Source organism: Chiloscyllium punctatum, chromosome 11 (genome assembly GCF_047496795.1).
Source record: "Chiloscyllium punctatum isolate Juve2018m chromosome 11, sChiPun1.3, whole genome shotgun sequence".
Classification (NCBI taxonomy): Eukaryota; Metazoa; Chordata; class Chondrichthyes; order Orectolobiformes; family Hemiscylliidae; genus Chiloscyllium; species Chiloscyllium punctatum.
In genome coordinates this window covers 53479232-53623410 of record NC_092749.1, presented here as the reverse complement: position 1 = coordinate 53623410, position 144179 = coordinate 53479232, and the positions used below count along the sequence as shown (strand labels likewise).

Below are 144179 nucleotides of genomic sequence, written 5' to 3'. Positions count from 1 at the left end.
GGGAGGAGATGAAGGTGATAGGTCAAGGAGGAGAGGGTGGAGTGGATAGGTGGAAAAGAAGATAGGCAGGTCGGACAAGTCTGGACAAGTCAAGGAGACAGTTACTGAGCTGGAAGTTTGAAACTAGGATGAGGTGGGGGAAGGGGAAATGAGGAAGCTGTTGAAGTCCACATTGATGCCCTGGGGTTGAAGTGTTCCGAGGCGGAAGATGAGGCGTTCTTCCTCCAGGCGTCTGGTGGTGAGGGAGCAGTGGTGAAGGAGGCCCAGGACCTCCATGTCCTTGGCAGAGTGGGAGGGGGAGTTGAAATGTTGGGCCACGGGGCGGTTTGGTTGATTGGTGCGGGTGTCTCGGAGATGTTCCCTAAAGCGCTCTGCTAGGAGGCGCCCAGTCTCCCCAATCTAGTGGAGACCACATCGGGAGCAACGGATACAATAAATGATATTGGTGGATGTGCAGGTGAAACTTTGATGGATGGGTGGATCCATCAAAGTTTCACCTGCACATCCACCAATATCATTTATTGTATCCATTTGTTCATGGATATGGACAACACTGGCTAAGCCAGTATTTATTGCCCACTCCTAATTGCCCAGCGGTCAGTTACAAATCAACTCCATTTCTGTTGATCTGGAGTCACATGGAAACCAGACGAGGTCAGGATGGCAGATTTCTTTCCCTAAAGGTCATTAGTGAACCAGATGGGTTTTTATAACAATCAATAGTAATCACATGGTTATAATTAGACTAGCTTTTTATTCCAGATTTTTCTTGGGTCCAGATAATACTACCCTGCATGATTCCTGTACAATGCCAATCAGCTTCCCTTCTGAGAAGCTATAAAAGTCGGACTCCTGCAGTGCTGGACCCAATGCCTTCATATTGAAGTGTTCAAAATGCAAATTCACACTTCCTCCACCTCCAACAATGGCAGTAGTGTGTACTATCTCACACATAAGCTGCAGCAAGTAATCAAGGCCACCTCAACAATATTGTTTTTTATTCACCCATGTTGTGGCCATCACTGGCTGGGCCAATGTTTATTGCCTGTCACTAGTGCCCCTTGAGAATGTGGTGGTGAGCTGCCTTCTTAATCTTCTGCAAGCCACCTGCTCCCACCTTAGGGGGAGAAATCCAGGATTTTGATCCAGCAACAGTGAAGGAACAGTGATATATTTCCAAGTCAGGATGGTGAGTGGCTTGGAGGGGAACTTGCAGGTGGAGGTGTTCTCATGTGTCTGCTGCCCTTGTTCTAAATGGTTGTGATCATGGATTTGGAAGGTTCTATCTAAAGATCTTTGGTGAATTTCTGCAAAAATTGTTGAGGACGCCTGGATTACTTGCTGCAGCTTATCTTTGAGATGGCACCCTCTTTTGCCACTGTTGGAGGTGGAGGAAGTGTGAATTTGCATTTTGAACACTTCAATATGGAGGTGCTAAGTCCTACTCTTACTGCTTTTCAGCAGGGAAGCTGACTGGCATTGTACAGAAACCACATTAGGCAGTATTACCTGAACTCAAGAAAAATTTGAAATAGAAACTTCAGTATCTGCGGATGGTATTAAACATTGTGCAATCATCAATGAACATCCCCACTTCTGACTTTATGATGGAGGGAAGGCCATTGATGAAGCAGCTGAAGATAATTGTGCTCAGGACACTACTCTGAAGAACGTTTGCAAAGATATCCAGGAGCTGAGATGACTGACCTCCAACAACTGCAGCCATCTTCCTATGAGCCAGGTATGACTTCAAGCAGCAGATAGTTTTCCTTGATTTCCATTGATTCAGGTTTGCTTGGGCTTCATGATGCCACCCTCAGTCAAATCTGGCTTGGAGGTCAAGGGCAGTGCTTCTCACTCCTTACCTTAGAAATTCAGCTCTTTTATAAACATATAACTTTGAGAACAGAGTCGGAGAACCACCACCTGCTGCCCTCTTTCCAATGTGCACCTCACTCTGACTTAAAAATATAACACTTCCTTCATTTTTGCTGGAGCTTACAATCAAATGGCAGTAGGATTGATTACCTTCACCACACAGACTGCAGAAGTTCCAGCTCCACCACATCCCTGAATGAAGAAATTAACGTCTAGAGAATACTGGACTTTAATCAGGCACCTAGCTCTTGATGGTCTGTTGGGAGATATTCTTTTCCCATTTCCTCCCCTGTACTTAGTTCTTAAATGAATCACAACAGCGGATTTGTACTCTTCATTTTCCAGTTGCACACGTACCTGATCCTCTTTCTCACTAGTTACTAAATACACTACAACTAAACGTTTACTGCTGTGTCTGTCCCACTCATCATCCTGCTCCTTTTTGATGGCTTGATTAAATCCTGGGCCATCCACCCCAGAGCCGTCTTCTTCTCTCTGCTAGATAGAAATGATCCCAGTGAATGTTCCTCCTAGGATTCCAGTGGTTTTGCTGCATTCTGCAGAATATCAGTCACACATTCCTCTTCCTCTCAATGTATTTCCCTATAATGTACTGTACTAAACTGTACTGCTTTTCCTGCCCCTCCCATAAATGACGATGTGTCTAACTTACGTTGCAGCTGAACTGTGATTCAATGAGAACTGTATCACTGGGTGGAGTTTTCTTTTTGAGACAAAGTGTGAAGTCAGACAAAAAGAAGAGGTATTTCCACTCAGGCCATACAGCCATAAGACATAGGAGCTGAACTTAATTTTGTTTAGACAATTCAATGCTAATAGATACAACATAATTGTCTGACTATAAAACCATATGACACAGAAGCAGAACTATGCCATTCAGCCCCCCAAGTCTGCTCTGCCATTCAATGAGACCATGGTAGCTCTGACATTCCCTGAACTTCACGTTCCTGCCTTTTCCCATAACCCCTGGCCCCCTTAGTGATTAAAAATATGTTTACCTCAGCTTTGAATATACCTTATGATCCAGCCTCGACAGCCATCTGTGGTAAAGAATTCCACAGATTGACTACCCTCTAAGAGAAAAAAACTCCTTCTCATCTGAAAGTGTTCAATTTCTGAGAGACAGGATTTATGATTACTTGGAAAACCATAGTTTGATTAGAGATAGTCAGCATGGCTTTGTGAGAGGCAGGTCATGCCTCATAAAGCTTATTGAATTCTTTGAAGATGTGACAAAATACGTTGATGAAGGTATAATAGTGGATGCTGTGTACATGGATTTGAGCAAGGCATTCGATAAGGTTCCCCATAGTCTGCTCACTCAGAAAGTAAGGAGGCATGGGATACAGGGAAATCTGGCCATCTTGATATAAAATTGGCTGGCCCATAGAAGACAGAGGGTAGTGGTAGATGAAGCCTTGGAGCTCGGTGACCGGTGGTGTTCCACTGGTATCAATTGTGGGACATCCGCATTTTGTGATTTTTATAAATGACTTGGATGAGGAAGTGGAAGGGTGGGTTAGTAAGTTTGCTGACAACGGGAAGGTTGGTGGAGTGATAGATAGTGTGGAGGGCTGTTGTAGGTTGCAACAGGACATTGACAGGATGCAGAGCTGGGTTGTTAAATGGCAGATGGAATTCAACCTAGAAAAGTGTGAAGTCATTCACTTTGGAAGGTTGAATTTGAATGCCGAATACAGGGTTAAAGGCAGGATTCTTGGCAGTGTGGAGGAACAGGGGGATCTTGGGGTCCATGTCCATAGATTCCTTAAAGTTTCCACCTAAGTTGATCGGGTTGTTAATAAGGTTTATGGTGTGTTAGCTTTCATTAGCAGGGGGAATTGAATTTAAGAACCACGAGGTCATGCTGCAGCTCTATAGAGCCCTGATTAGACCGCACTTGGAATATTCTGTTCATTTCTGGTTGCCTCATTATGGGAAGGATGTGGAAGCTTGCTGGAAGGTGCAGAGGAGATTTACCAGGTTGCTGCCTGGACTGGAGGGCAGGTCTTATGAAGAAAGTTTGACGGAGCAAGGGCTTTTCTCATTGGAGTGAAGAAGGATGAGACGTGACTTGATAGAGGTGGACAAGGTGTTGAGAGGCATGGACAGAGTGAATAGCCAGAGACTTTTTCCCATGGCAAAAATGGCTATTATGAGGGGTATAATTTTAAGATAATTGGAAGAAGTTTTAAGGGAGATGTCAGAGGTAGGTTCTTTACTCAGAGAGTGATGATTGGGTGGAATGCACTTGGTTAGGGACAAAGAAACTGCAGATGCTGGAATCCAAAGTAGACAGGCAGGAGGCTGGATGAACACAGCAAGCCAGGCAGCATCAAGAGGTGGAGAAGTTGACGTTTCAAGTGTAACCCTTCTTCCTGCCGGTAGTTGTAGTAGATTCAGATACATTAGGGACATTTAAGCAACTCTTGGATAGACACAAGGAAGATAGTGCAACTAAGGATATATAAGTTAATCTGCTCTTCGAATAGGATAAAAAGTCGGCACAACATCGAGGGCTGAAGGGCCCGTACTGTGCTGTACTTTCTATGTTCATCTCTATCTTAAACGGATAACTCCTTATTCTGAAATTAAGCCTCTGAAATTAAAACTCTCCCACTCCGTGTCAAGTTTTTCAATGCAATTATATTCTTCTCAGCTCATTATGTATTCTTGCAATGATAAAATGCTAAGTATTTTGAGCATGTGAGCAAGACATTCTACCCTCCACTGGGACATTCTGGGCTCTAATATCTGAAGTTTAAAATGCACCCAGACAGTGTTTCTCTGTCATAGAAATTGTTGGAGAAACTGGCTGCATCTGTGGAGAAAGAAGTAGAATTAATGAAAGCTTGGGTAAAAATGGTGAGTCACAACACTAACAATTTTTTATATTTTTCTCTGCAGCTTCAAGATGCCACTTTTAAAGCAGGACCAAGAGAAGAAGAATACCCTGAGGTCCTAGGTCCATGCCCTGCCTAACACATCTCTGAGGACCAACAGTTGAGATTTTCAGAGGAAGCACTGTCAAGGTTTCTGTCCTCACCCTTCACCAGCACAGAGCTATTTACCTCAGTGGTTATCTGTCTAGAATAGACTTAGGGTCATGTTCTGGTGATCACAACACTGCCATAGACCCATTGCTGCAGAAGAAAGAACTAGCTGAGATTTCTGACAATGGGAGGACTGCTGAAGAACAGGCTCCTGCTGACCCTATTGTCCTAGCCATTACTGAGCTGACAGAGATGCAGAGGCAAACAGGGGAACTTCTGGCAGAGGCACCACAAATCACGTACAGGTGGCATTTCCTGCTGAGATCTGTTGGATATATGCTTGGACCTTCATTCCATCACTTTGGCTACAAATGTTTGCATCATTGGTTCAGTGAGAAGGAGGTGATGTACTTTGCCTTCTGTCCAAATGCCCTATCCTCTCATGGAATGAAAGAGGAAGAAATACCAAGATTGGGAATAATGATTGGAAAAAGACCCTCTGGTCCAACTCATCCGCGCTGACCAGATATCCCAATCTGGCAAAAGTGAGGACTGCAAATGCTGGAGATCAGAGTCAAGATTAGAGCTGACCTAGTCCCATTTTCCAGCATTTGGCCCACATACTATTCATGTACCCATCCAGATGCCTTTTAAATATTATAATTGTACCAGCCTCCACCACTTCCTCTGGCAGCTCATTCCGCATTGGCCCTGATATGTCTGCTCATTTGTTAGGCGAAACCATGCCCTACTGCTGCCTCTACAAGATGAGGTGCATCCTTCATGACCCTAATGCTTCCAAGTGAAAGATATTTGTGTCCTTCATATTTATGATACTTGCCATGTCTGTGGTGATTAGCAGTGTAACTGTCATCCTGCATTATCCCCAGTCATGCAGCCCTACAGTCTGCATAACCGCTTTATCTTCATATCCTTAAACTTTAGGTGCATAGGTCTATGAATGATCCTGCACAGTTGAATGTACAATAATGCTGTAGCACCATCAACACGGTTGGCATTTCTTAGGTTGCCAAGAGTTAATAATGAGACATGACTGGGAGGTGACTGTTTGTAGCTTTAAGAAATTAGTTGCCTTTATACTGAAGGGAATTCTCTTCACCTTTGGTCAAAATCATGATGTTTGTCAACAGTAACAAATTCCACTCATTCAATGCAGGGGCCGATTTGTAACTGGTAGCACTGTATTATGTAACTGAATATGTCTCTTGACAGATGGCTTTAATTTGCTATCCTTTATTACTATAGCTGACACACCTACATTTTCTCAGACCATGAATTGAGTAATGGTAATCATAAGCTCCATTTATGTGCAAAACTAATAATTAAGTTCACCAAAGCTAGTTCGTTTGGATTGCCTGGATGATTGCAACTCCTGCAACACGCATAAGGCTTGACACCAGCCAGGACAAAGCAGCCTGCTTGCTTGACACCCCAACTTTCATCATTCAGTTCCTCCAACACCAATGTACAGTGCTAGCCTTATGTACTGTCTACAAGAGCGGTGAGAACGAGGATCGGGGGCTGCTGGGAAGGTAAATTAATCCTTTGAAAACTTAGCTCGTGGGATCAGCAGCCTTCATTATTGCAGCAGCAGTGGGAACAGTGAGAGTGAGGATCAGGGGGCTGCTGGGAAGGTAAATTAATCCTTTAATAACTTACCTCATGAATAGGTGGAGCACACACTGAGCAGGAGCAGACTCAAGACTGTTGAGTAAGTGAGGTAATATATTTGGGCAGTTGCTTTGCCTGAAACACTACTTAGGTACTGAATCCCACCCATCCTCCTCCTCTAACCAAAACAAAAGGTTTTGTGTGCCAATTCAGTAAGGTTACTCATTTTTTTTCTTCTCAATAGTCTCCTTGGGAATTCAGAACAGTGGGAATTGGTGTTAGGGAAGTTGACTGCTTCTTCTATAGAATGTGGGAGGTAAGGGTGACCACTAGTGTCCCCACTGACTTCATCTGCAGGAAGTTCACCCAATACCAGTTCCTTGGAAACCACATTAGGGAATTGGAACTGAAGCTGGATGAACTTTGGATCATTTGGGAGGCTGAGGGGATACTAGAAGTTACAGGAAGGTAGTCTCACCTCAGTACAGGAAAAAAGTAAATTGAAGGGCTTTTGCCCGAAACGTCGATTTCGAAGCTACTTGGATGCTGCCTGAACTGCTGTGCTCTTCCAGCACCACTAATCCAGAAACAGGAAAAAAGTAGATGGGTTACAGTCAGGGGACAGAAAGGGAATATGCAGACAGTGCAGGGATCCCCTGTGGCCGTTCCCTCAATAATAAGTGTACAGTTTTGGATACTATTGGGGGTGTGGGGTGTGAATTACTAGGGAAAAGCCATAGTGGCCAGGTTTCTGGCACTGAGCCTGGCTCTGTGACTCAGAAGGAAAGGAGGGAAGGGGGGAGAATAGAAAAGCACTAGTGGTAGGAGACTCAATATTTAGTGGAATGGACAGGAGATTCTGTGGTTGTGAACAGGCCTCCTCAAAGGTATTTTGCTTCCCAGGTGCCAGGGTCCAGGATATCTCTGATCACGCCTACAAGATTCTGGAGGGGGAGGGTGAGCAGCCAGAAGCCGTGGTGTACATTGGCACCAATGACATAGCCAGGAAAAGGGATGTGGATCTAAAAAGTGATTTCAGGTAGTTAGGGTGCAAGCTAAAAAGCAGGATGAGCAGAGTAGTAATCTCAGGATTACTACCAGTGCCCATGCTAGGGAGGTGAGGAACAGGGAGGGACTACAGCTAAACACGTGGTTACAGGACTGGTGCAGGAGGGAGGGCTTCAGATACGTAGATCACTGGGGTGCCTTCTGGGGAAGGTGGGACCTGTACATGAAGGATGGGTTGCACTTAAACTGGAGGGGCACCAATGTCCTAGGCGGGAGATTTGCTAGAGCACTTTGGGAGGGTTTGAACTAGTTTGGCAGGGGGATGGAACCAGAGATACAAATCAGAGGAGAGGGTAGTTGCTGAATGGGCAGAAATAGAATGCAAAGAGTCTGTCAGGAAGGACAAAGGGATGGGTTAAAGTGTGTCTGTTTCAATGCAAGGTGTGTTAGAAATAAGAGTGATGAACTTAGATCATGGATCAGTACTTGGAACTATGATGTTGTGGCCATAACGCTGACATGATTTTCACAGAGGCAGGAATGATTGCTAAATGTTCCAGGGTTTAGATCTTTTAAAAAGAACAGGATGAGGGCTAAAAGAGGTTGGGGAGTAGCATCGTTACTTAGACAGTGCATCACAGCTGCAGAAAAGAAGGTTGTTGAGGAGGATTTGTCTACTGAATCAGTATGGGTGGATGTCAGTAACAGGAAAGGAGCAGTCACTTTATTGAAGGTTTTCTATAGACACCCCACCCCCCACCCCAGTAACAGCAGAGAGATGGAAGAACAGATTGGACAGCAGATCTTGGAAAGGTGCAGATGTAACAGTTGTTGTTATGGGTGATTTTACGGGGAAATGCACAACAGAAATGTGGAGGCTGTTTAAGGAGCACTTGCTGTAAGTGTTGATAACTTTGTCCCACTGAGACAGGCAAGGAATGGTAAGGTGAAGGAGCCTTGGATGACAAGAGCAGAGTAGTTTCTCCTCAAGAGGAAGAAGGAAGATTACTTAAGGTTGAGGAAGCAAGGATCTGGCACAACTTTAAAGGATTACAGGGTAGCTAGGTAAGAACTCAAAAAAGGAGAGCTCAGAAGGGGCACAATAAAGCCTTGGCGGAAGGATTAGGGAAAACCCAAAGGCGTTCTACATACACGTGAAGAATAAGAGAATGATCAAAGACAATGTAGGAGTGATCAGAGATAGTGGAGGGAATTTGTGCCTGGAGTCTGAAGAGGTAGGGTTGGTTGGTCCGGGTGTCCCAGAGGTGTTCTCTGAAACGTTCTGCAAGTAAGCGGCCTGTCTCCCCAATATAGAGGAGGCCACATCGGTGCAATGGATGCAGTAAATGATGTGTGTGGAGGTGCAGGTGAATTTGTGGCAGATATGAAAGGATCCCTTGGGGCCTTGGAGGGAAGTAAGGGGGGTGGTGTGGGTGCAGGTTTTGCATTTCTTGCGGTTGCAGGGGAAGGTGCCGGGAGTGGAGGTTGGGTTGGCGGGAGGTGTGGACCTGACGAGGGAGTCACGGAGGGAGTGGTCTTTTCGGAATGCTGATAGGGGAGGGGAGGGAAATATATCCCTGGTGGTGGGGTCAACACTTCAACTCCCCCTCCCACTCCACCAAGGACATGCACGTCCTTGGACTCCTCCATCGCCAGACCATAGCAACACGACGGCTGGAGAAAGAGTGCCTCATCTTCCGCCTAGGAACCCTCCAACCACAAGGGATGAACTCAGATTTCTCCAGTTTCCTCATTTCCCCTCCCCCCACCTTGTCTCAGTCCCAATCCTCGAACTCAGCATCACCTTCCTAACCTGCAATCTTCTTCCTGACCTCTCCGCCCTCACCCCCACTCCAGCCTATCACCCTCACCTTAACCTCCTTCCACCTATCGCATTTCCAACGCCCCTCCCCCGAGTCCCTCCTCCCTACCTTTTATCTTAGCCTGCTGGACACACTTTCCTCATTCCTGAAGAAGGGTTCATACCCGAAACGTCGATTCTCCTGCTCCTTGGATGCTGCCTGATCAGCTGCGCTTTTCCAGCAACACATTTTTAGCTCTGATCTCCAGCATCTGCAGTCCTCACTTTCTCCTTTGAATGCTGAATACAGGGTTAAAGACAGGATTCTTGGCAGTGTAGAGGAGCAGCAGGATCTTGGGCTCCATGTACACAGATCCCTCAAAATTGCCACCCAAATTAATAAGGTTGTTAAGAAGGCGTATGGTGTCTCGGCTTTCATTAGCTGGGGGATTGACTTTAAGAGTCACAAGGTTTTGCTTCAGCTATGTAAAACCCTAGTGAGACCACACTTGGAATATTGTGTCCAGTTCTGGTCACCTCATTATAGGAAGGATGTAGATGCTTTAGAAAGGGTACAGAGCAGGTTTACCAGGATGCTACCTGGATTGGAGAGCTTGTCTAATGAAGAATGGTTGAGTGAGCTAGGGCTTTTTACACTGGAGAGAAGAAAGAAGTGACTTGATAGAGGTGTACAAGGTAATGAGAGGCATAGATAGAGTAGGTAGCCAGAGGCTTTTCCCCAGGGCAGAAATGGCTGTCACAAGGGGTCATAATTTTAAGGTGATTGAAGGAAAATATAAGGGAGATATCAGAAATAAGTTCTTTACACAGAGAGTGGTGGGTGCATGGAATGCACTGCCTGGGGTGGTAGTAGAGGCAGAGACATTAGGGACATTTAAGTGACTGCTGGACAAGCACGTGAATGGCAGTGAATTGAGAGGTGAGTAGGTTAGGTTGGTTTTAGATGAAGATAAATGCTCAGCACAACATCTTGGGCCGAAGGGCCTGTACTGTGCTGTCCTGTTCTATGTCCTAAGATGCAGTACAGCAACTTTAGAAGACTGCTTAGGAAGCACCTTCCAAACCTCTCCCACATAGCTGTCAAGAGCTCCAAAGGAATTTAGCAAGAGGAACCCCAGAAACCTGAAAAGGGTACAAGGACATCTGTCATGCAGCTACAAGCGATAATCCCAACTCTCAAGGAGAAGACTTTATAAATACTGGTCAAGAGCAGTAAATACACGAGGACATGTAAGTTCCCCATCAAACTTGGCATCCTGTCATGGAACAGGATTGCCATTCTTTCACGGTTACTGGCTCAAATTCCTGAAGCTCCCTCCTTCCCTAGCAGCACTGTGGGTGTACCTAAACCACATGAACTGAAATAGGTCAAGAAGGCAACTCACCACTAACTTCTCGTGTGCAATTAGGAATGGATAATAAAGGCTGGCTTGGTCAGCGCTAAAATCCCATGAAAGAATGAAAAAAAACTTTTGGTGCCTCAAACAAGTTCCATGCAACCCTGTGTCATCATACAGTGAGATTTCAATAATTATGATTGTATGCTGCATAACCTTGCCTCAAAAAGAAGCTTTATTATGGACATTTCAGAAAAGGAAAATCCCCTCCAAAGGGATTTAGCAAGAGGAACCCCAGAAACCTGAAAAGGGTACAAGGACATCTGTCATGCAGCTACAAGCGATAATCCCAACTCTCAAGGAGAAGACTTTATAAATACTGGTCAATGCAACATACATGAATACATCCTTTCCCTTCTGTCATGAACATGCCATCAACAACACATCCTTCATCACTTTCCAAACACCGTGCCTGGCAGCTATGTTTTTTGGACCTTTGTCAATCATGGTGATACTGAGACAATGTTGGTAAAGGCTACAGAAGGTCCCCACTCTGAGTATGTCCTGTGCCCTTGTTATCCTCAGAGATTCTTTCAAGTCATGTCCAATGTGGGGGAGCTCTATTTCATCAGTTTACAATCAGCATGATGCCATGAGACCTCGTGGTGGTTCTAATCTTTTTATGGACTTCCAGAATATCTCCCTGCTGACTGAATACCACTGTGCTGCCACCTCTCCTGGGTCTGTCCTGCTAGTGGGACAATAAATCCCCAGGGATTTTGATGGTGGTGCCTGGAACATTGGCTGTAAGGAATTTAGTAATTATAACTATGTCAGATTGTTACTCAGTTGGTCTGTGGGACAACTGTGCCAAATTTGGCATAAGCCCCCAAGATGTTAGGAGGACTTTGCAAATCTCACTGGGCAGTGTGTACCATAGTCATTGTTGGTGTCTAAAGATCAAGGCTGCATAGTTTTCTTTTACTTTACTGTTACTGTTCCATACAACTGTATGGCTTGCCAGCCTATTTCAGAGGGCAGCTAGTGTTCACCAGATTGCTGTGGGTCTGAAGTCTCAAGCAGGCAAGACCAAGTTAGAGAGCAAGTTTCTGTCACTAAAGGTCACTATTAAACTGGATGAGTTTTTACAACAATCTGCTAGTTTGAAAGATAAGACTAGCCTCTAATGCCAGATTTATTAAATAATTAAATTTAAATTCCACCAGCTGGTGCAGTGGGGTTTGAACTAATGACCCCAAAGCATTAACCTGGGCTTCTGGATTATTAATTCAGCAACATTACAACCACGTCCCTGTCCTTGGAACATTTCCAGATGAAGATTGGAGATTTAACATGCATAATATCCCTTCATGGACATTAATTGTGAATAATTTGAATATTTTGACAATGCAGGGATGTTATTTTTATTGTCAGATTTGTCTAGGATGTTGAACTTTTGGATTGTAAGACTAACCCTTCTTGCCTAAGTTGATAAGACAATCATTTTTTATTATCAGAATAAGCATGGTTCACTCAGTGCCTTGACCAACTCCTTCCCTTATTGCTGCTCAGCTTTCTTTGAGGCCAATATAGTTTGGTGTTATGCAACACATTCCTTCTCATTTTGACTTCCAGTATAGAATTAACACAGTTGCATTAGAGTATCTGTTAGAATTCGTTGAGGAGGTAATGAGCAGGTTCGACAAAGGAGAGCCAGTGGACGTGACTTATTTGGATTTTCAAAAGGCCTTTGTCAAGGTGCCACACAGGAGGCTGCTAAATACGATAAGAGCTCATGGTGTTAGCGGTAAGGTACTGACATTGGCAGAAAACAAAAAAAAATTGGGATAAAGGGATTGTTTTCAGGATGGCAGCAAGTGACTAGTTGATTTCAACAGGGGTCCACATTGGGACCACAACTATAAGCATGATATATTAACAATCTGGAAGAGGAACTGAGGGCATTGTTGCTAGGTTTGCAGATGGCACAAAGATAAATGGAGAGGCAGGTAGTGTTGTGATTAGGCTTCAGAAGGACTTGGGATGGGCCAGGAGAGTGGGCAAAGAGGTGAAGGTGGAATACAATGCGGGCAAGCAGGAGGGTCTGCAGTTTGGTAAGAAGAATAGAGGCGCAGACTATTTTCTAAACAGGGAAAGAAATCAGAAGAACAAAGGGACTTTGGAGTCCTAGTTCAGGATTCTATTCAAGTTAACGTGTAGGTTCAGTTGGCAGTTAGGAAGGCAAATGCAATGTCAGCATTCAGGGTGAAGGCTAGAATACAAGATCAGTGATGTACTGCTGAGGCTGTATAAGACTCTGATCAGACTGCATTTGGAATATTGTGAGCCATTTGGGGTCCCATATCAAAGGAAAGATGTGCTGGTCTTGGAGGGATCCAGGGGGTTTACAAGAATAATCCTAGGATGAAGGGCTTGTCATATAAGGTTTGATTGAGAACCCAGGATCTGTGCTTGACAAGACCTTAGAAGGATGAAGGGTGATCTGATTGAAACTTATAGAATACTGAGAGGCCTGGATAAACTGGACATGGAGAAGGTGTTTCCAGGAGTAGGAGAGACTAGAATCTAAAGCAGAGCCTCAAAGTGAAGGGACTGACTGTTTAGATCTGAGATGAGGAGGAATTTCTTCAGCAAGAGGGTGGTTAATCTGTGGAACTCATTGCCCCAGAAGGTTGTAAAGGTCAAATCATTGAGTGTCTTTAAGACAGAGTTAGGTTCTTGATTAGTAAGGGGATCAAAGGTTATCGGGATAAGGCAGTAGAATGGGCTTGGGAAACATATCAGCAATGATCAAATGGTAGAGCAGAATCCAAAGACGGAATGCCCTAATTCTCGTCCTATGTTTTATGGGTCTTTGGGAGCATGTAAAACCCTTCCATCCTCATGCTGATCAGACAAGCAATTCTAAAAATATTTTATGTAATTGTTCATGGGGTGAGTTCCTTGCTGGGTAGACCCAACATTTATTGCGCACCCCTAATTGCCCTTGAGACTCTGATGGTGAGTACTATTTTGCTAATTTTATTTTCATATACAGCAGTGACTTGTGGAACAGGACGTCAATGCTGCAAAAGGCATTTGCACACTGATCACTGTGTGTGTGTGTGTCCTCAGAGCAGCTGCATGACTGCATAGATTTTCTTTTGGCAAACACCCTGTCTGTGTTCAGTCTCTGAGGCATAAGAATTCTACATATTATAACAGGCTGATGTGACCTTTCAAAGAGAGATAAAATTCAGACCCGCCTGCTATTATGTTGATTCAGTTGGATTTTTAAGATCCCAAGGCATGACATCCACTACAAAGCAAAAGCTGTTACATTCAGAATAGTCTATTTTAAAAGTTGTTTTTACTCAATCTGTTGAGACATATAATGACACAGCTCCAGGGATGGTGGGACTTGAAACTGGACTTTCTGGACCAGCTGTAGAGACACTCCCTCTGCACTACAAAACTCCACAGTCTTTGTTATGTCAAAACAATACTGATTCTAATTCAAAATAATTCATCGTGTGAGATTATTTGAATATTTTGAAAACAATAATGCACAATTTAAGTATGAGTATTAATAATAAATAGCATAAAGTATCTAAAAGTATAATGTTAAGAGGTTGAGAGTTGATGCTTAGTGTTCTAACTCAGTCCCGTATCTAAGGAAGAATGTGTTGGCCTTGCAGGGGTGCAGAAAGGTTTATAAGAATTATCCCGGGCATGAAGGGCTTGTCACATAAGGAGTGTTTGAAGAATCTGGGTGTGTTCTTGATCGAGTTTAGAAGGATGAAGAGGGATCTGATTGAAACTTACAGAATATGGAGTGGCCTGGATAAAGTGGAGTTCCAAAATGATCAAATTTCATGAGCTATGCCAATTTACTGATAATTCCTCAACAAGATCTTGTATTTTTTACTCCTATTCTACTTTATTATCTTTATTGTTTCCAGATCCCTAGATGGGCTGGGGACTGCATACAGACTTCTACCAATTCCACTGTTTCTCTGCAAATCTTCAGGAGAACACAGGAAATGTGGTTTTAATATATCATTGTTGCAACACTAGTCATTCAATCCTGTACTCTGCCCCTTGCTATGGTCAGGAGAGCTTTCTGTCAACTTCACCAACAGCAAGATTCATATCTTCTGTAATGCCACTGTTTCTGCTGTAAAAACCACAGGGACAGCAACATAATTTTGCTTATGCTAAAGTATTACCATTACAGGCAACAGGACTTTAATGAAAAAGGATCATGATTTTTATATATAATCTTCTGTAATTTTGTCAGTGGCCATCTGTTAATTTTCACAGAATCAGATAATGGTTATAGTACAGAAGATTATGTGGTCTGTATTGGCTGTCTGGAAAAGCAACTCACCTTGTCCCACTCCCTTACCTTCTCCCTATAGCCTTGCAAATATTTTATCTTCAGATGTTATCCAATTATCTTTTTAAATCCTTGATAGAGTATTCATCCATCACACGCTCAGGCATTGTAATCTAGATCCTAATCATTCACTGCATTTTGAAAATATTCTTTCCTTGTGTCATCATTGCTTTTGTTTTGGCCAATCACCTTAAAATTGGACCTTTGGTTCTCAACCCATCCACCAAAAGGAGTAGCTTTCATCTGTGTCCTAGTTTAAAAGCTTGGGAGCCTGAGTGCTTTTTTAGTCTGCAAATTTTCCAATTTACCCATCTTCAAAGGTACATATAACCCTTTAGTTCTCTCTGGTCCAGAACTGTGCCTTTAGAATGTACATTTTAGTTTATATTGTGCCACTCCACATTCTTCCTATCAACTGAATCACTTCACAGTTCTCTGCATTAAATTTCAGCTCCCATTTATCCTGTCATTCCATTTGCATGTGTCCTCTTGAAGGCTATCCCTTGCAGTTCACAGAATTTCCAACTTTTAGCTGAATAGAACTCCCCTAATGCATTGACATCATTTGACAATTTAACTCCTTTTTCTCCTTTCTTCCGCCTCCATAAAGGCATGTCAAAATTACTTCTTCCATTATTAGTCTGCTTAGCATATTCTGGCTATCTCCATGATTTATACACGTCTATTTCACTTTATGGTCACTAATGGAGTTGGCAGTCATTCAGATCAGATACCTTGGAATACCTATAATTTCCTTTTAACAACTTAATCAGCTTTTCAAATTATTGCTTTATTACAGTTATGCAGTCATAAAGATTATCTCAAATCCCCTTCTGTATTGAGTTTAAAATGGAAACTCATCACAGTTTGAAATACTTTCTCATGCCCAGAATCATGTTCTGATGATACAAATGACCCAGTTTTAAAATCACAAAACATAATAATGCGGAGTTATTGTAACATTTGTATTTTAAAGGTTTTATTTTACTGGATAGAGTACATTGGAAGTCAGCATCATTATAATACATTATAGTAATAAAACTAACAGACTTTATTGCTGACAGTGGTTAGAACATTTACGTGCAAAGGATTTGAGTGGGTACAGGGAGGCAAATCCCCCTGTAGGTGACATCATATAAGTCTATAGACATTATCCCACTCTGTTCAGTTGTCACTTGGGCATGTTTGAAGGCAAGTGAAGTTGTAGGGTAAGGTATTTAAATATTTGAATTGACAATTAAGTTCTGTTTTACCCAAGAAATCTGAACAACAAGGAACAAACCTATTTCCTGATTTGTCTGGAACTCTTCAGATACATTGAGATAAGAGCACAATGGGAAGACTTCATCAGTGAAACTGACAGGCGGGGAAACCTTTGATCAGTGAAACTGAAGTGGTTCATGACTCCCTAGAGATGCTGAAGAGCTGCAAGACCACCAAGAGAGAGATTGCTGCTCAGTGAACAGATCCACGACAAAAACACAAAGTGCTGGAAACACTTAGCAGGTCTCACAATTAATGCTTTGAGTCCAATACTTTCTCATGCCCAGAATCATGTGCTGACCACACAGCTCACTTAATATTAAACTTCATACTTCATTTTCAATGAACTCTGAAAACCAAATATAATTTTGTCGGAAATCCTAGCAGTGACTTCTATAATCAGGCTACTGAAATATGCTACGTTTAGATGTCCAGACAATAAAGTCATCTGATTGTTCGGATAAACTTCACATTACTAAGAGCTTACTTGCTATTTAAAGTAAGTTTGTGAAATAACTACACAGAGGCTGGTATCTCGTCACCAAGTCCTCCTTTATTTACTTGCGCACTGTACATGGGCTGTGACCAACTAGCTCAAAGCCAGTCCCTGGACGGAGGAGATCTTCTGAATCTCCTGTTTACATCTGTCAGCCAGGGCTCCCTGATTGACCTGGGTTAACAACCCCAATCAAGGATCTCATAGTCAATGAGATCCACCTGGGCAAGGTTGTGCTTGAGCAGGTGACAGTGGCCTAACCACTGGAACCCAAATAATGAAGGTATTTCCACAGTACTCTTAAGTAGGAAGTTTCAGGATTTCGATTCAATTATGATGAAGGGTGATGTAAAACTTGGAGAGGAATTTGGAGGAGAAGATGTTCCTAAGCATGTTCTGCTTTTGATCAGCTCAGAGCTGAAAGTCACATGTTTGGGTAGTAAAGCCCTGGTCAGACTGCATACAGACTGCATGGCCTATTGATGGGTGGGGGAATGAATGATTAAGTCCATGATTAGTGTTTTATGCAGGATATTTTTGAGTATTGGTACAGGTGCTATAATCCAGACAATCATAGCGTATTCCATATATTTTCCAACTTCTCCTTTTTGGAGGCGTTGAATGTTTGAGAGTTATTCACCACAGAGTATCTAGCCTCTGAATTACTTTTGAAGTCTTGGCAGTTTTGTTTGAGCCTTGGTAAACTCTGTTATGGACTAGGCCAGACCTCTCAAAACATTCTAAAGCAGGAAGCCCAAATCATAACTTTGCAATTTGTTTCAATAAGTGTATAGTGAAAATTACCCAGAGTAAGTTAGCGAGGTTGACTACCAGGTTTTAAAAACAGACAAAAATGTATTCACAAAATTACACAATGAAACACAAAGGACAGAATAAAAAAACCCCTACAGAACTCAGTCTATCCAAATTAAACTTAATTATACTGTTCTGAATATACACAATAGTCCCAATAAGCAAACCCTCTTGAAACACAGTTAAAAAAATGGAACAGATGCTTACAGGATGAAGTTAGAAGGGCAGAGACAGAGAGAGAGAGAGAGAGACACTTTGTCTCCACACAGATCAGTGTTGAGCTCCCAACTAGTTCTGACTGAACTGCTCAGCTAGAGAGCTGGCCACTCCCCTTTCATTATACAGGTCACTTCTAAAACATGACCACTTTGGCCTGAAGTCTCATCTGTTTACATATAAACAAAAAGGCCTCTCAATACCCTTAAATCTCTGTACCAAACCAGACTAATTGGCACCGAGGGTGGTTTATTACCCCTCTGAAGAAAACCAAGGACATCGTATCTTTGAGAAAAGGAACAGCTTTTAGAAAAAAGAAACCAGCTTTGTGACAACTCCGATATGCCAATGGAAGATTTGACAATGGTAATGTTGTTGTTTGTCAAAGGAAAATTGTTACATTATTGCTGTTGATGTTAGAATCCTTGAATACTTACTGTGTGGAAAGAAATTATTTGGCCCATTGTGTCCACACTGACCCTCCGAACTGCATCCCACCCAGACCCAGCTCCCCATACCCATAACTCGGCATTTCCCATGGCTAATCCACCTAGCGTGCAAATCCCTGGACACTACAGGGTAATTTAACAAGGCCTAATGTGCACATCTTTGGACTGTGCAAGAAAACCGGTGCACCCAGATGACACCCATGCAGATATGGAGAGAATGTGCAAACTCCACACAATCACCCTAGGCTGGAATCAAGCCCACTGTAAGGCAGCAGTGCTAGCCACTGAGTCATCATGTTATTGTGGCCATTGATTGGCACTTGTGGAGTTAATGTTTTTTGTCACTATCAGCCCAAGCCTGGATATTGTCCAGCTCTTGCTGCATAGCCCCGGATTGCTTCAGTATCTGCGGAATGACAAATGGAACTGAATAATGCACAATCGTCAGTCAACAGAATGATTTCTAACCTTCTGATAGAAAGAAGGTCATTGATGAAGCAACTAAAGATAGTTGGTACTTAGCCAGGTTGCCTTTGTTCTACTTTTAGTGGAAAGGACGTAATTGGCAATGTACCACATTGTCTGATAGATGCTAGAAACATAGCTGTACTAGAGAAGCACAGAAGGTGATATGAGTTTTGAAGAATAGGTTCATAATACTACAGCCAGAATGTTGTCAGGACACGTGGCCTTTGCTGGGTTTACTGCATTCAACTGTTTCCTTATATCAGATGATACGTCAGTGAATCAGATTGGCATATATCATGGTAGTGAAACCAAGAGGAAAACAAGATGGATCAGCCACAAGGCAGCGCCAGTCTTTTCCTTCCACTATCATTAACTGGACATGGTCCAATTGCAGAGCCTTAATTTTATCCATTGATTAGTGGATTGTTATGATTTTTGTGTGCAGTTTCAGCTGGTTCATGTGCACGTGGATGTGTATTGTAGCTTCACCATATTGGCAACTCATTTTCAGGTACTACCTTGTAGCTTCTAGCATGTTTTTCTACACTATTTAACTAGTTTACTTAGCTGGATGGTGATGTAATAATGAGGAGATACCAGACTATAATGTTATAAATTGTGGTAGACTACAATTCTGCTGCTGCTTTTGGCCCACGGCATCTCATGGATGCCCAGTTTTGAGGCTCCTAAATTTCTTCTTTAATTATCCTACAAAATATGTTGGAGGGGACCTTTAGTGAGAAGGGAACTTGGATTCTAGAAGAAATGTGTGGTGGTCACTCCTACTAATACTATCATGGTTAGACACTTAAGTCATTGGTAGATTGGTGAGGATGAGGTTATTTCTTGCACCACATTCTGCAATCCTAGTCTGGTAGCTGTGTCCACCAGGCCCCTTCCAACTCAGTCAGGATGGCATTTCTGTATGTTGTGTGATATGCTGCTCAAAAGTGGTAATTAACTGAAAAACCCCTTTCCTGTGCTTTTTCTGAAACCATGAAACCCCCTGGGATTTGGGATCAATGTTAAGATGCCACTCCTATTTGAATGTATATCTCTATGTTTCCACTTCAGTAAGTCCAATGTGTGGTGAGGCAGGACATAACCAGGAAGGAGTTTGTGCTATTGACTATTACGGATGATTCTGTAAGTATAGTATGTCAAATGTTTTTGGACTCATCTGTGAGACAGCATTCCTAACCTACTCCCAGATGATAGTGAGAAACACTTTCCTGGTTGAGTGGTTCCAATATGTCTTTGTTAAATCTTAATTTGATGCCTATTTGCTTCTAAAGTGTCTCCTCTGAAGCAGATTCTTTAACTCTGATTTTAACGCTTTCCTATCTGCCAAGTATGGGTTGCTTGGAGGTTCAAATTGTGGCAGTGGCATTACCTCCACATTCATGCTGCACCTTCTTGCTGGCTACAATTTCTTTTACTCTTTGGTTTGGAAAGCTTACTTGGAGGCAGTAAAAACCTCAGGAATAATTAAAAGCTGGGGTCTAGAAATATTGTCAGACCTACTTGATTTTTTTTTCCAAACTCTGGCTGTGAGCAGTATGCAGTGCTGACCATATTAGGGATAGCTGCTGCCAATTGTATCCTGAGAAGGCACCCATGTAAGCAAGAGTCTATGAAGATTTTAGATTTCTCTAATGGGAGCAGGAATGTTCTTTGCACCATGATGATGCTTGTTATTACACGATTTCTCACTCCCACACACAGCATTTGGCCAAGGGTCTGATGTGGGAAATGAACATGAGGTCCAGGTATTAAAATGGCCTGTGCCTCTTGTTGATGAGCTCATCCGATCTTCCAGTTCACAAGAAGAGCCCTTGCAGTACTCGAACCTCGACTTGAAACTAGGTCTCTGCTTTCTATCTGCATTGTGCACTGGGACCATTAATTAGGGTGGCCACTAACAGGAGGACAAGGTTAGTGGACCATTGTAGGGGTCTTTGGGCACACAAATTTATCATGGTTTGAGATGGTAAAAGACAATGGAAGGCATAGTGAGGATGCTTAGGACTCGGCTGCTTCACTGGGGTAACTGTACAAGTACACAGAATACTGGACATAAAGCCATGCGCTACTAGACAATGGCCAGGTCAGCTACAAACCAAGCTCTCCAGTATAAAACTCTATGAAATGTCATCTTACTATCCAAAACCTTGTCTGTTGTCTGCAATAAGTTGCCATTCAGTTTTCTTCCTTGCGTGTTAGACCTTTATGCCCCTATTTTCTTGAAATATCGTATACACCTCAGTCAGAAACACTTCAGTTATCCTTCTACGTGCTCCAACTATGTGCCTGACAACTGCATGCATGCATGCTCCAACAAGCCTCACAAATAGTGCTGCTTGAAGATGTTTTGATTTTTGACTTTGAAAACTAGCAATATTTGACAACTCAGGAACCGCCCAAGCACACACGTAAATAGTTACAATGGCATGTGAATTAAGCTCTTGGCAATATTCCTCACCGTCCATTTGAGGAGGAAAAATAATTAAAGCCTGAAGGGAATATCCAGAGTTAAAGACAGAAAGTTGGGTGAGGGGTTGGGGGTCGTGTTCTTTAAAAGTCACTTCAGAAACAAAATGAGAATTTAATATTAAAACATACACATTTTAGTTAATTTTAAATACTTGTAAACTTCAAAGAAAAGTTGTTTTTAGACTTTCAACAGGTCATTGTCTACAGTTCACAAGATCATCAACTGACAGTCTCAGGTCATTTTGGCCATCTTTTCCCCGTAGCCCTCCCACCCTCTTTCCCAATTGGTACTCTCCTCTTCTATTTTGGTTAAATTAGTACTTATTTCAATTTCACATCGATACTCTTCTCTCAACTCCTGTATTTCCAACCACCCTCCAAACCCATAATACTGTTCTTCTCCATCTCAGTTGAAATTGCAACTTTCCATGCTACCATTTTCCCGTCTGTTTTCGGCAACCTGATCAAAAGGGCCTTTCAATTTCTTCTTTTTTCTCTACCTGGCCCATCATATTGAGTCATTTTCCCCTTCTACTTGTTGCCCATTCTTGGTGATTCAGTTCCACTATTCCTTTATTACCAAATGTTACATGTTGGATTTTTGATTCCTTCCCTTCATGAGATTGAGTTTTTTAAACGTATTTTTAGAATTAAATGAATTTCTACACTTGTTTGTAAAAAGCCTGTTTTATAAATGGAGGCGTTGAGGATTTGTATGAAAACCAAATGAGCTGGTTTCAGGAATGTCAGAGTTCGCAGTCTGCTTCCACCTAACAGCATAAGAATCTATCACCTCATGTCAGGCCCATCACTGAAGACAGCGTAAAAATGTTCCTACATTGTATCAGATACCCATTTGTACCCATTGCAGTGAGGCTGATTCTAATTAAGTGTTCTATGCTTCTCTTCATAGTATCATTACTCAGAAAAAGAAAGGAACACCTATTGGATAATCAGGTTCTAACAAGAAAGTTTAAGGCTTCAGTCCAGTGCCCAAAGCAGGAACAAAAATGCAGGAGGTCATTTTTAACAGTTGGAAAGCATCTAGACATGAAGGTGATGCCAAAAAAAACAAATGAGTCTGCTTTGAAAGGTTTACTAATCTTTATCTATTTTTCAAGGAAAGATGTGAGGTTATGTGAAATTTGCTTAGACTGTTGCTGTATACTATTGATGAAATAAAGCTGCTTAATGATTTGCATCTGGCCTCATCTCTGAAAGGGTTTCTCAGATTTCTTTGAAGAAGTGCTTGAGAGGGATACTTGAAATTGTCTGGAAGGCAGATTTGAGGGGGGAGGGTGGTGTGGTTCTCCTGATGTTTCATTATAACTGTGGTGAAAAAGCCACAGAAATGATTGTGTAGATGTCTGTTTCCCCTGGGTTTTTGTAGCTGGTTTTAACAACATTGCAGGGGAAAAGCCCCAATAAATTCATCCCCATGATGTCCCGTTAAGATAAAAGGGAGGTCCAAATGATACCTGTACTATTGATACTATCACTTAGTTAGACAATGAATAGTATGGACACGCTCTTGAATTCTCTATTAGGAATAATCTACTGAGTAGAGGAGAAAAGTGGAATGATTGGTCCTGGGAGTGAATACCATAACAACAAAGAAAATATTTCAAAACTATGTTTTCTCTATTTTCTCCAGTAATCTTTTCTATTTTTCCCTCTTATCTCTTTCCATTTGCCATATTTCACTGAAATCCATTCTCACCCTTTCACTACCATCTATTCTATTTTGCTGTGGTGTTCGAAAAGTGACAAAGAACTCAACACGCAAATTGCTTAAAAACACGATTAAAGGTAAAGTCACCACAGTCCTAGTGGTCCATAGGGCTGCTCTCTCATTAGAGAGAGAGAGAGAGAACCAGTGGTGATTTAACCTGAGGGTCATGCCTAAGGTGAAGGGAGAGGTTGAGAAGGTGAGACCTTCATGGTAACCTCAGCTGGTTTGGGAGTTGAACCCACGCTATTGGCATCACTCTGCGTCATAAACCTGCTGTCCAGCCAACTGAGCACTGTATACCAAAGCACTTGATGGTCAATTGACCATTTTATGATTGTAGTCCCTACACAAGATTGTGAATTAGCTTAATTGTCACATGTACTTAAATGAGTACAGTTTAAAGTTTATAAGTCACCACTTACAGTGCCATCTTAGATACAAAGATACATAGATACATTCTTCACTTACAGATAGTTAGAGTGTAACAATGTCACCAATATATGGCATCATCTTAGGTATGGAGTACCTAGATGCAATCCTTAGTTACTGAGTAGAGAACTGAAAGAAAAGTCACTTTACAGCTATAACAGTATAACCATAGGTCAGAAAAAAACAGGATGCAAAGTTAAAAAGACAAATATCTCAGTCTCTCCAAGGGCTCTCTGTATCGGACTAGCATTGGTAGCCTCCATGGCGTTTGATTGCTGGCTGCTGTCACGCTTCACATTTGGGCTGCTGGTCATTGGCATCCCCGCTGCGAGCCGCTGACCACTAACCTTGCTTTGGAGGCCAGGGCTGGGAGCCCAAGGCCACGAGAAGGAAGGAAAAGAGAGAGAGAAAAAAGAAAAAGATAAAAGAAACAGGTGGACCTGACGAGCTCTGGCTGGAGCATCCTACTCCATCACCATCTTACTGCAATCCAGTTGAAGTGAATTTCAATTTTCCAAATAATAATTTGCTTTATTATTTATATCTGCTGCAAATTGAAGAGTATGTTTGACAAACCAATCCTATTCGATCAGTAATGTTTTTACCATTAAGTAATTTGTACTGCTTCTACTGTTCATAATTTATTGACTGTGGACTATTTTGTAATTCACTGCAGGACTGCCTTAAAATGCTAGTCCATATCTTCACTATGATCCAGTATCCTGGCACAGAAAATGTAGAAAAATTGAAATGACCATTCATTGTTTCAAACAACCATGACTTCAAGGCTTAACATGATATCAGGTTCAGGAAATATTCCAAACTGTTAATGATAGGAGCTTTAGCGCTTAGTCCAGCCCATTAACCTGAATTCCATTCTGTCATTGTCTTGAAGTCTCACACAACAGACTGTTAGCTGAGATGGAAGCCCATGGAATTGAAAGTAAATTACTGACATGGATTAGAAATTAAGTTAAGTGGCAGGAAACATAGATATAGAATAATGGCTAAGTACTCAAACTGGCAGGATATGACTCATGGTGATACTCAGGGATTCGTTTTGAGGCATCAGTTATTCACAATATTCATTAATGACTTGGAGAATGGCGTAAAAAGTCAAATATCCAAATTTGCTGATGACACAAAATTGGGTAGCATTGTAGAGTGTTGATGACAGCATAAAATTACAACAGGATATTGATGGATTAGGTGAATGGGCAAAGCTGTGGCAGATGGATCTTAATATAAGTAAGTGTGAGGTTATCCATTTTGGACCAAAAAAGGATAGATCAGTGTATTTTTCAGAAGGCACAAAGTTAACGACAGTGGATGTCCAACAAGATTTGGGAGTTAAGCTGCATTTCTCTTTAAAATGGCATGAACAGGTTCAGAAAATAGTCAAAAAGGCTAATAGGATGCTGGCTTTCATATCTAAAGGGCTGGAATATAGCAATGCAGTGTTATGCTGCAGTTAGACAAAACCGTAGTCACACTTAGAGTACTGTGAGCAGATCTGGGCACCAATCTTCGGAAGGATGTCTTGGCTGCAGAAGGAGTTCAACGACGATTTGCATGTATAATGCTTTGACTTCGAAGCTTAAATTATGAGGAGAGATTATACAAATAAGGTCTTTATTCTCTAAAAGTTAGAAGGTTATGCCTAGTCAAGGTCTTCAGGATATTAGCAAGGAAAGAAGGTTGGATAAAGAAAAACTAAGATAAAGATAATCCAGGACTTATTTATAAAAAGAGACGGGAATAAGGGTGGTGAGTCCCAACCATAAATTTTCTTTCATTACAGTTTCAGATTACAGATGCATTTGGTTTATTATATGGGAATAGTGACTAAGATTTGATGAGGCTATTATAGATGTAAATGCTAACTATTATTACTTTAGGCTGAGAAAAGATTTGGGTATCTGGATAATGTGTCAGCATTTTCTGATAAGATTCAGCACAGAATTACTCACTTGCCTTGTAGAAAGTTCTTGTCCAAGGCTGTCTGTAATTACACTGGATAAGACTCCTTTCCCTCCTTCTCTCCCTCCCAGCAACTTCTGGGGAAGGTGAAGGTTTTATTTGGAGGCTAAGCTTTTTTTACATATTTGGTAGACTCATTTAGGATGTGATCCTTCACATAGGATGGAATCTTGTTGAGACAGTGGGGGTCTGATCCGTTGGTCAGAGAGCCAGCGGGAGACAGAATTGCCAATCCCAGAGAAGGCCCACCAAACCACATGTAATGAGGCAGTGGTGAGGCTAACCAGAGGCTGGCATTTTTTGCACTCAGCGGTGCCCTGGAGAAGACTATGCTGCCAAAGGTAAGACACCAGCCTCTCCTCTTCCCCAACTCCGTCGGTCCCCTTACTGTCAGGATCACACATAGGTTTAAGTTGAGACAGGAAAAGTTTAAAGTAGATTAGATTCCCTACAGTATGAGAACAGATCATTTGGCCCAACAAGTCCATACCGACGCTGTGAAGACCCATTCCCTTACCCTATATTTACCCTGACTAATGCACCTGACACTATGGGCAATTTAGCATGGCCAATTCACCTAACCTGCACATCTTTGGATTGTGGGAGGAAACCGGAATATCTGCAGGAAACCCATGCAGACATGGGGAGAATGTGCAAACTCCACACAGACAGCTACCTGAGCTGGGAATTGAACCCAGATCCCTGGCGCCATGAGGCACCACTGAGCTACCATGCTGTGCAAGGCAAGGTTTTTACATAGAGGGTGGTCGGTGCCTGGAACGCACTGCCAGGGGGAGGAGGTAAAAGCAGATAAAATAGTAACATTTAAGAGATATTTAGACAGAAACATAGACAGGAATAGAGGCATTAAAACAATATGCAGGGAGATGAGATTAGTTTAGAATGGCATTGTGATTGACACAGACATGGTAGACTGAAGGGCCTGATCCTGTGTTATACTGTCCTGTTTCTGTTTCACCCAGGAAAGAGGTCAGTGATGTAATAGGGATGGGTTTCTCACTTTGTGAGCAGGAAGAGGCAGAAGGGTTGTCAGGGCAAAGTCATGGCTCCCAGTACACAAATCCTTGTGTGATGTACAGATCCTTCAGGCACTGGTAATTTTGATTGGGGTTCCCGCCCAGTTCCTGCAGCTGAATTAATCCAAGTATCAGCAGACTGGAGCTTTCAATGGGGGTGCATTGTCTCAGCATTGTCTCAGCATGCTCCTGCCCCACCGAACTCATCTCTACCTCCCTCAACACTGTCCTATCCCCCCTAGTCCAGGAATTGGGAATACGGGATGGCATTTTCCTAGTCCAGGAACTCCCCACATATGTTCGAGACACTACCCATGCCCTCCACCTGCTCCAAGAATTCCATTTCCCCGGCCCCCAACGCTTCATCTTCACCATGGATATCCAATCCCTCTACACCTCCATCCGCCATGACCAGGGCCTCCAAGCATTCCATTTCTTCCTCTCCCAACGTCCCCAATAGTACCCTTCCACCAACACTCTCATTCGTTTTGCTGAACTGATCCTCACCCTTAACAATTTCTCCTTTGAATCCTCCCACTTCCTCCAGACCAAAGGGGCACCCATATGGGCCCCAGCTATGCCTGTCTCTTTGTTGGCTATGTAGAACAGTCCATCTTCCGTAATTACACCGGCACCACTCCCCAGCTCTTCCTCCACTACATTGATGACTGCATTGGCGCCACCTCATGCTCCCGTGAGGAGGTTGAGCAATTCATCAACTTCACCAACACATTCCACCCTGACCTTAAATTTACCTGGACCATCTCTGTCACCTCCCTCCCCTTCCTGAACCTCTCCATCTCCAATAATGATGACTGACTTGACACTGACATTTTTTACAAATCCACCAACTCCCAAAGCTACCTGGATTACACATCTTCCCACCCTACCTCTTGCAAAAGTGCCATCCCGTATTCCCAATTCCTTCGCCTCCACCGTATCTGCTCCAAGGAGGACCAGTTCCACCATAGAACACACCAGGTGGCCTCCTTCTTTAGTGACCGCAATTTCCCTTCCCACGTGGTTAAAGATGCCCTCCAACGCATCTCTTCCACATCCCGCCCCTCTGCCCTCAAACCCCACCCCTCCAACCATAACAAGGACAGAACCCCCTTGGTGCTCACCTTCCACCCTCCCAACTTTCGCATAAACCACATCATCTGACGATATTTCCGCCACCTCCAAACGAACCCCACCACCAGGGATATATTTCCCTCCCCACCCATTTCCGCTTTCCGCAAAGACCACTCCCTACATGACTACCTGGTCAGGTCCACGCCCCCCAATAACCCAATCTCCCTTTCTAGCACCTTCCCCTGCAACCGCAGGAATTGCAAAACCTGCGCCCACACTTCCTCCCTCACCTCCATCCAAGGCCCCAAAGGAGCCTTCCACATCAATCAAAGTTTTACCTGCACATCCACCAATATCATTTATTGTATCCGTTGCTCCTGATGCAGTCTCCTCTACATTGGGGAGACTGGACGCCTCCTAGCAGAGCGCTTTAGGGAACATCTCTAGGACACCTGCACCAATCAACCCCACCTCCCTGTGGCCCAACATTTCAACTCCCCCTCGCACTCTGCCGAGGACATGCAGGTCCTGGGCCTCCTCCAACACTGCTCCCTCACCATCCGACGCCTGGAGGAAGAACGCCTCATCTTCCACCTTGGAACACTTGAACTTCATGGCATCAATGTGGATTTCACCAGTTTCCTCATTTCCCCTTCCCCCACCTCACCCCAGTTCCAACCCTCCAGTTCAGCACCATCCCCATGACCTGTCCTATCTGCCCATCTTCCTTTCCACCTATCCACTCCACTCTCCTCTCTGACCTATCACCTCCATCCCCACCCCCATTCACCTATTGTACTCTATGCTACTTTCTCCCCACCCCCACCCCCCTCTCATATATCTCTGCAGGCACCCTGCCTCTATTCCTAATGAAGGGCTTTTGACCGAAATGTCGATTTTCTTGCTCCTCGGATGCTGCCTGACCTGCTGTGCTTTTCCAGCACCACTCTAATCTAGACCCTGGGCCTTTCCATGGTCCTGAATTGATCACTTAAGGTCTTCAATTGCCAGTGAAGAAGAGTCAAGCATGGGCCTTCCCCATTTAGATATTAGTGCTGGCAGAGGCAGGAATGCAACAGAATTGGGTACGCCACCACACTGTCCAATTAATTGTCCTTCCCACCTCCAAGTTTGATACCTCCATAAGCAGAACTTTTTGCCATTAGTCAATCTTAAGGGACTGTCACTTCCGCTGTTTCCATTTATCATGGAGATCTATTCAATCCATTTTAGCTCCTTGAAACTGTCAGTGCAACTTTGTTTAAACAAAGCAGACATGAAAATGGGTATCTTATTTAGTTTGATCCTGAATCACAAAGATAACACACTGCTCTTTGCTCTCCCCCCTAAAGGAAAAAAGATATTTGCACAAGTTCAAAGGTTTCTTTCAAATTTATGGTTTAATATTTTCCACAATAAATTCCACTTGTATGACAAATAGAATGCAGCTTAAAATGAAAGTATGAAATAAATTATCAGTAAAAATAGAAAGATTTCTCTGTAATCAAAAAACAACTACAAATATAGGCAGATGAAAATCACTTATTAAAAAATGAAATATCAGATGCTTAAAATTGGTTTAGTCAATTTTGGATATGGCCCCTTAAGAGGATTTAAAGATATAAATCCATACAAATATAGAGTGTTATTGTGGTGTATTGCAACAATGAGAATTAACATGTACATTTCACAATGTCTTAATAGTTGCCCTTCTGTAGTTTCAGTATGTGGATACAGTTGTTAATGTTCAATCAAATAAGTTTGTCTTCTGACAAGATTTGGAGCTTACTGTTTTCAAAAAGCTCAAATGAAATGGTAGGTATGGGTACAACACAATTACTTGGACTCAGTGAAGGGGTAATGATTAATACAGGATGTTGCCAGGAATGAAATATTTTAGCTACAAGGAAAGATTGGGTTGGAGTTTTTTTTTGAAGTAGAGGAAATCAAGAGGAGATCTCACTGTGATGTACAAAGTTTTGAAGAGTTGAGATAGTGTGAATAGGAAAGGACCCATTTCCTTTAGCAGGAATGTGAATAGCCAGGGAGCGGAGATAAAATGATTGGTAGGAGGATCAGAAGGGAATTGAGGGGAAATATGGCTGATGAGGATTTGGAATATGTGGCCTGAATAGATGGTAGAGAAACCCTTGCCACATTTTAAAAAATACTTAGGTATGTACCTTAAACCTAAAGGACATCAAAACATTGGCTGGAAAATTGAATTCATTTGGCCAGCTCTTTTTCAGCTGGCACAGACACTGTGGGACAAATGGGTTCTTTCTTTTCCACAAATGTATGTATAAATCTTTGTATTTGAGATGGATCTTATGGCACCTCCAGTATAATTGAAGGGTGGCCTGCTCACTGCCAATTTGACTCCCATATTATGGTGTGTAGAGCAAGGTGAATAGGAGACATCAGACAACCTGACCATCCTTGAGCCTATTGAGACACTTAAGTGGCTAATTAATTGCCTAATTCTGCCTCCACCAATTATATCATGCCACAGGGGAAAGGGAGGGCTTTCACTTAACAGGCTTTTGTCAGCCAAGAAGGCGTATAGTTGCCCGGGTGTCCTTGGAGAAGGAGCACGCGGGTGTCCACTGACACCCTGGAGTTGTGACTGGCCACTTGAGTGTTTCCTTCCCTTTTAAAAAGAAAAAAAAAAAAAAAAAAAAAGAAAAAAAAAAAAAAAAAAAAAAAAAGAAGGCGTATAGTCTTTCACTGTGTCTCACACCTGCACACACACAGGTGCTGGGGTAAAATAAGCACTACCGCAGTTAGGCGGTAGTGTGGGGGTTAAGTTTAAAAAAAATAAGCAGGGAAAAAAAAAGAAAAAAAAATTAACAGAGGAGTAAATAAATAGGAGATTCACACAATATTGCCCTTTAAAAAAAAAAGAAGGCGTATAGTTTCACACCTGCACACACACACCATGGGTGCTGGGGAAAAAATAAGCACTAAGAAAAAAAAAAGAAAGAAAAAAGAAGAAAAAGAAAAAAAAAAGAACAAAAAAGAAAAAAAAAGAAAAAAGGAAGGCGTATAGTGTGGCTGTGATGGCTGAGAGGTTAAGGTGTTGGATTTGAAGTCCAATGGTGTATCACTGTGCAGGTTTGATACCCGCTCACAGCGTGGAGTCATTTAAAAGTGGGCGGCACGGTGGCACAGTGGTTAGCACTGCTGCCTCACAGCGCCGGAGACCCGGGTTCAATTCCCGCCTCAGGCGACTGACTGTGTGGAGTTTGCACGTTCTCCCCGTGTCTGAGTGGATTTCCTCCGGGTGCTCCGGTTTCCTCCCACAGTCCAAAAATGTGCAGGTCAGGTGAATTGGCTATGCTAAATTGCCCGTAGTGTTAGGTAAGGGGTAGATGTAGGGGTATGGGTGGGTTACGCTTCGGCGGGGCGGTGTGGACTTGTTGGGCCGAAGGGCCTGTTTCCACACTGTAAGTAATCTAATCTAATCAAAAAGTTGGTAATTCCTTCCCTTCACTATTTTGATCACACAGCATTGCCCTTTGATGTGAAGGGCACTACTTGTCACTGGCCACTCGGATGTTTTCCTATCTTCCTGGTGGTGGAAATTGATTAAAGATTTGTGCACTTTGTGTCTCTCACTGTGTCTCACACCTGCACACACACACCAAGGGTGCTGGGGAAAAAAAATAATAAGCACTACCACAGTTAGGCGGTAGTGTGGGGGTAATTATAGAACAAAAAAAGAAAAAATAAATTAAAAAAAGGGAAAAAAAAGAAAAAAATAAACAGGAGTGTTGGAAGGTCTAAAAAAAAAGAAAAAAGGGGCATAGTTGGTGGCATGGTGGTACAGTGGTTAGCACTGCTGCCTCACAGTGCCAGAGACCTGGGTTCAATTCCTGCCTTGGGTAACTGTCTGTGTGGAGTTTGCACATTCTCCCCATGTCTGCGTGGGTTTCCTCCGGATTTCTCCCACAATCCAAAGATGTGTGGGTTAGATGAATTGGCCCTGGTAAATTGTCTGTAGTGTTAGATGAAGGGGTAAATGTAGGGGAATGAGTCTGGGTGGGTTGTTCTTTGGAGGGTCGGTGTGGACTTGTTGGGCCGAAGGGCCTGATTCCACACTGTAAGTAATCTAATCTAATGAACCAGGCTAAGTATTTGATTAAGTGATAGTTGAGCTCTTTGGCGACAATAGCCATAATTCGTTTATGTTTAGTTCAGCAATAGAAAAAATAAAGAAGGGGGATGGTACCTCTTGAGGCATATTGCCAGTTGGAGACACTCCCAAGATTGTACACCTGCCTTCAAGTCTACCCTCTGGCCTCCAGGCTAGGAAAGCTAGAAATTAAAAAGTTTATGTACAGTTCAGATTGAACACCACAACCATAGCAAACAGGAGCTATGAGAGAAGGTGACAGAAACTGAAGGAAAGGGCCATAAAATAATTTTTTCTTCCTTTTTTTGTTTTCTTCTTTTTTTTTGTCCAATACTCCTTTTTTTTACTTAGAGCCAGCTCTCAGAGTGAACAGGATGTCTGACATTCCTGTTTCTTTTTTCCTTAACCCACACTATCACCAAAAAGTGGGAGTGCTTAATTTTCCCCAGCACCAATATCGTGTTTGTGCAGGTGTTGGACACAGTGAAGAACAACAAGTGCATGAATCTTTATATATATTCCACCACCAGGAAGAAAGGAAACATTCAGTAGCCAGTGACAAAGGGCAATGCTGCGTGATCAAAAAAGTGAAGGGGAGGGCAGGGATTAAATCAAAATAGAGTTGGAAGGGGAAATAAAACACTCCACTCCCTGTGGTGCCCACCTCTCCCTGAACAGCTCAAGGGTGTTGGTGGACACTCCATGCTCCTTTTCCAGGGACACCCAGGCTTGAACATAACCAAGGTAGAAGGGCAGGCAATTGGCCCGAACAACCTCCTTCACGGCCCGCTGCCTGGACCACAGCACCACAGAACAAGCAGTTGGGCTGGGAGACTGTGAACCATCCCAGTCTGTGGTTGCAGGGGACTGATACGTGCAGCACCCTCTACCCCAGATCCCTGAGAGAAAGGGGGAGGACTGGCCAGTGGTAAATGGGCACATCACGGCATGTCCAGGCGGTGGGTGAGAGAGAAGGGGTGGACAGTGTACAGCAGCAGTCGGTAAAGGGCTTGTCATTTTACGTCCCTAAAGGGGGCAACACTAAAACTCAGGAGGCAGCTCAGGTTATGGAGCACAGGTTCCTGCGGGAAGTACGGGACCTTAGGAGCCAATGTGAAATTCAGTCCGGACAGGGGTATGCTTAGATGGGACTTCACTGCACAGCTGACCATCCTCCAACTGGTGTACGATGAGAATGAGGGCAGCAGATGATGAGATGCAATCAAATCAATTGTTGTGCCAGCAATGCAAAGTGCAGAACTTCGGATTCACTCACCTCCAGCACAGCTAAACAAAGGCGAATGCAATCAAGCAACGCTGTTTAAAATAAATATTTATTTGAGATCATAGTCCTGCGTATCACAAAGCCAATAATTAAGGTGATAACAACATGCTGATTAAGAGCCTGTACAGACATGGTCTAATATGGAAAGAAAGTTTGGGAGACTTTATTTAGGCTGTGGATAAGGTAGGATATCCTTCACAAGTATTGTAAAAATGGCAGGAATCTTTCAGTAAAACTGTGATTAAAACAGGCATAATTTACTAAAGCTGCAGCAGCAGCAGTATTCATACTGCAAGGCTATGAAAAAGGCAACAATCCTCCATTTTAATCGTGAAAAACATGGGATCGTCCATTTTAGGTTTAAAAAAAAGGAATCCTCCATATTAGCTACAAAATGGCAGCGAAATGTGGCAGACCTACTATTACTGTGAAATGAAAGTATCTTAAGCAAGCTGATTATCTAATCACATTAGGAGGGTATGATATCAGAAATAATATTGTTGGGAAGTCCAAATTGCAGAGACAGGCCAAGTAGAATCTAGAATTGGTCATCTTGAAGACGACAATTTCTGACATGCTGAATAGCTTCCAAATTATAAACTAAATCTGAAGCTGAACAATAAATACATCATCACCCACAATTGGAAATGCTGCTGATGACATTCTAGCTTGCCAAGGGATAAAAAGTGCAATTGATACATTTGATGCATTTCTGACAGTTTTTGACAATTATCTCAATATTAGAGGTAATAACATTTTGAAAGACCAAGATTTAATCAAAGAGTTCAACATCAAGGTGAATCTAAAGATGAATTTGCATCTGTGATGTCTCAAATCTTGTGGAGAACTGCAATAATTGCAACATTTCTTGAGGAAACAAGGTGAGAAACAACTTGCAGAGATGAGGACAGGGTCTATGATTTCCTGAGTCACAGAAAATGCAAGAAGTTGCTCCTCAGTTGCACTTTTCGTTAGACAGTGCTTTCAGCCTTTGACAGCTGGTTACCATTTCCTTGGAAGGCATTTAACCTGTACAGCATTTCATTCACTTCAGGTGATCTTTCCTGATACCAGCCTTCAACATCGGCTGGAGGCAGCTTATGCAGTTCCAACTTGCACATCTGACAAAAAAAAGAGGAGGAAAATAAATTGAACATCAGCGCCTTAGGAAGCTCAGGTCTTCATGGCATCATGTTGCTAACATCTGGAGCCTCCTTCGCAATGGGCCATTTGGGCATGATTGCCAATGACCATCAAGGTACCCGACACTGGAGAACTAAGGCCTCAATGTGACCTATTTCTCCATTCTTCTGTTATGAGACAACACAGTGATTAATGAATTTTAGCAATGACCTATGCGAATAAGGGGGAAGGACAGCAGATGTAGATGGATATTGAGAGTAATGGGTGCAAGGGGGCATGTGAATTTTGATTCTTTGGATGGTGATGTGAAGTGCCTGTAGAGTGAGAAATTAAAAAAGCTGTCCTGACACATGTTGTGCAATTGATTGCGAGGACATTCAGACCAGGGAGCTTGGCACCTGAAAATATATCTGCACTCACCTGTCAGCCCTCCCCTCATTGAGGTCCTGCATCCTCTTGGTGCACTGTCTTCAGGATGCACTTGCATTCCTCAGCCAAATCTATGCATGCTCACTTGGTTGGAGAAGGTGGTTTCTTTATCTTATTCTTGGGAACAATTACTTCACAGTAGTCTCTGAGATCTTACAGCTAAAATCTTCAGGCAAGAGTGAGACAGTTATGGAGCAGCACCTCCCCCCCCCCCCCACTCCCTCCCACCCCCACCGCTTCACCCCATGTCACCTCTCAATTTTTGCTGTTGTTGCAGCTCCAAATATCCACAGCAGTTCGATCCTTTTAGTCCCTGCTGCAGTCCCTTTAATTGTAATACCTTCTTTAGATATATCAGTCATGTGGACCCAGCCAGCCCAAGAATCTAGATGTTAACATTCTGCCTGAGTTAAAGGGCAATAGCAAAGCTCACATCTTCATTTAGATGCTAGACCCATTGCTGTTTCCACCATTCTGCTAGGCACTAATGTTGAAAATTCCACTCATACAAACAAGAGAAGTCCCCAGTTTAATCCCATACCTGTTTTGATTTGACTAAACTCATCTAGATTGCTAATATATACATTACAATAGAGAATCCATGGGCCAAGATTTGAGCAACCATGCAGGGATTTCTCTGTTGATTGCTACTTATTAACTGTCTTGCTGCCACGTATCGGTAGGATCCTTGCTGAAGACAGGAACAGGTTTGGCTTTCCTTCTCCTCCAATGGTTAAAGGGGCTAGAGAAGCACACTGACCTAAACATAAATGATAGCTCATTAGCTAAAGTATCAAGGGTTACCAGTTACTATGACATGATGGAGGGGATGCAAATCCAACTTCTCAATGTGCATGCTTGACACACACAACTTCACAAAAGATTAAATTTTACTTTTTATTTCATTTAGAAGATATAGTTGTCAGCAAAGCAATATACAGACAGAAATTGTGGTTGTAAATGATTATATTCCATAAATCATTAAAAGGAGAAAAAGGAAAATTTGCAGTTTTTGTAGACCTTTGAAATGTAATTAAGATTCATGATATGATCAAAGCAACGCTGCAATAGCATGGATCATGTAAATTCCATAACCCAGATGAACATTTTGACTATCCTAAAAATAAACATGACACTCTTGGCAGTCAGTGATAATTTTCTGCAAGCAGTAGACTTAATCTTTCTATTTTCATTAAAAATGAGAGGATTTAAAATTTAATTTCTAAATGTTTTAAGTTTTAAAACTACTGGGTATGGGAAGGCCTAAAGATGTGTCTCTGTCTTAAGAGTGTGGGAACAGGTATTCAAAACTTTAAACAAAACTGAGAATGCATTTTGCTAGCAGCTACAAAATAAAATTATTGATTTTATTTTAAACTGATTAGTTTTGACTTTTAGTGCCCATGACTTCAGAACTGTGAGAAGAGTAAAATGTTCTGCTTCAACAATCAAAATTGCAAAATAACTGGATGTATCTGTTTAAACAGCAAATCTAATGAAGATTATGGTAACTTTTTAAATGAATTACATTAAAGAACAAGAAAACGTTTGTTGTAGTTCCCATTTGAAATGAGCTTTCAAGGGATTAGTTGCCTGACTACAGATTATCTGACCTCATAACCCAACTAAGAACACATCATGCACTTGGCAAACTGATAGGAATGTTCACCTTTGGCAGACCTTGAGACCATCACTGTACACATTGTCACAACCGGGCACATTAGGCAATATATTTTATATAGTTTTGTTGTACAGAGTGGGAATGCGTAGGCACTGAGAGAAGTATAGAATATCAGGATAAAAGTAATTACAAGAGTAACATTTTATCTACAAGGCAAACAAATAGATTCCAATGTTAAAATTAAGTAATATGAATATTGAAGCCATGGTCAATTGTGCAATATAACAAGTTACCGTTTGCTTTCAAATATACTTTAATAAACTAGAATTAGGAATTCACTTATTTTTGAAGACTGCAAAGTCTGACACAGAGATAAGTTTCATGATTAACTTGGCTTGTGGTCAAGCTCTAAAACTTTGGCCTGGTATAACTGAGATCATCTCATTCACTAAAGACCAGAAAATTAACATTGAAACTTTGAGATTTGTGTTTTTTTGTAATGTACTGGCCAGTGTGTTAATTTACTAAGCCAATACAATAATATCCAAATGTTTCTAATGCAGGTTCCTTTGTTTAATATTGTTCATTTACTGCATGCCAATCAATAAGGAGAAGTCAACCACAGCATTCTCTTCATTGCTCGGGAAAAACTGAACCATCGCATTACGACATTTGAAAAATTCACACTCTTAAACATGCAAGATGGGTCACAGGTATTTAAATATCAATGGATTTGATTATTCAGCGCTAACTAATAATTTCTAGGATATTAGAATTATGAGTCTCATAAAATTGTATTTTCAGTGTCTCAAAACATATTTTCAAAAGATACCATCAGCTAGGTCAACATGTTGACTGATCCCTAATTGTTTAGAAGATTGTGATGAGTTACTCCTGTAAATTACTGCAATCCATTTAGTATCAATGGACACACATTGATGCTAGGAATAGAGTTGTTGGATTTTGGCCCAGCAACACTGAAGGAACAGCAGTATAATTCCAAGTCAGGATGATGTGTAACTTTAGATGTTTAGATTTCCTACAGTGTGGAAACTGGCCCTTTGGCCCAACAAGTTCACACCGACTCTCCGAAGAGAAACCCACCCAGACCCATTTCTCTCTGACTAATGCATCTAACATTATGGGCAATTTAGAATGGCCAATTCACCTAACCTGCACATCTTTGGATTGTGGGAGGAAACCAGAGCACTCGGAGGAAACCCACACAGACACGGGGAGAATGTGCAAACTCCATACAGGCAGTCGCCCGAGGCTGGAATCAAACCTGGGTCCCTGGCACTGTGAGGCAGCAATGCTAACCATTGACTTGAAGGGTAACTTGCAGGATCTGGTGATCCCAATACATCTGCTTCCCTTCTCCTTCTGTATAGTAGAAGTTGTGGGTTTGAAAGGTATTTTCAAAGGAATCTTGATGAATTGCTGCAGTAGATCTTGTTGATGACAAACTCTGCTGCTATTGTACATTGATACTGAAAAGAATGAATGTTTAATGTTGTAGATGAAGTGCCAATTGAGCAGGCTCCTTTGATCTGGATGGTGTAGAGTTTCTTGAGTATTGTTAGAACCTCACTTATCCAGGCAAATGGAGAGCATTCCTCTCCTGACTTGTGGATAGTCATTAGATAGTAGATAGTTTTTTGGGAGTCTGGAGATGAGTTGCTCACTGCAAACTTCCTAACTTCTGTCCTATGCATGTGGCCACAGAAATGGCTGATCCACAGCAATGGGGTAAAAACAATGACTGCAGATGCTGGAAACCAGATTCTGGATTAGTGGTGCTGGAAGAGCACAGCAGTTCAGGCAGCATCCAAATAGCTTCAAAATCGACGTTTCGGGCAAGGCTTTTGCCCGAAACGTCGATTTTGAAGATATTTGGATGCTGCCTGAACTGCTGTGCTCTTCCAGCACCACTGATCCACAGCAATTCCTGGTCAATGGTAAGCCTCAGGTTATTAACAGTGGGGAATTCTGTAAAAGGGGCTTGTTAGATTATCTTTCTTGTTGGTGATGGGCATTGTCCAATACTTGTGTGTCGCAAATATTAATAACTAGTTATCAGCACATACCTGAACATTGTCCAGGTTTTGCTGCATACAAATAAAGACTAACTCAGTAACTGAAGAGCTGCAAATTGTGCTTGATATGATGCTACCAGCAGTGAACAACACTAGTTCTAGCCTTATCATGAAGGGAAGGTCATTGATAAAGCGGTTGAAGATGGTTGGGCCAAAAAACATTGCCCTGAGGAATCCCTGCAGAGACATTCTGGGTCTGAGATGATTGACCTCCAACAACCACAACATTTTTCTTTATGCTAAGTATGATTCCAAGCAGTGGAGTTTTCTCAAATCCTCATTGACTTCCGATTTGCTAGGGCTCCTTGATGCCAGTCTGAGAGAATTACTGCCTTTATATCAAGGACACTCACTTTCACCTCACCTTGAATTCAGCCATTTTGCTCATATTTGAGCTATGGCTATATTAATGTCAGGAGCTGAACATCCCTGATAGAACCCAAATGGAGCATCAGCAAAATATGAACAAATACTACTTGATAACATTGTTGACAAAATAGCTTTTTTTCCTTTGCTATAATTGAGCACAAATTGATGGGGTAATAATTGTCTGGGTTAGATTTGTCCTGGTTTTAGTGGACAAGACAAAGTTGGGCATCCAATGTACCCAATATACACATGACTGTTATGACACATTGGAAGTTCATTATTTTTTAGTCTTTGTATAAGCATTATAAAGAAAAGAGAATAAAGAACAATACAGCACTAGAACAGAACCTTCATCCACCAAGACTACACTGACACATGATAACTTTCTAAACTACAAACCTATTGCTTCCACATGATCTGCATATCTCTGAGCCCTGCTTATTTGTATTTCTGTCAAAGTGCTTCTTAAATGTTACTATTGTATCTGCTTCTACAACCTCCTCTGACAGCGCATTCCAGACATTCACCACCCAGTGTAAAAAAGTCTACCTCTTACATCTTCTTTAAACTTTCCCTCTCTCCTCTAGTAATCAACATTTCTAGCATGGGAAAAAAAGACTTCTATCCATTCTATCCGTGCCTCTCACAATTTTGTAAAATTCTATCAGGTCACCTCCCAGCCTCCAACATTCAAGTGAAAACAAACCAAGTTTGTCCAATTTCTCCTCATCGCTAATATCCTCCAAACCAGGCAACATCTTGATAAACCTTTTCTATACCCTTTCCAAGGCTTATACATCCTTCTGGTAGCGTGGCAACCAGAATTGTATGCCAAATTTGGCCTCACTAAAGTTCTATACAGCTGCAACAAGACTTGCCAATTTTTGTACACTACACCCCAACCAGGAAGGCAAACATGCCACATGTCTATTTGACCATCTTATCCATTTATGTTGCCATCTTCAGTGAACTGTAGCCTTTATGACTGATCTCTCTATATTAATTCTTCTCAGGGCTCTGCCATTCACTGTGTCCCTCCCTCCTGTATAAGAACCTTCCAAAGTACAATCACCTTGAATTGTTCAGATTAAATTCCATCTGCCATTTCTCCCCCCAAGTCTCTAGCCTATCTGTATCCTATTTTATCCCCTTGCCAATTCTCATGATCCGCATCTCCTCCAATTTTTGTGACATCTGCAAACTTACTAATCAGACCATTTACATTCTCCTCCATATCATTTAGATATACTACAAACAATAGTGATCCCAGCATTGATCCCTGCCATTACACACAATATTTAACTCATTCAAGTCTCTTAATGATATCTGTGCATGGTAATGTTCATCTGGGTGGTGTTCCAATGTCAAACATTTTTCAATTTCTGTTGTTGGAGTGACGTACATCTCTGGGTCTGATGATTGATATTGCAGCCTATTCAAAGCAGTGAATTTGCATTTTCCTGACTGGCTGCCTGCATTGTTGGAACAGTTTCTGCAGTTGGGTGTATGTGACTGCAATTACAATGGTTCACTTCCACTACATACCATTGAGATGACAACTGTTCAATGTAGATCTCAAATTACCAGTTGGGCTTATTCTAGTTGAGAGCACTAAATGTTTGTATCCTGACGGGTTCTTCAAGTCTCTATGATTTGCAGTCTTGTCAAAATGAAATATGGTTTTCTGTTATTCCACCTTGAGTCTGTTTCTATGTCTAGTTTCTGTAGTTTATTGGAAGAGTAGTTTGGGTGTACTGTGATCTTGGATAGAAACATCTTCCATAGTTTTATTAGGATGCTTCTCCACTCAAGCACTGCATTTTATACATCTGTCCTGGCATTTCTTGATTTTTTTTTATAATTTCTTCAGCAATTTTCACTGCACTTCAGACTGCCCTGTTAACTGGAGATAGTCTGAGCTGATGGCCATTGTCATTCATCACAATGTTGGAAATACAGTAACAGGCACACACACTCAGCAGTAATCACTGAAGTTAGCTGGTCCACCTCCCACTAGTCAGAATAAGGGTTCATGGTGACAAGCTGTTCAGTTCTACGTGTGTGAAGAGTTCTAATTGCATCCATAGTCTGACTGAAATGTCATGTGTCATTAGCATCTCCCTAGTTTGTTTAGATTTATACTGAAACCAAGCTCTGCATTGGCTGATGTGGTCCTTGATTTTATTGCTTATGCTTAGCCAGTAGAATGCATCTCTTGCCTTCAACAGATTCAACTCATTTTGTTGGCAGCTTGCATGGATGCACTTTAACTCCTTCATGATAATGACTCTAGATCCTTTGTACAGTATGCCATTTTGGTCTGTTAATTCATCTGTGAATGCCCAATACATTCTTATGGCAAAAGGTGTGTCCTGGATGTTTTCAGGCAACACCATCACTACTTCTTGCAATGTTTGGAGATTTGCATCTTGCTGGATAGTTCACTTGATTTGAGAAACGCACTTGTCAGTTAGATTAAATGTCTGCTAGCTTGATGTCTTCTAGAACATGTCAAGCTACTGCTTCATGTTGGGTCTGAGATATTTCATACTCTGTTGTAGCACCTTCTATTTTCTTTTTCCATAGTGCTGCTTGCGACAGCTTGTCAACAATGTACATCTCCTTCATTGTTTGTATTTCATACCCAGATGGTAACTCTGTAACCAAAGTAACATTCTTTGAATAAATATTGAACCAGATAACTGTGGCTTGAGGAAAATATTTTGAAAAAACTTATGGTAAGAGTAAACTGTCATTTTGTCTCTTCCAAATTAGTATTGATGAAAATATTTACAATCAAATTGAATGGTCAGGTACACTTTCTCAATGTGAGCATAGATTCGGTTGGTATTAATGCCACAATAACTTATATTCCAGGAAGATCACTAACTATATCTCGTTGACATCTCCAAAATGGCAGGTTAGGAAGTGTTCAGGTACTGGGCCTGTACACTCCTGCTCTCGCTCACCTGGCCAGCTGCATTTTTCTTTGTTCTTTCTTTTTGTTTTGTTCCCTCTTTTCTTCTTTGCTTCTTTTCTGCGACTGCGGTGGAGGAAGGTGGTTGTGAGGGCCTGTTGCAGTGGTGGTGGCATGGTGGATCCAGATCTCTGTTCCTCATTGTCATCGAAGGCTTCAACATCAGCAAGTCTGGTTTGTTCTACCTGGTGGTGGCATGGTGGTGGCGTGGTGGTTCTGGTTTGTTTCTCATAGCCATGATGGCCACATGGCGGCTTCAGGCAATGACTGAAGTGCTGACAGTTTGAGTGATGGTTTCAGCATTGCAAATCGGTGAGTCTGGTCTGTCCCTCCTTGCTCTGGTGGCAATGCAGTGACTTCGTTGTTGGGTTCAGCAGTGGCAGCTTGGTGGATCCAGTCTGGAAATCCCTGAAATGGCGGCCTCACAGGTGATTTTGTCAGCAGCATCCAATAGCCACTTCAGAATCCCAGGAGCCATGGAGGGAACAAAAGATGAACTTTGTCCTGAGGGTCAATTATTTCTTTTTTATAATTTCTGTAATGAAAATGGCACCAAATGTTGACGATTTATACACACCTCTCTGTATTTTCATAAATACAAGTAACAATAAATTGCTATTCTATTCTATTGTCTGTGTCGATACCCTTCTGGAGCCATGGAAGTGTCAAAGAGCATGTGTAACCATCTGTATGTCCTGAAAAGGAGCCCAGAATATAATTAGAAAGCTACTGCTTTCATCCAGCTTCACTTGACTGTAATGATCCTTTGCATCTAAGATAGTGAAAATGTTTGCATTTCAAGTAGTTGCAAAGTTACAAGTAATACAGAGTCATACCCAGAGTTTCAGCCATGGCCTTACCTTTGTCTTTTTCAATTTTTTTCAATTGCTTGTAGCAATTTTAACAATCCTGAACTTCCATGTGTCCCTCTCTATCAGTGAGCTGTGCTTTTTAACAATCTTGTCGATACTTCTGACACCATATTTTGAGATCTCAACACAACAGTCTTGTTTGAACCTGGCTGCAAGATGGAAATCCCCAGTCAATACTTCATGGTGCAGGTCACATGACTTTGGCAGGGTAGAAGGCACACTGGTACAGATTACATTTCTACCTCAAACAAAACATGGTGGTTGGTAAGACTGGTAAATTCTTCTCGTATCTTAAAGTATAAGTTGCCTACAAAAAGAAAATAGGGTTTGGTTAATAGTTTTTTGCAACTGTTACAGTAAAAGTTTGAAAATATAAAGTTTTGACATAATATCCTTTCAGCTATCAAATGAATGTATAAATCTCTTTTTCAATAACATAGCCTCTACAGAACTTGTAAAAGGATGATTAATGGAAGCAAAAAGATTACTTTAGATTTAACAACCCATGGCCTTTTTTTAGGCTGTGACATTCCAACATTATAATAATCATGGTCATGGTAAAGTGATAGAATACCCTTAAGAAGTCAAAGTAATGTAATCAGCCCATCAATGCCAAGTTCTCTGTACGTTTTTACTTTTCATTTCAATTTTCTCACCTCTTGTCTTGCAGCAGATAAACACATGATGGGTATAGTTTTAAAAAGGTCAGCTGCACTCTAATGAATCATGCAAATGTGCATGATTCATTTATGAGTGTACATAATTTGGGTAATTTCAATTTAACTGTTGTGGTAGAGGGCAATATCAGGGATTGAAAAGGTCTTGTCAGCTTCCTGCCAGTTGAATAATGTTAAAACTATTTACATTGTACGAAGGCCAGCATATCAGAATGTGACTTCATCAAAATTATTGAAATATTATTGGTGTATATTAATATCATTGAAATATTAAATTTTAACTTCTCCAGCGCAAGGTTGTGGTTTCACTTACTCTATGAAATGTCACAGCAAAGGATGTGGATAACGTTTCTTTTCCTCCTTTGGAATCAAACTTGTTTATTTCTGATTCCAGCAAAATCAGGACTTTGCATCCCTTTAATTACTTGGTTTTCTGTGAGCTTTCAAGCATTTGGTTAGAGTCATTTGCTGCACTTTAAACCTTGGAGCACACCATGATCAAACAAACATTCTTTCATCATTGAAAAGCATGAAATGAGAAAACGTCATGCACCAATCCATAAAGTCATGAAAACAAGATACTGCTTCTTTGCGAAACTCAGAAATGGAGTAAACAGTATGGAATATAACAACAGATTTTATAAGGATACAGACTAAGGAAATGTGTAGATATATAAATGTAGACAAGTGAGAGGTGATCCATATGGCTTGGCAAAATAAGGGAAGGTAATATGAGCAAAATAATACAAACGTAATGGGGGTACAGAATCTCAGAGTTGGATGTGTACATCCAAAATTTTTGAAAGTGGCAGAACAAGTTGAGAACATTATTATAAACAAAAACATGTGAGAGGCAGAGTCATGTAAAAATAAAGGAGGCTTTGCTAAAATTTCATAAATCAATAATTAAGTCTCAACTGGCAGCCAAGTGGCTGGAACCTATTTACCATTCATTTGCATACAATGAATACTCATTAGTCAGGTTTTCATTAACAGTATGCCATTGAGAACCGGAACTGTGCACCACTTCCATTTTTTAAAATCCTCTTTTTGTGTTTTCCAATGTGATAATAATTAGAATTCTTGCTGGAAGTGATGTACATGTAGAGTACATTTGATTTAGTGGTAGAAGAAGCTTTGTCATTTTTGAAATCCACCTTCAGATGAAAATGATATATCTACATTGGTTTAACTTTACTCATGGATGCATTATCATTCCTTATTGAGACTAGGTTAGTCAGGCCTGAATATACTGTTTTGTCTCACACACATTGATGGGTATCGGGGAAGCTGGGACTTTTTTTTATTGTGGAAGAAACAGTGTTGCATTTTTCTGCTTACTTCTTATTGAATGTTCCTGTTAGTCTTCATTGTTGTACTCTCCATTCAGTGGATCACAACCCAACTCAGAGGATCAACTAGCTCTTCTTCCTAAGGAATGCTTGTGAAGGATGATGCAAGGAGACTCCAGAATACTAACAGAAGGTGAGGAAAATGAGGAAGATGAGGGTGGAAATGTCAAGGGAAAAGGATGTAAGGATGAGGTTCAATGGCTCTTGGTCACAGATACTGGTTAGATGTTCTAAAATGGGTAGAGTTAGAAGCAGCATGATAGCGGGAGAGTGAAGAGGGATAGGACGAACTTAAGGGTGACAGAGGAAGATTGGAGCTAGATGGGCTCCAGCTGGGCATGCCAATCAACATGACTAAGAAACTGCTAAAAACTAGGAAGAATGTTTTCATATCTGGAAGCCAGGTGCACTTGACCAACTTCAGCATTTAACTTGACCACTGAACAAAAAAAAAAGAACTGCAGATCTGGAAATCTGAAATGAAAATAGAAATTGCTAGGTTCTAAGGAAGGGCCAATATATTCAAAACATTGACTCTGCTTTCTCTCCACCTATACTTCCAGCAATTGAGTTTCCCCAGCAATTTCTGATTTTGTTCTAACTTCACCACATTAGGCTGTATGCATGCAACCTCTTAGAAAAAGTCATTTGCTAATTACTACATGTTAATTACACAATTGTAGTGCAAGTGACATATACTTTTGAAGTTAGCACCAAATCTGGTGAGCTTCCTGAAACTCACCTGTGAAAATATAGTGATTACACAGCAGCGACAGAGGGGGCTGAATTAATTTCAGCAAAATATGACAATAGGTATTTCGTACTCATAATGCTTTATTACCTTCTAGTTAGAAAAGGATTGGTTAAAGTATTACTGCTGAGAGGCTACTTCAGTAGTTACTTTTTACACTCCTCAGAATCGATGTTACTTCTGTTCCCTTGGATTGACCTCAAATGAAGATCAAGATAACAAGTGACAACACTTGCGATTTGGAGGTGCTGGTGTTGGACTGGGGTGGACAAAATTAAAAATCACACCACACCAGGTTATAGTCCAACAGGTTTAATTGGAAGCACTAGCTTTCAGAGCGCTGCTCCTTCACCAGGTGTTTATGGAGGACAGTTACCCTTCTAACTCCACAACCACCTGATGAAGGAGCAGTGCTCCGAAAATTAGTATGTCCAAATAAACCTGTTGGACTATAACCTGGTGTTGTGTGACTTTTAACTTTGACAACATTTGCAGCACTCTTCTAGCTGCAGATTTGGAGGTCCAAAGCTCAGTGGATGACCACAGAAGGGCAAAGTCACAAATGCAAAGGATTTCCTCCAAATGCTCTATGAGTCAAGAATTTGTGTATGCAGCCCTCCTTTAATTTGCCAATAATTCAGATTAAGAATAATCAAAGCTTTAATCATAAACAAGGTAAAGTTATGTTTGTTACAAAACACAACAGTAAGTTGCTTCAGTAAAAGTAAAAGACGTGTAAACTAAATACATGCAAGAATGAAATGCATATAAGAATAAAAGATACTTAAGGATAAAATTCAGTTTAGTTCTTAAGGGTTTTGTTGCAGGCCTGTAACTTATGAAATGTTGGCTGTCTGACATTTTATTATCACATCATTTACCCAAAACAAACACCGAATGGTGAAGAAACTCAGCAGGTCTGGCAGCATTTGTGAAGAGAGAAACAGAGCTAATGTTTCAGAACTTGAATATTGTGTCCAGTTCTGGTCGCCATACTATAAGAAAGATACAGAGCCTTTGGAGAGGATATAAAGAAGGTTTACCAGCATGCTGTCTGGGCTGGAGGGCTTGCCTTATGAAAAAAAGTTGAGTAAGCTCAGACTTTTCTCTCTGGAGAGAAGGAGGAAGAGAAGTGACCTGATCAAGATATACAAGACAATGAGAGCAATGGATAGAGTCAAAGCCAGAGACTATTCCCCAGAGCAGGATTGACAAGAAGGAGTCTTAGTTTTTAAGATATTAGGAGAAAGGTATAGAGGGGATGTCAGAGGAAGGTTCTTTGTGCAGAGAGTTGTGAATTCATGGGATGCATTGCCAGCGGTGTTGGTGAAAGCAGAGTCATTAGGGACATTTAAGCGACTGCTGGACATGCACATGGACAGCAGTGAGTTGAGGGTTGCGTAGGTTAAGTTATGTTATTTTACATTAGGATTAACCTCGGCGCAACATTGTGGGCCAAAGGGCCTGTTTTGTGCTGTACTTTTCCATGTTCTACGTTCTAACTCCAGTTTATCCAGATTTCCAGCATCCACAGTATTTTGTGCTGACATCATTTAAAGAAATGTCTAGGAAAAGGTCTGATGAAATTGTAATTTTTATGTTCAATTACTCATGCATCTTGAGAACTTCAAAGGCATTATGAAGACATATATATACAATGCAAAACATAAAATCATACTGTATTGATAAATAAACTAAATATTAGAACTATGTCTATATCATACACTCCAAATGGAATATTTGTATTCCTTGTAAATAAAATGAGTAAAGTTAGCTTAGTTCAGCTAATCTAGTTAATCAGCTTCTGTTGCTTTACATGTTGCAGGAACCGCTGAGCTAGTTTGTTTGACCTTCTAATTTTTTTTTAAATTTTAAGAACAGGCCTATCTTTGTCCCAAATTCTGTACTCTTAGGTTATTAAGGATGTTAAGTGACCATATCGTTCTTTGCTTTCACAAAAAATTCATAAAATAAAAACATAGCTTTTCAAAATATCTTTCCTTCTTAAGTGCACAATGCTAGTAAATCAGTTACCTTTTGACTATATCACCCAGGAGACCGACTCCTGTGTTAGGTCTAGAGAAATGTGTTTTGTTTAATACAATAATTATACAACTATAAACAGACACTTACAAATGCAAAAGATAAGGTGGAAGCATAGGCAGAAATCTTCAGCCAGAAGCATCAAGTGAATCATCCATCTCAGTCTCCTCCAGTAGTCCTAGTATCACAGATTCTGGATTAGTGGTGCTGGAAGAGCACAGCAGTTCAGGCAGCATCCAAGGACCATCCACTATTCCTGATGCTCCTTGGATGCTGCCCGAACTGCTGTGCTCTTCCAGCAACACTAATCCAGAATCTGGTTTCCAGAATCTGCAGTCATTATTTTTATCTAGTATCACAGATGCCAGTCTTCAACCAATTTGATTCACTCCGCATGAGAGAAGGGAACACTTGGGAGGTATTGGATACTGCAAAGGCGATGGGCTATGCAGTAGTGCTGAATATTTGTGCTCCAGATCCTACCACTCCCCGAGCCAAGCTGTTCTAGTACAGTTACAATGCTGACATCTGCCCAACAATGTGGAAAATTGCCCAGTTATATCCTGTACACCAGAAGCAGGACAAATCAAACACAGCCAAATACCAGAGGAGAGGGGGGGTGGGGGGAGGGGGTGGAGAAAGTAGCATAGAGTATAATAGGTGAATGGGGGTGCGGATGAAGGTGATAGGTCAGGAGGGTGGGGGAAGGTAGCAAACAGTACAATGGGTGGATGGAGGTGGGGATAAGGTGGTAGGTCAGAGAGGAGGTTGGCGTGGATAGGTGGAAAGGAATATAGGCAGGTAGAACAGGTCATGAGGGCAGTGCTGAGCTGGAAGGTTGGAACTGAGATAAGGTGGGGGAAGGGGAAATGAGGAAACTGGTGAAGTCCACATTGATGCCCTGGGGTTGAAGTGTTCCAAGGCGGAAGATGAGGCGTTTTCCCTCCAGGCATCGGGTGGTGAGGGAGCGGCGGTGGAGGATGCCCAGGACCCGCATGTCCTCAGCTGAGTGGGAGGGGGAGTTGAAATGTTGGGCCACAGGGAGGTGGGGTTGATTGGTGCAGGTGTCCTAGAGATGTTCCCGAAAGCGCTTTGCTAGGAGGCGTCCAGTCTCCCCAATGTAGAGAAGACCGCATCGGGAGCAACAGATACAATAAATGATATTGGTGGATGTGCAGGTAAATCTTTGATGGATGTGGAAGGCTCCTTTGGGGTCTTGGATGGAGGTGAGGGAGGAGGTGTGGGCGCAGGTTTTGCAATTCCTGCAGTGGCAGGGGAGAGTGCCAGGAAGGGAGGGCGAGTTGTTGGGGGGCGTGGACCTGACCAGGTAGTCACAGAGGGAACGGTCTTTGCGGAAAGCGGAAAGGGGTGGGGAGGGAAATATATCCCTGGTGGTGGGGTTCGTTTGGAGGTGGCGGAAATGTCATCGGATGATTTGGTTTATGCGAAGGTTGGTGGGGTGGAAGGTGAGCACTAGGGGAGTTCTGTCCTTGTTAGGTTGGAGGGGTGGGGTTTGAGGGTGGAGGGGCGGGATGTAGACAAGATAAGGTGGAGGGCATCTTTAACCACGTGGGAAGGGAAATTGTGGTCTATAAACAAGGAGGCCATTTGGTGTGTTCTGCGGTGGAATTGGTCCTCCTAGGAGCAGATACAGCAGAGGTGGAGGTACTTGGAATAGGGGATGGCATTTTTGCAGGAGGTAGGGTGGGAAGAGGTGTAATCCAGGTAGCTGTGGGAGTTGGTAGGTTTGTAAAAAATGTCAGTGTCAAGTCGGTCGTCATTAATGGAGATGGAGAGGTCCAGGAAGGGGAGCGAGGTGTCAGAGATGGTCCAGGTGAATTTAAGGTCGGGGTGGAATGTGTTGGTGAAGTTGATGAATTGCTCAACCTCCTCGCGGGAGCACGAGGTGGCACCGATGCAGTCATCAATGTAGCAGAGGAAGAGGTGGGGAGTGGTGCCAGTGTAACTACAGAAGATGGACTGTTCTACGTAGCCGGCAAAGAGACAGGCAAAGCTGGGGCCCATATGGGTGCCCATGGCCACCCCTTTGGTCTGGAGGAAGTGGGAGGATTCAAAGGAGAAATTGTTAAGGGTGAGGACCAGTTCAGCCAAATGAACGAGAGTGTTGGTGGAAGGGTACTGTTGGGGACGTCAGGAGAGGAAGAAACGAAGGGCTTGGAGGCCTTGGTCATGGCGGATGGAGGTGTAGAGGGATTGGATATCCATGATGAAGATGAGGCATTGGGGGATGGGGAAACAGAAGTCTTGGAGGAGGTGGAGGGCGTGGTGGTGTCTCAAACGTATGTGGGGAGTTCCTGAACTAGGGGGGATAGGACAGTGTCAAGGTAGGTGGAGATGAGTTCATTGGGGGAGGAGCATGCTGAGATAATGGGTCGGCCAGGGTGGTCAGTTTTGTGGATCTTGGGAAGGAGGTAGAACCGGGCAGTGCGGGGTTCCCGGACTATGAGGTTGGAAGCTGTGGGTGGGAGATCTCCTGAGGTGATGAGGTTCTGTATGGTCTGGGAGATGACAGTTTAGTGATGGGAGGGTGGGGTTATGGTCAAGGGGGCGCTACGAGGAGGTGTCTTTGAGTTGGCGTCTGACTTCAGCAGTGTATAGGTTAGTGTGCCAAACTACCACTGCACCCCCTTTATCTGCTGGTTTGATGGTGAGGTTGGGATTGGAGCAGAGGGAGTAGAGGGCTGCGCGTTGTGAGGGTGAGAGATTGGAGTGGGGGAGGGGGTAGACGGGTTGAAGCGGTTAATGTCTCGGCGGCAGTTGGAAATGAAGAGATAGAAGGCAGGTAATAGGCCAGCACGGGGTGTCCAGGTAGATGGTGTGTGTTGGAAGTGGGCAAAGGGGTCCTTGGAAGGTGGACAGTAGTCCTGATTGTAAAAGTAATCCACTCCACCCTCCTCTCTGACCTATCACCTTCCTCCCCACCCCCATTTACCCATTTTACTCTTTGCTACCTTCCCCCACCCTCCTCTCTGACCTAATACCTCCAGCCCCACCCCCATTCACCTATTGTACTCTATGCTACTTTCTCCCCACCCCCACCCCCATCTTTGGCTTTTGCCTGAAACGTCGATTTTCCTGCTGCTCAGATGCTGCCTGACCTGCTGTGCTTTTCCAGCACCACTCTAATCTAGACTCTTGTTTCCAGCAATTGCAGTCCTTGTTTTTACCTTACAGCCAATTACCACCCCATCAGTCTACTCTCGATCTGAAGTGATGGAAGTGTTATCAACAGTGGGATCAAGCAGCATCTGCTCAGCAATAAACTGCTCAGTGATACCTAGTTTGGGTTTTGCCAGGGTCACTCAGCTCCTGACTTCATTACATCTTTGGTTCAAGCATGGACAAAAGTATTGAATACTACAAGTGAGGTGAGAGTGACAACATCAAGGTTGCACTCGATGAAGTATTGCATCAAGTAGTCCAGCAAAACTGGAATCAACGGGATTGGGTGCAAACTCTCAGTTGGGTGGAAACATATCTGGAACATAGGAAGGAAGATGGTCATTGCTGTTGGAGGCAAGTCAGCTCAGCTTCAAGACATCTCTACAGGTGTTTCTAAAGATAATTTTCTTGACCCAACCATTTTATTCTGCTTCATCAATGATCTTCTCTTGATCATAATGTGGAGATGTTTGCCAGTGATTGCACGATGTTCAGCACCAGCCAGTGATACCCATGTCCCACAAGTGAATAAAAAAGGGACACATTATGATAGCCCCAGATAACTCGCATTTTAAAAGATATCAGAAGCACTCTGAAAAGCAGAACCTCAAGGTACCAAGCCTTAGTAAACCTCAAGGTATTTTACATTTCAAAATATAAGATATTAGTTATCACTTGATAACTGGCTTGTAAGATTCTGTGATAGAGTTTGAATCTCCCTCATAAGCACAAAGATAATCTATATCATCTGCAGCGCTCTCAAACACTGTAGCACCACGTAGACAGGTCTTAAAACTCACAAAAGATATAAAGAATTGTAATTTATAAAAGATATGAAGTCTGTCTCTGGATATTGAATTGTCCTGTGGCAAGGCTTTGACATGCCTCAAGATACTGCTCAAGCTGATCGACAGGACTTGAAAATCCCTCTCACCACAAAGTTTTCTGATCCCTCACCTCCAACTCCTCTGTGAACCAGTTTTGGACTGTGCTACCCTGCGGGAAAAGACCTTGGCTATTTACCCTATCCATGCCCCTCATGATTTTATAAACTTCTATAAGGTCACTCCTCAGTCTCTGATGTTCTGGAAAATAGCCCCAGACTATTCAGCCTATCCTTACAGCTCAAACCCTCCAACCTTGGAAGTACCTTTGTAAATCTTTTCTGAACTCTTTCAAGTTTCACAACAACATTCCTATAGCAGGGAGACCAGAAGTACATGCAGTATTCCAAAAGTGGCCTCAACCAATGTCCCGTACAGCCACAACATGACCTCCCAACTCCTATACTCAGTGCACTGACCAATAAAGGCAAGCATACCAAATGCCTTCTTCACCATCTTGTCTACCTGCGACTTCATTTACAAGGAAATAATTTTATCACAACAGATGAGGTTAGTCCTGAGTTTTAACTAACTTTGGTTTGTTGCCCAATAGCTGGCTACTGTCAATGGAACTACGTTCCAGCTACTTCACTACCATTAAGAAAGGTAGGAGACAAAAAGTAAATAAAAGAAAGGCTGTCTACACTTCATCCTAGGATGCAGCAGTAAGTGTATACTAACAGAGAAGGTTTCAGCCACTACTGGTTTGATTTGATCCTGCCAGTCCCTGGGACCTGCCTCCCCCAAGGTGTAGTCATTGATAGTTCCTTGGAGGAGATTGCCAAGTTTGTGAATTCGAGGGTCAAAGTGACACGAGATAGTGACTTACTTTGTGCAACCTTGTGTTATAACCCCCATAGAGTCCAAACGGCACGGTGGCACAGTGGTTAGCACTGTTGCCTCACAGCGCCAGAGATCCGGGTTTAATTCCCACCTCAGGTGACTAACTGTGTGGAGTTTGCACGTTCTCCCCGTGTCTGCGTGGGTTTCCTCCGGGTGCTCCGGTTTCCTCCCACAGTCCAAAGATGTGCAGGTCAGGTGAATTGGCCATGCTAAATTGCCCGTAGTGTTAGGTAAAGGTTAAATGTAGGAGTATGGGTGGGTTGCGCTTCGGCGGGGCGGTGTGGACTTGTTGGGCTGAAGGGCCTGTTTCCACACTGTAAATAATCTAATCTAATCAAACATATTGCATTTGTAGTGACTGACTGGAACATTTACATAAAAAGATTCATAGTTTTAAGACTTCACTGTAATAAAAACACATTGTATAAATGCTATTCAGCAGACAATATATACCCTAAATTACAGAAGTGAGCTTTCAAAACAATTGAAAATACCCCAATACATTTAACTTTACTGTGACCTTTTAAAGTTAACTATTTTCAGCTGCTTCATCAATAACCTTCCCTCTATCATAAGGTCTTAACTGAAGATGTTCACTCATGATTGATCAATGTTTAGCACCAATTGTGACTCCTCAGATATTAAAGCAGTCTATGACCATATGCAAGACTTGGACAACATCCAGGCTTGAGCTGATATGACCCAAGAATGACTATCCCAAACAGGAGAGAATTGAACCATTGTCCCCATAAAGTCAATGATGCAACACCCCCCCCCCCCCCCACCCCATTAACAATCTGGGGGTTACCATTGACTGGAAATCAGACTGGTTAAGCATATGAATATCGTGGCCACAAGAACAAGTCAGGGGCTGGGATTTCTGTGGTGAGTAACTCACCTCGTGTCTTCCAACTTCAAGGCAAAACTTAGGAGGGCAATGGTGTACTCTCCAATTGCCTGAACAAGTGCAGTTCCAAGAAAACACACGATGTTTGATACCTTTCAGGACAAAGCAGCCTACTGATTGGCATACCTCAAATATTCACTTCCTTCACCACTGATGAATACTGATAGAAACATATACCATCTACAAGATGCATTGCAAAAATTCTCTAAGGCACCTCCAAATGCACTTTGTAAACCAGTGACTTCTATGACCTAAATTTACAAGCTTAGCAGATGCTGGTGTTACCTGCATCTGCAAGTTTCCCACCATCCTGAGCTGGAAATATTCCAAATGTCCCTTTATTGTCACTGTGTCAAAATCCAAGAGCTTCCTTTTCCAGCTGGATAACTTCTAATCTCCAAACTGACTTCACAGTGTGGGTTAGTTCAGAGGCTCCTCCCTCTAGCCAAAGCTAGGTGAACCTTCCAGTCACGTTTAAATTCTCACATGGTTAGTCTCTTAATTTCAAGCTCTTACTCATATTCTGTGCAAAAAGTATCTCCCTGCTCTATCTCTCTAATTGTTGTGTACTGACCTATTTCCATCAGGTTGTGATATTGTAGGAAAGCCTGTAAGCCAATGTTACAACAGTATCCTACAGACTCTCAAAATCCTTTGCTATGGCGATGTGAATCATGTGGTCCTTGCCTCTGTGTACAAATGCTAATTAGTTCTCCTCTAGATCTCCAATTTTATTCTCTTTTCGAAGTATGTCAACAATTTAAAGTATAACCCTTGTAAAACCTGACATTTCTAACACCTCCCTTTGAGACTTGAAGGTTATCAGTCTACCCAAAGCCAGCACAAAAGCTCCTGTCAGTGTTAGCAGGTGGGAATATCTTGGACCTTCTTCCAAATTACTTGCTCCTCCCATTACAACACCCTGCCGTTAACCTTTACCAACTTTGTACACAAGCTTACTGATAGGCAGAATATGCGACTACCTCATTCTTCCATATTACCCAAAAAAGACAGTCCCAAAACATAACAATCTTGTAAATTAGCTAAAATTACATATTTGCATGACTATTTTAAAGTATAAATGTTTGCAAAAATAGGTCAGCTACAGCTAGTTCCTTTGTGTCCTATTTCACTGTTGTATTTATATACTTCATTAGTGTAAACATATATATATTATATATATATAGAACAATGCAGCACATAACAGGCCCTTTGGCCCACGATGTTGTGCCGAACACTTGTCCAAGCTTAAGCACCTATCCATGTACCTATCCAATTGCCGCTTAAAGGTCACCAATGATTCTGACTCTGCCACTCCCACAGGCAGCGCATCCATGCCCCCACCACTCTCTAGGTAAAGAACCTACCCCTGACATCCCCTCTATACGTTCCACCCTTCACCTTAAATTTATGCCCCCTTGTAACACTCTGTTGTACCGGGGGAAAAAGTCTCTGACTGTCTACCCTATTGATTCCCCTGATCATCTTATAAACCTCTATCAAGTCACCCCTCATCCTTCGCCGTTCCAATGAGAAAAGGCCTCGCACTCTCAATCTATCCTCGTACGACCTATTCTCCATTCCAGGCAACATCCTGGTAAATCTCCACTGCACCCTCTCCAAAGCTTCCACATCTTTCCTAAAATGAGGTGACCAGAACTGCACCCAGTACTCCAAATGTGGCCTTACCAAGGTCCTATACAGCTGCAACATCACCGCACGACTCTTGAATTCAATCCCTCTGCTAATGAACACAAATACACCATAGGCCTTCTTACAAGCTCTAACACCTGAGTGGCAACTTTCAAAGATCTATGAACAAAGACCCCAAGATCCCACTGCTCCTCCACCTTACTAAGAACCGTTAACACAGTATTCCGCATTCTTATTTGTCCTTCCAAAATGGACAACCTCACACTTGACAGGGTTGAACTCCATCTGCCACTCCTCAGCCCAGCTCTGCATCATATCTAAGTCCCTTTGCAGCCGACAACAGCCCTCCTCACTATCCACAACTTCACCAGTCTTCGTATCGCCTGCAAATTTACTGACCCACCCTTCGACTCCCTCTTCCAAGTCATTAATAAAAATTACAAACAGCAGAGGACCCAGAACTGATCCCTGCGGAACTCCACTTGTAACTGGGCACCAGGCTGAATATTTACCATCTACCACCACTCTCTGACTTCGACCGGTTAGCCAGTTCTCTATCCAACTGGCCAAACTTCCCACTATCCCATGCCTCCTGACTTTCCGCATAAGCCTACCATGGGGAACCTTATCAAATGCCTTACTAAAATCCATGTACACTACATCCACTGCTCTACCCTCATCCATATGTTTGGTCACCTTCTCAAAGAATTCAATAAGACTTGTAAGGCAAGACCTACCCCTCACAAATCCGTGCTGGCTGTCCCTAATCAAGCAGTATCTTTCCAGATACTCATAAATCCTATCCCTCAGTACCCTTTCCATTACTTTGCCTACCACCGAAGTAAGACTAACTGGCCTGTAATTTATATATGATATATATATACACACTGCATCTCTTGCTTTAAAAATAACAAAGGCTTTTTGTTTTTCACTCATCAGGACAAGCACAAGAATGCCAAATTTTAAATGATCACAACAGGTTATGCTACAAGAGAAAAGAACGCTGATTATTTGGTAAAGTGACTCTGCTGTCTGAAACATCAGAGAGGCAATGGGCTAGCGGTATTATCACTGGACTGTTGATCCATATGCCTAGGTAATATTCTGGGGACCCAGGATCGAAACCTGTCATGGTAGATGGTGAAGTTTGAATTCAATAAAAATCTGGAATTAAAAGTCTAAGAATGACTATGAATCCAATGTCAATTGCCATAAAAGCCCATCTGGATCACTAAGGTCATGTAGGCAAAGAAACTGCCATCCTTACCTGGTTTGGACTACGTATGATTCCAGAAACATAACAATGTGGTTGACTCTCAAACTAGCTAGCGATGCCCTCATCCTGTGAAATAATTTTTTAAAACATCATTATGCAGCTAGCAATAGGTATTGTAGGCACTCCAACATCATGAGTAATTCAAAAAAGGCACAATATTCCATGTCTTTGGATATGTCACTTCTAACAAGCATAAATAAAACTCAGTTTAAGCTCAATTGATTATCTTAAATTGGTTTTTGGTATATTCATATATAAGGCATATTCAAGATTGTTCAGCAAGTGCTGTTAATTCAGAGCCCCACTCATATAGCCACTGATGGTTGAAGACAGGAAAACACCAAACTAAATACTCACCTGTCAAAAGTTTCTTGATCTCTTACCTCGAAAACCACCTCTATAGGCTGATCAGATTTTACTCATGCTGTGCATATGTATTCTGGCTATCTTTAAAATTCAGTGCTGCTGCACTTTCAATAAATTCAGAAGCATGCACACCAGTAATTCAAGCATCAAGTTTGCATGAGCATACAATAACCATACAATTTAGCTCTATTTACTGATTTACATTAACTGATGTTGGATCCATGCCATCAGGTAGATAAATGACAATTTCAATGACATGCATTGAACTCAAAGAAAATTGAACAAAATTACCTCTGACGCACCACTGCGACATGTAAAGAGATGCTATCTTTCATATGAAATGTAAAATTAAAACCCCTTCTGCTAATGCAGGTTGATGTAAGAGATGGCAAGATATTATTTTGAAGGAGTCCAGAGGAGCTATTTCCAATATCCTGGCTTATATTATTCTTCAAACTACATCACAAAAGAGAAACAATTGACCTGGTCACTTTAAATTGCTACTTGTGTGAATCTGCTGAGCTGAAATTATGTGCTATGATTTTCTTTTTTGCCTTACACTCTCCTTTCTTTCCTCCCTTCCTCCCATCCTTCCTTCCTCCTTCCATGCAACCTTCCTTTCTATTAATTAAATGATATATGCATTTCAAATTTGAACAAATTTGTTTTTTAGTTTTTTAATCTTGGACCATTTTCAGCCATGAGTGTTGCAATTTATAATCTTCAGTAGAAAGCATGCAAACTTGGTACTATCTCTTCATTTGATTTTAATGTTGGCTTGTACAGAGCTTTTACTGGCGCCTGCTTGGAGGTGAGCAGCTTGCACTGATAGCACGTAGTGCATGCAGTCACCTATTGCCCACAAAGAAAGCCTGTCCCTCTTAAACAGGACTTCCACTTAGTGAAAGGGAGGTCAACCTGCAGATTGCCATTTCTGGCCCATGTTGTGTGTAGGAGTCTCAAATGGAATCAGGAATAGAGAGAGTACTTCATTGATGTGTCACTGGAGGTCCTAATGGTGGAGATTAACAGAAGGAAAGGGGTGATGTTCCTGCATGGCAGACACAATTTCCTCACGGAAAACCATCAGCAAGGACTGGATGCAGCCAGCCAATGCCTGGAGGACCTGGGAACAGTAATGTGAGAAATTCCTTGGCTTGACATGAGTGGTCAAAGTCAAAGTGCACCTTTGAAGAATATTTGCTGTCAACTCTATCACCAGTCCTTCATGGATTAAGGCTCCTTTGATCAAATAATCACTCACCCATTAGTATTCCCTAAATTCAGGACTTACACCTAACATCTGATACTCCACCTTGCCATGATACAGAGTCAAGACTGTGGTGCTGGAAAAGCACAGAAGGTCAGGCAGCATCCAAGGAGCAAGAGAATTGTCATTTCAGGCATAAGCCTTTCATCAGGAATGAAGGGCTTATGCCTGAAACATCAATTCTCCTTCTCAGATGCTACCTGACCTGCTGTGCTTTTCCAGCACCACACTCTCAAATCTGATCTCCAGCATCTGCAGTCCTCACTTTCTCCTTGCCATGATACATACATAAACAGATCCTGCTGCTTCCAAATACCTCCAGCTACTCAGCTGTGACAGGCACGTCAACCAGACACTGTGCAACACAGTCATTAGCAGTCTCCCCTGTCTTGTCAAACAAAGCCTGAGCAGCATTATACCATGGACACATCCTTTCTCAGGCTGACAGCATTCATGCTCCTGCCACTCTGTCAATGCCCTTGCTGTTGTCTATCAGCCAGCGAGTACAGAATTCTGCCACTAAAGTAGCACAGTCCCAGGCCAAAAGCTGATCAAAGGTGTCCTGCAAGACCAGTGAAATTCAGTGGCCTTCCAACAGGCATGTTACAGCCACTGAGGTAACATTGTTTTAGGGGATCAGAGCAGACGAGGACAACTCCGCATCTGGAATATTGTGTGCAGTTTTGGTCGCCATACTATAGGAAGGATGTGGAGGCACTGGAACGGGTGCAGAGGAAGTTTACCAGGATGTTGCCTGGTATGGTAGGAAGATCCTATGAGGAAAGGCTGAGGCACTTAGGGTTGTTTTCATTGGAGAAAAGAAGGTTTAGGGGTGACTTGATAGAGGTGTACAAGATGATTAGGGGGTTAGATAGGGTTGACAGTGAGAACCTTTTTCCACGTATGGAGTCAGCTATTACAAGGGGGCATAGCTTTAAATTAAGGGGGGGTAGATATAGGACTGATGTTAGGGGTAGGTTCTTCACTCAGTGAGTCGTAAGTTCATGGAATGCCCTGCCAGTAGCAGTGGTGGACTCTCCCTCTTTATGGGTATTTAAGCGGACATTGGATAGGTTTTTGGAGGATAGTGGGTTAGTGTAGGTTAGGTGGGCTTTGATCGGCGCAACATCGAGGACCGAAGGGCCTGTACTGCGTTGTATTCTTCTATGTTCTATGTTCTATGTATGACAGACATTACGATAATGAGTTCAGTTATGCTTACATGTATGGATATGTTGTTTGTTAAAGCTGTTATGACAAAGTTTTTTTGTTCATATGAAGAGAATGCTGTAATAGTTTACTGCAAATGAACAGGAGATAGATATAACAGAATAATTGTGGTGAAAGGATGCTGTCCTAATTGGGAATCGAAGGTCTATGTAAGTGCTTTCAGGTAGCCTGGTCAAATGAAAGTGGCTGAATTGTTTCCTCCCGGTATTTTCCTCTTTTCCCTTTGTGCAGAGTGTCCCACGCTGTTGCTTCTGATCCGTATCTCCATCTTCCCAAAGGTCAGGCCTTAAAATAGCCATAGTGGGAGGTCCCTCTTGCAGTAGCACATATTTCTTTATTGAGTGACAAGTGAATACATAAGTGAGTTTGTGAGGTCCCAATTGGAAATATCTGCATAAACTGAATGGTTATTTGAAGTCCCAACATGGCCAGTGGACCTTCCCAGCAAGGGGCATTGTGTGGGCCTCACAGCAAGTGGCTAGGTATGTTGTATGTTCCACTTGGAGGGCCTCTTTGGATCCAAATTTGAAGCCTCTTGTGTATTTCAGGATAAGGCAAAAATACTGAATTCCACTTAGATTTTATATCTTTATACTTAGGAGCTGGAAGAATTTGTTATAATATTTCACCCTTGATTAAATGTTATGATAACTGGCAAATTAATTAAAACCATTTGACAGCATATTTTTGTATATTGAAGTTCAGACATTTTTATAAAGGATATTTTTCAATTTGGTTGCAAATTGTGTAATTTTAATATCTCCAACAACTACTGTCTGAATCTTTGCGCATTATCTTCCCCCTCTTCCACTTAACAATGTTCTTCCCCAGTGAATTCTGGCTTGGAGTAACTTATCTGATAGGATTTTAAATTATTTATTATTTACCTCAGAGCAGAAGAGATTCGTGATCAGCCATGTGATGGAAAGAAATTGGAGCCTCTACCATCGCTATCCAGCGTTCCAGGTTACAACATGTATATAAAGATGTATGTTGCCATAGCAACTCAGATTCCTTGGCGGTGTGATACTGGTTGGCTCAGTTGGATTGAGGATTTATCCCTGTTCCGACTAGGAGAGATTTGGGCCTGCCTCCTTGCCCTACCCGTGGTGGAGATCATGGTACTATGGGTCACAACTGCCTTTGGGCAAAGAACATATCATAAGAAAAAGATTATTTACTTCCCTGTGAGGAATCACTTTGCCATGTTAAAAAAAACCTTAGATATTAAACACAATAATAGAGCACTGATATGTACTATCTGTTTGTGATGTCAAATCTGACTTCATTGTCTGTTGCGATGAAATATATAATGTAAATTACTGGGTTATTAAATTTATTTTGAGACGTGGTTGTCGCAGGCAAGGCCGGCATCTGGGGCCCATCCCTAATTGCCCTCGAAAAGGGATGGTGAGCTGCCTCTCAAATCGTTACAGTTCATCCAGTTCAACTTTTCAGTTCTATTTTTCTGAAGGTGACCCTGAGCATTTTAAGGAAAATATTATAAGTTTTGCTGACCTTATTAGAAATAAAGTTTGCATTTCTATTTTCAGAATAGGAAGAGACGTTCACAACATTTTGTGCATCCAAAAATGCTGCATTTTCATTGTAAATAATTGTCTTTATTTCAACAGCTATCTTCCCATGTGAAGACTTTATTATCTTCTGCGTCAGGTTTTTGATTCTATGGCTTCATTAACATTATTTGGTTTGACTGAAAGTTTAGTTTCTCTAAGACTCAAATGAGGAAGTAGAATAATAATTTATGAATGCACAACTGTGATACCATTATTTAATCACCTTCCTATCATGTGCAAAGACTAAAAATTGGTTCAGTTTGTGATTTTTATTTTATTTTTATTTTATTTTTAAAAAAACTGATCCAGTAACGTATTAATCCATAATTTCCAAGTGAATCAAAAATGGAATATACTGTAATTTTTCTATTAAAATGGTACATACAGTATGTATTTGAGAGAACTTTTGAATTATCAATTAATCAGTCACTGACATCTCAATCTTACCTAATATTGCTTGATTTATATACAGTTAGGTATTTTCCCAGCAAATGGAATGAAAATAGATAGTGACAATTCTTGACATGAAGTCTGATCAGATAGCTAGTGACTAAGGCTCATTGGTGTCTTCTCTAGGCAGCCATCTTGTCCAGAGATCCCCAGCATCAGTTTAAACTATAGGGAGCGAGACTGTAGGGCTACTCTCACATTAGAGAGAAGCAACTGCTGGTGATTTAACCTGAGGGCCACCAGACCAGGGAAGAGGTTGAGAAAGACACTCCTTCATGGTAACCTCAAACCGGTAATTGAACCCACACTGTTAGCATCATACTGCTTTGTAAACCAGTGATCCAGCCAACTGGGCTAAACCAATTTCCCAGGGTATGGATAGGGTGAATAGCCAAGGTCATTTTTCCATGGTAGAGCAGTGCAAAGCTAGAGGGGGATAGGCTAAAAGTAAGAGAGAAAAGATATAAAAGGGACTCCTCGAGACAACTTTTTCATGTAAAGGGCGGTGTGTGTATGGAATGCGCTGTTAGATGTGGTAGAGGCTGGTACAATTACAACATTTAAAAGGAATCTGGATGGGTATATGGATAGGAAGGATATGACCCAAATACCAACAAATAGAACTGGATTAATTTAGAATATCTGGTCAGCATTGACTAGTTGGACTGAAAGTTCAGTTTCCATTCTGTACAGCTCTATGATTTTATCTCAGGATATGCTCCTTGGACATCGAGCACCTACAATCTTTGTCCATAAAAGTTGGAATCAAATAAGCACCAGCTTCATCACATTACCGAGGCACATTTCCAACTCACTTATATTACATTCTACCACATCAGTAGTGCACTTCGGAGTCATCGACACCTTACATTACAATGCTGCTGCTAGGCTACTTTACACATAGTGACAGACACCCACCTCATTCATCAGAACAGGCTTCATCTCAGTGTTCTTGCTCTCTTAGTGCCCACTCACTTTGATGCAATTTGCATGCTTATAGGGCCTCTGCCTTGCTTTGTCTTGCCTTTCTGCACACTGGCACCTCATTCTGAACTTACAATCTCATAGTACTTCTCATAGAGTCATAATGTCATACAACATTGAAACAGACCCTTGAGCTGATCATGTCTATGCTCAACAACAAACAGCAAACCACACTAAGCCCTTAATTCAAAATTTACTATGCCCTGGCATTTTAATATTCATTCAGATGCTTCTTAAATGTTGCAAGAGTACCTACCTCCACTAGATTCTGGATTAGTGGTGCTGGAAGAGCACGGCAGTTCAGGCAGCATCCAAGTAGCTTCGAAATCGACGTTTCGGGCAAAAGCCCTTCATCAGGAATAAAAAAGCTTACCTCCACCAGCCTCTCAGGCAGCACATTTCATACTTCTACCACCTTCTGCATGAAAATGTTTTTTTCTCAGATCTCCTCTCAACCACTTATTCCTCATCTTAAACTTATGCCCTCTGGTCTTTGACATATCTGCATGGGGAAGAGATTCTCATGATGTACTCTGTCTATGCCTCATAATTTTGTACATCTCAATCAGAACCCCTTGTCATCCTCCTCTGCTCCAAGGAAAACAAACCCAGCCTATCCAGTCTCTTCCCACAACTGAAACTTTTCATCTCAGGCAACACCCCGGTGAATCTCCTTTGCACCTCTCCAGTGCCGTCAAATTCTTCTGATAGTGTGGGGACCAGAACTGCACATAATATTCTAGCTGTGGTCTAACCAATGTTTTATAATGTTATCAAGAATTCCTTGTTCCTATATTCTATGCCCTGGCTAATGAAGGCAAGCATTCCATATGCCTTCTTCATCATCTATCTACCTGTGCTGACACCTTCAGTGATCTATGGACTTGTACACCAGGATTGTTTTGTTGGTCCATACTTCCTAATGATCTACCATTCATTGTATACATCTTGCCTTTATTGTACCTCTCAAAAATGCATCAACTTGCACTTATTGGGATTGAATTTCATCCGCCATTGCTCTGCCTGAATTACTATCCTCAATAACAGACTGCAGCCTGAGGCCATCCTCCTCACTATCAATAACATCATCAATTTTTGAGTCATCTGTAAACTTACTAATTATACCTTCTACATTCACATCCAGGTCATTAATTTACAATACAAACAGCAAGGTTCTGGCACTGATATCTGCAGTAAACTGCTAGTCACAAAAATATCCCTCTCCCATCACCTTTTGACTTCTATTTGGCAGTCAATTTTGGATCCAGTTTACCAACTTGCATTGGACCCCCTCAGTTCTTATTTTTGGACCAACCTTCCACATGGTACCTTATTAAAGGCCTTACTGAAGTCTATGTAAACTGCATCATCTACTCTCATCAATATATTGAGTCACCTTTTCAAAAAGTCAATTAAATTTTTCAGACAGGATCTCCCTTCACTAAATCCATCCTGACTATCCATGATCAATCACTGCTTTTCCACGTATTATTTAATCCTGTCCCTGAGAAATTTTTCCAATCATTTCTCTACTAACATCAGACTAACTGGTTTGTAATTGCCTGACCTATCTCTGTTGCCCTTCTTGAACAACAGAACCATGTTAGCTATTCTCCAGTCATCTGGCACTTTGCCAGTGAACAATGAAATATATCTGACAGGCTCCTGCAGTATTATTCCTTGCCTCCCACAGTCCAGGATACATTTCATCAAGTCCTGGGGATTTATTTACTTTGATGCCCACTGAAACATTTAATAATTCCTCTTTAAAAATCTTAACATGTTCTAGAACCTAGGAGAAAGTGAGGACTGCAGATGCTGGAGATCAGAGCTGAAAATGTGTTGCTGGAAAAGCGCAGCAGGTCAGGCAGCATCCAAGGAGCAGGAGAATCGACGTTTCGGGCATGAGCCCTTCCTCATTCCTGAAGAAGGGCTCATGCCCGAAACGTCGATTCTCCTGCTCCTTGGATGCTGCCTGACCTGCTGCGCTTTTCCAGCAACACATTTTCAGCTATGTTCTAGAACCTCACCATCTCAAATGAAATTCCTGGCTTCAATGCCCTTTTTTCAGAATCCCTACAGTGTGGAAACAGGCCTTTCAGCCCGACAAGTCCACACCAACCCTCCAAAGAGTATCCTACCCAGACCAAGCACCATTACTCTAACTCTAACCTACATCACTGAATGCTATGGACAATTTAGCACAGCAAATTCACCTAACCTGCACATCTTTGGATTGTGGGAGGAAACCCACACAGACATGAGGAGAATGTGCAAACTCCACACAGTCACCCGAGGCTAGAATCAAACCCAGGTCCTGAGCACTGTGAGGCAGCAGTGCTAACCACTGAGCCACCATGCCACCCCTTTCTCCTCCATGAATAGGGAAGAGAAGGATTCATTTAAGATCTCATCCACATCCTCAGGTTTTATGCATAGTTGCCCCTTTGGTCTCTAATAAGTCACTCTTTCCCTGGTAATCCTTTTACTCTTATTATCCTTATACCAAGCCTTTTACTCTTAATATCCTTACAACAAGTCTTGGGGCTTCCCTTGATCCTAACTGCCTAAGATATTTTTGGCCCCTCTTTGTCCTCCTAATATCTTTTGAAAGCAAACCTCCCACACTCTCCATACTTTTGTTTTAATGCACTGTACCTGATGGATGCTTTTTTTAATTAATCAAACTCACAATATCCCTTGTCATCCAAGGTCTCTTAGACTTTCTGGCCTTGCTCTTCACTCTTAGAGGAACATGCTGACCCTAAATTCTCACTAAACTACTTGTAAAAGATTCCCACTTTCCAAATGTAGATGTACCTGCAAGTAGCTACTCCCAGTCTTCAGTTGCCAGATCCTGTCTGATGATATTGAAATTACCCTTTCCCCAATTTAGACACTTTACTTCTGCACCATGCTTATCCCTTTCTATAATGACTTGAAATTTACAAACTTATGGTCACTATTCCCAAACTGCCTGCCCAATGAAACTTCAGTCACTTAACCAGCTTCTTTCCCTAGCATTAGGCCATGCATTGCCCCATCTCTAATAGGACTACCTACGCACTGGCACAAAAAGTTCCACTCTTTCTAATCCCTTTAGACTAAGGTGATCTTAGTTAATGTTAGCAAAGTTGAAATCCCTTACAGCTATAACCATGTTTCTCTCAAACCATTCTGTGATTTGCCTATGTATCTGCTCCTCTATCTCTATCTTTCCTCTAATCATCCCTTTATTATTTTTAAGCTCTGCCAAGATGGCCTCATTTGAAGAGCCTTGCTTGTGGTGTAACCAGCTCACTAAATCTGCTATCCATGACATCCTCAACATCACGAATGCTCCATAGTGAATCCATCTGAGATCCAGCCACTCCATGCAGTCAATCAAAAGCTGCAGCTGAACAGACTACTTGCATACATGGTCACCCTAGACACTGGAAGCATTCCACAAGGTTGAGTTGTATTGCCATTGTGAATCTTACCATCTACAAACAATAAGAGGACCCAAGTACTCAACCTTATCCACTATTCATCAAATCAGTTTTCTCTCTCTCATTCTCTATTCCTAAGCTTAAGCATGCAAGCTTCTTGCCCTGTGTTACATTTCGAATCCTGACGTCATGTCAAGTATTTCACTCTGGATTCAGTGATGTTTCCATCTGAGCTTGAGCTGGGCCACGCTCCTCAGACTTTTATCCTGTCTGTCTTTAAGCGCAGGATCTCATGTTGGCCAACAACAATCAGTTAATGGGGAAAATATGTTGTTGTATGGCTCTGTGTTTTGTCAATGTCAAACCTGTAGCATGTGCTAGCAGCTTACGCAGCAAACACACTGCATATTCTACAGCAGAATGGCCATTGTCCAAAAGTCGGTGAACGTTACAGATTAATCTATTAATAACTGTTAAGAAGTAATGTCAAGCAAGCTGTATTTTTCACCTAATGTCCATAGTTCACAAATACATTCCAAGGTCTTATAGCCTGCACAGGGTCCAGCTCACATCTTGGACTATAAAACATGCAGACAATTATCCTACATGCAACGCTGCCTTTCTTAGATAATGTGGGAGGTTAGGGTGGGGGAGAAGCTCTCATTCTTCTGACCACACTTGCAATCTCCTACGGAGAATGTTTTGTGCAGCACACACCTGAATCAAGTCAACAAAGTAAAAGTTCCAAGTAGAGGCATCTCATTGTCCTCCTTGTTGGAAGCTTTCATTTCCTGTTGTTTTGAGGATGCTGTTTAAGTGTCACTTGTGCATGCTGCAGCTGCTAAATGATCACATTTTTGAAGAGCTGTTCTTTTCTGAGTTTCCCACATAGGCTCATTTGAACCATCCCCAATGGATCCAGACAAAGAAACTACTGTTATCTCCATGTCCACTGCTCAAACAGCATCCACAGAAGTGAATAAAAAACAAAAGCCCAGCATTAGCATCAAACTCCTACTGTAGAGTTTCCAGCCAAAGGTGCCCCCATGATGTGGCAAAATGCAAGAGACACACAGTGGCTTGTTTTCCATGGAATGCCCTGCACTGACCGAGGGGCACTGGCCCTATACTCTGCATAGAACTAGTGGTTCAATTGTCATGTCATATTTCTCAGCATAGAGGCAGTGCAACACTTTTTTCCATTGAGGTCAAACAGGGCCATAAGGGATCTCCTTAATGTCAGTTTCCCACATTTATCCAGTCTGAGGGTTGATTTTACTAACAATATAGATCGAGGAATCTGCTTAATCTTCTGAGGCTTTAGCCTGGACAAATGGAGGATGCTACAACAGGAATGGGCTAGATGGAATCGGCTTTGAATAGATCTAGCAATTCAAGATTGGGCTTCCATGAGATTCTGTGGGCCATCAGCAGCAGAATTAAGACCATAAGAAATAGGTTTAGGAGTAGGACATTTGCCCCTCAAGCCTGCACCACCATTCAATACCATCATGGCTGATCCAACATGCTTCACATCCACTTTCCTGCCTTTTCCTGGTAACCCTTAATTCTCCAACTGATCAAGAAAATCTAACTGCCTGAAGCATACCAAAGACTCTGCCCACACAACTCTTCTGTAGCAAGGAGTTCCAGAGACTAAGAATCCTCTGCGAGAATAAATTCCTCCTTACCTCAGTCTTAAATTGGCAAACCTTTATTCTGAGACTATGTCCTTTGGTTCTAGACTCTCCCCTCAGATTTTGCCCTGTCAAGTCTCCTTATATACATTCTGATGAGTATGAATTGTATTCAATAATAATCTGAAACCTCCTGGCCTGGCATAGCTCTCACTCCACTATTACCACCAACCTGGGAGAGCTCCTGGTTCACTGAAGAATACAAACAAATATCAAGAGCTGCACCAAGCATATCTAAAAATGAGTAGTCAAACTGGTGAAGCTACAAACCAGAATTATTTGTCTGCCAAACAAAATAAGCAGCAAGTGATGGTCACAGCTCGGCAATTCCACAAACAACAGATCAGATATCAGCTCGATAGTAATGTGACATTCAGTCATGAACAGTGGTGGATAATTAAAGAACAAACAGGTGGAGGAGGCCCAACATATATCCTCATCCTCAGCGAGAAATGCCAACTGGATGATCCATCTTGGCTTCCTCCACAGATGCCAGTCTTCAGCCGTTTGATTCGCTCTTCGGATGGAGGCACTGGATACTGCAAAGGCTGTGGACCCTGACAATGTTCCAGCAATAATACTGATGATGTGTGCACCAGAATTTGCTGTACCCCAGCTAAGCTATTCCAATACAACTAAAACACTGATGTCTACCCAACTATGTGAAAAATTGCCCATGTATATCCTGTACACAAAGGCCTGGACAAATCCAACACAGTCAATTACTGCCCCATCAGTTTACTCTCAATTGTCCATAAAGTGATGCAAGGTCTCATCAACAGTCCCATCAAACAGCACCTGCTCAGCAATAACCTGATCAGTGACTCCCAATTTGAGTTTCCCCATAGCCACTGAGCTCTGACCTCATTGCAGCCTTGTTTTAAACATGGACAAGAAGCTGAATCACAGAGGTGAGGTGAGAATGACTGCCCTTAACATTGAGGCCAGATTTGACCAAACATGGCTTCAAGGTGCCCTAGCAAAACTGGAGTCAATGGGAGTCAGTAGAAACCCTCCATTAGTTGGAAACATACCTGGCACAAAGAACAATTGTTGTGATTGTTGGAGATCAGTTATGTCAACTGGAAGACAGTACTGCAGAGATACAGCCATCTTCAGCTGCTTCAGCAATTATAAAACCAGAAGTGGGAGTGGGAATGTTCACTGATGATTGCCCAATGTTTAACATCATTTGCAACTCCTCAAATGCCAAAACAGTCCATGTTTAAATACACCAAGACCTGGACAAATCCAGATTTGGGCTGAAAAATGGCAAGTAACATTTGCGCCATACATTGCTTAACGATGACCAAAACCAAACTAGAGATTCAGTGGCACTACCATTGCTGATATTCAACCATTGCCAATTCTGGGCTCTGTAACAACAAAACATTTGAAGCACATGAAAGATACTCTCACTAGTATTCTTACATCGGAAGGACATCACTTCGACTGGGACACCATATCCATCTTAGGACAAGCCGAACAGAGACATGCATGAGAATTCCTAGAAGCATGGCATTCCAACTGGAACTCTATCAACAAACACATCGAGTTAGACCCCATCTACCATCCCCTGAGAAAAAGAACAGGAAATGACATCACCCCAGGAAATGACATCATCAACCCAAAGAAACCCAAACATGTAAATAGAAGGCACGAATCATGTATACTGCTTCGCCGGAAGCCCACTGAAGATGTTACCTTGTAGGGTGATGAAACATCTGGAAATGAATCTCCCAGCTCAGCAAGCAAACCTACATCCAGAACCTCAGCCTGAGCTACAAATCTCAAAACTCGCAAAGATTATTTCATGCTACTTGGTTCCATTGAAAGTAGTTGACAAAGAGGTCCTCCCTATGCTAGATTGCTTTGGTTAATGGCACTGTATTGTAAGATGATGAAGGCAATTTTCCTTCTGATGAACATTGTCATTTTCTTATACGGTGCAATGCTGCTGCTTTCATGGTTCCTCATGGTCCAGGACAATAACTGTGCCACACAACATAATGGAGAAAATTCTTAAAACAAAGATGAGTTCGTCTCCACAAGGACTGTGCAATAGTCACTCCTACTGACAGTCATGGACAGATACAATTGTGGCAGGCAGATTTAAGTCACATATGTTTTAACCTCCTGTTAATTCTCTCACCACTCACTGCAGGCTCAGTCCAGCAACCACGTCCTTTAGGAGTGGTCCCTTTTGATCAGTAGTGGTGCTGCTTGTCCACTATTGGTAACAGACACTGAAGTTCCCCACTCAGAGTACATTTTGTGCCTTTGCCAACCTCACTCCTTTCTCCAAATGATGTCCAATAGGTCAGGAGATTGATTTCAATACAATATAGACAAAGGACATTTCATGAGTCTCTGGATTATTAGTCCAGTGACAATATCCCACTAAACCATAACCTCCCCTTCAATTGCCCCCTCCACTCCTACTCTTGGAGTATTTGATGTGGTAGTGTAGACATTATTTGTGAAGTGGATGTAAAGGCCTGCCTATTTTAAGAATATATTCACAGTGGTGGTAATGGGAAAGTAGCTCAGCAATGTTGAGAATAAATCCTACTTGGATGCTGAGATATGGATATCTCAGCAATACTTCATATGTGGTTTCTATATTCTCTATATCTTCTCTTCATATTAGTTAACATTGTCTTGACATTGTCTCCTGCAATGAGACAAAAGGCGGGAAATAAAAGCAGTAGTTAGTGCATTAATCAAATTAAAAAACATCCAGGCCAGGAAGTACAGATGAAAGGAGGGAAATTGCCTCAATTAGATTTGTTCTTCACTATATCTTATTTTTAATCTACTTTAATTCAATTATTTTGTTAAACAAATATTTCTTTACTACATTTCCACATTTTATCACTTCACAAATCTAAACTACAATCAAATGCAAATAATTTTATGGGATAATAAAACCGTTTTGATTTTCATTTCAGATGAATGATTTTTGATTTGCTTACTAAGGGACTATAAGTTACAATTTAACAACCTGTTTTATGGTGGATACTGTGGATTTAAAAATTACTTATGGAAGAGATAACATATGGTAAGATTGAGTGATAGATTAAAACCAGTGCCTATTTACATTATAAGATGTGATGATAATGCTGGGAACTCCAGGCATCTCTGCACAAGAAGGGAAAACTCAGGTGTATGAAGAACCATTCAAACAGCCAAAAACATAACAAAATAGGCAGATGCTTAGGACCACGATAACACATACTTTTCAACAGAATGTTTACATTACATATTAATATCTTTTTATTACAGTTTATTAAAATATTCTGAAATCACAGGATGCAATTCCTGGTATATAACCTGTTACTTAACATCTGGAACATTCATAGGAATAATCACAATTGCATAGACATTTCAGCCTTGTCACATGTGGGGGATAGGTCACAGACTTCCCACAGATAATAAGAAATGCGGATACCACTCCATGTAACCCTCCTATGTACCTCAAAGGACCCATGCAATCACACCAGGACAAGTCAATGAGACAAAAAAATGGGGTCTGGGGCTGATCTCGTGAGTAAGCTTCACATGGGTAGGAAGGTGAGGTCTCGTCCAGAGTGATAAACAGACCAAGTGAGTATATAGTTTGGGGACTTAGAGGTAATATGGGAATTCTGTGTGGAGAGGAAGAGGTGTTTATTATTTGCTTCTTTTTTAACTCATAGTTTGTAAGTTTTTTTTAGCAGATTAAATTGAAGTCCAGGATTAGGGGCCCAGCACAAAAGAGTGACTTCACAGTTAGAAGGCACATTCATTGGTTGGTGATAGCTAGTAATTTGTTACAGGTAACTTTCAGATTGAAGGTAAATAGGGGAGATATTTACAGGCTACAAAATAAAAGACCAGTATGAAATATTTAAAAATCAAACTAAGAAACTAAGTATTTAAAGGTGCAGGGCCAGACAAAATGTTGTAACTGCAAGATTTAGAAGCTGGTGGATGCAATATTGGGTCATGGTGGCCACATCTGTAGCAAGTGTTAGTTGCTTAAGGAACTCCAGCTTAGAGCTGATGAGCTGGAGCCTGAGCTTCAAACACAGCAACACACCGGGGAGAGTGAGCATTACCTGGATGATGTGTTTCAGGAGGCAGTCACACCATTTAGATTAACGACCTCCAATTCAGTCAGTGGTCAGGGACAGGAGGGTGTGACTATGAGCGAGGCAGGTAGAGGGATCCAGAAGGTAGTGCTAAAGGAGCCCTAGGCCTTGAGCTTGTTTAACAGGTTTGAAAATCTTGCTTCCTCTGTGAATGAGTAGGGGGGGGGGGGGGGTGGGGGTGGCGAGAGGGAGGATGGTCAACTGACCATTGCATCATGGTAAAGAATGGGGAGAAAAAAGATATATAGTTATAATTGGAACAGTATAGTCAGGGGAATAGATACTGTTTTCCGTAGCCAGGATCAAGAGTCTTGAAGGCTGTGTTGTCTGCCTGGTGTGTGAGTGCAGGATATCTCATCTGGATTGCAGATGAACGTGGAGTGGGAGGGGAAAGATTCAGTTGTCGTGCTCCACATAGTCACAAAGAATATAGGGAAAAAGAGGAGAGGTTCTGTTGAAGGAATATGAGCAGCTAGGAGCTAAATTAAGAAGCAGAATGAGAAAGGTAATAATATCTGGATTATTGCTTGAACCATGAGCAAATTGGCATAGGGTCAACAAGATTAAAGAAGTAAACCTGTGGTTCAAAGATCGGTGAGGAACAAATGGGTTTAAATAAATGAGACATTTGCATCAGTATTGGGGAAGGAGGGAGCTGCTCTGATAGGATGGGTTCTACCTGAATCATGCTGGGACCAGAGTCCAGGTGAATTGCATAACTAGGATTGTGGATAGGACTTTAAACTAAATGGAGGTTGGTGTTGGTTCCGTAGTATGTAAATTTATGTAAAAAATTAAAACAGGGCAGGGCTCAGCAGAAGTTATTGAAGTTTCCAGAACAAAGGATAGGACAGAGAGTATGGAAAGGGTCAAGAATCTAACTCCTGGCACAGCAGATAATGAGTAAACAATGAGAAGGGTCAGTCAATGCAGGACTAAAGGTGTTGTCCTTACATCCCACTTCAATGGCCATCAAGATAACCTAAATTTTTATGCCAATGGCTTATTTTAAGAAGCAATTGAGGACATGTATGGTACCTCCCAATCCTCAATCCACAAATGCATTTGGGATGTCACTGATCCATCTTCTCCAATCACAATTCTTCAGATCCTTCCGCTGTGATGAGGAGGAAGGGTGATAGGGGGTGGAGTGGTCAAACAGCCTGGGCAGTGAGATTGACCACCATTGCTGACTTAGAGAAGAATGCTACAGACTGCATGCACATGGCTTTGAGAGTTACCTACCACCAACATGCAGAATTTGTCAAGAGAAAAGCCTTCCATTTCATCATGATCAAGTTTTTTTTAAGATTACTTACAGTGTGGAAACAGGCCCTTCGGCCCAACAAGTCCACACCAACCTACCAAAGCACGACCCACCCAGACCCATTCCCCTTCACCTAACACTAGGGGCAATTTAGCATGGCCAATTCATCTAACCTGTACATTTTTGGACTGTGAGAGGAAACTGAAGCACCTGGAGGAAACCCACGCAGGCATCCACACAGTTAGTTGCCTGAGGTGGGAATTGAACCCGGGTCTCTGGCGCTGTGAGGTAGCAGTTCTAACCACTGTGCCACCGTGCCGCCCACTATCTGTGAGCATCAGTGATAGATTTTGGAGGGCTCTGCTAAATATCTTGGAAGCTGCCATGATGCCTACATACCAGAAGACTTACAGGGACCCATGTCCTTCCAAAGTCCTTCGCCAAACAAGAATGGGTGCTGGGAGACAAGGACTATATCCTTCAAACATGGATGATGACCCCTTTACAACACCCTTAGACTGACACAGAATAAAGAAACAAAATCTCCAAATTTTTCAGCAATGTCATTGTGAAACAGATCATAGTTGTACTGAAAATGAGGGTTTAATGCCTGGACCACTGGCATCACTCCAGTAGAACCTTGTAATATATATTAGAGTCATAGAGATGTACAGCATGGAAACAGACCCTTTGGTCCAACCCGTACATGCCGACCAGATATCCCAACCCAATCAAAAGAATATGCTCCACAATTGTGGCCTTCACCATGGGAGCTGTCAAAGCAGTGTTTTCCTGAATGCAGAGGAAATGTGATATCAACAACAATCTTTAAAGGATGAAAATGAGGATCAGGATCAGAATACTCCCTAGGAAGGCTAATCAGGAGATCCAATGATACCCAATGCATCGACGAGCTCAAGATGCCAGACAGCACCAAATTGAAACCTGCTTCCAGAATGAAAGAATTGGGTTGGACTTCCTTTAATTGTGTAACTGTCTGTCGGTTGTATGGTAGATAATTCCTGTTTAGTGCAAAGAAATGTAGACCTGATGCAATGTAGACCAGTGCTTCTGCAGCCTGCAGGATAAAGTACTCTGTTCCTTTCTACCAGCCAATCCACCAGCAATCTATTTGTGAAGTGGGAGATTAACTTCCCTTTCTGGGTCATGTCACAGTACCACAGAGTGGAGAGCAGTTCCTGGTTTGTAACATCTGAAATGGTCTGCAGTTGGACTTTAAGTATGGTGGCAATGGCATGAATGCCAGAAGGCCTTGGCAGTGGTGAACACTTTCACCTCTATTGAATGATTCCATAACAAAGACATGGTAGAGCTCAGATATGTAATTCATGAGCAGATGATCGCACAAGAAAGGTCATTAAGAGCCATGGTGCCATGAAATACGCTTGGAAAATTGCTAACTTGAAAAGGGAAAATCCGGCTCATTGTCTTTTTTTTGTATGTCACTAAACTCAAATAAATCAAGTAATTAATGATATTTTGAAATATATTCAAGCATCCTATAATATAGCTATTTTGAAAGATAAACGTGCTGGGAAAGATCAATGGATTTTTGAAGAGTGATTTAACACTTTGGGATGGAAATTAGTTACTGTGTTTTGGGTGCAGGGGTTACAATTTGTGCCTTAGCCATGCTCATCTTGCAATGGGTCATATGCAAATTTTGTGCACCCACCTCATCTGAATGATTGTAGTATTGGTTCAAGGGCATCTGCACTGTCTTTTATGCCAAAGCACAGCCAGTTGCCCCTTACACTTTTGGAGGGCCCAGCAGCATTGCTTGCAAGCCACATGCTGCAGCCAGTCTGCTCTTCATGAAGGTACACTGTATCTTAGACAGAAGCTGCGCAGATATATTGATGCAATTTAAATTATTGGTAAGTGAACACCAGGTCAGACTGAAAAATCTATAGCTATTGATCTAACACCAGAGGCTTTCGTACTATAGGTGGCCAGAAGGAGAGACACCAAGGCTCCATATGGAAGCCAACAGACTCTGAATATCAACTCCTGACTGTGGACCAGAGAACGTGGCAGTAATGCTGCAAGAGGTCTAATGACTTTACACAGGTGATGAAGGTTATTGAAAGTATCTTTAGAGGACGTCTGCTAACACGAGCCTCTCATGGTCCTCAATGCACTATACCTCCATCACTCTAGTTGAAAAGTGTGGAGCTGGAAAAGCACAGCAGGTCAGGCAGTATCTGAGGAGCAGGAGAATCTACATTTCTGGCATAAGCCCTTCACCAAGAAGGATGCCCATCTTAAAGAAGTTCTCCTCTCTCTCTCCTGCTCCTTGGATACTGCCTGACCTGCTGTGCCTTTCCAGTGCCATACTTTTCACTCTGATCTTCAGCATGTACAGTCCTGGCTACCTCCATCACTCACCCAACAGCTGGTGGAATTCAGAAAGCAAGCCAACCGTTCAGATATCTATCACACTATCGCATACCTACTAATGCAACCTCCCTCATAACAATCTCTCAGCACCTCCAGATATTTACAGCTATTCAGCTCTGATGCTGAAGAATTGTGTACAGGTTTGGTCTCCTTACCTAATGAATGAATTACTTCTTCTAGGAGAAATGCAATGAATGTTCACTTGACTGATCCCTAGGCTGAAAGGATTGTTCTCTGTGGAGAGATAAAGTAGATACAGTCTATACCCACTATAATTCAGAAAAAGGATAGTTGGTCTAATTAAAATTTTAAGGAGCTTCACAACATGCATGCTGAATAATGTTTTCATTGGCTATGGAACCTAGAGGGTAATGTTACAGTTTCAAAATAAAGGTGTTGGTCATTTAAGACTGAGTTAAGAACAAACTTCTTTTCTCAGTGTTGTTAATCTTTAGAATTTTTAATACCTAGAAAGTTCTTGATAACAAATTGTTGTGTTTATTCCAGAGGTTGAAGGAAGTTTGCGAACTAAAGAAATTAAAAAATATGAGGATAGTGCAGGAAAGTGGAAGTAGATGAACCATGATTTTGCTGTGTGATGGAGTAAGTTAACAGAGCTGATGCCTACTGCAGCATCTATTTCTGATATTATAAAATCAAGCACAACACTTAAATGTAGGGGACACAAATGGCATCTAAACTGTTCCCACACAATTCAGAAGTGTGATAGAATACTGTCCACTCACCTGGGTGAGTGCAGTTCCAACAATACTCAAGAAGTTCAACATCATCCAAGACAAATTAGTTCATTTGATTTTCTCCTATCCTCCACTCAAATCATTCATTCCCTATTCTACTAGTGCACTGTGGCTGCATATGTGCCATGTGCAAGATGGATTGCTACAATTATCTACGGCTTCTTTCACGGCATAATCCATAATTCTAAATCCATAATCCCTATGCCTAGAATTAACGAGCCTGGCAGATGCCTGGGAATGTGAATTCTCTTCCCACATATTATCCTGACTTGAAACTACATTGTTGTTTTTTAGCTTCCCCAGATCAAAACTATGGACCTCCCTCCCTAATGACACTGAGTATACCTACACTGAATGGACTGCAGGCAGCTCATTACCACCTTCTCCAGAATAACACAAAATACAAGTCTGTGTGTACCAGACATATGTTGTCAACATCCTCCTTTACATTAGTGAGACTTGGACAACTTTTGAAAGTCAAAAAAAGGGGCTGAACAGCTTTGTCTCTGCTGCTTCAGACAAACATTGAGCAACTTCTGGCAAAACGGCATGGCAAATACAGAAGCACAACGCATGGATTACCAGCATGCTTGTATTCTTGTGTCAGCAGCAACTCCATTGGCTAAGCCACATGAACTGAATGGATAGTTACAGCATTCCCAAAGATATGCTCTGTGGTGGGTCTGCTATCACCATGTACCTGTGGGGCAAGGATGTTGCAAACAAGACTTTGGGAAAAATGTTTCCATTTTCAGTTAAAATGTTTTGTCAAATGAGATTCATGTCACCCAGTCCATCATGGCCTACAGCTATCAACATGTGCACTGCGTCACTCTGTCATGGAATGTATGTGGACCATCATTTTCTGAATCTGAATATTCATTGAACTTAGGAACTTAAAAGCTCACAGAGTCAAGTTCAGTTTTAATAACACTATGTATGTCCAATTAGGTTATCCATAAGATTCATCCATGTCCAGTCCTTGTTTTCTACAACTTGTTTTGATGGAATGAGCCTCAAACCTGCACACATACATATTTCCAATGCTTAGCTGATATGTTTTGAAGCTGCAGTCATTTGTGAAGATTTCCTTAAACAGCTTAATGTACTTCACCTCATGCTCAAATTCACTTTTGAGATGTAGCAATCTTAACATGCTCCCTTGTCTTGACATGCTAAGTGAGAAATCCACTTAAAGGTTCTTCACTACTGTCTATCGCAAGCCTACCCTCATCAGTCAGTGTATATGAAAGATTTGTATACCTCCATGTGTTATAAGTGCTCAGCTGCAATTAGGGACATGGCCATTTGCTAAGCTTGCAAACTTGATGCAGGTATCCCCTGGGATAATAAAATCAAAATACAGATTCAGGAAATCTGAAATTAAAACAAGGAGTGCTGGCAAAACTCAGCAGGTCTGATAGCAACACTATTGAGAGAACTGGAGTTAATATTTTGAGTTGAGTATGTGTGGGAAGGCCCATTATTTTTCAGTGGCACAGGATGTGGCATACATTCCCAAAAGAGGGGGGAGTCTCACTGGTTCTCTAGCAAGCAACCAAGTCCGCCTACATCTCCAGAAGGTTCTGAAGGCAGGAATCACATACATCTGTACTGTCATCATTGCAGACTTCACACCTTGCTGCATTAGGTTTTGTGTTCTTCCAGTGACTATCCAAGTCACTGTGTCCTTGCACTTCAATTAGGGGCTTTCTCCTGCCAAAATCTGAACTTTAATCTATCTCCCACTGTAAGTAAATAATACGATAAGGTGTTCTATCTAGGGTCATTTTTTTATAAATGGCTATTGCTGTTCACCCAGAACTGTTCTGCCCTCACAATCTACTAACAGCAGGGCATTCATACTTGATGAATGGCAACATCCTTTAACATAAGATCAAGACATTGGTAGTGTAGCAGTGAATGATTCAATATAACTTTATTACAGATTCTAGTATCTACTTATACCTGTATTGCAATCATAGGCACTAGTGTGTCTGTTCAAGGTAAGCAGTTCAAATGTAAACTGTGACACATTTCCCTGTTTGTCATGCTGCAAGAAGACTCAGCAAGATGGACAGTGATATATTCATACCATGAATTCACATGCCATGAAACGGTGGTGACATCTTGAGCAAGTTCCTTAAGGTATACTGCATCGCACATTGTTGTGAGAAAGAATGCAAGAGTATGGTTCTCAACCCAAAGCAGACCGCCTTCTGTTTCATGCCTCCACAATAAAATTTAGCCTGAGGTATCTGAAATAATAAAGGCATTCAATACATCAGCACTTGATTGCTTATGTCCTGTAGAAGGGAGTTTCAGAATGACATGGCGTAAACTTAAAATTAGAACTTGACCATTCAGCAGCCACAGCTCAGAATACTTTTCATTCACTGGATAAAATGAGAACTTGGCCCCTTCCTAACCTCCTACCTCCCTCCTCCATTTTTGATGGTTCACATTGCCCATAATGGACTTTGCTTGTAAATATCTAATTGGCTATGTGGGTGATTATTGGTGGTGTTTACGAGCTAAAATCAGAAAGAAGTTATAATTATTTGGTGGTGGGAAAGTCATTCAGTTGTGTGATAACACTTCCAGATATAAAGTAAAATGATAACTTGGGGCACTTGTGGCACAGTGGTAGTGACACTACCTCTGGGCCAAGAGACCCAGTGTTGATGTCCCACCTGCTCCAGAGTGTATCATAATATCTCTGAGTAGATTGATTCAGAAACTATGTAAAATGAGGACTTGTATGAAAAATAAATGAGATGTCAGGCTGCTTGCGGCACAATGGTAGAGTACCTGCCTCTGGACCAGAAGACCCAGGTTCAAGTCCTACCCATCCAGAAATGTCTCACAACATATCTAAGCAAGTTGATTCAAAATACTTCAAATGAGAAATTGGTGGCTCATAGATGAAAACAAAAATCATGGGTGATTTGATGATGGTGGCGGGGGGGGGAGGTGGGAGAAACATTCAATTGTGTGTAAGGCACTTCTAGATGTAAGAGATAAAATGAGAGCTCTGGAAGGCTCTTGTGCTACAGTGGTAGTATCCCTACTCCTAACGCAGGAGGCATGAGCTCTTGGTCCCACCTGCTCCAGAAGTATGAAATAAAGTAAAATGAGAACATTCTTTCCAAGTCCATTTTGACTTAGCTTCCTCCCCCTCGCCTTTGGTCTACATTGCCTTTCATGGGTTTTGCATGTAAATTAGTCAATCAGAAAATACCAACGATTTCCTGGTGGTGCTTAACAGACTTAAAAATGCTACAGATTTGGTGAGAGGATGGTAAAGATGTACAATTGTGTGTAAGAGCATTGCTGGATAAAAATAAGAACACTCTTTCCAACTCCATTTTGATTTAGACCATTCTCTCTCTCTCTCTCTCCCTACCTCCTTCTCATCTTTGATGGTCTGCATTGCCCTTAATTGGCTTTGTATGTAAATTTAATAATTTGGAAAACATGGGTGATTTACTGGAGGTGGTTAATACATGTAAAAATACCATGGGTGATTTGGTGATGGAAAGAAAAACATTTAGTTGTGTGTAAGAGCACTCTTGGATCTAAAAAACATTAAAAATAAATGAAATGAGAACTCTCCTTTAAATTCCAATTTGATTTGGCTCTTTCCCTCTCTCCTAACATTCCCTCCCCTTTAGTAATATTGCATTGCCCTTAATGAGTTCTGCACATAAATTGAACAATTGGAAATATGGGTGACTTTGTAGTGCTGATTAGAACATGAAAATTGTCATAGGTGATTTGGTAGTGGAAAAAGCTGCTTGGTTGTATGACAGCATTTCTGGACAGGAGAAAAAAACTAAAATTAGAAGACAGATTTAATGGTTCACAGACTCCCAGCCCAACTGTTTATTTTGTAGTGCTGTGACATCTACGGATCTTGTGTGTATTGGTTGTAGGCAGTTGGACCCCCACTTTTAGTTTTTTTGAAAATCTGTTGTGTTTTTGTTTGTACTTCAGTACTATGCTTGTGATCTTTGGACATCCAGTGCAGAGGGGTATGGACAAGTCAGTGGACCACATCGTGTGTTAGCTCCTGGGACTTGCCAAGTTGGCATTTAACAGGTCCAGGCAATGGGCAGAGAAAGTGCTCAAAATTGCCTATTTTCTGCGTCTCCTCTATAGCTATTTGCATGCCTGACAATCATTCGAGAGAGAGCACAACGTATCAATCGATACTCTTGATGCTTTTCTGGATAGTTGAGCATAGCAGGGGGTGAAGTGCTTTATCTCCCCCTCCAATGCCATTTTGATTTAATCCTCTCCCTCAACTTTGATATTATTGCATTGCCTTTAATGGACTTTGCATATGAATTAATCAATTGTAACATGGGCGATTTCGGTGGTAGTAGTTAATAGATGAAAAATACCATGGGTGATTTGCTTGTGAGAGCAAAGCTGTTCTGTTCTGTGCGATAATACTCATGGCTCTAAAGAAAAGGAGAACTTAGGCACTTGTGGTGCAGTGGTAGTATTCCCACCTCTAGATCAGAAGATCTGGGTTCAGGACCCCCCTGCCCCAAAGATATATCATAGCATGTCTGAATAGGTTGATTAAAATATCTAGGATACTGATTGTTACTGTAATTGGATTCTGAACATTAATGAAACAGTGCCCTCAGTAAAAGGAAGCAACGACCTAGTAATATTATTATTGCACTATTGATCCAGAGACTTAGATAATGTTCTAGAGACTGGGGACCAAATCCTGCCATGTCAGATGATAGATTTTGAACTCAATGAGGAACTCTGGTCTAACAATGACCATGAAGACATGATTTGGAGATGCCGGTGTTGGACTGGGGTGTACAAAGTTAAAAATCACAAAACACCAGGTTATAGTCCAACAGGTTTAATTGGAAGCACACTAGCTTTTGGAGCGACGCTCCTTCATCAGGTGATAGTGGAAGGCTCGATCGTAACACAGAATTTATAGCAAAAATTTACAGTGTGATGTAACTGAAATTATACATTGAAAAATTGATTGTCTGTTAAGCCTTTCATCTGTTAGAATACAGTGATAGTTTCACTTCTTTCATGTGTAAATCACAAAACCTTTTTTTTAAAGTTGCATTCTCGGGTTAGCTGTTAACAATGGTGATAGCTAGACAATATGTTGAAGGTGTTAGCCCCCTGTGTTCTCTGTGTATGCCATGATGTTTAGATTGATTCTAATCTAAAAAGTGAGATAACAGAGTTTTTCATAAATTCATGCAGTTTTTGAGCTCAGAGTTCTACATGAATGCATGCAGTTTTTGAGCAAAGTACAATGTAACTCTGCAAGTACAAATTCACCCCACAAAATATATGTCTGCATGTGGGTCTTCGTCTGTCTGTGTGTGTGTGTCTGTCTGGGGTGGGGGTTGTGAGTGTGAGAAAGTGTGTGTGTGCGTGTGTAGTGAGTGCAGAGTGTTTTAAGTCTGTGAGGGGGTGCATGTGTGAGTGTGTGTGTATATAAGGGTGTGTGTGGGTGTCTGTGTGCGCGTCTGTGTGTCCATGTGTATGTGAGAGTGTATGTGTGTAGGAATGTCTGTGTGTGTGTGTGTGTGTGTGTAGTGCAATGGTGATCACTTGTAATGTGACATGAACCCACGGTCCCGGTTGAGGCCCACCCTATGGGTACCGAACTTAGCTATCAGCCTCTGCTCGGCCACTTTACTCTGCTGCCTGTCCCGAAGTCCATCTTGGAGGATGGTCACCCGAAGGTCCGAGGCTGAATGTCCTGGACCACTTAAGTGTTCCCCAACTGGGAGGGAACCCTCCTGTCTGTTGATTGTTGTGCGGTGCCCATTCACCCGTTGTCGTAGCCTTTGCTCGGTTTCCCCAATGTACCATGCCTCCGGGCATCCTTGCCTGCAACGTATAAGATAGACAACGTTGGCTGAGTCACATGAGTACCTGCCATATACAGGGTGGGAGGTGTTCCCACGCGTAATAGTGGTAGCTATGTCCACAATCTGACACATCTTGCAGCGTCCACCGTGACAGGGTTGTATGGAGTTGTCCTGAGAGCCGGGCAGTTTGCTACGAACAATGATCTATTTGAGGTTTGGCGGTTGTTTAAAGGCAAGTAGTGGAGGTGTGGGGAAGGTCTTGGTGAGGTGGACGCTGCAAGATGTGTCAGATTGTGGACATAGATACCACTATTACGCGTGGGAACACCTCCCACCTTGTATATGGCAGGTACTCATGTGACTCAGCCAACGTTGTCTATCTTATACGTTGCAGGCAAGGATGCCCGGAGGCATGGTACATTGGGGAAACCGAGCAAAGACTACGACAATGGATGAATGGGCACCGCACAACAATCAACAGACAGGAGGGTTCCCTCCCAGTTGGGGAACACTTCAGTGGTCCAGGACATTCAGCCTCGGACCCTCGGGTGACCATCCTCCAAGATGGACTTCGGGACAGGCAGCAGAGTAAAGTGGCCGAGCAGAGGCTGATAGCTAAGTTCGGTACCCATAGGGAGGGCCTCAACCGGGACCGTGGGTTCATGTCACATTACAAGTGATCACCATTGCACTACACACACACACACACACACACAGACATTCCTACACACATACACTCTCACATACACATGGACACACAGACGCGCACACAGACACCCACACACACCCTTATATACACACACACTCACACATGCACCCCCTCACAGACTTAAAACACTCTGCACTCACTACACACACACACACACACACACTTTCTCACACTCACAACCGCCACCCCAGACAGACACACACACACAGACAGACGAAGACCCACATGCAGACATATATTTTGTGGGGTGAATTTGTACTTGCAGAGTTACATTGTACTTTGCTCAAAAACTGCATGCATTCATGTAGAACTCTGAGCTCAAAAACTGCATGAATTTATGAAAAACTCTGTTATCTCACTTTTTAGATTAGAATCAATCTAAACATCATGGCATACACAGAGAACACAGGGGGCCAACACCTTCAACATATTGTCTAGCTATCACCATTGTTAACAGCTAACCCGAGAATGCAACTTTAAAAAAAAGGTTTTGTGATTTACACATGAAAGAAGTGAAACTATCACTGTATTCTAACAGATGAAAGGCTTAACAGACAATCAATTTTTCAATGTATAATTTCAGTTACATCACACTGTAAATTTTTGCTATAAATTCTGTGTTACGATCGAACCCTCCACTATCACCTGATGAAGGAGCGTCGCTCCAAAAGCTAGTGTGCTTCCAATTAAACCTGTTGGACTATAACCTGGTGTTGTGTGATTTTTAACAATGACCATGAAGTAATTGTTGATTGGTTTTTATGACAATCTGGTTTACTGATGACCTTTAGCGAATGAAATCTGCTGTCCTTACCTGGTCTGGCCTACATGTGACATCAAGCACACAGAAATGTGCTTACCTCTTAACCGCTCTGAACAGTTAGGGAAGGGCAATAAATGCTGGCCTGGTCAGCGACACCCATTTCCCATCAATGAATTAAATGGGAAAACATGGGACTTTTGTGGCACAGTGGAAAGTGTCCCTACCAGCAGGTCTGTGTTCGAATTGCACATACTCCAGATAATAGTAATAACACATTAATCAAGAGATTCAGAACAAAAGTGGGTCAATTAATTTTTTTGTACAGTTCATCATGAACTAATTGGTTGTCAAAACAAAAGATTCTGTTTTTATGACGTTCAAATATAACTTTTAGAAGTTGCATGTATTTGCTGAGTATTGAAGGGGTTTGAATGGATCTTACAAGAATGAATGGTGAGACAGATTTTGAAAGGTGGATTGACAAAGGAAGCAAAGAGCTAGCTGTTCATTACGTTGCAAGCACTGAGCTGAGGAGAACTCGATGAGTTGATAGGTTATGCAAACATTTTACATACAAGTCCTGACTTGAACTGTTCTTGCTCAATTATCTTGTAATGCCGTGCAAGTAATATGTGCAATCTTACACTTCTGAACCTTGCACAATTTTCAGAGATCTTTTCACAAGCAGTCTGGCTTTCTCCATTGCAACAGCCAAGGTAGGAAAGTTGGCTAACACTTGGAATAGGTGTGGGGATCACAGAAAGCAATTAACTGATGCCCATTCTTCTGTTGGCAATGGCACATTAAAGTTTTTGCTGTCTGCTGCTTTGCTATAACTGCACGCATCATCAGGAGGCTGAAACTCCAAGTGGCTAGTGCTACATAAAGGTAGACTTTATTTCTGAAGGGAGAGATACATTGTAGCTGCAAGAAAGCATAAGAAGGTTATTTTAAATCTGTGAATCAAAGCCAATCACTTTTACTTTTCTCTATCCCTCTTTAAATTTCTTTTTATTCTCCGAGATCTCTCCTGTTTCCATATCTCCTGGTTTTTATTCTCTCTCAAATACTCTGCCTTTCCAAATCCCTTCAGTACTCGTTGACCTTTCTACCCTCCAACTGCGACCAATTTCTGGAAGCATTCTAATACAAGCTTTGAAATGAATGAAAAGTAGTCTCCACCAACCAGGCCACTACCTGTAAATCATTAAATTGTTTAGCAATTTTAAACTTAGTTCCAAAATGTAAACAATTTCACCAGCAGCCAGAAGAAATCATGCAGCAACAAGTCTTAATGTCATTCATGACTGTTTTGTGTAGCATTGATGGGTGTGGCCTTGTATACTGTTGACAAGCTATTTAGCTGTATGAAGCTAACACTAGTGTAGAGTGAACTGTGTTGCTTGAAAATGGGAGCAAGAGTGTCAAATATTCCTGCTCTGTAGTCATTAATTTCATATGTCCAAAGCTCTTTGCCAAGATAACAATCAGCACACTTCCCTTTAGAATCTCAAATGTTATTTTCTAGCATTGGATGACCATATTGTCCCTAAGGAAATAGATGCTGCAGAGCCCAAGTTCTGTCCAAAGTGTTAATAATAATTTTCTCGTAACCAATCAATACTTAGTACTGATTACTAGTAAGCAATCTTTATAATTTAAACTCTTGGTTGATAAAAGACAATCATATTTTGTGATATCACAATTCAGTGGAAATGCAGAGAGGAGCAGCTCACAGGCCATACCAGCACATGTAGAAGATAAGCTTCAAAGACTCATCAGAACACCAGTAGCTCAGGATGTCAAATCAGGTTGAACAAACAATTGAAGCCTTATGGAACAATCTAGATCTACTGGCAATCTAAACAATTTTTTCTGGACTGCCTCCAATGAAAGTACATCCCTCCTTTAATAGGAAGATAAAAACTGCATAATACTCCAGTTGGGAGAAAGTGAGGACTGTAGATACTGGAGTACCAGAGTTGAAAAATGTAGTGCTGGAAAAACACAGCAGGCCAGGCAGCATCCGAGGAGCAGGAGAATCGACGTTTCGGGCATAAGCCCTTCTTCAGGAATGAGGCTGGTGTGCCAAGCGGGCTGAAATAAAAGGTAGGGGGGAGGAAATTTGGGGGAGGGGTGCTGGGAATACGATAGGTGGAAGGACGTGAGGGTGAGGGTGATAGGCTGGAGAGGGGGTGGGGGCGGAGAGATCAGGAAGAAGATTGCAGGTCAAGAGGCTGGTGCTGAATCAGAGGGGTGGGATTGAGATAAGGTGGGGGGAGGGAAATGAGGAAGCTGGAGAAATCTACATTCATCCCGTGTTGATGGAGGGTTCCAAGGAGGAAGATGAGGCACTCTTCCTCCAGGCGTCATGTGGCCAGGGTCTGGCGATGGAGGAGGCCAAGGACTTGCATGTCCTTGGTGGAGTGGGAGGGGGAGTTAAAGTGTTCAGCCACGGGGCGGTTGGGTTGGTTGGTGCGGGTGTCCCAGAGGTGTTCCCTGAAACGTTCCGCAAGTAGGCGGCCTGTCTCCCCAATGTAGAGGAGACCACATCGGGTGCAGTGGATACAGAAAATGATGTGTGTGGAGGTGCAGGTGAATTTGCGACTGATATAGAAAGATCCACTGGGGCCTTGGAGGGAGGTGTGGGCGCAAGTTTTACACTTCTTGCGATTGCAGGGGAAGGTGCCGGGAGTGGAGGTTGGGTTGGTGGGGGGGTGTGGACCTGACGAGGGAGTCGCGGAGGGAGTGGTCTCTCCTGAATGCTGATAGGGGTGGAGAGGGAAATATATCCCTGGTGGTGGGGTCTGTCTGGCAGTGGCGCAGGAAGGGACTGACGCCTTCAAAAAATTCATCCTCCGTCATTTCCCCTGCAACCGCAAGAAGTGCAAAACTTGCGCCCACACCTCCCCCCTCACCTCCCTCCAAGGCCCCAATGGATCCTTCTATATCCGTCACAAATTCACCTGCACCTCCACACACATCATTTACTGTGTCCGCTGCACCCGATGTGGTCTCCTCTACATTGGGGAGACAGGCCGCCTACTTGCGGAACATTTCAGAGAACACCTCTGGGATACCCGCACCAACCAACCCAACCGCACCGTGGCTGAACACTTTAACATCCCCTCCCACTCCGCCAATGACATGCAGGTCCTTGGCCTCCTCCATCGCCAGACCCTGGCCACATGACGCCTGGAGGAAGAGCACCTCATCTTCCGCCTAGGAACCCTCCAACAACACGGGATGAATGTAGATTTCTCCAAATTCCTCATTCCCCCCCCCCCCCCCACCTTATCTCAGTCCCAACCCTCGGATTCAGCACCGCCCACTTGACCTGCAATCTTCTTCCCGATCTCTCCGCCCCCACCCCCTCTCCGACCTATCACCCTCACCCTCACCTCCTTCCACCTATTGTATTCCCAGCGCCCCTCCCCCAAATTCCCTCCCCCCTACCTTTTATCTCAGCCCGCTTGGCACACCAGCCTCATTCCTGAAGAAGGGCTTATGCCCGAAACGTCGATTCTTCTGTTCCTTGGATGCTGCCTGGCCTACTGTGTTTTTCAAGCACCACATTTTTCAACTCTAATACTCCAGTTGTGCTGTTGCCAAAGTCCATTACAATTGCAGCAAGGCTTCCTTGTTCTTGCATTCCAATCCTTTGTAATGAAGACTAATATGCAGATTAGTTTTCCAATCGATTGTTGTACCTACAAATTAACGTTGTGTTTCTTGTATGTCTCCGATTTCACACCTTTTAAAAAATATTTTACTTTTCTTATTACCAAACTGAATAACCTCAAACTTACCCACATTATACTCCATCTGCCACCTTACTGTCCATTCACTTAACCTCTCTATATATCTTTGCAGATTTCTCATATTTGCCTCACAGCTTACATTCTTACCTAAAGTGAAACTGTAATGACTCAAACCCAGACGATAAGAAATTTTGGTTATGCTGAAATTGTCAACTACTTACGTGTGAGAATAACAAATCCCATAGACTAATGCCTATGATAGACTGAAATTCTCCAAATTAGCTGAACTTGTTTAACCATGTTTAAACTAAGCTGGCCAAATACAGCAGAGAAGAGTACAAAAAGCCTGCAAGCCACTTATGTAACTGTCCTGTTTTAATGCCCATTTTAGGTGGCCACTTATTCAAAGAATGAAGACATTATTATAAATCCTGCAAATCATGGTAATTGTGGACTGATATTGACAATGTTTGCAATGCAACTGGAATGCCTACCAGTACATCAAAAAGTCTTTGCTGTCTCTCCAGAAATTTCCTCTTGGACCTGTGTTGTGTTAGTGAGCAGGTGAGACCCAGCTGTCTGCCTTACTGATCTCACTGAAATATGAGCAAATACTTGACCTACGAGTGTTGTAATCCAGAAAGAGACTGACCCCTTCAAAAAATTTCATTTTTAACCTTCTGCACTGTCATTGGGATACTTTGAGGTCCTGAATGAGTCTAAAGACACGTCAGACCATCAAGATAAAAACTGTACTCACTTTTCTTGCTTTGCTTCTGTCTTAAAAACTGCTTCAGCATTAAATTTATGCACACGGCACTACGCCTCTGTTGTTGACCTCATGAGTAAATCCTAGCTATCCACTTTTCCAAAGCAAAAAGAAACTGGATGTTGGAAATCTCAAATAAAATGAAAATGCAAGAAATTCTCAGCAGATTTGACAGTACCTTTGGAGTTGACATTTTAATTGTGACATTACATCGAAAATTCAGACAGAGTGCAGGAAGTCCTCAAGGACGAAGGTGAAGAGCCAGAGGTGGTGGTAAATGTCGGCACAAATGATGTTGGGAAGAAGAGGAGGAACATACTACAGCGGGACTTCGGAGAACTAGGAAGAAGGATGAAAAGCAGGACATCCAGGGTGGTTATCTCCGGTTTGCTTCCAGTTCCTCGCTGGTGAGGCCAGAAACAGGGATATAATGGACTTGAACGTGTGGCTGGGGAACTGGTGCAGGAAGCAAGGATTTAAATTCTTGGATCACTGGGGTATGTTTTGTGGTAAGCATAAATTCTACAAGAGAGACGGTTTGCACCTTAACAGGTTAGGGACCAGCATTCTGGCAGGCAGGTTTGCTACTGCAACACTGCTACATTTAAACTAAGTAGCGGGGGGGAGGGGACAAACTGGATGTTTAAGAAGGAAATTGGAGGGAAAGTTAGAACAAGGGAAGTCAAGAAAGACAACTGTATCATTGAGGCAGAAAACTCAGAAAGGGATCACGCTGAAAGGTTGAGTGAAATAGGAGTTGATGGGAAGGTTGAGGGCAGTAACAAATTAAAAATACTATACATAATGCACGAAGCATTAGAAATAAGATGGATGAGCTTGAGGCTCTTTTGGAAATGGCAGATAAGATATTGTGGGGATAACTGAGACGTGGCTTCAAGTGGACAGGGCCTGGGAAATGAATATTCAAGGCTACACGTGCTATCATAAGGACAGACTGACGGGCAGAGGGGGTGGGGTGGCCATGTTGGTAAGGGATGATATTCAGTCCCTTGTGCGGGGGGACCTACAATCAGAGGATGTAGAGTCAGTGTGGATAGAGCTGAGAAATACCAAGAGCAAAAAGACCCTCTTGGGAGTTATCTACAGGCCCCAAAACAGTAGTCTGGATGTCGGATGTAAGTAAAATCAGGAGCTGAAATTGACCTGTCGCAAAGATGTTACTACAGTTGTTATGGGGGATTTCAACATGCAGGTAGACTGAGAGAATCAAGATAGTTTAGATTAAATTAAAATAGATTACTTACAGTGTGGAAACAGGCCCTTCGGCCCAATAAGTCCACACCGACCCTCCGAAGAGCAACCTACACCTAACACTACAGGCAATTTTAGCATGGCCAATTCACCTGACCTGCACATCTTTGGACTGTGGGAGGAAACCGGAGCACCCGGAGGAAACCCACGCAGACACGGGGAGAATGTGCAAACTCCACACAGACAGTTGCCCGAAGTGGGAATTGAACCCGGGTCTCTGGCGCTGTGAGGCAGCAGTTCTAACCACAGTGCCACCGTGCTGCTATTGGACCTCAAGAAAGAGACTTTGTGGAGTGCCTCAGAGATGGATTCTTAGAACAGCTGGTGCTGGAGCCGACCAGGGAGAAGGCAATTCTGGATCTGGTATTGTGCAACGAACCAGAATTGGTCAGGGACCTTGAAGTGAAGGAGCCATTGGGAAGTAGTGACCATAATACAATAAGCTTCAATCTGCAATTTGAGAGGGAGAGGGTACAATCGGAAGTGACAATTTTTCAGTTGAATAAAGGGAACAATGGAGCTATGAGGGAGGAGCTGGCCAAAGTTCAATGGTGCAATACCTTAGCAGGGATGACAGTGGAGGAACAATGGTGGATATTTCTGTGTATAATGCAGAAGTTGCAGGATCAGTTCATTCCAAAAAGGAAGAAAGATCCTAGGAGGAGGCATAGGTGGCCGTGGCTGATGAGGGAAGTTAAGAAACATATAAAGTTAAAAGAGAAAAAGTATAACATAGCAAAGATAAGTGGGAAAACGGAGGACTGGGAAGCTTTTAAAGAACAATAGAGGATTACTAAGAAGGAAATACGCAGAGAAAAAATGAGGTATGAAGGTAAACTGGCCAATAATATAAAGGAGGATAGTATAAGTTTTTTTAGGTATGTGAAAGGCAAAAAAATTATTAAGACTAAAATTGGGCCCTTGAAGACAGAAACAGGGGAATACATTACGGGGAACAAAGAAATGGCAGAAGAATTGAATTGGTACTTCAGATCTGTTTTCACTGGGGAAGACACAAGCAATTTCCCTGAGCCAACAGTGGCTGAAGGACCTGAACTGAAGGGAATTTATATTTGCAAGGAATTGGTGTTGGAGAGACTGTTAGGTCTGAAGGTTGATAAGTCCCCGGGGCCTGATGGTCTACATCCCAGGGTACTGAAGGAGGTGGCTCGAGAAATCGTGGATGCGTTGGTGATTATTTTCCAGAGTTCGATAGATTCGGGATCAGTTCCTGTGGATTGGAGGGTGGCTAATGTTATTCCACTTTTTAAGAAAGGTGGGAGAGAGGAAGCAGGAAATTATAGACCAGTTAGTCTGACCTCAGTGATGGGAAAGATGCTGGAGTCAATTATAATGGATGAAATTATGACACATCTGGATAGTAGTAACAGGATAGGTCAGAGTCACCATCGATTTATGAAGGGGAAATCATGCTTGACTAATCTTCTGGAATTTTTTGAGGATGTAACTCTGAAGATGGACGAGGGAGATCTAGTAGATGTAGTGTACCTGGACTTTCAGAAAGCTTTTGATAAAGTCCCACATAGGAGGTTAGTGAGCAAAATTAGGGTGCATGGTATTGGGGGCAAAGTACTAACTTGGAATGAAAGTTGGTTGGCTGATAGGAAACAAAGAGTAGTGATAAACAGCTCCATTTCGGAATGGCAGAAAGTGACCAGTGGGGTACCGCAGGGATCAGTACTAGGACCGCAGCTTTTTACAATATATGTTAATGATATAGAAGATGGTATTAGTAATAACATTAGCAAATTTGCTGATGATACTAAGCTGGGTGGTAGGGTGAAATGTGATGAGGATGTTAGGAGATTACAGGGTGACCTGGACAAGTTAGGTGAGTAGTCAGATGCATGGCAGATGCAGTTTAATGTGGATAAATGTATGGTTATCCACTTTGGTGGCAAGAACAGGAAGGCAGATTACTACCTAAATGGAATCAATTTAGGTAAAGGGGCAGTACAGAGAGATCTGGGTGTTCTTGTACACCAGTCAATGAAGGCAAGCATGTAGGTACAGCAGGTAGTGAAGAAGGCTAATAGCATGCTGGCCTTCATAACAAGAGGGATTGAGTATAGAAGCAAAGAGGTTCTTCTGCAGCTGTACAGGGCCCTGGTGAGACCACACCTGGAGTACTGTGTGCAGTTCTGGTCTCCAAATTTGAGGAAAGACATTCTAGCTATTGAGGGAGTGCAGCGTAGGTTCACGAGGTCAATTCCTGGAATGGCGGGATTATCTTACACTGAAAGACTGGAGCGACTGGGTTTGTATACCCTTGAGTTTAGAAGACTGAGAGGGGATATGATTGAGACATATAAGATTATTAAAGGATTGGACACTCTGGAGGCAGGAAACATGTTTCCGCTGATGGGTGAGTGCCAAACCAGAGGACACAGCTTAAAAATACGGGGTAGACCATTTAGGACAGAGATGAGGAGAAATTTCTTCACCAAGAGAGTGGTGGCTGTGTGGAATGCTCTGCCCCAGAGGGCAGTGGAGGCCCAGTCTCTGGATTCATTTAAGAAAGAGTTGGATAGAGCTCTCAAGGATTGTGGAATCAAGGGTTATGGAGATAAGGCAGGAACAGGATACTGATTAAGGATGATCAGCCATGATCATATTGAATGGTGGTGCAGGTCAAAGGGCAGAATGGCCTACTCCTGCACCTATTGTCTATTAAATTAAAGCATGGATTCATGAGAAAAAAGAGTGGGGAGAGAGGAGGAGGAATACAGTAAATAGTGGTGGAGATGAAGCCCAGAGAGTGACAGAAAAATAATTGGGCAGACAAAGGAATGGGTAAAGGTGAACTTGAGATAATCAATATTTGCTAAAGGGGACCATGAGTGCCTGACAGTGGGCTATTTGTGGGAGCAGCCCATGTGATGACAAGGTCTGGTGTGTAGGGGTTGGCGTATAGACATGGGAGAAAGTGCTCAGACCCTAAAATTATTGAATTTGATAGAGAGGCCTGAAGACTTTTGGGTCCCAAGCAGAAAATGTGGTGCTATTCTACCAGCTCACACTGGAGTACTGCAGCATGCCTGAGACAGAGATGCTGGCTAGGGAACACTGCAGTGTGTTTAACTGGCAGATAACACGAAGCTCAGGGTAATTTTTTGGATAGAACATCAGTGTTTTGCAAAACGGCCACCCAGCCTGCATTTCGTCTATTCAAAGTAGAGTAGACCACATTGTGAGCAGCCAATACCGTAGACTAGATGAGTAAAAACAGAGACTTGAGTAGATGTGCACAAATCTTTGAAAGCAGGAGGCCAGTTAAGAAGTATTTTAAAAGATATACTAGATTATTAACTTTATAATTAGGAGTATGAGTACCAAAGCAAGAAAATTATGCTAAATCTTTATATGGAAGAAATTTATTCAAATGGTTCTGAGATTCAAATACTTGTTACGTTGAGAGACCAAGAAAGTTAGGGGAAGAATTGACAGGTATTCAAAATCATGAATAGTTTTGGTAAATACATGGATACTTTGCAAGAAAATCTTAGGTAGGTTAATACTTGGCTTAACACCATGTTTATTCAGTGTAACAGATTTGTACATCATAACTGGCCCTCCCCAACCATCTCCTTCAACCTGACCCATCAAACTACACATCCACTGACAATTCAGCTCCACCATTCCAATCACCCAGGCAAGATCATAAGACACAGGAGCAGAAATTAGACCACTTGGCTCAGCAGGTCTGCTCTGCCATTCAATCATGGTTTCTCAACCCTATTCTCTCTGTAACCTTTGATACCCTTAACAATCAAGAAACTACCTATCTCTGTCTTAAGTATACTCAATCACCTGGCCTTCATAACCTTCTGCTGCAACGAGTTCCAAAGGTTCATCACTCTCTGGCTGAAGAAGCTTCTCTTTATCTCTGTCTGCTTCCTTGACCCAACTACCCACTGAACCTAAGTACATCTTAACTCAACTACCCAGCCGACTCAAGCACACCTCCAGCCCAACTACGCACTCAACCTGATTACCAGCCTGATTACCAACTCAAACAATCACACACTTGAACCGAATACTCCACCCAACCCAACTGCACACCTATATTGACTGCCTACCAATCCAACCACCTAACCCAACCCAATGCCCATTCGATCTTCAAAGTCCTTCTGACACGAATGCCCCAACCACCTGAACTACCTACTCAACTCACTACCCCTTAACCAGAGTACCCTTGACTCGATTGCCAACTCCGTCAATCCATTTATTCACTCATTCATCTATTCATTAAAAGATTGAAGCTTTTACAAATTAATTTCAATATGGCAGGGAGCAGCATAAGAAGTGGGTGTGTCTTCCTTTGTCATCCACTCTCCTGTACTTACTGGACCTGGAGAACTGTTTCAGTAGGGATTAGGAATCCTTGCTGAAAACTGATAATTTCAGCAAGCTGCAGCAAACTTCGTAGGTGGCGGTTGACTAGATCTGGGTCATTGTGAATCGACACAAAATAGCAGAAATGGCAGGCAAACATTCTCAAAGCAATTAAGACTCTTTTCAAAATTACAATATAATAGGATATTTTAGTTTGACAGTTCAACTTTATTCCACCTTTTGCTAACCTTTTCAGTGGACAAGTGGATGTATTTGAGTAAACCATAAACAGTTAGGAAGATAAGAGTGCTTACTTCTTTATTCACTTGGCAGAAGGGAAGGAGGCTGAAACAACTGCACAGAGGCCTGTATTCCATCACCAAGTCATCCTTTATTTACACTTGGAAACTCCTTGACTCTGATCCAGCTTCCTCAGAGCCAGCTCTCAAGGCTGGATGTTTGAAACACCTGCTTTTATCTGTTAGCCAGGGCTCCCTAATTGGACCAAATTAACAGCCCCAATCAGGGAACTCATATTCGATGAGGTCCAGTTGGCTGACCTTCTTACAATCACTACATCCCTCCCCCTCTGAGTCTGAGGACATAGGCCGGTTCTTTTCCTTGTAGCTCCTCCAGGGGTGAGGTTCCTCTGATTCTGACTTGGATATGGACAGTGTGTAGCACACAATAGCCCGCCTCTTGCATGCTGAACATCTCTGAAGAAATTCATCCTGTTCTTCAGGTGGCTAAGGCATCAAAGACACGTCATTAGCCATGTCCTTCTCAGGTTCCAAGGTTTCTTCAATGCTTACCTGAGGGGAGAGACCAGGGGTTCTGCCAGCCTTTCTGATTCTTCTGAGGAGCCAGGCATGTTTTGCTCCTGCCCAGTTTGGAGTTTGCAGCTTTGATATGGCCCACATGCTTATTCAGGACTGTAGCACCAACCCAAACTTTCTATGTCACTAGAACTGACCTCAAGTCGACCATGCCTGTTACCAATGCAGGGCTATTCCCATGGTTCCTATACAAAAGTTAATCACCAATCTCTCTCGCTTAATGGAGTCTTGTGTCTGGCACTGATGTTCCTGATGCCATTTGACTTTAGGAAATATTCAAATTCCGTGCTGGCAAATGATGGGTCATTATCTGTGACTAACACTTCTGGGAGTTCATGTATTAGGAAAGATGCATGCAGGTTTTGTATTATCGTCCCCATATTTGACAATGAACTCCATGCACATCTAACCACTTTCAGTGACTGCTTGTGAGACCTATGCTCCAATACAGACATGAGAGCGAAGGCACCTTTCATTGCCCTCCCTTTATCTTCCAATGGTTGTACCCCGGTTTTGTCGACTCTGAAGCCCAAGTAGGTCACTTGAGGTGCCTGAACACATATTTTTCTGTTCTAAGGCATAACCCCACCTGGGAAGAATGTTTATGGACTATGTCCAAGTTCTCCAAGTGCTCCTTATTGGTCTTCCCTGTCATTAGCACAGTCTAGATAAATGGCGAACTGGTGGAGACTTTCCAAAATGTTCTCCATCATCGCTGAAAAATTGCACAGGCTGATGATACCCCAAATGGCAATCTCATATATTGACACAAGCTCTTTTGGAACTAATTGTAGCATACTTCTGGGATTGCTCATCAACCCACAATTACAAGTCCAGCTTCATGAAGAACAAGAACAACACTCCCCAGCCCCACCCCCTCGCCAGCTTTGCATATAAATCCTCAATAAGAATGATTAAGTATTTATCTAGCTGCAAAAAGTGGTTTGCCATTTGTTTAAAATTCCCACAAAGATGAACCGACCCATTCGGCTTCACAATCCATATAACTGATGCTGTCCATTCTGCAAACTGGACTGGTTTGATGATTCCTTTCCATCTTCTGATTTTTGCCACTACTTTTACCCATCAGGTTAATTTCATTGGGTGGGCCTTTCAGAATTGTGGAATTGCTTCCTGGTCAACATGCAAAATGACCTTGGCTCCTTGGATAGACGCTAGATCATTATGAAAAATATCCAGGTATTTAATTAGACTTCATTCAGGCAGTCATTTTCTAATCAAAAGATGTTGAGCCAATCCAGATGAATCTTTCTCAACTAATTTTGCCCCATCAAGCTTGGGCTCGAGTCTTTTACTACAATTAGTGGTAATTGAACCAGCTCCTTCTCATAAGATACTAGAACCAAAGTTATGCCCTTAATTTGTAAAGGTTCCCTGGTATAGGTTAGAGACTAAACTATAGGTTCTCAGTCTAGCCAAGGTCTTGTGCAAACTTAAGGGTTGGAGCCTAAAGCTAATTTTGTTAAAGATTGGTTCTGCAATCACTGAAACGGCTGCACTGGTATCAACTTCCATTAGAAGTGGGTGACCATTTTGATTGGTTCTGATTTGGATGTTGCTAAGCAATTTAATTGTTCCAGGCCAGATAGAGGTGCTCTTTCCAAGCATGCACTCACCTGGATAAAGGCCTATGAATTCTCTTACTCAATTTAGATCTAGTGGGACTCTTTTACTGTTTCACACCAGCAGCAATTACAATGGCCTGATAGCCCAGATCCTGAAGAAAATTTTAATCATTTGGCCAAAGCTTACTTTGTTTTGGGGTTTTGCTGTGGGCTGACCTAAGTCCCCTGGGCAAAAGTGAGGACTGCAGATGCTGGAGATCAGAGTCTAGATTAGAGTGGTGCTGGAAAAGCACAGCAGGTCAGGCAGCATCCGAGGAGTAGGAAAATCAATGTTTTGGGCAAAAGCCCTTCATCAGGAATTCCTCAGATGCTGCCTAATCTGCTGTGCTTTTCCAGCACCACTCTAATCTAGACTAAGTCACCCTGTGCAGGATTTATCCTGGTGTTCGCCAAGATCATTTGGGCTGACAAGGGTGTCCTGAATTGGTTTACCCTGAAACTTGCTGCATTTTCCAATGATAAAGCCACTCGTAGTGCCTGTTTGAAGTCCAGTTTGGCTTCAGTTAGTAGGTGCTTTTGCATGGTTACATAATTAATCCCAGATACCAAATGGTTACTCAAGATCTCATTGAGAGTTAAACCAAAGTCACAAACCATGTTTCTTATCCATTTCCATAGCCCCTTACAGCCACTCAAAAAATACAGTTCTAAATCACGCTAACCCTAATACCCTAGCCACACTTATGGACCCTTATGACCTTGATGCCAGCTTAGTAAAACACACACCTCTCATCCACCTCCATGGCTCCTTATGTCTCCTAACAAATGTGGTGCGAAATCAAGCCAACCCATCCCCCGACTCTTAATAGCCCTTATGCCTCCTTAGGTATCCACCATGCTGAGATGAAATCAAATAGAGTTCTAAATATGGAGTACTTACTTCACTACATAAAAAAAATTTGCATTGATGGAAGACTGTCCAATGCATTTAATTCCCACTAACTTTCTAGTTTGTTATGAAAAAAACAAACACTTGTATGTATAAACCTACATCAAAAACAGCTAATCCTTTAAACACTTCTTTTAGTGTCAGTGAAGTTGTAAATATACAAATTGTCGTTGTAATGAGGATTGTGAAAAGCAGTGAAGCATTATTAATACTACGTTGATAGCACTTATAACTGTGTCAACAAACTGCTGAAAAATGTTACAATATATTTGTACTCTCGCAGACACAACCAGGCAGATTATTTTACATTTTCAAAGAGCTGATGTCTGAACTCAGGACCAAGTCTAAATACTCTACTGAGTTCTGGATTGCCTCACATGGGAGCCATGTGACATCCATTTACCATTTTAGACATGCTACAGAGCTTCAAGGAAGGGTTAAGAAAAGATTTACAAGGATGTTGCCAGGATTGGAGCATTTGAACTACAGGGAGAGGCTGAATAGGCTGGATATTTTTTTCTCTGGAGCATCAGAAGCTAAGGGATCACTTAACAGAGGTTTATAAAATCCTAAGGGGCATGGATAGGGTGAATAGCCAAGGACTTTTTTTCCCAGGCTAGGGGAGTCCAAAACTATTGGTTTAAGGTGAGAGGGGAAATCTTTAAAAGGAACCTGAAGGGAAACTTTTTCACAAGATGGTAGTGCATGTATGAATGAGCTACTAGCGGAGGTGGCGGAGATGGGTACAATTACAACATTTAAAAGGTATCTGGATGGGTATATGAAGGGTTTAGAGGGATATGGGCCAAATGCTGGCAAGTGGACTAGATCAGTCTGTTTTTGTGCTGTGTAACTCTATGACTCCATAAAATCAAGGCTGTGGAGGATCGTATCTTTCATAGGGCTGTGAATCTTTGGCATTCTCTTCTCTTGGGAATACTCAGCCAAAGATTATATTTAATACTAGCTGGTGCAATAGATTTTTGTGTATAAGGTTTGGGATAGTTCAGCAATGTAAGGTTCATGGTAAGTGTTCAGCTACTTTTGTAGTAAACAGGAGAGTACGTTTGACCATATGGTCTACACACTTATTTCTTATATTCTTATGAAATCAAATACTGCATTTAATACATTGGGCTTTTTAATAGACATTGGAATAGAAGATGAACATTTAGCCCCTCAATCATCATGCCATTTAATTAGATTTCTACCTGAACTCAATTTACTTACCTTGCTCCAAATTCTGGACATTTTCACTTCACGAGTAATCTATCTTGATATTAAACTTTCAATTTATCTAGTCTCAAAGCTGTGAGAAAGAATGTTTCAGATTTTCATGGCCATTATGAAGAAATGCTTCTTGACTTTGCTTCATTCTAATTGGACTTGTTCTGAACTATCTCAACAGAGGAACCATTTTTTATTTAGCCTACAAATCTTTTAATCACCTTAAACCCAACTTAGATCATCTTTTAATCTTCTATAGGCAGGGACGCTGGAGCCTAGTTTTTACTGTCCTCATAATTTAACCCTATCAAGGCCATGTATCATTCTGGTGAATATGTGTGCACGTTGTGCCTCTTCTCTCTGACATCTCTGTCCCAAAGTCCACTCTCATTTCTCACCTTATGTGATACAATCAGTACTCTTGACAGACATAACTCATGTTCCTTTGCATTTCAGCCCCCTTTAGATACATTACAATTTGTATCTGTCCATTGTAGCTTTTAATGAGCTCTTTACACGGACTTCTAAATCTCTTTGCTCCTCCGCAGGTCCTGGGTTCTTACCATTAAGCATCCTTCGGTCTGTAATTGATTACCTCATATTTCACCACTGAATTCTGCTTGCTGCAGTTTTTTTAAAAATTGTGCATTTATTCAGGTCATGCTCCTTCGTAACTTTGTTTCCATTGATGCTACTTGTGCCATCTAATGTAAAGTTTGTCATCAAACATATGTCTGTGGCTCTTTATTCCTTCCATACTTGTTGCAGAATTGTATTAAACTGGTAGTAAGATGTGTAATTTTACTCAAATAAAAGCAAAAAACGGCAGATGCTGGAAATCGGAAACAAAGAAACGTCATTCCAGACTCGAAACGTTAGTTCTATTTATCTTCGTAAAAGCTGTCAGACTTGTTGAGTTTCTCCAGCATTCTTTGTTTAGGTAGTTTTATCATTTTTTTTCAGGGTAAGAGGGGGAAAAAATCCATACGATTGCAAAAGCAGCACGAGAAACTTGCTATTATTGAAATGATACCACATCTAAACTGAGTATTCATTGCCTACCAGATTGTCATTCTCTTGTGTGCCATGTTTAGCTTTAACATTTTACATTAAAATTATGTTGCAGGCCTTGTTTCACGTTTGGCTGCGGTAAAAGAACGGTAATCTTGAATTACATTTTTGCTTATGTGATATTTCTCAGACAAACAGCGGTTGTTAATCATTTTTGCCATTGGGCGAAGTCAAAGGGGATACGAAATCACATGACCAACAGCCATTTTGTGAATATATTTGCTAAAGGGAAGGGGCTTTAGACGTCGACAGTTTAAAAAAAAACTTGTGGCAAAACACCTTTAAAATACTTAAACGTGTCTATGTGGACCATGTCTTTATACTTTCATACAAACTGCTTACGGAGTGTTTAAAATCCTAAACAGAACATTTCGAAGATTTTTTTCAAACTAACCAAAGCGGAAAAATGATGTCACATCAGCAGATTTTTCAATTGGCTTACTGAAAGCCAAGACACGAGTTCCATTGCGCTTCTTATGTTTTCAGATCGGATTAAACTGAAGTTTTATTTAATTTTAATTCTCCAATTGGCAAGCGGATTTGTCCTTTTGTCCGTGCTAATATTTTGACATTCTCAAAAAAATAAATTTTCTCTAGCGAAGATTGCGCATTTTCCACATCGGTGCGATGCTCGGCAGCCAATTGGTCGATTGAGGTGCCAATCGTTTTATGGTCCCGCCTTACCACTGTATCCGATTGGTCGGTACTAACCCCCGATGCTGAAAACCGGTTGGTCGACTAAGCCTCGCACCGCCTGTTACGGCAGACAATTGGACAGAGCCCGCGTCAATCATGCACGCCCCCATGATCCTAGTCCTTATTGGACCAAAGGTGCATCAATTGACGCCCCACCTTTCAGGAATGCGCTAGGCGACTTCATAAACCGCTGCATCCCAGAGCCGCTCTCAGTCGCTTAGGAAACATCTTCAATCAGGAATTGTGCGTGTTCCTAATTGCGAATTTCAAGCTTATTTTTTTTTCGAAAAATCTAAAGTGTAACATATAAAAATATATATTTTAGTCTATAAGCAAGTTGAATAAGCCATATATTTTGTGTATCAAGAAAATAAATAAAACAAAAGCTAACAATGGTGGATGCCGATGGAACTGGGTGCCCTGTCACAAAGGCAATACCTACCGCCTGCGGTAAAGAAGTGGTTATAAACGGTATTACTGGCCATATAGACGGTGTTATACAGGACGGAAAATGTGTGAAAACTGCTAGGTCCCCTGAGGAGAGGGAGGCGATGCTGACCGGCGATGTGAAGCCGATCCAGACGCGCCTTTACTGGAACCGGTTCGTCATTCTGGTCGTGTTCAGCCTGTACTCCATGGTGAACGCCTTCCAGTGGATCCAGTACAGCATTATCGCCAACATCTTCTGCCATTTTTACCAAGTCTCCTACGAGCAGGTCGACTGGCTCTCGGTGGTCTACATGCTCGTCTACGTCCCCCTCATCTTCCCCGCCGCCTGGCTGCTCGACAAGAAGGGCTTGCGGACTGTGGCGCTGCTGGGCTCCGGCCTCAACTGCATCGGAGCCTGGATTAAGATCGCCAGCGTGAGGCAGGACCTGTTCGGAGTGACCATGTTCGCCCAGACGGTCTGCTCCATCGCTCAGATTTTCATCCTCGGCCTTCCCTCTCGAGTAGCATCCGTGTGGTTCGGGCCCAAGGAGGTGTCCACAGCGTGTGCCACCGCCGTCCTGGGCAATCAGGTAAGGAGCATCGGGGTGGGGGGGCTGGGTCTGAATTTGGGGAGGGGGTGTTTGGGTTTGGGGTGCTCCGGGGGGGGGGGGCCGCAGAGGGGCGTGAGCGGCTGGGGCGGGCGAGCGGGAGGCGCTCCGTCTCCTTTTCGTCCTTTCCCGCCGCTGTAGAGGTGTGCCCCGCCCGTTGGCGGGTTCGCCGCCACTTGGTACGTTTCCGTTCTCCGTCCCTCTACCCCCCCCACCCCCGGGGGGTTACCGACTGCTCCGGATAACACGCTCCCCTCCACCCCCCTCCAGGGTCTGTCGGCGGCTCGGTTAACGTTGCCGTTTCCTCTCTCCGTGACCCGATCGCGGTTGAACACCGACCACCTCGAACCCCCCCCCCCCCTTTCTCCACCAAACCGTCCAAAGCACGTAGTTCTGGAGCTCCAGTTAAAACACCGCCCGAACCCCGTGAAGGAAATTGGCGGCCTTGAGCTTTTTTTGTATTCGCAAATGTTCTAATTTGCCTTTACCTTGGATTCAGTTGCATTCCCTTTTCGGCCACGATGCCAGCTCATCCGACAGCTGTAGTTCTAGGTAACTTATAAATAAAGCATTTTTTTTCCTGCATTTATTCTGCATTTAAAGAAAATCATTATTTACTCCCCTTCGAGCTGGGGCACGTAGCTCAGTCAAACGCATGCACTTCATCAATGTGGATTTCATCACGTAGTGATTCAAGCAGGAAACCTTCAAAAATGGCAGTTACAGTTAAGGGAACTTGGCAGAAGAAAATGGTGTCCTGTCTTGCAATACACTTTTTATAAGTTTGTAACTGGTGTCTCATTCCATCGTTCGATCCACTTGACAAAGAAATCACTGAAGACATCGGAAATGTTGCGCAAGACAGCCCCTTTTTTCCCCCTTGAAAAGTATCATTATGGTGAACTGCAGCCTAACCTTTTGGCATCGGGCAGTCTGAAATTGGCAGCTCTTATGGCACAAGTTGTGTACCCTTTCTTTGAGGAAGTGTGGTTCCTGAAACGCTGGTTTTAATTTATTGGAGCCAGTTTGTTCAGTGAAAATTCTTTCCTCTGTTTCGATGGTTGATGATCTGAGTCTATGTAATAACCCTTGACTTGATCTTTTTGATTTTTCTTTGATTTTTCCAGATCTCATCCTCTTATCTACACTTTGAAATTATGGCATGGTTGGTGGATGTTATTTTTGAGTGGTTGGTGAATACAGTATATTGGCTGAAGCCCTCCCCATGCCATAGGGCAATGGCAGCTTTGTCATCCTGCAATGCCCTCTTTAGTGTTCTTAGCAAAGGAGACCATTTCAGTTCAGGCTTTTTATTTCCTGACTTCCATCCCCCATCCCCCTTTTTACCCCCAATATTACTTCTGAAAACTGGGGGCTTAATCCGTCACTAAGTATTTGGTGTCTGCTATTCGTTTGAGATGCCATTTTTGTTACTATTTGTGTATGCTTTAACATGTCTTCTATTTTCTCTTAAAAATTTTGAACAATAAAAACTTTCTGTGAAAGGACAATTCCAGAACATTTCTGTGCACTTTTGCTGAACATAAATACCTTTTAAAAACAAAACCTCAAGGAAAGGCAACAAGGATTTACATCATTTTTCCAGCTGATACAGATGTTGATCAGTCCTCTCGGATTGAAGGAGAAAATGGATTCAGACGATTTGAGTTTTCTGATTGCTTCAGACATAACAGACAGGACTAACAAGTATGCCATTCTGTTTTTAATATTACAGTATCAGAAAAAGGTGAGGCAAACTGTATGAAACTTGTGAGCAGACTTTGTGCTGAAGAAACAAAATGTTTAGCCAGCTAGACAAACTGAGTGAGGCACTAGGCATGTATCTTTTTAATGTTCATGAATTAGAACATGCATGAGAATTCTCAAATGCAGTATCATCACAACATACTGAGTATAGACTGAACGTTTGGAACTTCAGACTTGCAAACTTCAGACATTGAACAAACATGCCATTATAACATCCATAAACAGAAAGTCTTATGACAGTATATATAGAGTTCACAGGAACAAAGTAGCAGCGTCTTCAAATGATCCCAATTGTAATACGCAAAGGATCCTTTCCTTTCAAAGGTAAAATCAGATCATTGCGCATTAACCGAAATGGATTTGCAGTTTTCTGTCGTTGTAAATCATGGAACAGTCCTGTAAGGAAGACGGAATCCAAGGATTCGGAAGATGTACTAAACAACACAGCTAGAGGGCGATAATCACTCCATCCAGACCCTAATGCAACATAAATGATGAATGTGATGCTGTAATCTATCCAGATCATTGATGATTGAAATGAACATGCTGTTTATAACTGTGCAAGAAATGATAGACACCGGGGTAAGTGCAAGCTTATTCAACCAACGTGCCTATAACAAACCAGCATTAGAATCTGATGGTGTCCAGCTTCAAAAGAATGATACATCTCAAGTGGAGCCACAGTTTTTGAAACTTGACCTCCTCGCAATACTTTAAAATTAGCTCCCAAACGCAGGTAGATGGTCTTTTTTGCAAAGGTTATGAACAACGCAATAATGGAATTCCTTCAGCAACATTTCAAATGCTATTCTTCATACTTTATTGGCATACCTGGATATCAGTGCTTCATGCAACCCAAGTGAGGTAAGAAGCTAACTGGAAATAGTTGAATGATTGTGCCAGATTTACACCTGATTTTGCCACAATCACCCAGCCCATTACAGGACTTAACAAGAAAAGGTGTTAGTTCAGTCTGGGAGCTGAAATTTTTTCAGATACTACAGAACCAAATTGTTAGATTACAGTAATAGCATTTCTACTTTTGACTGCATGTTATGATAGAGGCAAATCTAGTCAGATGAGAAGCTGTTCATTTTCGTCCAAAGATTTCTGTAGGTTACAGCTGATGTGGATTATTCGGTCTTTGCTAATCTTTTGAACAGCATTTATTTAAAAATAGAATATGAAGCAGTGATCAGCATTTGGGAATTCAACACTGGTCCCCATCACTAGGTTTCAACATGTAGATGTTCAATATGGATGAGGTGCACTGATCAGAAGAGGATCTATTCAGTTGTTTCAGTATGTGCTCTCTGAATTTAATTGTTGTGCACTTCACACTGCCAGTGCATTCATCATAGGTCTTCTTAGGTATTTGTGCATTCCTGTTTCAGTATTATATATTTCAGTCATTCTTTCCTACTAGGTAATCATTTATGTTTTTGGTGTTATAATTACCTTCAGTTAGCTACAATAGATTGTCTCTTCGTTTTTGCATGAGTGTTTTGCGCAAGTGAGGTGAGATTGGATCGTCATATATAATGAAATACCAGAAGTTTCAGAAGTGACCTTTAGGTATTTGCAGAAACCTGAAGACATCCTCCTTTTACATATATATCAAATTTCAATATCTTCAGCAAAACCTAATTTTTAGTTTGAAATATGCTGTAGTTTGAGAGAGCAGGATCCTGGAGTACGGATTCAATTCTAGAATTGGGTGCATTTGTCACTATTCAAACTGCAGTCCAGTTGATTTAACAAATGTTTGTTAGTGAGTGTTAATTTTGTTTGGGTTACTGATATCAGTTAAGAATATTTTAAGATTTGATTAATTGAGGTAGTATATTGATAGCATGTACTTAGCACCTCCACCATGTCCAGTTCTGCAAAGGTGAGTGTATCTCCACTTCCACTTTTGTCACATCTCAATCTTGATACGTTAGAAATTAAGCCCATTGTTTGAGGAGTCTTCATAAAAGATTGTCAACCTGTATCTAAAGAAACAATAAATGGGGAAACTTTGCATACTTTAAAAAGAATGCACAAATTACTGATTATTACAAGTAAATAAACTCTTAACTACGAATAAAATGATCCATTGGCATAAATTCCACTTGTTAAAACTCTAACCCCTTTATAAACCTCTCCCTTATGCATGCATGTGCATGCATCCATAGAGACGGAAAAAAATTCTTGGGTTTTGTGGGCATAATCTGGGAAAGCAGTTCGTTGTCCTCTAAACAGGACCTGCTGAGATAATTCTTGTGCTGATCAAATTGCTGCTTCTTACTGCACTGCTTGCAGGAAATACAGGTGGCTGGTTCACACCTATAAAAAAAGCTCTCTGACTTAATTGAAAATCAAAGCTAAGAGCAACTGCGGAAGAAATAATAAACTGGCTTTCTTAAAGTGACATTGACTGCAGAGAGCTCCTGAACTAATAGCTTCTCTGTTTTGCTCAAGGCACCAAACTGTTCAGCTATTTAAAATGAATTGTAGTTAGCAGGCAGAAGATCTTCATGGATAACTGCTTACTAGTCCACAGACTAATCAGTTGCTCATTGCTAATTGAATCTCAGTATTCACAAGCTTTTGCACCAGCTTACCTGCAAGCTACACATATGACACTGCTGGTTTCAGTAATAGTTGGTTATTGCTTTCAAAACTGCAGTAATCTGTCAGTCCTTGATCTTTTTAAAACAGTTCTCATTTCAATCCAAAATAGAAATACAGAAAAATATGAAGACATGATCTTTACATGCTCAACTGTTTAACTGGGTTGATGGGACTCACTCACTCACTCACTGAGACTGAGCATGCTGTGATGTTGGTTTTAGTTGGAAAGGGAAAATGGACAGCCTTGAGTAGAGATTTGATTTTGAGAATATTAACATTGTTTTGATTACTGAGCCGGTAATCCAAAGCTCATTCACATTCAAAGATGGTAGCTTGAGTTGGTGTTAAATTCAGTTTCTTACATAGATCTGCAATAAGAAGTTACTGTCAACACTGGTAGTGTGAAATTCCTGAATATACTTGGAAGGATAACTGTCCTATTCTGCTTTGTGTGACTCAACCAGTCCTGTGTTAACTTGGTTTTGAGACGACCTAGTGAGACACTCAACTATCCCAATTGCTGTAATAAAATTAAAAGTGCGTGGACCATCTGGCATCAACTCCTAGGCATCTGATTCACACACCACATAGCATGCCTAGTCAACTCCTAAAAACACTATTGGTTTGGTGCTTGGCCAGAATTGGGAGAATTATTCATAGACATGCCATGCAACAGTTTGGCAGTTCTCATAGAATAACATGTTTTGCCTAGTCCCCAGATTTTTTATCTTCATCTCTGGGAATGTTCTTTTCCTCTAGAGGAAGCTGAACAGTGCCGTAGTGAAGAAGGAGTGAACCTGGGTGTTCTCTGCATGATTTCAAAATCTATGAAGCCCCTCAAAATCAGCTCAAATCTGGGCAAGGAAACACAATAAGAACTGTGGATGCTGGAAATCTGAAACAAAAACAAACCACTGGAGATCTGGTCTTTTCTGTAGAGAGAAAAACTGAGTTAGCGTTTCAAGTTCAGTGACCTTTCAGTACTGGATGGGTTCTGACAAAGGGTTACTGGACTCCACATTAACTTTGGCAACATCTGTAGAGAGAAAAGCGAGAGTTGCTGAGTTTCTCCAATGTTTTGTTTTTGTTCAGTGCCATCTCATGCTTTGCCTACAATGCTCTTAGCTAAGTACTACTTCCAAATTGTATTCAAAATTGAGAAGCATTGTGGTATCAAAAGCTGAAAAGGTACTGAGCTTAGGGTTGTTAATGTCCAAGATCAAGCATAGCTTAGCAGCAACACTCTTGACTCGAGTTCTGAATGTCATAGCTGGAGTTGGTTAGTATACTTGACCACCTCCTCACATTTATACCTATTGCAGATGCATTTGCCAAGAGAGACCACTGCAGTGTCCTTTTGGAAACTATGCTGCATCTGCAGAATGAGACGTCTTTTGTGTTGTTTTGCCCCACTGCTGTAAAGTGGGGGAAAGTACAGAATGCAGCTGCTTGAAGCTGGACATCCCTGAGATTGAGGACAATCGGCAGAAAAATTCTTTCACAATTTATAATTGCAGCCAAATATATCTCCTAGTCTTCCATCGCCATCAAGTCAGGAGGCCAAATGTGGTTTGTGAGGATCTGAGAAGATCGTGACATGAGTGGAACCAGGCACACTGCATATTTTATTATTGAAATGCGTTTCTGAAGTACAAGACTGCATACTAAAGAGTGACCCCTAGTCTAGGTTCTGCTGAAAGAGAAGTAATCCTCTGAACCTTTGAACTGCTTCCAGTGCATTTACATCAGTACCCCAGATGTGGTCTAGCCACTGCCTTATATAACTTGAGGTACAACCTCCTACTTTTGGATTCAATTCTCACAATGTGAACATTCTATTTTCGTTCCTAATGACTTGCTGTACCTGCATAATACATTTCTGCAAATCTTGTACTACAAATCCAGATCCCTCTCTTTTGGAGCTCTGCAATCTCTTGCGGTTGAGATAATATGTTACTTTTTTATTCTTCCTATCAAAATGAACACTTGCAGATTTTCCTGTTTTATAACTCAAAGTTGCTAGATCTCTACTTTGTTGTCATCTTTTCCCCAACATATTTTCTGACCTATCTTTGTCGTCCAGCAAATTTAGCTGACATGTGGCATGGTGGCTGAGTGGTTAGCACTGCTGCCTCACAGTGCCAGCGACCCGGGTTCAATTCCCGCCTCAGCAACTGTCTGTGGAGTTTGCACATTCTCCCCATGTCTGCGTGGGTTTCGTCCGTGTGCTCCGGTTTCCTCCCACAGTCCAAAGGTGTGCAGGTTAGGTGAATTGGCCATGCTAAATTGCCCGTAGGGGAATGGGTCAGGGTGGGTTGCTCTTTGGAGGGTCGAAGGGCCAGTTTCCACACTGTGGTGAACCTTTTGGTTCCGTCATCCAACTTGTATAAAATTCTGAAGTTAAGACTGTGACCCTGATCATTGAAACACATCACTTGTAATGTTTTGTCAACCAGAAAATGAACAGTTTGTGCCTATGCTCATCCTTCTTGGACAGTAAATGATCTGTTCATACCACTACCTTACTCTGTACACTATAAACATGTTTTCTGCAAGTACCTTAGTGTATCTCTTCAAATATCTCCTGGAAATCCTAAGCCAGTTAATTTACTCAATGTCATTCAGGTCAGATATCCTTTTAACTGCACATCCATAAACTCAAATTATCTAAGTTTTATTAGTGCACCCTCATATCAATTTGTGTGGGGAATCTGCAATCTTAACACATTCAAAACACATCAAGTAGCTCTGGCCTGTTATTGCTGGCAGTTGTGCTTCAATTAGAATGTATATTTGTATATGTATAGATTATTATACCTGTGTATGTATAAATTAATAGTTTCTCATTATAAATGGCCTGTACTTCATTCTAGAGGTTTTTTAAACCCATTTACAATCGTGCAACCTGGTCAATGCACTTTTCTAAAAGAAAAAGTCCAACTTTGTTTACTCTCTGTTTTGGGATTGACATGCAAGGGATCAAAACACAGTTGTTAGAATTTGTAACACTGGGAAACAATAAATGTAGCCAATTAAAATATATTTTTGTTTATAAAATGAGGCTCCAATTAAACCTTAAAGAACAAACAATCAAGTTAAATTCACTCAATGGGCATTGCCTCCCCAAATGTTCCAGAAGAATTTTTTTCCCCAGCAAAGTAAAATAATAACTCCCTTTTCTCGTACCCGAACTGAGAATAAAAGATCAACTTGCTCGGGTGAAGATAAAATGAACATAGATGTGAAAAGAGGGTGATAGTACATTTTAGAAAGTAAATTGCAACCTAGGAGCAATGTGCCAATGTTGCTGCCAGATGTGCATTTCCCCTTCTCCCAAAAATGAATAATGAGCCTATGGGCTTTGTTGATCTGTAGTTGAGAGAGGTGATCTCACTGTTAATGACAGACAAAAATGTGACATGCATATCCTCTAATCATTGGAATTTTGGCAATCTATATCTTTCCTTCCTTAGGATATTGGAAGATTACTTTTAATGTTAATATGGTCCTTTACCCAGCCACTGTCACAATCTACTCAGATGTGGGAACTTTGTGCCCAGGCTCAAGTGCCTTCGTAGACTTGCCCACTGCTGCTCTAATCACTAACTCTTTCAGTTGTTATACTGTTTCTGTTTTAGCAGCAGAAATCTCAATAGATTTCTGCTTCCAGAAGTTTTCCTAATCTAATTTTTCCCTGCTTTTTAGGGCATTTGAAGGTAAATTGCCTCTATTTTGAATTCTACTCTATATATAACGTACTTCACCAAAGGGACTTCATAACTTTCTGTCCTCCTTCTTGGGGGCATTTAGAGGTTGCCATTAAATACTAACCTCTGACAAACATCATATCCCACAAAGCAGATATGCAGCTAGGTGTTTGTAGGCTAGTTCTGAAGTTGTTTAATAGTAACTGAGTTAATCCATAAGTACCAATTGTCCTCTGGTATCCTGCTAAAGCAGATGTTATTCAGTAGACCTTTAAGGTAATTGGCAATGGGAAGCTCAACTGAGAACAATTTGATAAAGGGGTCAGTGCTGATATCCTTGCAGTTTTCATCAGTTCAGGAATATGGCTACTGTACTTTGATCTGGAGAACCATGATATCTTTCTGTCTTTGGCACATATGGCAATGAAAGGAGATGAAGTGCCTCAATCAGTGCTCAATTATTTTATATATTTGCGCATTATCTTTCACTTTTAATTTCCAAATTTGTCTGTACCACAGTTTCCTTTTGTGTCTTGCTCATGTGGTAGCCTTTTGAAATGTTTCACTGTAGAGTAGTGGCACTTGTGGTGTTATCCATTATTTCAATTTTCAATTGTAATAGTAATGCAAAAGGTTGCTAATAATTTAAGCTACTTGGAGAACGTGGGAGATTCACTTTTGGTTGGGGTAATGACCACTAAGGAAATGACCGAATATGGAATAATATTGAATATTAGCTCTGGCCTCACTGATTAGACATGTTTTGAAAGGATGCTTGGGGGCAGGTGGAATACCAATAAATCAAAGGCCATAGGTTTAGCAAAGCTATACTTCAAATAGATCTTGGGCTGTGTTATTGTTTATGTGCATTTATAATTGGTGTCCTGTCGGTCAATGATTTTGTTTTCACGTGAAGCTTAGTAATTCAAAGCCAGGCTATGATAAATCTCCTGATGTTGCAATATCTCCCACCATCCCAATGGAATGTATTTGTTAGAGTGCAAGGTACATTCTATAGATGGAAATATATTCCGCCTTGAGAGCTTACAGCTTAATGGTCTTAACATAAAATTCACCAGCTTCAAAATCTCCCCACTCCTAACCTCATACCATGTCCAGCCTTCCCTCTCCTCCCCACTTCCTTGACTGGACCTAACCTGTCCATCTTCCTCATCTATCCGCTCCACGCTTCCCACTGACCAATCACCATAATCCCCTACCTGCATCCACCAATTACTGCCCCACCCCCTCCCTCTCTTTATTTCTCAGCGCCCCACCCCACATCCTGATAAAGGGTACCAACCCGAAACGTCTATGTTCTTGCTCCAATGCTGCCTGACTTGCTGTGCGTTTCCAGCTCCACATTTTATCAACAAGGAAAAATAAGTGTTGTGCAGGTAGCCCCTTCGTGACCAAAACTCCCTCATCTTTTAAAGCTCTGTAATTAATTTGCATCTAGACTATAGGTTATCTGGGTTCAAGTGCAGAGGGAGCTCCATAGCAATGTATGCACCTTAATCTTAATTTGCCAAACTCCAATTCAGAACATTCTCATTTGCTCAATCTTTGAGAGGCAAGCATTTCCAGTTAGGAAGTGAAGATTTATAGGGTAGGTGAGAATGTATATTTTGAACCCACAATTGGATCAAATGTCATCTCATTAAATGGTGGTGCAGGCTGCAGGGACTGACTGGCATATTCCTGCTCCCAAGTCTTATGTTTGTACATAAAACAAAAGAGTTTTGAGCTTTGAAATACTACCCAGGCTGTTGAATGATTATCCCTACTTAATATAAATTGCAATTATTTCAATACAACAAATGTCATGTTTTCATATTTGAATTGTTTCTTTATTTCACAGTTGGGTGTGGCTTTTGGATTTCTTTTACCTCCAATTTTGGTGCCTAATACTAAAGACGATCTTAACCTAATGGCAAGAAATATAAGTATATTGTTCTATGGAACAGCAGCAGTAGCCACAGTGCTCTTCTTCATGGTTGTAGCAGGTAAGTTTATTTTGTTTGAAGAAATGTGAGTTCTGATTGTATTCATGGCTGGTATGTGAACTCATGCATCCACAGGATTTTGCATACAAATAAGATGGACCAGAGGGTAGAAACACTAATTTTTTCACACTTTAAAACAAACATTAGAGTCAGCACCTAACTGCATTAGTTAATAGACTTTACTTGGCATAACACTCTAAAATCATGCAATTCCTTAACAAACCTTAATTCAGCAAACTTGACTTGGCAACATACAAGTTAACCATGGTAATTGGTCAGTTCGGACAGCATTTGGTAAATTTTCAAAGCTGCTGTGGTTGTGACATCAGACCTGCAGAACATAACACTTTGCTTCTGCAGTGATACGAAATGTTTTACGGTCATTTTGGCTGCATCAAATTACTGAATTCATCAGTGAATTTAAGCTCTATCATACATCTTTAAATGGGTAAGTTAGTGCATAGCATAGCTAATTTAGTTCAGGTCACTTAAGGAACAAATGTCCACTTTCCAAAGCACAGGGAATTTAAAATGAAAAATTGTTGCCCAGTCAAAATTGGTCTGAAATGAGCTTTATGTACCATGGCACGCTCGCATTGTGTTTGTGCTCTTGACTCTGTACTCTCGTTTGGGAACCATGTAAATCCTAGTTCAACTGATTACCAAGTAGCTAATAAATGCATCCACTTTCCTAATTCATGCCTTTTGTTGGCTTTCTATCATGTACATTAAACATGAGGATTAAAAGATTCTTTAGCTATTGAATATAGTCACCGAAGATGAAAAGAGGCCATTTGGCCCATCATGTCTATGTCAGATCTGAAGAAACTGTGAGTAATTTTACTTAAGTACACTTTGCTGATAGGTCTGTGTTTCACTTGTTAGTAGTTATCCAATCCCCTTTAGCTTGAATAAAAATACTTGAGAAAACATGGATATTAATCCTTTTAATCAGGATTTTAATTTGAACTGGTATCATTGTTAACTTTGTGATCCTGGACTGTTAAATTGGGTTTGGATCCTATGTTGGGCAAGTTTATTCTCTGCCCAGTAGTACGAAAATATATGTACCTGATTTTGTAATGAGAAGTCCAAACAATTAGTTAGAAAAAAAAATTGGAAAGGCTCCATAGTATGCAGAAAGTAACTTAGAAACAGGTGCCCATACCCTAGCCTGCATACATGGTATGTTTAACTTTTCCAATGAGGCTAAATTATTTAGTAAACCTTAATTTTTAAGTCATTTCTGGTTTAGGTTATCTATGTCTGGTCTCTACCCGAACCTTTTCTGTCTCTTTCCCCCTTCTCCCCATGCAACGGGTGGAATCTTAAGATTGGAGTAGAAGTTGAAAATGTCTTGCGTTGATGGAAGTTTTTAAAGAAAATACATATCAGTGCTGTGCTGCAAGAAGCTAGAAGTTTGACATTCTAGAATTAGGATGGGGTTTTATTACCCCTAGTGACTGCCAATTTTTTTATTTAAACTTTCTTCCTGATTTTTGTCACAGTATTTACTTTTTCTCTCCATCTTCCCTTATATCTTGGATTCTTGTAATGCTGTAAAATGAAGTTGTACACAATTCTTGGTTTAGCTTTTGGTTTGGAAGGCTGAAGTTTGCCCTTCAATGCTTACACTTGATATTTTTTCTTCTAAATAGTATTCAAGGAAAAACCTCCACTTCCTCCAAGTCAGTCACAGGCTGTGCTTTTGGACACTCCTGATGAGTATTCTTATAAACAATCAATTATAAACTTGTTCAAGAATGTTCCATTTGTGCTACTACTGCTAAGTTATGGTGAGTAATTCAATAATTCCAATTTGAATTTTAGTTTTGAGATACTTTGTATTAAATTTATTTCTTTTCACTCTCGTTGTTTAGTACTTGAGCTTTAGTTTGTTGAATGTTCTTCATAGCTGTTGGACTGAGTGTTCAACATTTTCTCTAGGTTTACAGGTCTGGGTCTGGTGATCATATATTGACAAGAGCTTTCTATGCAAATTAAAAATTCATTGGCATAAAAACTACTGAAGTACTATGGTGCAACCATGAGCATCTATCAAAATATTCCTGATTAACAGATTAATTTTTCTTTGACTGCTTAATTCATCAGCAGGTGATTAGTTTGGGCAAATATATTCCATCTCATACATAGAACAGAATTCAATTCAACTGTTCTTGGATTTGTTTGAAATCTTTGAATCAGGGTGAACCTATTTCCCTTCAAATCAGTCCTCCACTCTGGTTTCCTGTAAATGGTTACTCTAGAGTAGAATGTCTGAGGGTGTTCTCAGTCCTCTGAAATTGAAATCTTTTACAACATAACATTGGAAGGCTCATGCCAGTGAATCGCTTTACAGAGTCACCTCAATGGCAAGCAGAAGTTGAAGCTTAGGGTGTTTAGATTAGGTTTTGCACTGATGTTGCCTTATTCACTTCAAAGACAGTTTATGAAACGTGTTGTTGGAATGGGTTAGTTAATGGCATACTTGTGGAAAATTTGAAGTTATTCATAGTTTAGGACTTGTACTCTACAGTTTTGACTCTTTAATTCAACATTTATTGACTATCACTCTGCATTAGTTGGATATGATAAGTGTCGGATTAACCTAAGACTCGTAGGTTTCAGCTCCAGCTTGAGAATATAAACAGGCAAGGCGGATCTACAGTCGAATAAAGCTTGGAATAATATTGTTTGTTTTAAGAGATTTATTACTGTAGCTGAGCTATTACATTTATTTTATCTCTTTTAGGTATTCTGACAGGCTCCTATTATTCTGTAGGAACGCTATTAAATCAGATGATCATTACTTACTATGAGGTAAGTTGGTAATCTTCAAACTAAGTGAAATTTCATATGAAGTTTCAATCTCCAATCACCCTAACAAAAGTTTTTCTTGTGAAATATGAGCTGTTTTCACCAGTAAAATGCATGGTTACTTGACCAAAATGGTTGCTTTCCTTACCGTAATATTACCTTTATCTTTATAACAGATGTATTTGTGGAGGGGTTTAAAATGATTTTAATTAGATTGGTATTTAATACTTTTTATTCTAAAAATGCATCTGTATAAAGTTATCAAGGTGATGACTAACTGAATAACATATAAACTCAGTTGTTTCCAATCATGCATAGCTTTTTTTTGCCCTTGCTGACAATGGAATCCATTGATAAAATTTTGCAAGTAGTTACTTAATTGTAACATAGTTGCCTTCTGATCTTGCACTCTTTCTGTTAATTGACTCTTTTGTAAAACAAATTAGTGCTGATTTACTTTGGGTCCCCATTGATTCCTTGTGATTTGAAGTTCCACATTAATATTATTTTGCATCCGTTCACTTTATTTTAACACAAGCTAATTTATATTTGTCTTGCGTATAGTATCATTTTGCTCCCATCTATATTGCATGTTTTCGCAGGTGTAAGAATACTTTATGAAGGAAAGTGAAAATTAACTGATTTCATATTGGATTCTTTCTGATTTTATGCCTGATAATTGCTAGCAGAGCACCGTGGGATGTTTGTTAGCATCCTGTTAGATAGGAGGAAAACATTTTGTATGTCAATTTGAATTTTGTTTTTGTTGCAAGGGTGAAGAATTAAATGCTGGCAGAATTGGACTAACTTTAGTGGTATCAGGGATGGTAGGTTCCATCATCTCTGGTTTCTGGGTGGACCGTACAAAGACATACAAGTGAGTATAACCATTTTCGGCACTTAACTGCAGTCTGTGTAAGTGTGCGAAGAATCCAAGTTTGTCCTGACTTGTTGATTTTATGACTCTTACTGGTACTCTTTCCATTTGCTTGCTGTAGGACAACTTAAACATTGAATATGATGATTCTAGAAATCAGACTAAATCTAATAACACCATAACCTATTCATGTAAATTTTTGATTTTTAAGTCATACTTTTCAGGCTTGACTTGACTGACTTGTACCAATCTAGACGTAGTTTGCTTGAGCATAGTGAAGAAAAAGGTATTATACCATGAGGTCTGCGGAGAGCTCTATTCTGTAAATAGTGATGTTTAGTGCCAGCACCTAAAGTTCTTGCTAAGCCAACTATGTTGAGGCATGCTACCCAAATGTTTTCGATCTGTATCTGAAGCCTTAAAATATTAGGTTTCATGCTGTGATTTCAATAATTATAATACATAAACATTTCATGAAAATAACATGCTGTTTTAATTTCTCTTTGTGGTAATATATGTATATATTTTAGAATGTAAATCTATTTCTCTGTAGTGTGTTTCTTTCTTCTTTGTCTCTTTCTCTTCTCTACACTCTTCACTACTTTAGTAGTAATAGATGAAAAAGTTTACCATCCAAACTTTATGGTTAGAAATCTATAGAGTCATAGTTCTCCAAGACATCATCTGGGTGATTTAGATATCCGCATAACAACATTTCAATGTCAATTTTCTGCAGAATAGGCAACTGAACAGCTTGCTGTTTTGAACTGAATTTTCTGAATTTCAAGAACCAATTTCTCAGTTATCCAATTGTTGTGCAGCATATTCCGAAGGGATTGCTTAACTAGAATATGAAAATAACACCATGACAATAGTAAACAAAGACTCAACTGACATCCAAATGTAAAAGGTTCTAGGAATGCAAGAAAATAGCATGATATGTTTAGAATTTGTGTTAAATCCTTGATGATGATGTGCTTGACTAATGACCTTTATATCTCTTGTTCAAAAGCTTAATATTGTCTTGTAGCAATCTGAATATTTGTGGCCAACTCCAAAATCCTAGTCTGCTATAATCTACAAAATAAGTAATTAGCTATTAATTGCATTTCTAATTAATAATAGGTTATCTGAAAGTCCCTTTTCTAAAATATAAATATATTTAGCTAGCTTTGTTTATCAAGAAGTGTGGTAAGGTTCAGTTAAAACTGACATTAGTACACTTGCGAATTTGGCAAGTTGCTTCAATTGCTATGTTGATACATGCTTGTACTCTAACATCTATCTATGAAACAGGTTTCTGTAGACTAGTTCACATGAATGTTCACAGTTTTTGATGAGATCCAGGTCTATAGCATGTGTCATTCATTCTGTAGAGTCTGGTCTTTTATTCTATTAGATTATGGCTGATTTATTTTGTCACCTTTGGCCATATTCTTTGAAGCCAAACAAAAATCTATGCATTAATCTAGAAACAGAATACTGTGCAAACTGGAAGTTTTAAACACAGCAGCAAAGCTGTTGATGGGAAATTGACTGCAGGTGTTAAATCTCTTTCTCCTTCCTCTGCTGATCCAGCATTTTCCTATTTCAAAACTGTACTCCTATTTGACTTAAATTTCAATAGTCCCAGCATCGATAGGCTCTTTTGTGAACATTACATGCTTTTGCTACTCACTGTTTGGGAAAGGTTCTCACCTTTTAAAGTCTTTGCTAAATTTTAAGCTGATCCATTGTTTTGGATTTCTCCCACCAGTGGAAAATGAGTTTATATAATTTCAAACACCACTGGCAAACCGCTCCCCCCCCCCCCCCCCCAAAAAAAAACTATATAACTCAATGGAATATAAATCAACATAATGGTACATGTCTTTATAATTTAAATTGTGGTGTCCTTTGGATGAATCTGCACTATCATCTCCAAGCACAATGTTTATTTCCTAGTAAATAAAATCTGAAAGATCTGCAAATCAGAAATGAAAATAGAAGCTGTTGGAAAAGCTCAGCAGGTCTGGCAGCATCTGTGCAGAGAAATCAAAGTTAACATTATGGGTACAGTGACCCTGCATCAGCGCTCCAGTTCTGAGCTTTTCCAGCAACTTCTGTTTTTGTTTCTGTGCATTTCCTGGTGCCTAGTGCGTAAACTTAAATCTGGTATTGTAGATGCATTCTAAGGTGCTGTATAACTGAAGCATCACATCCACACTTTATCTCAAAGCTTAACAATTCATGAACCTTATTGATTGCTCTTATCTGTATTTACTTTTCAATAGGCCTTGCTGCATTGTAACAGCTATAATTATATTTGACCCATCTGGTTTGACAAATCCTCTATGCTAGTAACAGGCAATGAGTAATTAGTTGCACTTTATAATTTGTGAAAGGAAGAATGTTGGCTTGGAATCTGGATATTTCTCTCAAATTGGTTTGTAGTTGTATACATCTTTACTCCACTGGAGAGCTCTAGGGGTAAAATGTGGACCTTAAATCAGAACTTGAACAAGTTATTGCACACTTGATCACTTTAACGAAAATGAGTTAAACTTGTTTTAGTAGCCCAAACTCAGTGTTTTTATTACATCTCTAGACTTTAAATTTATTTTTCAAAATGGGGAACTTTGTAACCCTTTTTGCCTGTGCTTTGTGACAGTGGGCAGCAGTGTCTGTTCTATTGTCTGCTAACATCAGTCACTGAAGACTATTACTCACTGACGTCAATTAGTGGGCAATAGTGAAAACGTTCTGATATGAAACAACTCTTCAGCCAGTTGTGTTTAGCATTTCAGTGGAAGGTATGGAATTTTTAAAAACACTTATTGTATCAACCCTAATAGAAATCTGTCTGCTTATATGTACCTAATTTGGCATGAACCAGTGGCCCAGAATTTGCTGGGAAAATCAGTGAATTTTAAGGTGCATGCCATTATTAGTTTGAAATTGTCCTGTACTTGTGCTGAGAATCGCAGCTTGCTATAAATGTCTTCATAGAGTTTCAGGAAAGTCCTGCATTTCCACTTTAATCACCAACTAAGCTCACCACAAAGTTGGGGATGGTAATTTAAAGATGTTAGGATATTTATAACTTCTAGATTAATGATACTGCATTGCCACTAGATCTCTGTGACCCAGAAAAGGAATAATTGAGATAATGGAAACTGATTCCTGTAGGCAGTTTTTATTCACAATTTTTTTTAGAAAACCCTCACTTTCCCCTTTCTTTCTTTCTCTCGCTCTCATTTTTGTTCCCCTCTCTTTATTTCTCTTGCTGTGCCTAATCTACCCTACTTCCTTATGTCATTCTTGTTTCTTTTTCTGTCCTTAAATCATATTTGTTAAGTAGATAAACTGTTGGACCCATCATTCACCAGGATTCCAGCTAAGCTGTTATCAGCTTGAACTTAAGCAATTTGCAACACAATTTTTTGAGTTGGAGGCAAGGGAGATGTATTAACTAACGGGGCACGCTCCAGCAAATTCTGAGCCAGTGTCTTATTTCAAAATCCACTAGAAGAATTCTTCTAGAAATTTGTTTTTAGCAACCCTGTATCTTCATTCGTTAAATATATGCATGTCTTTCCTAGTAGTCCAGAACTAATGTATTAATATAAATGTTGAATGGGAGTTCTACCTTTTGTAATTCTTTTCTTTGGTTTCTCACTTGCAGGCAGACTACCCTTGCTGTCTACATCATCTCATTTATTGGAATGCTCGTTTTCACCTTCACATTAAATCTTGGTTACATCCAAATAGTCTTTGTCACAGCAGGAGCCTTGGGGTAAGAGACCATTTTATATTTTAACTAAATGGATAAAGGAATCCGTTAACTTATTTTGTCTGTAATTTTTATGCTATTGCATTGAAAGTGTTATTAATGTTATTTATTGGAGTGATTTTTAAAAATATATTTATAATTCAGATTAAGTTAATTCTTAAATGGTGTTAGTTTTGCAGCAGGATTAGTTTAAATTTTTAAAATGCAGTATTCAATGAGATGAAAATTTGTGAACCCTTTTTGCTAATTTTTTTTTCCTTGCCATCGTTCCTCGCTGGTTAATTGCTCCTTGCTAAGGCACAGTTTCCAGCTGATAATCGGTATCAAGGTTTGCACATCATCAGGGTATTCTTCAGTGGGTATCAAATTTCAGTCCTGCCTGTTCTGATATGTTACCTACACACTGGATAGCAGTTAGAATTGGGAACTCAGCCTTACTTTTTGCCCCCTTCCACACCACAGTAGTAAGTTCCATCCTATTGTCTATACCTCTATTAGCTAACACTGAAGATCAAAACATAGGAACTTATTGATCTGTTTAAACTAGTCACTGAGCAGACTTGCAGAGTCATTGGGGAGTCTGATGTCTCTGTCTTGATATTAATTGATTACTGAATGGTATTTGTATTGTGAATAAGTATTATAATTAGATTTGCCATGTCATTCCTTATAAATGTTGTGAGTTCAAGTTGATAATTTTTGAGAGGTCCAAATATATTTTGAGAATGGAACGGTATGCCTTTGAACTGTTAATTCAGAGTCTCAGCAAGTGCAGTCTCAACACTGTCAGCTGCTCTTCTTTCTCTGCATGCTCCTTACTCACTGTTATATCATGACTAAAAGCCTTTAAAACACTTAATTGGGATATTAGAATAAAATCTTGGAATCATGATTAGAACTTTTTCTAATCCTTCTTAATCAGTGCATATTTTAATAAACAAAGTTTGTTATAGGTCTGTACTAAAAATTAATTACAATTCCTATTGAGACCCTCAACAGCTTAAATTTACAGTGTACCTGACAGTCACACGGCATCCCAATGCTTCTTATCAAATAATGTTTTGCTTTTTGTGTGAAACATGTACTTTTTTTTATAATAATGCATTCACGCTGAAAATACAAACATTTTAGGAATATTCTTAACTGCTTGTCAGTGATTTTAGTTTCAAATATACAAGTTGATCACTCCAAGCAATAAAATGCAATAAATAAGCTTGTCCATTGAACCCTCCATTGAGATGTAATGGAATCTTTTATCAAATTTATTTGTGACAATGTATCCGCTTTTTATTGTTCTTCAATACTTGTTAGGGACATAATGTTTTTTAAAATGTTTGTAGGTGGCCCAGTGGTGTACTAACATGTTGCGCCACAGAGTAATGGACATGGGTTCACCGCGCGATTCCTTGTATGGTGAGTTCTTGATCTCAACCAGTTAGTCTAGGGGAGATGCTTCCCCAGAGCAAGGGAGGGAAGCCAATTGCACACCTCCAAAGAGCTGGTTCAAGAGCACTATTAACAAAAGCTTAGGAAGAGGTGGTCACCCACCTTTAGTTAGGAAAACCTATGCCATACAGGTTGAAAGATAATTCTCAAAGCTGAGTGGAATAATTCCTACCCTAGCTTTGAACTGTTGAGAAGGTTAGACCTTCTCATTCAGAGGTGAGCATACTGAATGTACAGCATTGTGTCCACAGCGCACATATATTGAAAGCTGCGTGCACTGGAGCAGTTGAACTCTTCCAGACAGCTGTAAGGGTATTTGCTCAAGCTCCAGGACACTGTAATAAAATAATTTGTTTAAAGTGGTTGATGTTTTATTAACATGTTTAAAAATTTGTTCTTTTCCACTTCAGATGTAAAATACAAGTTATTGTTGCAGACATAGTAGTGTTTTTGCCAGTCTCTGTTCACTTATGAAATGAATAAAATGCTCATTTAATTATCTCTATTCCCTCTGCTGTGGCTAGCCAGGGTCATTTTATTTATCTTTTTTGATTGCTAAGTAACTAAACTTACTAACTTTACTGACTATTCAGTGAAATGTAGATTGAATAGATTTGTTTTGCACTCACTCTAGTGTAATCTATGTTTAATGTGACATGTCTAAAATACCATATGATGTACAATTAGTTAATTGCACTGTTGAATTATGAACTGACTATCAGTTTTCCAACCTTTTCCTTCATGTGGTGCCCAATTTATAGTGGTGAACAACAGCTGAATAAGCACACAGTTTGGTCGTCTCGGTGACTATAAACCCGCAAGTGAAAAAGATGATTCACTGGAAGCTCTCACTTCAGTACGTGCCCAAAAATCGAAGGGGGTCAGAGATCACTTTTTTTTTAAAGCCACTTTGTTTATTAGTTCAACTGTCCTGAACCACCTTGTGACCCCTGTGTTACAGTTCTGGCAGAATCTGTAGTGCATAGCATGATTCATGTGTGCAATAACTAGCACATTTACAGTTTAAGAAAATAATCAGTACTTTTCCTAGTAGAAGTTGGGGACTCTTGTAAGGTATACAGTAAAATTCTTGGCATTGATAACTTCAGATTGTGATTAATATGCCATTGCTGTACCCACAAGAAGTTGGAATTGTATATGCATAGATTCAATAGTATCAACGCCATAGTAAATCAAATAGTATAGGTTTTAGAATTTTAAAGTTTCATTTCATCAGAGTCGAATCTGTTACTCTTTTTTAATTTAGCATGCCCCTCCCCAAGTAATTAAATTGGCTTTGTAGCAGTGTGGTTTGCTGCAGATACTGTGCTTTTTTAACACTCTGCAGAGCAGCGTTGATGTTTCTATAGTTTGTAATTTTGAGATGTATACCTGTGTAGCTAACTTGTGTTGCATCTTTATTTATCCAGATATTAATCCTAATGACATTAATGTTTAAAACGGGTGTAGGATAGCCAGGGTAAATTGATCTGATCCAAATTTCAAACAGAAAATAACTCCTCCACTGATGCCATTAACTAAGAATATAACTGAGGAAATGTTGATTGACAGTTGATACATTAATAAGGTTGAAAGGCACACACTTACACCCATGTTATCTCCAGTGCCATTCTTCAATCCTCATCCTTAAGTCCTCATCCTTACCTAGCTAGGTTTATGATTAAGTTCAAGTTAAGCGCCTTTGTTTATAGCTTTGTCCTAAATATAAAGGTGTTTTGACTGTACCATTTCAGTTATTAATGCCTACCCATCATTGACTTAATTTGGAAACAATTTCAGAAACTTTGGAAACATTTGTTGGGGCTGGGAGGGAGAATGGTTAGTGCATCTGATTACTTAATGCGTTTTTACTCATTAACTACCAATTAAATTTGGCTGCATGTTGTACTTCAGTTCTGTGGATGTTTAAGTATAGTGTTCGAATATCAGTTTTCAATTTTAAAATTTGCTGAAGGGAAAAAATGAGATTTCTTGTCATTTGATAGTATTGAACTTGCGTATATCTGAGCAAATGCACATTTGTAGAAGTGTTTCATCCAATACTTAGTTGAGTTGCATGATAAATCTTCAGTCATATTTTTTGACAATATCTGAAATTACTTTTTTATATTTCTTAGATAATGCATGAAAAAAGTTCAGTACAAACAATCTAGAAGAATGTTCACAATTTAATGCAGACAACAAAAGTTTAACTATAGTAAATATTTACCACATAAACACAAAGCAAGACATGTAGTTTGAATTTGCAATAAAAATAATTTGTTTCTAGTTTGATGAATGCAAACGTTCCCATTTTAAAGTTTTCTAAATGCTTTTGTTTAAAGTCTTTAGTCCACATGTTGTTGTGGGCTTGAGTTTCTAGGTGAACGTAGATAACAATTACACTTACAGTTCTAACAGCTAAAGTGATCTGGCAATCTATGTATAGTACAGATGCAACACTTGGGGGTTGATTTGAATAACCTGGGAAAGTAACTTAGTACTTCAATGTCAGATCTAGCATTTTAATTCTTAAAATTTCTTTCATTGTTAAAAACTTGCACTTGCTAAGTATTGAAGTCAAAATAAATATTTTCACTGCCGTTAGATTATTGTAAGTATCTGAATCTTTTTAAAATGTTTGGTAATATTTATGTACTTGAATAAAATAATTTGTATTTACTCAACATTTCACAGCTGAAATTAGAACTGGACTGTTTGAAAGTTCAGTCACCAAAGGATTCAAAAATGCTGTTTACACTTGGTTGTTTGCTGTGTTTTCTATGCAAAGTGACTAAATACGTTTTTATATTTTCAGTTTTTTCATGACTGGTTATCTTCCATTGGGATTTGAGTTTGGTGTTGAAATAACTTACCCAGAGCCTGAGGGGACATCTTCTGGACTTCTCAATGCATCTGCACAGGTAAGAGATTGGATGGTCAGTTATGATTTGTAGGTGGAGGATTGTTAAATTATTAATATTTGTCAAGCTAGATAGATATGTTTTGTCATTTGATAAAGAAGCTGATGAATGATATAATCGTCCATGCTCTCTCGTCATTTGTTTATTTAAATACTGGGTGTTGTGATCGGACTGTAATACTTGATGAAAGAAATTTATCTGACCTAAATTATAAATGTGCAAATTTAAGTATATTTTTCTCTGTCTTGATCATAAAATCAGAAGATATAAGAGCATAATTAGGTTATTCGGCTCATCGAGTCTGCTTCGTCATTCAATCATGGCAGATATGTTTCTCAACCCTGTTCTCCTGCCGCCTTCCATAAATTGTGATCCCTTAGTTAAGAAATGTCCATCTATCTGGCTGCAATCCTGAAAAATGCCCTTTTATCCCTGCGCTCTGCCTTCTGTCAATCAGCCAATCCTCTATCCACGCCAATACCGTGCCCCTAATACCAAGTGTTCTTATTGAGTAGTCTCCTGTGCGGCACCTCGACAAAGCCCTTTAGGAATTCTAGATAGATCATGTCCACTGGCTCTCCTCTAATTTGCTCATCACCACCTCAAAGAATTCTAATAGAATTGTCAGTCATAACCTCCCCCTGACAAAGCTGAATTGACTCTACCCGATTTTACCAGTTATTTCCAATACTCCAAAATCTCATTCTTAATAATGGACTCTAAAATCTTACTGACCAAGGTCAGGCTAAACAGCCTATAATTTCTGTCAGGGTCCTGCTGCATTTGTTAAACAGGGATGTTTCATTAGCCATTTTTCAGTCCTGTGGAACCCCCTCTGACTTCAGTGATTTCTAAAAGATGCCAATGCTAGCAGTGTCCTCTGTTAACTCCTTCAGAACTCTGTCGTGTCATCCATCTGGTCTAGGATTTATCTACCTTCAGCCCTTTCAGCTTCCCCTTCTCCTTAAGTGATGACCTCTGCACTCGCCACTGCCTTTGACTCTTGAAGTTCTAGTATACCACTGGTGTTTTCCACCATGAAGACTGATGCAAAAATGCCTATTCCTCTGCTGTTTCTTTATTCCCCCTTACTCCAGCCTCCTTTTCTAGTGGTCCTGTGTTCACTCTTTCCTGTCTACCTTTTATATATTTGAAAAACTTTTGCAATTTTCTTTTATGATGCTGGCTATCTTACACTATTTTCATCTCCTCCCTGCTTATTGCATTTTTAGTTGTCCTGTAGTTTTTAAAGGCTTTCAAATCCTCTCGCTTCCCATTAATCTCCACTGAATCATGTGCTTCTTCTTTTGCTTTGATGCCCTCCTTGACTTCCCTTATTAGCCATGATTGCCTCGTCCTCCTTTTAGTGTGCTGTTTTATCTTGGGATGAATTTCTGCTGTGGCTCCTGAATCACCCTCAGAAACTCATGCCATTGCTGCTGCACTGTCCAATCAATTCTGGCAGCTTCTTCCTCAAGTCTTTGTAGTTACCTTTACTGAATTGTAATAATGTTACAACTGATTCCAGCTTCTCCCCCTCAAAAACTTAATGGACTAATGTTTCATGCTAAACGATATAGGTCCATAATTTACGATGGCTGTCATTGGCTAGATTTATCCATGCCAGTTTAACAGCGACAATACTTTACAAGTTACGAAAGTCTTTCGATGAAAATATCATGGCAAGATAAACCCGAATTCTGGGATCTGATAGATGTGCAATCAATTGTCAGACTGAAGGGGACAGAGAAGGAAATATACGATAGAATGGGTGATTTAAATGGTTAATCCAATATAAAGAAAAATGGGATTAAAGGGAAAAAATATTGGGTTTTAGGTTTTATGGTTTTGTATCAGCCGATTTAAAACCTGATTAAGCTCCACACTTGGAATAGATCATTTTCAGTGCCCAGTATTTGACAATGATAATTAATTAAAAGTGATGATTCCAGTCGTGGCTAACATGCTGCTGGCCCCTGGGGTTTGGTAGAAGCTATTTAATCCAGATGAATTCTTTCCTACTGTTTAAATATATTTGTGTTGTTTCTGATAGCAACTTTTGTTATGACTATTTATTATATTGTTGAATTATGGATTACTGTGAGCACTACATTTGATGTTTGAGTTCCTGGCTGATATTCCACATAGGCTGATTTCCTGAGGAGAGGATTTGTTTTCATGTCAGTCGAGTAACTTGCCAGCATTTAGTGCACTTGTAATGATCGCTTGGTGAGATATTGTTGAGTAATTGTGGAGCTGTATGCAATCTAGTTCATTCCTTCAAGAGGAATCTTGGACAGTTATTTTAGTAGAGTTTTGTTTTGATTTAATTGCAGCTATTTGGAATTGTGTTCACACTGGCCCAAGGAAAGTTGAAAGCTGATTATGGCACATTAGCTGGAAATCTTTTTCTTTGTTCTTGGATCTTTGTGGGAATCCTTCTTACAGGTAATTAATTACTTTTTACTATTTGACAATTGTTGTGTAATAAATTTCTGCCTGAGGGAAGCAGCACATTAAATCTGCTAAATGTATAAAATGCAATGTGGAACAAGAAAGAGGCTGTTCAGACCATCAAGGCCATTCCCTCCACAGATCTTGTATGTTCTTTCCTATTCAGGACAACACTCAGCCCTATCAATCTTAAGAAGGTGGCAGCCAACGACTGATAAAATCCAAGAAGATAAAGCTCTGAAATTTTACCCAGACCCACTTCTATTCTTCCTGTATTTTCTCTTCCCATCACTTCTAGCCCCCCACCTGAAGGGTAATGAAGTAAAACTTCTGGATCAATCTAACCATGCAGTATGCACCTCTCAATGCTGACTGTTCCACTTGTTTCTCCGTTGTACTTGGAACCTTCACAATGGTTCTTTTAAACATTTGTCCAGCTTTTGAAAGAGTTAATTGCCATTGCATTGACTGCTTTTTAAATATGGAGAAGATAGAGAAAGATACTTTCTTTCGATCTCTTACTCAGCTTTGAGCATTACTAAGTTTCCTTTACTTTTTGTGATCAGTCCATGTTCAGGAATATTTGCAGTTCTCTTTGCAACATAGGGCCCCAAGTCTCCAAGTTATCTTGCTCTGCGAACATTCGACAGTGCATCGGTATCCTTTATGTTTTAAATTCATGTACAATGTTCCCAGTGAGATCAAATCGTAAGATACACTGGGCTCAGATAACCTATTTCAATTTTGTTATTTGAGCTACTTTCCAGAAGTTTGATGTGTTAACAGCTTTGCATTGACTGAATCTTTTTAGTGAAATGTTGTTCTTCATCTAAATTGCTTTCCATCACTCAATGCATATTCCTTTTGCACACAAGCATGTAGTCTACTTTTCCATTATTTCTTCCACATTCACTTTAAACTCACCTAGATTTTTTTGGTATGTTCTCAATTTCCTTTACACTACTGATTTGCCTATGGCCTGGCATTATCAACAGAATTTTAAATCATTTGAAATATCTTGCGTTCAGATTATTTTTAAATAACATAGCAGGGAGGTCAAAGCAGACTGCTCAGTAATGTCTCAGCTGATGCCTCTCATTCATTTTTTTCCCTCTTGATCTTCATCTCCCATTCTTAGCCAATTTCTGTTCATTTAATGAAATTAGTCTCTTATGTTTAAATTTATCAGATGGCATCTGAAGATCCAAATAAGCTTTACTGGACATTACTTCTGTTAATGTTAATTCCAACTTCACCTAATTCCATACTAATGGGACATAACCTATTGCTTTTAAAAAACATTAATTACAGCTTAATACCCCATTAAAATATTCATGGAGCTCTTGGAGGGCTAGATACATCAGTTAGCATCTTGTGGCTTGATTTTTCGTCGTTCTAGTGTGCATAGTTTAATAACTTCAGTCTCTTCATACCACCATTTTTTAATTCCGAAGTTACTGTTTTTTAAGCAATTTGATTACCTAGAATCTGTCCAGTATTTTCTGAAATGAAGACTGATGTGAAATATTAATATTGACATCACTTCTTGACCTGTCTGCTTTTAAAGAACCTACTAACTGGTTTCTTAACAATTGAGAGAGAACGTCTGAATTTTTCTTGCACCTATCTCCAGTCATCTTTTCTATTCTTGTGGAAGTAAAGTTTTGATTCCATTTGTTTCTCCTTTCTCTTCAAAATATTATCATCTTTAGTGCTCCTTGTTTACAGCAGGAATTCCAATATGTTTCATAGGAATTAACGTTGCACCAGGTTTCATTTTTAACTTTGCCTACTTACTCTATTTTGGGAGTGTTTTAATTTAACTTTGCAATCTATGCAGTTATCTCATCAAAAGCTTAATTTGAACATCAAATCTACCTATTTAGTGGCCACCATAAAAACAGTTTTTAATTCCTTTTTAGATTATTAGGCATATCTGATGGATTGTTGAATACCATAGACCGACTGTGGTGCTTCTATTATGTTAAATAATAAATTTCTGCCCCATTTAACTGTTCATCTTCCTTCATCTTAATATTTCCTAGTTTACCCATTGTTCCAGGGTGCCCAACTCTCTCATGTTGTCTCTTAGTTACCTAAGCATTTAAACATTCTTAACTACTTTCCACTGACATGTTTTCCCCAATTATTCTGCTCTTATTAATTTTGACTGTATCAATTGTTAATTCATTCTTAGCTATTTTATCATTACACAGAAGTGTTAATTTTCTGCCTAATTCTGTCATTGGAAAGCTTCCATTATCTCTTTAGTTCTGATTTGATTGTAATTTTTTTATATTGCATTTATACTAGCTGCATATCTAACCACCTATTTTGATTCTGGGTTGCTAACGCACATTTGTTTTCCCTATCTGATTTGTGGTTATCATTTTTTCCCTCAAAAATCAGTTCCCTTCAATACGTAATTCAGTGATTATTTATCATATAGTATCTTCCTTTGTACCTGGATATCGACACATTACCTCCTGACTTTTCTAATATTTCTAACTATTTTTGTCCTGGACTTCTACAAAACATTTGGGTCAACCACATTGCCTATAATGGAACATCAGCCTGTCTTCCTGTGTCCTTCCTGTGTACCATTGCTCCTGGAAAATGAGGTGCTGCACTTTATATTCTCTCTCAATTCACTTTTATGCTTACCTCCATGCTGGGTTCCTGATAAGAATGGCATTAATCGCCATTATGTCATTTGCACCATTTTGGTTTGAAATGCCGCTTTTGATTGAGGAGACATGCACTGTCTTTTGGCACATTCACCTAAGGAATTTAGTTTCTACCTGCTAGATAACTGCAGAAAATTCTTTTGAGGCTGTAATTATGTGGCCTTGAGTAATTTGCAGTTCTTCCATCATTTTACTTGTAGATCTCGTTCAAACATGTAATTTAAAAAAAAAATTTTAATAACACAATCTTACACCTAGTATGCTTCTTGTTTTTATTTACTTTTTGTCACCTCGATCCTTTGTTAAGCAATAGGTATGCCTTAAGATTCTACTGTGTTTCATCCACTTCTGATTCTCTGGTATCCCTGGGGGTTCTATATTCAGCTGCCTTTTATTTTTGGATTTCTTACGTTCCAGTATTGTCTGTCAGCAGCTTCATTTTGAGAATCCTTGCTGCTCTCATTAGGCTTTTACTCACACTGGAGAAAAGGCTGCAGCGAATCTTGAACTTTGCAAACTCAAATCTTGTATACCTTCAAAGTTTGTTGATTTTAAAAAAAATTTCAACTGACTGTAACTGTAAACATTGTGCACACTCTCCACCCAAAGTATTGTATATTCTTAACCAATTTACCCAGTTTTTTTCCTAATAAATCGCAGAGCTCCTTTTACCAGCTGCTCCTCTCTCCAGCACAGGAAGTATATAGCCAGTTCAACAAACTACAGGTACTAAGTTTTGATTGTATGTTGAGTACTGTAAATACATATAGTAAATTACAGTAGGATTTCACAGCATTTATGCAAAGAAAATCAACTAGGTAAGTCAGTTAATTAGAAAGTTGTATGCAAGTTATTGGTAGTGTGTAATTAGAGAATTTTGAGTTTTAGCTTTTATTAGATTTCCAAGATAGTGAAAGGTTTTGAGGAATAATGTTAGATCCTTCTCTTGAAGTACATGGCTGAAGAATGAAATTCAGAAAACATGTTTAGGAAGCTTCACTCCATTATTCCTTTTAATTCCTGGTGGAATAAATCACTGAAGAATTTTTGACAAAATTGGAAGAGACCAACGTCCTTGTAGTGATATGAATGACTTTCAACCCAACATGCTCTTCTGGTCATCCAGATGCAGCTCTGGGTGGTTAAAACTACATTTCCTCATTCTTGAGATTTAGATAGGATATGGAAGCAAGGGGGCCCCACGCGATTGGTTGAGGTTCTATAATGATAAATTGCTCTCCTAAAGGAGGCTGCTACTAATAGTCTCAAGACCTGAAGTTGTGCACAAATTCTCATCTAAGTACACTGACTCCATCAGAGCTCCTTGAATGTATTTCAGCTTTCTAACAGATTTCCAGTATCTCTTCTCTATACAGTGCGTGAATACTAAAATGCTGATCACTCTTCTGTCACTTGAAATAAAGGCATGTGGCAAAACATGGTGGCTATGCAAGTGGCGGTAAGAAAAAAAAGCAGTGGTAAGGGCAGACGTTCAAATGTGAATGGAAAGCTCAATGAAAGGGAGATAAAATAATGTAATTTATAAAGACAGATGCAGCACTTTTCAAAAACATAACACTTTTTCAGTCATTGTGATGCTCATGAACTATTAAGCCTTCATTCTTCAAATTTGACATCCTGTGAACTCTTGTGTGTTCTGCAACATTGTGGGCACACACTGCTCTTGTTTGGTTTACTGACATGTTTGTATTAACAAGTCAATTGTGAAGCTAGTCTGTTTAGGTTTTAGGAAAGAAATATAACCAGTCTTCATGAACGAACCAAGATTGTGACTGTCCGTGGAAAATCGAGTAAGGGTAAGGCGGCGTTATGCTGCTGCTGCTAGTAACAGAAACCATCGTGTAACCAGAAACAATTCTGATGGGGATTTGATGGTGCTGAGAATTGGAACACTGTCCTCTCCTGGGGCATGTGTTGAAATAAAGCTGAATGTATGGAAGGAAAACTTTTTAATTTGTTTAAAGAGACTTGACATGAATTGAGTCCGGTAATCTCAAAACCTTTTCTTAATTCGCATAGTTCCACAACACAGGGCTTCCTGTATGTTTGACACCAGGTGGCAATCTGTCTCTTGAGGCTATGAAAATAGCTGATGAGGAAATATCACTCTGGTGTTCTGAGATTGCAGTTAAGATACTTTGTTGGGGCAGTTTAAAGGGAGTTTTACTCTGCATCTGACCGTTACCTGACCATGTCAGGAGTACTTGATGCTGGCTGGGGCTGTCAAAAATAAGTTTCTAACTCTTAACTTAAGCACAAATAAACCCTGATCGACTGACCTGCTGTAACCACTATTCTGTACACGTCAAAACAAGATAGTGTCAGTTTATTTTTTGTTTCTCCAGCAGAAGGTTCATACTCTAGTCTGTCCACCATCTGATGTGGAAAAGTGACAATTTTTTTCCTCCAGCCACTAGACATGGTATGCAACTGTTGTTGTTACAGGTAATGAATCTGTGTAGGGGTATGACTTAATAGTGAAATGTCTTTTTATTAAATCCTTTTCATGTTAAATATGCACACTCAAACCTTTTGAGTTCTTCATTGGTTGTTAAGGGCAGGTTGCATATGTTAATCTCTTATGAGATGCTTCTAACACAACTATAAAATCCAGTGGGTGACATTAACTGCATGAGCCATCTTTTGATTAAACTTTAGTTTAAAGCATAAACATGAAAAGAATGGAGCCACTGCACAACTGTCATAACCTAAATCTGCACACACTACTCATCAAGTATGCAGGTATAAAATGGTGAATTAGCTTCTATACTTGAGCTTGGTTGTAGCTTTAATGCACCACACTGGAGCAGAAAGAATAGCTGGGAGTGATTTGAGGCCATAATTCATTTTGGAACTCTGCACAAATTACAATATAAAGCTCATGGCCTTTTAAAGTAATATAACAATTAGTGCTGTGTAACATGTTTGACTTCTCAACCACACTCTGCAATGTTTTGTATCTCTCATGGGCGACTGTCGACATGACTTGTGCAGCATGTGACTGATGATAAACAATGCAGATTGCTGTTGAGGTGAAGTTTAATAGACACCATACTTCTATTGCAATCACACTGAATATCATGTGGAGTCTCCACACATAGTTCTCCCACCTGACTTTCTTACAACTTATGCTCCAAGCCTGAGTCTTCGGACTGACATGCACAATAACAACATCTTAATGCCCAAAAATGTAAACGCTTTAAATATTTGAATTATTTAACAAGTTTATCACTTGAGGGCCTCAAGTTTGTACAAGATAATCTCAACAATCACAAGCAATTTAAATCATGTTTTTGTGGCAGTTACCAAAATTATTTTACTTTGATAAACCATCAATTCTACCTTCATGTCCCCTTTATATATAGCCTTGAAATCACTCCCTTCTATTGGTGACTTCTAATATATGCTGGACATTTTTATTTCTAAATTGGTTAGTGTTACTATTTTCAGCCATTGTTCTGTCTGGAAGCTGTGTGAGGTAAGGACTCTGCAAAAATGTAACTCAATACTTTTTTTGTGTATGGTGCTGCTATTCAAGTAAATTAAATATTTCATCGCCGGGGATTTTTTTTAATAAAAAGGACAGGTTGACAGAGCTGATTTGTAAATTTTGTTCCTTGCTGGTAACAATGATAAACAGACATTTGTATAACATCCACAACGTTGTTAAAGCAAATGTAATTGATTACAATGGAATTGTCATTAAGAAAAAAATGTTTAAAGAATATAAATGAGATGTGTTTCAGTAATACTTCTCTAATGTTTTTGTAACTAGAAATGTATTTGTAATAATTTAGTTTGTATGATGGAAACGATCTGAAAGCCTTCATTTTATGTTATGCATTTTTGAAAGCCTCATTTTTCATGGTTTAAAAAGATGCTGAATAAAGTTTACTGTACAGATGTTAAAATTTTTATGGTTTAATTGGCTATGTAAGTAAACTAACCAATCTTCTTTGGAAGGTTGTAAATGTTCACTTTCATAGGTTCCATTGTTGATTTAAATGTGTGTGCAACAGAAAATAAATGGTTTCATAATTTGTATTTTCTTTACAGTTTTCATAAAATCAGACCTAAGAAGACAACAAGCAAACTTGGCTGTAAGTGCGCAGGTAAATTGATTGTTTAACTCTTTCAATTATGAAGGATTCTGTAGTAATTTGACACAAGGCAGGTTCATAGTGTTCAAGTCTAAGACTTCAGATTCCAGTTTTTTTGACAAATGTATACAGTTCTTTTGGAAGGTAATAAATAGAGTAGATAAAGAGGGACCAGAAACTCATATATTTGGATTCTAAAAGGGCATCCAATAAGGTACTGTACATATGGCAACTTAGGGTAGGATAAGAGCCCACGGTTGCCACGTTCACTGGTGCCATTAAAATTGGTGGGAAAGCAATGGAATTATCTCCTGTGGAAATATGTTGGTGTTGGGTCATTGTATCATTAAGTAATCAAGGGTTTGTGGGGGAAAGCAGGAATATGGAGTTGAGGACCATCAAATGAGCTCGTGGAATGGCAGAGTGGACACAACAGGTCCAATGGCTTACCTCTTCCGATGTCTTATTTTAGCAACGATTGCTTAATGTTGAAGGATAAGACTGGGCTCTAATTCTTGGCCAGAGAAGCTGAATGTGATAGACTTCAGGATTCATATAAAATTCATATCAAAAATTGGTTTTCTCATTTGAAGACATGGCGTTCTGATTTAAAGTTCAAAACTGACCTTTTAGATGCCTGCTGAAACTCTAATTGAGTTTACAGCATGGTTCACAGTGCTGTAAAGACACCAGTGTCTTTGCTTAAAAATTTAAATAATTCAAGAGTTGTTGTGTAATCTCCACATGTGGTAGTGAATCATAATTACTGGACTTGCCATACATGACTCCATTCTTCCAAACCGCAGTTACCTTTGTCAGTTTACTTTCAATCGGCATGTCTGTTTTCCAGTCAAGAGGTAAGACTTTAGCAGTGATATTACAAAACCCTTAAGACCATTGGAAAGTAGTCATTCCAATTCCAAAAATTATGATCAGTTGAAGATTTTCCATTGCCAAATCTCTCTCTTAATTTACCTGACATATAGCTATTGAAATTTGGACATGTTTCCATGTCTTGCAGCATCTCGACTTGGAAATCTATCGCCATTTCTTTAGTGCCATCAAGTAAAAATCTGGAATTCCCTCCTTAATAGTACTGTAGATGTATTTACACTGCATGAATTGCAATGGTTCAAGAATGCGGCTTAATACTAGGCATTTTCAAGCGCAATTAGGGATAGGTTTAAATACTGACCTTAACAGTAATGCTTACATTGCGTAAGAATTCTTTTTGGAAGTACCATTGCCTTCTCTGGTCAAGACAGATAGGTTAAGGTCCCTGTTGACACCACCATTGTCCTGTAAGACATGCAGTCGGAGGCGGCATGAGAATTACAGTAAAACACCTGACAAACTGGCTATTTTACAGCAAACAAAAAATCCAAGCTGCAGTAAGTGGAATTCAAGACCCAAACTATACCAACATTCGATATGGGTAGTTTTATCAGCAAAATGCACTGATTGGAGCATTGTTATATACAGATTATATGCACAGTATCCATTTTGGTCATAAACTGCAGCGATTTGATGGGGAGTGAATTAGTCAACTGCATTCTGGGCAGGTCTGTGTTAAGCCAGAATCAGATGGTGATCACTTAAACAGCTTGTTGAGTAGGAATGAAAGGCATTTATTTTACTGAATCGAGTAAATATTTTAGTAAAATTAATTGAAATATTGCAGCCTAGTTACAAAAAAAAAGTTTACAAGGGCAGTATCCAGAACAGAAAGGAATAAACCTTATTTATAAAGACTCTTTAGTGGTGACTGAACACTAGTTATGCAATATATTTATTTTATTTTTCCTCTCCAGCTTGCTGCTCGTGATTCACTAGAAAAAGTTTCCACATCGCAAAATGAACTCCGTGCACCAGCAGAAACCGCAATCTAATTAAAACGGGAGACTAGATAGCAGTGGTACAACGCACAACTAGTACATAGCACTGAAAAAATATGAACAGCTGCTAAGGGTGCAATGGTTAGAAAACTGTGATAATTTATTAACGGTGACCAATATTTATTAGAAGTTCTTGATGATTGACTCATTTTAACAGGTTTCAAGAGCATTACATTGTTTTATTCCAGTAGCCTGACTATTTTTACAAAACAACGTAGAATGATCAAATTTCCATCTTTTAAAGTAAAAGTTCATAAAGCCTGCTAACTTTGAACATTTTCATTCTTACAGTCTTCTGCTTTCTACCATTTATAATGTTTTCAATAATTTTCCAAATGTAAGCACACTGAATTTTCAACTTTATTCTGGTAAAAATTCCCATTTCTTTTTTAACATTGTAATTTTTGTTATTGCTCTTGGACATGTTGGATGAGTATCAAGAACTGGTCAGTGTTCTGTAAAGTGAAGGAGTATTGAATCCTTCAAAACGTAAACTTTCTAGCCTCCTTTAACATTCTAAGAGAAATTTTAATTTTTTAAGTTAAATTGTGTATAAGTAGCTCTTGCACAATTTGTAACATCTGTAAAAGCAATTTCAGTGGAAATGCACTTGATTCTTGTTAAATAGTCAAAACTGTAATGTGCTTAGCAAGTAGCTTGCACAGATTTGATAGGTTTTTTTATATATATATCTGCAGTGAGTTACAATTTTTTGATCTGTAATGAAATGCTACAGATGTCTATGTATGTAAAGATGTTAGTGGGCAGAAAATATTCACATTATTTGCACTTAAACCTATTCAGTTCACAGGAATGAATACAATAGGTTTAAGATTCGCAAATTATATTCTCTTGAACTTCATGTGAAGCTAGAGAGAGAAAATTGTATAGTTGTCCAGTGCAGTTTATGTACTGTAAACCCCCAAGGGGTGGGGGGGGGAACAAATATCTGTTCATCAACTAGATGTGCCTTTAATATTGATAACGCGAAGATGCAACAGATTTCAATTATGTAGATATATTGAATTCTAAGAACTTGTGGTCCAAATGATCAAACTCATGCAAGATCATGAGTTCCTAGAAGCTGAATGGTACTGTATATATTGACAATGTAGAACCAAAGCTGTTTTTTTTCTTCCTTGCATCCATGCTAACTTAGCAATTCTGCATTTTCATTCATTTGCAAAGACTTCCAGTTCTTTCATTAGTTACCAGGTGACGTTAGTTTATGAATCAGTCACTGTGGAAGTGCATATTGCTGTAGTTATTTTGGTTCAAGTTTCACATATCTGTATATAATTGTATCATTTTCTTCCAAGTGATTTTAATACACAATGAAATTTTTATTTTGTATACAATGATTTGTTGTGGTTTTTTTTCCAACCCGTCTTTCCCCAGATAGCTTGGCTGATATCAGGAATTGATTGTGTAGAGAATTATGTCTGTAGTCCATCATTCTGCAGTACAGTTTATGGTTGCACTTGTGTGTGCCAGAGTGTTTGTTTCCTGGGAGCAGGTTGGTGGGGTGGGATCCTTCACTACTTTAAAAACTGGTCTTTTACTTTGGTGGCATTGCTATGAAGAATGGATTACTGTAGTTTAACCCAAATATTTTAGAAGGTCAGTATTTTGTGGCTGTTTTATACTAATGTATCTCCTAAATTCTTATTTTTAGGGGGAAAATGTAATCCGGGCTGAAATTGCGATCCAAAAGAAAAGCAATTGATAAATAAATTTTAACACTATTTATGTTCATATAACTGTTAGCTATAAGTTGTTTATTAAATGTTAGTTCTGTAATCTCACTTGCAGGAGCTATTCTGGTGCATGTCCTTTCACCTCTTCTACCTGGATTCCAATTTTCCCCAAACTAAAGGAATGGAAATCTCATAAGGGCCAAGTTGTTTGGTATAAATTGGACATCTGATTAGACCTCATAGGAAATGGAGCAGAGTGAAAAAGGATGTTCTTAGGTGACTGGAATTAAGGTGAATCCGAGAGCCATAAGCTGGCTTTTTCAAACCTGATCTGGAAGTATTTTAGTTTAAAAGCACCCAAGTGTGTGTTTTTCACACCACAAAACTTTGCCAAAGGCTAATGCAGAATTTGGGTATAGAATTTCAGGACAATTAGAACTCTACTCAGTTGCCAGGTCTACTTCAGCCTGTGTTCTGGGAACTCACTTTTTGTCACGGGGAAGCTAAGTATCTTTAATCTGTGACTTACTGGTACTTTATACTTAAATCAGCGAATCAGATAATAACTGAACTGTAGGGAGTGTCCTTGATACAGGTGGTTTGCATAAGATCTAGTGTCCAAAAAAAATCCATTGCGAGTAACTAATCTGCTGTTGATTTTTAAAGTTCCCCGAGCCTTCTGAAGTGAGCCTTCTGAGAAAATGTTAAAGTAGGTGTATGGAAAATAAATCTCCCCCTACCGCATTGAGTCATAGGGCCATACAGCATTGGAACAGAACCTTCTGTTCAACTTGTCCGCACCGTTCAGACATTCCAATTTGACCTAGTCCCGTAACTCAAACCCTCCAGTCCAGCAACATCCTTTTGTAAATCTTTGCTGTCCCCTCAAGTTTAACAATTTTTTTAATGTATACAAGTGTGATCAGAATTGTATGCATATCTTGAAAATTGTTGATGATATGCTATTGATTTTCAGAAACGTTCCCATCCATACCTAGTCTGGCCTGAATGTGGCTCCAAATCCACAAAAGTAATTTGACTGCCAATTGCCTTCTGAAATGGCCTAGCAAACCAATAGGTTGTCTCAACAGGTAGAAATGGGTATTAAATGTTGTCCTTGTCAACAAAGGCTGCAACGCATTGTTGAATATTTTAAAAGTTAGTCACAAAGCTTCCCTTAACAGTTTTTGTTCTTGCCCTCTTCTTGAAAGTGTACATTATTTTATGACACGGTGTAGTTTGGTGAACTGTTTGGTTTCAGATTTATGATATTGGATAGTGAAAATATTTGAACCTAAATCTGACGATATTTCAATGGAGTATGCTTTCATGAGTGCCATTTACCTTACACTACCTATGCAGCTGGCCATTGTTCATTTAATTTAAACAGTGAGTTTTATTGATCTATCTCGGGGATCAACGCATTTTAACCCAAATATGCTTAGGAAGGTCCAGTGAGATCGGTGGACCTCTTATCTACTAGTATCTTGATTGAGGTTGGCTAATTTGAAAAATGCTGGTGTTTAAAAACTTATGACTTTACCAACCAGTGTGGTCAGTGAGGAAATTATCTTAATATTTTTGTTGAATTGACATGTAGAAATAGTACAGGAAAGTGATGTATAGGTAGAAGATTAGCCATATCTTATTGAATGGTAGAGCAGGTTCCAGTGGCTTATCTCAGCTGCTATTGCTAAATGTTCATGAATTCTGGCAAACATCCAAGAGAAATAGATGGCAAGTATCCAACACTAACACCAGTGGAACACTATCAGTTGAGTTGATACCATGCTGATTTAACAGCACTGTGATATGCCAGGACTAGTATTCTAAGCCACATTGATCTGGGGTATTGTATATGTTTGTGCACAATTTCAAGCTTATTTGTGTAGACACATCTTGATCTATATTCAGGCATATGCATGCATTTTTAGCATGATGTGATGAGCATCTTGGTAATAATATGATAGTGAGGTTTTTTTTAAAAACTGCTGACAAATTTTGACCTAACCCTGACTGCATTGGATCAGCCGACTTGTTTTTAAACCCCACTTGAATTGAATTTGCATTGAAATAAGTGCAAAGCAGAATATAAAATGGACAGCTGATTCAATCCAATCAATTTTCTGCAAGGTTGAATTCTTCCTAATGGCTATAGAAACTAAAAGTTTAATCCATTTCCAGAAGGAACATTATATGCTACGAAAGCTACTTAACCTATCTGTTATTTCCAAGGGGCATTGAGCATGTATATAACCGGCATCACGTTCTCTGTCAACTTGAAAAATGTCCTAATTGAAGGAAGTGTTACAAGATCATTGGCAAAAAAAGTTAATATAGCTAAAAGTTCAGTTTGAAATGAAGATTGCTGCACTCTTCCTGCAACTGGATACATCTAGCATGCAACTTACTTTAATAGCTGTGCCTTGCAAAGACAAAAAAACTCATTTCCAACTATTTGAATTTGTAGTAATCTGAAAGCTAAATGACATTGTTGAATTCATTTTTAAATGGAAGCCAATCTGAGAAAATCCAGTACAGATTATTTGTATACTAATCTTATACTTTGAATTACCATTTGAGTATTTTCTGTTTTCACTCAAAGAAATGATTTCTCAGATGACTTTCGGTAGCAGTCCTGTTAAATGTATTTGATGTGTATTGAACATGTTTCCAGAACTTCGAGTTGTACTACTTAATTGAATAGCAGGTCCAATGCTTGATTAGACAAAATTCTGTCAATGTTTTATTTGTAGTTTGAGCTTAATGTACAGGTCTAACTAAAGTGACTAGTCACTAATATGACTAGACAGTATTTTTTCTACATTGGTTTAAGTCTGTACTTGAATAGAGTTTTGCTGCTGAATATGCTGGAGTTGTCACAATTTGTCAATTGTTTTACTTCTATTCTGGAATTTTATTTAGGACTATTGTCCATTAGCTCAATTGTTTTTTTTATTCCAATTTTTAACCAAAATTACTATATATTCTAATTTGATATTTGCAACTACCCTGTGTCTCTTTTCAATTCATAAAGCTTTCGATTTGTTAATTTGCACAATTGCTGGTGCTTTTTCCACATTCTCTAGTTTTACTACTTTTAGAGTATTATCCAATTCCCTTGTTGAAAAGTTATCTTTGAATATGCAGCCATTACTCTTCAAGCAATGGATTCCAGATCAAAACTACTCCCTTCTGGTTCTTTTGCTAATAATCTTCAACTTGTATCCGCTAACTATTTAGCCAACTACCAGTGAAAATAGCTTTTCTGTATTTACTTTATTCAATGTCTCCACTAAATATTTTCCAAATCCGCACTAAGGAGTGCAATAACGGCGAAAAAAGTTTAGGAAAAATTATACTTGATTTATGCAGTCAATTGTTAAATGCCTACATTTATTCAAGTTGTGGAGTTTTGATGGATTTGTTATTGTATGTCATCTACAAATATTCTGTTATCTACAAATAGTCAGTTATTTCGTTTTTAATTAGACCGATTGGAATGATCTGGCAGTGAACTTTATGAAAAGGGTAAAATTAGTACAAGTGGTGAGTTTGTAGAGTGATTAAAAGTGATGCAATGAAAGAGGTTACATTAAGTGGTTATATTTTCTCAATTCCTCCACTATTTTACAAACACCCGCACTTCCTGATTTCAGCTGTGCTATTGGAGAACAATCTGACTCTTGTTCTTTGTTTTCTTCCTTCCCCCTCCCTTCCAAATAAGTCTCTTTTCCCCCCTTCAGTACTCTAGCTGGACCTGAATTGGCTTAAAAAAAATTTAGTAATGAACTCCTACACCAAGGAATTGTGTGGAAAGGCAAATATACTGAAAATCCAATTTGAATCTCATTTGGCAGTCACATTCCAATTAATTTTATGCATGAAAAAGGGCTCCACTTTATAGAACAATAAAAGAATGCTCAAGTTTTTTTGTGTTGAGATTTTTGGTAATAAACCAATTATGGGAAAAGTGATTAAAACTTATCATTTTGTTTCCTTGCATATATTCTGCAACTCTGGCTTGAGCTGTCCTCTTTTGAGTGTCTACGTTCAAAAGACTGAGCTTTCACAATTGTAAATGATGCAGTTGTTCATAATGCGTAGAACATATGTTAAGTATATAATTTCTGCATACAACATCCAGTTGAATTGGGTGTTCTTGTACGGCTGGTGGAAAACATTGCTTTGTATTTTTTGTATCCGTGCACTTTAAAAACTGTTCTTATAACTCAGCACATAATGGCTATGTGGATTTTTTTAAATGAAAGAAGTTTATTAGATGAATCCAAAAAGTACTGTATTGGAAGTGAAAGAAAAATCATGGCTATAAGGCTTCCAATTAAACAGATACTTTCACTATCATTGTCTTTTAAGGAATGTTTCTCTCATTAGTGATTTTAAAAAACAATTGCATTCTAAATGAATTAAATTTAATGTGCATGTTTCCTAAAGTATTTTGTTCAGTCAGCGGTCCACACCATAAAAGTTCTTGGGAAGATCATAATTCAGATTTATTTCGTGGCTTTGAAGTATTAAAGTATTTTACTGCTTTTTAACTTTTTGTTTCCCATATCGCCCCAGTCAAACTGCCGAGTGGAGCAAATAACTCAGCACAGATTCTAGATTTATTCTTGTGGCTATTCCTGTTACATTGTTCTATAAAGGGTTGCCCCTTTTACACGAAATAATTGTGTTGAATTTGCTTTTCAGAATTAAACTTGTTTTATAGCTGTACATCCAAATGCAAAAAAAATCTTTTCTTCATGATCTTTGCTTTTTAGTTAGCTGATCCACATTTTTTTAAGATTCTGATTTATTTTCGCATTGACTTACAACTATTCTATAGTTCTCAAACTTTTTAAAAAATCTGTATGGTAGAATTTTTTTTAGAAATGTGGAACAATAAGTATTAAAATAGTTGAAAAAGCAAAATACATGCATTGCTCAAGTTAGTCATGCATTGAACGGAAAGTGCCGTCTGACTATCAGTTAGAACTGTTGTATCCTCATTGTAGTATATATGTTGGCTTGGAGAAAGTAATTAAGAGTCCAATATGCCTTATTTAGGTTATGTAACTGAGCTATTCAATGTTGTGCTTATGTGTACCAGATGTTATCTTTAAATATTTATTCTGCTGTTGTCTGTCTGGATTATATTGTAACACCTTGTGCTGGATACACTGGATGATTGATTGAAAATGGATTCTGCATGTGTTCTACAAGCTATATAAGAATTTCAAGATCAAAATAATTGGTGCTTTATTCTGTTTGGAAAAACCATATAACGGCTTTGGCAAAAATTAACTTAGTAAACATTTATAAAAGTTTAATACCTCTCATTAGGTTAGTCAGTAATACATTTCGTGATTCATATTCCTCCCTTATACCCCTTTTCAAAGGCTTCAATTCACTTGTTTGTAGTCAAGCCATTTTCAAAAATCGACAAGTACATTTTTTCTGGATTATAATTGAAGTAGTTGCAGGTGGTGCAGAGGTTTGAACAGCACTGATGGAAGCCCAGGAGCAAATTGTCTCAATTTGCTTGTGTTAACAACAGTGCATGATATCAGAAAACCCAGTCAAATTCCAAAATGCTTTGAAATGGATAACGCTCCATATTCATTAGATGAAATTGCTGATTTCCTGGAATTGCTTATTTGTTAGTGAACTCAGTGTTTTATTCTGCATAAAGTTAGCACGTTCTGTTGAAGTTCAGCAAAATTGAATAATTTTTTTTCTGATTCTTGTGCCACTTTATGCTGTGTAGTAATGTAGCATGACAGCGGTCCCATTTATTTTTCTTTCAAACAGAGAACTTCCATTCAATATTTTTTTTGTTAGCATTTCCTTACTCAGCCATGAAGTGAGAACTCACTCAAGGAATATATTTGGTATCTTCACTGACTTTGTTTTTAAACTAAAGTCCTCTTTATTCCTAGGTAGATGTTGAAACCCAACATTCACTAACATCATTTAATGGGCTTGTGAGAACTGAGTACTTTTAAAAATTACATTTAAGTTGAGTAATGTTTAGAAGATAATGGTCTTTTTTTGTTATTGAGGACTTGTGGGTGGGGCTTTTTTTTTTGTCCTAAGAGTTTGTAGGAATTTTCTGTCAAAGCTCCATTGGCTTGAGAATTGGAGTTCCAATGTAAGTGTTTCAGTTACTTAATTGCCATTGCCTTCCATTGGGTTTTGATTGAAACTTTATGCAGAGCAGTCCATAAGACTGACTTAATGTGAACCGTTCTATTCTTATCTAGCTCCAAGAAGAAATTATATTGCTTAATCCATCTAAATATTGACTGCGTAATGGTTTGAATGGGTGTATCATTCACTTCTACTGAAGAAGCATCAATCAACTAACCATCGTTAAAAGATGACCCAAGATTTTATTGGTTTTGTATCAAATTTAATATGTCAAGTAATTGGTTGTTCTCTTAAAATCAAAGTTTGTATGGTTCTCTGCATTCTGTAAAAAAAAAGTTCAGTAAACTAGTGAGCAGAATGGCATATTCTAATACTTAAGTTGATAAGAATGGCTAGATATCAGTGACACAAGGGCAAACTTGCCCATTAGCATGTGCCTCATTCAGTTTTAATGAGGTCTGTCCCCTGTACATTTCCAGCAAGTTTCAACTGACAAATCTGAAATGTTCAACAACTTTCAGACTTCTGGACTCAATTTTAGGAGAGATTAAAGCTCTCCTTGAAAATTACTTGTGTTTTATACCAGAAAAACTGGAAAGCCATTTTGGATGTAGCAATTTTGTGCAAATAACTAAATGCATTAGGAAACTATGGGCAACAGTAAATGACTTGTGCCAAAGCATACTTTTACAGTGGTTTGTAACGCTTGGACAATTGGAAAGTGGAGGATGCAGTACTTGTTTTACCCATCTTTTTATTGCTTTTTTTTGTATGTAGCTCTTCTACTGTGTTCTTTCCTAGAACCTCTGTTAAGGAGAGTTTATTTATCGTCTACATTAGATTTGAATCATTTACCTGCATTTAACACTGTGTATAACAATTGTATATTTAATGTTTTGCTTCTTGGAAGCCAAATGTAATTATGTCAGGTTGTACACCTAATGTATTACCTCTTGTTTTCTTGAAATGTTTAAAATAAAATATTCAAAATAAAATGCATGGCTCCAATCACATTTGTTTCTTAGAGCGCAAGTTTTACTTGGACCTAGGAAAGCTTTTTAAAATTAGTGTACCCCCTAAGCACTGCACATAACCCAAATTTCCTTCACACAGCACAAATTGACCCCTTTAAATTACCACATTGCCAGGAGATATAAATGGAAGAAAATAAATAATCAGATTATGCATCCAATAAAATTCCAATTCTAAGCCCAAGTTTATACACCACAGCACTTTTGTTTTAGCCATTTCCTTTGTGATTAAGTAAAAAAAACTGAAATTTGAGATGACATCTCTTGCTTATGAGTAAGAATTATAAATCCAACCCCTAAAGAAATCCTTTAGTTTGTTATTTGGGTATTGCTTCAGTTCTGAGAGTATTGTATTTTAACAAGTTCTGTAATTGAAGTGAGCTGCTAAACTTCGGCCCTTATCATTCACAGTTCCCCTGAAAATCTTAGTTACGTCAGGACGATAAGTTCCATTAGTAGTCTGTATGAACAAGACGCAGGAGTGAACAATTCAACCTTAAACTCACCTTACCACTTAATGTGGGAGTGCTGGCATTGGACTGGGGTGGACAAAATTAAAAATAACAACACCAGATTATAGTCCAACAGGTTTATTTGAAAGTACAAGCTTTTGGAGTGCTGTTCCTTTGTCAGGTAGCTAGCAGGGGATTCCGTGTGTGTGTGGACACTCAACGATCACCAGGCAGGAGTGATTCCTCCCAGTCAGGGAACATTTCAGCAATCCAGGACATTAGGGCTCAGACCTTCAGGTGACCATCCTCCAAGGCAGACTTCGGGACAGGAAACAACATAAAGTGGCTGAGCAGAGGCTGATAGCCATGTTTGGTACCCCTGGGGATGGCCTCAACTTGGATCTTGGGTTGTTGTCACATTACAGGTGACACCACTGCACTACATATGCTCACACTTGGACAAGCGTATGTGTGCACGTAAACTCGTGCAGACCCTCATACACGAGCTCTCATCTGCTCACACCGATATTCCCCCGCCCCCACCACGTGTGCACACGCAAACTGTCTCACCCACATACACAGCCTCTCACAGACGTATATCCCATTTCACTCGCACAGACTTTCCCCTGCACACATACAGGTTTGTGGGGTGAATTTGTACTTGCAGAATTACATTTTATTTTGCTCAAAAACTGCATAAGTCCATGTAAAATTCAGTAAATCCCACTTTAGAAATTGCACCAATCTGACCTAACGTTGGGACACAGACTTCAACTTCACACCTTCGATGCATTATCTGAGCTTTTGACAAGATATGCCACTACAGCTATCTTGAGAATGTAGCTAAAGTTCTGGGAGATTTACATACGAAGGAACTGCAACTAACGTAATTACTCTAAAAGATGGAAGGCTCAAACTAAATTTGTTTAATATTGCATTCCATTGAAATCCCAATCCTGTGCTATAAATCCTGTCGTATAATTCTGCTCCACAATTACCTGATGAAGAAGCAGTGCTTTGAAAGCTAGTGCCTCCAAATAAACCTGTTGAACTATAACCTGTTGTTGTGTGGTTTTTAACTTTGTCCACCCTAGTGCAACACCAGCACCTCCAAATCAGTAAAATACTCCTAACACTCCAATTTGCCTCAATGATTCTTAACCAGATGACTACAACTAAACATCAAATGTATTGCTCTAACAAATGGATTAATTTATTAATAATACAGTAGCTTT

The 144179-nt window shown here is 40.5% G+C and overlaps 1 protein-coding gene and 1 long non-coding RNA gene across 6 annotated transcripts; one reads left to right on the top strand and one right to left on the bottom strand.

Annotated features, from left to right (window-relative positions):
* Positions 1 to 38107: 38107 nt before the first annotated feature.
* On the bottom strand, positions 38108 to 99645 carry LOC140482989 (uncharacterized). Its single transcript, XR_011961846.1, has 3 exons — positions 97722 to 99645; positions 42456 to 42774; positions 38108 to 42130 (listed from the first exon to the last, which is right to left on the bottom strand). It is a non-coding gene; the product is annotated as an uncharacterized lncRNA (long non-coding RNA).
* Positions 99646 to 99703: 58 nt separating this feature from the next.
* flvcr1 (FLVCR choline and heme transporter 1) lies at positions 99704 to 134969 on the top strand. Of its 5 annotated transcripts, none has more exons than XR_011961845.1 (11): positions 99704 to 100504; positions 110474 to 110618; positions 112277 to 112414; positions 113371 to 113438; positions 114209 to 114312; positions 117977 to 118087; positions 122349 to 122454; positions 124791 to 124902; positions 128256 to 130038; positions 131673 to 131728; positions 133528 to 134969. XR_011961845.1 is itself a non-coding variant. In XM_072580807.1 (10 exons), the coding sequence occupies exons 1-10, from the start codon at positions 99878 to 99880 to the stop codon at positions 133603 to 133605; spliced, it is 1545 nt and encodes a 514-aa protein (XP_072436908.1). In that variant the 5' UTR covers positions 99705 to 99877; the 3' UTR covers positions 133606 to 134969. The 5 variants fall into 5 exon arrangements, 2 of the variants coding, with proteins under 2 accessions (XP_072436909.1, XP_072436908.1); XR_011961844.1 differs by having other exon boundaries at positions 128256 to 130061; XR_011961843.1 differs by having other exon boundaries at positions 128256 to 131728.
* Positions 134970 to 144179: the final 9210 nt, after the last annotated feature.

Excerpts from the sequence above, each read along its gene's own strand:
- flvcr1 (XM_072580807.1), top strand. The coding sequence starts at position 99,878 with ATGGTGGATGCCGATGGAACTGGGTGCCCTGTCACAAAGGCAATACCT. Across the intron at positions 113,439-114,208 it reads TGATCATTACTTACTATGAG|GGTGAAGAATTAAATGCTGG; the intron begins GTAAGTTGGTAA and ends TTTTGTTGCAAG. Across the intron at positions 124,903-131,672 it reads TGTGGGAATCCTTCTTACAG|TTTTCATAAAATCAGACCTA; the intron begins GTAATTAATTAC and ends TTTTCTTTACAG.